General features: G+C 39.5%; 2 protein-coding genes across 2 annotated transcripts; both read right to left on the minus strand.

Moving 5' to 3' along the window:
• Window positions 1-6,624: 6,624 nt before the first annotated feature.
• On the minus strand, window positions 6,625-41,580 carry LOC143035088 (uncharacterized). Its single transcript, XM_076202026.1, has 5 exons — window positions 41,557-41,580; window positions 17,116-17,215; window positions 7,863-7,995; window positions 7,412-7,636; window positions 6,625-7,149 (listed from the first exon to the last, which is right to left on the minus strand). The coding sequence occupies exons 2-5, from the start codon at window positions 17,202-17,204 to the stop codon at window positions 6,946-6,948; spliced, it is 651 nt and encodes a 216-aa protein (XP_076058141.1). The 5' UTR covers window positions 17,205-17,215; window positions 41,557-41,580; the 3' UTR covers window positions 6,625-6,945.
• Window positions 41,581-56,769: 15,189 nt separating this feature from the next.
• LOC143028124 (uncharacterized) lies at window positions 56,770-118,087 on the minus strand. The gene is made up of 6 exons (XM_076189757.1): window positions 118,001-118,087; window positions 101,819-101,909; window positions 81,378-81,931; window positions 79,783-80,530; window positions 73,910-74,079; window positions 56,770-59,650 (listed from the first exon to the last, which is right to left on the minus strand). The coding sequence occupies exons 1-6, from the start codon at window positions 118,085-118,087 to the stop codon at window positions 59,489-59,491; spliced, it is 1,812 nt and encodes a 603-aa protein (XP_076045872.1). The 3' UTR covers window positions 56,770-59,488.
• Window positions 118,088-129,072: the final 10,985 nt, after the last annotated feature.

Genomic DNA, 129,072 nt, shown 5'->3' on the forward strand with positions numbered 1-129,072 from the left:
GTTTTAAGTAAAGGAAATTAAGAAGAAATTAAAAAAAGCTACTTTAAGAAATGGGAATTTAGAATAAATTAAAAAGCGTTAGAGTCTGAATTAAGGTTTTAAATACACACACACACACGACGACGCATTGGTAACCTACGCAATCTCTTCTAGAGCGGTACGAGTTCGTATACCGCCAGATTTAAAACATTTTCAGTATCGCTGTGAGCCGTTACTCCAACCCTCGTGGGCTGGGAGTTGTGTGTGTATAGTCACAGCAGTACCCATAAATCGGTCATATATGATATACGAGCTCTCATACGAAAGGGTAATAGCTGTCGACCACGATACCAACACGTGGTCCAAGATTATCCACACACAAACACTCCCTTTCCCCCGAATACCCTGCCCCCTCCCTTCCTTACTCAACATAGAAAAGAGAGAAGATGGGGAGAAAGTCCCTCTGTGCTAAATTAGAGTATAATTCATACACAACCATTCTCCACACATTCCTATCACCCTCCCTTCCTTGTTCAACAAACATTTCCCTCTTGCTCAATGTCCCTTTCATCCCATCCTTGGTAATCTCCTTAAATTCATTTCATCCACCTCTGCCTTCCACACCTCTTTTGTTGATCTTTCTTCAGGCCTGGTGTCCCTTCACCTGTAGGTAAGATGATGGCCCAATCGGAACAAGTCAACAAAATGACCCCCCACCCAAAAAAATAAATAAATAAATAAATAAAAGTGGTAGAGTCGTGCCTTGCGAGGTAGAAGAGAGGAACCTGGACCCAAAAGCGTGTCTGTGCCAATCTGCCAAAGTTGAGTTTTTTTACATTTCCGCCTCTGGCGCCCATACCTTTGGCCTGCGCACTGTCCAAGTGCAATCAGCAGCAGACCTAGTGGCCCTCCACCTGTGGGTGAGATGGTGGCCCAATCAGAGCAAGTCACAAAAAAAAAATCGTCAGGTCATCAATCTAGGTCAAATTTTCCCCAGAGAGGATGAGTCATGCACAGTGCACTGCAAGGTAGACAGGAGGAATCTAGACCCAAGGGCATCTCCGTGGTGACTTTTCCCTGATTTTTCACATTTACACCTCTGGGTCCCGTACCTTTGGATTAAGTGGTGTCCAAATGCAATCGGCAACAGGTCTGGTGGCCCTCCACCTGTGGGTGAGATAGTGGCCCAACCGGAACAGGTCATCAGAATGACCCCCTTCCCCCCAAAAAAAATATATCAAAGGGATACATATGTATACCAATGGCTTCCCCCCACCCCCCTTACAAGGGAGGTAACCAAAAACAAAGGCATAAAAGACACTCCTATCCATTCCATCCCCACATACTCCACTCCCATTCATGCCCCTCCCTTTCTCTTATCACAGCATCAAAGGGAACCACAGCTTTAAAAAAAAAAAAAAAAAAAAAAAAAAAAAAAAAAAAAAAAAAAAAAAAAAAAAAAAAAAAAAAAAAAAAAAAAAAAAAATGTCACCAATTTGGTCCAAACTTACCCCAGAAGGGGAAAGTCATACACAGTGCATTTTGAGGTAGATGAGAGGAATGTGGACCCAAGGGCGTGTCTGTGGTGACCTGCCAAATTTGAGCCTTTTTTCTGATTTTTCACATTTCTACCTCTGCCGCCTGTACTTTTGGCCTGAATGGTGTCCAATTGCAATTGGCAGCAGGCCTGGTATCCTTCCACCTGTTGGTGAGATGGTGGCCCAATCGGAGCAGGTCACCAAAATGATCCCAAATCGAAAAAATAAATAAATAAATAAATAAATCAAAGGGGGTATACATACATAAAATTGTCAGGTCACCAATTTGGTCCAAACTTACCCCAGAGGGAGAGGGTCATGCACAGTGCACTGTGAGGGAGAGGGTCATGCACAGTGCACTGTGAGGGAGAGGGTCATGCACAGTGCACTGTGAGGGAGAGGGTCATGCACAGTGCACTGTGAGGGAGAGGGTCATGCACAGTGCACTGTGAGGGAGAGGGTCATGCACAGTGCACTGTGAGGTAGAGAGGAGGAACATGAACTCAAGGGCATGTCCATAGAGACCTGCCAAATTTGAGACTTTTCTCTGATTTTTCACATTTCTGCCTTGAGCCCCCATACCTTAGGCCTGAGTAGTGTCCAAGTGCAATTGCCAGCAGGCCTGGTAGCCCTCCACCTGTGGGTGAGATGGTGGGAGCAGGTCACCAAAATCACAAAAAAAAAAAAAAAAAAAAGTTAGATCATCAATTTGGCCCCAACTTACCACAGAGAAGTAGTCATGCACAGTGCATGGCAACCTGCCAAATTTGAGCCTGCAATCAACAGCAGGCTTGATGACCCTCCACCTGTGGGTAAGGTGGTGACCCAATAGGAGCAGGTCACTAAAATGGGATTATAGGTTTCCCCCACTATACGATTGGGTTATGTTCCTGAAAACCAAATCAAATAATGAATGATTGGATAGTGAGCTTAGTTTTTAATAGTTTCTTCCAGCAACCATTGTTTTTTTTTTCCTGTCACCTCCTATGCTGCATTGATATTGTCAGTAGCCCTCTTGACTGTGGGCTTGTCTGGGCTATCAGTCATGTTAATTAGCTGACTCATTGTGCAATGCTGGTAATATGCCTTGAAAGTGGCGATCATACCTTGGTCCATGTGCTGGATGAGTGCTGTCGTGTTTTGGGCAGAAACATCACCTCTTATGTTGTCTGCACAATCTTCCATGGTTGTTGATTGACTTGGGGCATTGTCAGCCAGTAGGAGGAAATGGTTGGCAATGTTTTCTTTGGCAGCATAGTCACGCAGTGCAGGGGACAAATAATTTGCAACATAAAGCTGGTTCATAGAAGTTGTCATCCAGGTTTTCTTGTTGGACCTATATATCACTGGGAGATATTCTTTCACATAGCCCATAAATGTTCTTGGGTTTTTACAGCGATAGATCAGTAAAAGCTTCAGCTTCAGGTCCCCAGCTGCATTACCACCTAGCACCAAGGTCTTTGGAAGCTTTAAATCCTGGGGTTGTTTTCTCCTCCTTAGCAATATAGGTTCTGGATGACATTTTCTTCAATGTGTTTTTTCAGTGTTGGTATGAATGCTGCAGCAGCAGGATCGTCAGAACTTGCTGCCTCACCAGTCACCTTGACATTGTGTAGGGCTGCTCGGGCTTTAAAACGGTTGAACCAACGCTTACTGGCACTGAAAGTTGACCCATCCTTAACTTCATATCCCTTATGTAGATCATTATAAATTGAGAGGGCTTTTGTTGTTACAAGGAAGGTAGAAAGAGAATTGCTGCAGCAAGACAGGTCATCAATCCACAGCCTTATGAGGTTCTCCATTTCCTCCAATATTGGTTCCCTCTGTCTCATAAGCATCTTTGCCATTAATGTAGAAGCTGTTTCAGCAGCTTTCTTTACACTGTCTCCTTGTTTGATTATTGTGGAGACAGCTGATTGGGGCCCTTTACCTCCCTCATGGCACTTAACAATTTCAAGTTTTTTCTCCAACAATAAACTCTTCCTCTGTCTTTTGGGCTTTATCTCACCAGTAGTAGTTGTTGCAGGCCACTTGGAAGCAATCACATTATGTATTACTCTCGTAAAAGCCAGAGTGAATGTGAAAGAGTAGCACAAAACACAGACACTAATTCATGGGCCCAAGGAGTAAACACAACTAAATAAAGAACAGGAACGAGTTTCGATGAGTGGCGCTGCGATTGCAGTGCATTTCTTTATGGTTTGGTTGCTTGCATAATTAAGTGCCTACATCGAAAAACGAGCGAGTGGTATCAATTCAAAAGAATCATATAAACAAAGTATTTATTGAGCCACCGAATAACAAGGGAAACCAGAATTTCATTTTGGGGTCATTTTGGTCACCTGCTCTGATTGGCCACCATCTCACTCACAGGTCGAGGGCTGCCAGGGCTCCCGTGGATTTCACTTGTACACCACTCAGGCCAACAGCATGGGCTTCAGAGGTGGAAATGTAAAAATTTGGGGGAAAGGGTCAACTTATATATGGAAAGCTATACTTCTTGACATCTTTTATTTTTTTTTCAGTTTTGTTGTTTACTATGATCTCTTGTTAATCTTTCTTCTCATAGCAGTAATTCTCTTCTGTCTATTTTCTCTAACCTTGTTTCCAGTTTAAATATCATTAACACATTACCTCTATCTCTTGGAACTTTACTTGTTTTGAGTTACTTTACACTGTCTGCCAATTAATAAGTTTGTTACTAATTTCTTGTCATCGTTGTGAATGTTAGTATCTATGATCTTTCTTGACAGTATGTGTGTCACATCCTTAGCATGAAAAGAATCCTGTGGTTGTGTTGTGTGATGCCCTTGTGTGAATAAAATCTCCTGGTTGTAATTTTAAGGCATGCCTTGTGTGAATATGTATAATACATGTTGTAATTTGTATTGTATTTCATCATAATATATCAATGTGCATTTCTTAAAATGTTAAGCATTGCACAGTAACTGTCTGCTGGGGTGTGCCTCATTACATACTGTCAGATGATGCCAAGCTCAGAAACGTAACATAATTTGGCGGGAAAGCTCTATTTGCTTCCCCATTGCCTGAAGATGTTCAAACTACCACTTTACATATGTTTTGTCATCCCAGCTACTCTACTTGAAATGTTAGCTCCCATTCCCAGGATGTAATAGGCGAAGCAGAGAGCAACCTGGGAGAGACACAGAGAAGAGAAGCAGAGAACAACCTAGGAGAGAGACAGAGAAGCAGAGAGATCCAGAATGCAAAAAGAACAAAGACAAGAAAAGAAGCAGATGCCCAGGGCCCATCTGAATCTACATAGAAATTATTCTACATCCGTCGATTATGACAACTCCGCTAAACAAATCCTTTGGACCACAACAATTGCCCATCTCCATGTGAAGTGCACAGCTTTTGTGTTTTATCCTGAATTATTTCAGACCTCTCCAGATTGCTACTTGACTATGTGTGACATGACACACTGTTACTTCTCAACTACGAAACATCAATCAATATCTTACATGTTCCCAACTACCAGAAGTAATCATACATCAGCCTCACCTCAAACTATCCATTTGTTCCAGGGACCGTTGTGCAAATTTAGCAACCAGAATCAAACCTTCATTTTGACCACCTGTTCTTACATGCTACATACAAGAGCACACCCAATTACTCTACTTGGTAAATGATTGGCAGTTTAATTCATGTAACCTATATTGATATGCTTTCATATTCTATGTCTATTTATGTTGTATGTTATTGTGTAATAATATTTAATTTTATCGAAGAGTTTAATTACCCTGCGCATGGCCTTAACTTTTATTTTTCATGTCACAACTAGCCTGGTCCATAGGTGGGTCATGACAATGTGTCTACAATCTTTATCAAATATTTTGTTCATATCTACTACTACTATAATAATTTTTTGTGGTAGTACTTTGCTAAATCTCTCCAGGATTTTTGTGATGTTTCTGAGAAGTCTGCTGGTGGAGTGGCCCTCCTCGAACCCATGTTGGTTTGGGGAGGTGGGTAGATTAGTTAAGTTTCTTTCTGTGATTACTTTTTCCACCAGCTTGGATATGGTGGATAGTAATGGGACGGGTCAGTATGATGCCGTTTTTTTTTTTTTTTTTTTTTTTTTTTTTAGTTTTATATAATTGGTACTATATGTATTCTCTTTCTAGACTGTGGGAACTTTGGTGCACAATCAGGAGTCAAAAGTATCTTAGTCTAAATTGCACTTGGGCTGAGGTGTTTGGAATGAGTGTTTGAGATCTGATTAGAGGTCACATGTGGTGGTTAATGGAAGTGATGTGAATGCAAGTAAATGTCTGGATGGAATGAAATATCATGAGAAATAGTTAGTCATTTTTCCTTATATGGAACTATTTCAGTTGCTGTTCTATATTCTCTTTATCTTATCAGCATACTTTTTGTGCTGGGACCACATCACCATTACACGTTTCAATCTGGGACAAATTAGATTGTCTACAGGTGTTTGCATAATTTCTGTATGTATTGAAATCCCACTTCATGTTTGTCTCAACAAGCTTGCTGATGTGCTTGTTGGGTGACAAATAATATTATTCATGATAACATCCAGGTCCTCCTCTTTTGCTCTTGGAATTGTTTTATTACATAAAAACATAAGAAATAAAGGAGACTGCAAAAGACCATAAGGCCTACAGTAGGCAACTCCGTATCCATCACCACCTGTCGTCCCCATCCATAAAGTTGTCTAATCGTTTTTTAAAACAACTGATAGTTTCAGCGCTTACTACGTGGTTACTAAGTTTATTCCATTCATCGACCACCCTAGGTGACTAGGAAATCACTGCCAGTCACTTTGTACTTTTGGCCATTTTGAATATTTTGCATTCTTTAGTACTGTAATACATTTACCATGCTTGGCTGCAGCCATTGATTCTTTCTAGATCTCTTTTGTAACAATTTGCTATCCCTTTTCATTGTCAATTGTGTGAATTAAGGTTTGTTTACACGTCGCTAACCAACTGGAGGAGACAGTTACTATTTACCAGATCTCTTTATGTTTAAAACCAGTGGAAAGGTGATACTGGAGGTTGACAGGCAGAGCTCTTGTATTTGGTCTTGAGAATAAATGGAGAAAAGGAAAAATAATGTGGACAATATGAGACCATTTATTTGATACTTCCATGAGGTAGTAAAGTAAAATGATTTTATCATCTCTTTCCTCCAGAATGATAAACTTGTACATAAAAAGGTTAACTGTCAATCTTCATTTAGTACGGGCATGATGATAACACACAAGTTCTATAACTTTTTATAAATGACATTGAAAATACAACACAAGTATGGTTTACATCCCACTTAAGATGAGTCTACTATGAAACAAAGCACAAAATTTCCCTGAAATCTGATCCCTAACAACTAGCAACATAGGAGTATGAGCCATACACAAAGTACTACCTCCAATTCACCAGGTCTAGACTGCTCTTAGGAAGTCAATTTCTAGTGTACCTGGTCCACTTTGCTTGAAGTCACTATATACTCCTCCAAAAGTTTGAATGCCAACAGATGTGATATCTGAGATTTCAAGAGGTGGTGCATCAGGAACTAATTCTCCCCTGTAGTATGCTTTGAAGTCACTAAAGGGTAGATTTACATTTATAAACTCATTGTCTGGCATCTGGAAACATTGAGAGAAAGGAACCTCATTAACCAATCTAATAATAATAATAATAATAATCACCTCAAGCTTATACAACTGGAAATGCACATCCCAACAGTGGTCATTAAGAGTCCTTGGGCCCTCCCACAGATTTATTGGGAGGGCACAAACTAATGATATTTCAACTAATGGTATTAACTATTGAGCATTAAAGTGAGTATTCATAGCATTAATGATAAAAACACAAACAGTGAAACAGACTATTAATTATAATATTTACCTCAAAAATATACTCATAGCTGTAACTTTCATCAGGTCCAAGCCCTTGGTCCCTGAGCACCACCTTATAGTGTGTAATTGCTCCTTGGCGCCTAGCTCGCATTTCCAATCCATGGTACCCTGTGAGATCCCATTTTTCAGCAGTTTTGTAGCCAGCAAACCCAGCTCCATTAGGTTGAGGATTCAGAAGGGCAAAGAATATGGCACGCTGAAAAGTTCTTGCTTTCTGTTCAAAGAGAATCATTAGAGAAACTTATGAAGCCACAAAAAATGTAACTCACATATTTTCAACTAAACAATGATCAGTTTTATACAGTTCAAATATAGCATCACTGATTAATCAAGCTACCTCCCTGTTAAGGTGGAAAAGAGCCCTTGGTATATAGATTGCTAAAACAATCAAATGGAAAATCAATAATCATAAAATTCATTAATGTGGTCATTATCTTCACCTGTAACTCAAAGACAGCCTTAGATTTCCCTGGTACTCTCACTGTGTCTGATGATTCCTCCCAGTTGTTCAAATTCACTAATGAGCGGAAGTCATATAGCATTCCATTACCAGGATTTGGAGTGGAATGTGCACTGGCAAAAGAAAAGAAAAAATATTATTAAAGACATATAGGATAGCAACAATATATTGAGATCAGGAACAGTAATCATAATCATGCAATAAATAAAATGAACACCTGAGAGAGAGAGAGAGAGAGAGAGAGAGAGGGGGAGAGGTGAGGGGAGAGAGGGGGAGATGTGAGGGGAGAGGTGAGGGGAGAGAGAGAGAGAGAGAGAGAGAGAGAGAGAGAGAGAGAGAGAGAGAGAGAGAGAGAGAGAGAGAGAGAGAGAGAGAGAGAGAGAGAGAGAGAGAGAGAGAGAGAGAGAGGTGGGAAGAGAAGAGGAGAGAGAGAGGTGGGAAGAGAAGAGGAGAGAGAGGTGGGAAGAGAAGAGGAGAGAAAGGAAAAAGAGAGAGAAAGAGAGAGAGGGAGAGAGACAGAGAGAAAGGGGGGAGAGACAGAGAGGAAAGAGAGAGAAAGTGAGAGGGGAGGGAGGGAGGGAGAGAGAGAGGGAGGGAGAGAGAGAGAGAGGGGGGGAGATAGTAAGAGAGGAGAGAGAGAGGAGAGGGAAGTGAGAAGGGAGAGGAAGACAGAGAGGGGGTGAATGAGACGGGAGCGCACAAAGGGAAAGGAGGAGAGAAAGTGTGAGAAAGAGATATAGCGAGAGAGGAGAGAGGAGAGAAAAAGAGGAGAGAGAGAAAGAGAGGAGAGAGAAAGATAGAAGAGAGGAGAGAGAGAGAGCAAGAATGAGGAAAGAGAAGAGAAAGAGAAAAGACCAAGAGGAAAGAAAGGAGAGGGATATATAGAGGAGAGAGAGCAAGGAAACAGAGTGGAGAGAGAGAGAGAGAGAGAGAGAGAGAGAGAGAGAGAGAGAGAGAGAGAGAGAGAGAGAGAGAGAGAGAGAGAGAGAGAGAGGGGAAAGGAGATAGAGAGAGAGGAAAGAGGAGAGAGAGGAAAAAGGAGAGAGAGGAAAGAGGAGAGGAGAAAGGACAGAGGAAAGAAAGGAGAGAGGAGAGAGATATATATATAAAGAGAGGACAGAGAAAGGGGAGAAAGGAGAGGAAAGAGAGAAAAGAGAAATAGAGAGAAGAAACTGAGTGAGAGGGAGAGAGAGAGAGAGAAATAGAGAGAAGAAACTGAGTGAGAGGAGAGAGGGAGGGGGAGAGAGAGAGAGAGAGAGAGAGAGAGAGAGAGAGAGAGAGAGAGAGAGAGAGAGAGAGAGAGAGAGAGAGAGAGAGAGAGGTGGGAGGAGAAGAGAGAGGGGGAGAAGAGAGAGGGGAGTGAGAGGACCGAAAAAAGAAAGACAGAGGGGAGAGGGAGAGATAGACAAGAGAGGAGAATTCTTTAGCCTAGTTACATTAGAGATAAAAAGATTGTTAGGAATCACATTGGTCCACTATTATCTCATGACGGTCATCTTGAATATTCAAATGAAGGAACGTGTAATATTTTAAACAATTATTTTAGCTCTGTATTCGTAAACGAAACACCTCAAAGTGAACTCCAAACTGAAACCTGGTAAATATAACAAAAGAAAAAATTAAAAGGTGTATAGAGAAACTCAAAGTTAGTAAAACACCAGGGCCTGATGGTTGGCACCCAAGAATCTTAAAGGAAATTATTTTCAAGAAATCCATCATATCCAGGGATGTCCAAAGAGAATGGAAGCTAGCTAACGTTACTCCCATATTCAAAAAAGGTGACAAAAAAAACCCCAAATAACTATAGGCCTATAAGTTTGACTTCAATCGTAGGAAAAATAATGGAAACTATCATCAGAGATGCTATCCAACATCATTTAGAAAGTAAGTGATGAATGATAGCCAGCATGGTTTCAGATGGAAACGTTCTTGCGTGACTAACTTACTCGAATTCTACAACACAGTTATCTCGAATTATGACAAAAGAAACAATATAGATTTAATATATCTAGAATTTGCACAAACTTTTGATACAGTCCCCCACGAAAGACTATTTACTAAATTAGCTTCGCACGGAATAAGTGGTAGCCTATTAACCACTTCAGTACGGGACTTAAATCTCGCGGGCAGCAGCTAATGCCAGCCGTATGACGTCACGTAATAATATTCTTATCATAAAATATAGTCGCCGCTTATATCGATCGTTCTCTCTTTCACCCGCGAATTTTGAAAACCACAGAGAATGGGATTCAGGGCACATTTGGGAGAATGTAAAAAACACAGGGGCGACTACAATAAATATAATCAAGACGCCGATATGGCAGCGTCGCGAATCCACTTGCTCCTCATGACGCCTACGTGTGCGGCACCGTATGGAAGGGGTTAAGTTGGACTAGTAATTGGTTGAATGATCGAAAACAGAGTTGCTTTAAATGGAAAAACTTCTAAATGGAAAAATGTTACAAGTGGAGTTCCTCAGGGTTCCATTCTTGGGCCACTTCTATTCATAGTATATATAAATGATATAGACCATGATAATACAAAACTGTGCGGAATGGCAAATGATCACTTAATTAGATATTCAAGAAGATTTAGATAAATTACAGCAATGGTCTGAAAAGTGGCTAATGAAATTTAACACAAGTAAATGCTACGTAATGCATATAGGTAAAAATAACAGTAAGTACGATTACAAGTTATTTGGAAATTCGTTAACAAAAGTGAATAGTGAAAAAGATCTTGGCATAATTATCAGTAACAATCTCAAATCATCCAAGCAGTGTATTTCAGCCTCTGAGAAAGAAAATTAGATTCTAGGACTGATTGTGCGATCTTTTGACTTCAAAAGTCCATCACTCATTAACAATCTATATAAATCGTTAGTTTGTCCACATTTGGAATATGCTGTTTCCGTATGGTCACCGAATCTCATTAAAGACAGGACATTGACAGACTGGAAAAAGTACAATGGCGAGCCACAAAACTGATTCCAAATATCAAAAATAAATCATACGAATATAGACTAAAACATATGAATCTGTTTTCCCTAAAAAAGCGTAGACTCAGAGGTGATTTGATACAGGTCTTTAAAATTTTAAAGGGAATTGACAACATCAAAAGTGACAAAGTTTTCACATTGAATGAGAATCAGACAAGAAACAATGGTCTCAAATTGTCCGGAAATAGATTCAATTTGGAAGTGGGTAGAAACAAATTCACCAACTGTGTAGTTAATGAATAGAATAAACTTCCTGCACAGGTAGTGCAATGTAGTTCAGTTCGAAGCTTTAAGAATCATTTAGATAAACACCTAAGCAAGATGCTGTAATGATTATAATTCATTTTATATTATTTGTTTTTGTTTTGTTATCATTTGTCTGTTTTGATTCTCATTTATTATTAGTTATATGTCAATTTATTATTATTTACTATTTACCTGTTTGTTTATTATCTAACTATACCTATGCATTTATTTATGTATTTTATTTGTTATTTACATTATTATAGTTTTTATTTATTAATTTTTTTTTCCCATCCGACCTAGATATGGACCAAAAAGTCTCCTGTCGGCATGCTCCGCCTTTTTAATCCTTTGTACTCCTTTGAGAGAGAAGAGGTAGGGAGAAAAGGAGGGTGAGAGGAGAGGAGAGAGAAGAGGAGAGAGGAGAGGGAGGGAGAAAAATGGGTGAGAGTAAGAGAGAGGAGAGAGAAAAAGAGAGAGGGAGGGGGGAAGGTGGGAGAGAGAGAAGGAAAGAGAGAGAGAGAGAGAGATAGAGGAGGGAGAGAGAGAGGAGAGAGAGACAGAGAGAGACAGAGTGTACACAAACAAATCATTGACAGTTTATATGCTCCCAGCTTACCCCATTCCTCCTCGTTCGTCTTCGCTCCTCATGCACCTCCGTTCGGCATCACGAAGAACCAAGCTGGCCATTACTCTCGCCAATTTGACAAATCCATCATGGTGGTTGCTACATGGATGTAAATTGATGTAGGCTGCCTCAATTACTTTTCTTCTCTGTTTCGTTAGACCTTTATGTAGCACCTCTGTTCTTTCCCAATCTGGTAGGTGGCCAAAGTTGTCAAGATGGACCACTAACGAATTTGAAGTTCTGTGAGCTCTGACGTCGCTTTTGTGTTCATAGGTACGTTTTTTTTATCCCTCCGCTGGTTTCTCCGAAATAATGAACAGGACAGCTTTTGCATGGTATTTTGTAAATCAAGCGGTTCTCTTCTGTTTCGACTTTACCACTGCTCTTATTCCTCACAATCCCTCCTATCCTGGTACCAGTGCCAAAACGCAATTTTTAACCCTGCCTGGGTGAACAGCTGTTCCAATTTACTCGCGCATCTTGAGTTGGGGACGGACAAAAACCCACCACTGTCAACCTCACTCTCTCCTCTTTTACTCCCTCTGCTTCTTTTAGTTATTCTTAGGGCCAGCTTGGTTCTTCGTGATGCCGAACGGAGGTGCATGAGGAGAGAAGACGAACGGGGAGGAACAGGGTAAGCTGGGAGTATATAAGCTGTCAATGATTTGTTTGTGTACACTCTGAGGAAGTCCTTTCAGGACAAAACATTAGAAATAAAACTCCAACGGTTCCTGGTGTTTACCTCACCACCCTTCCACTCATTCTGTCTTATGCACTTCAGATACAGTAGTACTTTGGTTCTTGAATGTTTCACAACTGGAACAGATTGGTTTTCAATAAAAAAATTTGAGAATTTTTTGCCCAGTAGTCAATCAAAATATCAGTTCTTGACCAACCTGAATGGGAAAAAAATGGAAAATGGAGTGAAATTCAGAGTTTTGTGGAAAAATAACACCCTAATAAAGCTGTATCCAGCTGATCAGTAAACCAGTTTAAGTACTCAATCAAATTGGCTCTGGAATAGTTTTCTAGAACAGATTGTGGTCAAGAAGCGAGGTTCTAATGTATATTGTACAGAGAGTAAAAGGAGGCACATCATGAAGTGTGAGTGGGTATACAACGATGCTGGTGTTGGCATTTTGATTATATTTATTTTGTAGTTGTAGCTGAGTGACCCCCGAATTCTGTGAACTGGACTTTTTTTTTTTTTTTTTCCAATTATCCCAACACTATGCTCAGTGATGGGTACTTGTAAATGATGGCTGCACAGCTCCCAGGCAACAGCTGTGGGATTGACCCTTAAGTCTATCAAGGAAGAATTCCAGTGTTTTTGCTTGCATGTAACTAATATGTGGCAGTGTAAGATGAGGTGTTTGGTGACTCACCATGTCTTGGATCATGTTTTGGACTCATAATAGACAACTATTACCCTGAAGAATGTGAGCTCAATAATAATATATGGCCTAATCTATGGGTAATGCTGACCTTTCACACAAACACACACATCTAACAGCGAAGATTGGAACTCCAGAAAGAAACACAATCTTCTTGGATTACAGCAACAAGGGAGTACATGTGTTGTATTAGTAGGGAAGGGAAAAGCTCATGGTGTAGTGGGCAGGTGAAGAAAAAGAAGAAGGGGAGACATTATTAGGGAAAATGGAAGGAAATGGGGAAGGGGACAAATGGGCCCCGGTCGTCAGAAGGGTTGTCAACAAAAGGTGTGCAGAACATACAGACAAGGTAGAACAGGGGAGCAGAGGTATCAAAAGCAGAAATATATATAATAGCAGCTCAATAGAAAGAGAAGATAACTACTTTTATGGATTTAATAAGGGAGATGACAACCTCCCCCTACTAGTAAGTCTAGAGGAGAAACTAAAAAAAAATGAACAAAGCATAGGAGGTTAGGTTTAACCAATTAACACTAGTTACACAAAGAGTTGATAAACTGGAAGAACAAAAGGAGAAACAAAACCTAACTAAAGAAATAGAAGAATTAAAAAGACAGTTAAGAGAAGTAGAGGATGAGAATGAGGAATTTAAGAGGAATAATAAAGAGAAAGAGTCCATACCAAAAGAGGTAAGTGGTTGAAAAAAAGTACAAGAGAACAATAAAATTGAATTTAGAGATATAGTGACACAACAGATGAAAGAACAAACTAAGGACACAATTATTAAAGTGATGAGGGAGAAGGAGAATATAGTAAGAGACATAATGGATAAAAAGAAATGTATAATTATATTAGGGATGGAAGAGAAGCATAATCCAAATAGGACTACAAGAGTAAAGGAGAAGGAAAAAGTAAATAAGATATTAGAAGTAGTTCAAGAAGATGAACAAAAAACAGGGAAAGAAATTGAAGAAATATATAGACTAGGGAAATACAATACAGATAAGACCAGACCAATTAAGGTTAAATTCAGGTCACAAACGACAGCAGAGAATATCTTAGCAAAAACAGGGAAACTAGCAAAAAGTGATCAATATAAACAGGTATGGATAAAAAGAGAGATGAATAAAGAGGAAAGAGAGGATGAGAAAGCAAAAAGACTAGAAGCTAAGGAAAAAAATTAGAAAAGAACAGAGTCAGTCAAAGAGAGATTCAATTGGAGAGTAGTGGATATGAAAGTGAGGAAATGGTCCATAACAGAGAAAAGCGGAAGGGAAACAGAAAATACGATGGAAGTAGCAGAAAATTAAAAGTGTCTTACACAAATATAGATGGCCTAATAACAGGCTTGAATGAACTGAATGATTACCTGAAGGAAAAAGAACCAAACATAATGGGAATTGTAGAGACAAAATTGAAAGGTCCACTACCACCCAACAGTGTAGGACATGGTGCATATAATTATTGGATTAGAAACAGAAAGGTAAAACAAGGGGGTGGAGTTATGTTCCTGACTGGAAAGAATAGAGTAGAGATGATTATGATGGAATTGGAGGACAGGGATGGGAAGAGCAGGAAGTTTGTGGTAAATTATGTGCCTCTTAAAATGGCTTCGTGGGAAGAGAGAGAACACAAAAATATGTTAGAAGACACAAGGATAACACAAAATAAGATAATGGAAGAAGGAGGAAGAATAGTTATAATGGGTGACTTTAATTGTAAAGAAATCTGCTGGGAAGAGATGACAGTGAAGGGTGGAGATGACCTATGGGGAAATGTACTACTTGATATGATTATAGAACATACAATGACACAATGGATACAAGAGAATACTAGGTATTGAAATGAGGAAGAACCATCAAGACTGGACCAAACAATCACATCAGAACCTGAAATAGTGGACAAGATTGAATATAAGACACCAATAAGTAAAAGTGACCACATATTGGCTGAACTAGAACTAAATGAGGAAAAATAGAAAAATACATGGGAAAAAAATGAACAATATAGAAAGGGAAGATTGATGTATGGATTTTTTTTTTTTTTTTTTTTTTTTTTTTTTTTTTTTTTTTTTTTAAATATAAAATAAGAGAATTATTTAAAAAAGCAGACTGGGAAAGGATACACAAGGAGGAAACAACAGAAGAGAAATGGAATATTTTGACAAAAATTTATAAAGGAGTGGAAAAGTATGTTCCAAGACAAAAACAAGAAAAAGGATATGTAAAGTGGTACAACAAAAGATGTAGGGAGTTAAAAGACAAAAGGGATAAAACTTGGATAAAATGGAAGAGAAAAGACCTGAAAAATTGAAAATATAGACTAGTTATAGAAATGAGGTGTGGGCTCTGAACTTGTTTTGATGAAGTGCTAGTTAATTATATTACATTGTCCTTTTTGTGAAGGTATTTTTCCTTGGGTTGCTCCAACAGTTTCAAGGGTAGTCAGGTTAATTTTTTAGTTTTTAATGTTTTTTTATTGTTCTTCATATTTTTGTTCTTGCATCTCTTTTAGCTTTATGCCTTTCCCATTTTTCTTTCTTATTTCTTTTTATGTGTTTGTTTAGTTGTTAGAAAGAATTCTGCCACTGTGTTTCCCATGTGAATCATAAAAGGTGACAAAGTGAGATGGAGTCAAGGGACTAGGTATCCTGCTCTCTATAAAATTATCCTATGAGGAGTCAAGGTATACAAGAGCCTGGGAGGAGCTTTCCAACCACAATCCGAAATTTGGGTCATTAAATATACATGGTTGTGATACAGATGAGAGTAAAATGGAAGATAGACAGTATGTTTGTGAGAGGGAAGATGGCTTTGTTAGCATTAAGTGAAATCAAGTAGAAAGGGAAGGGTGATTTTGAGTTTGGGAGTGTGGTGGGAATGTGGGAGCGAAGTAGTACCTCTACTGGTATGTGATGAGATATGAGAGCATGGTAGAGTGAAAGAAAGTATATGTATGGGTAATGTGGGTGAGGAAGAAACTAACATGCGAGATTTTTTTTAAATGCATACCCTCACCCCTACCCATCCCTTTTGTCCATTAAATCAAGGGAGAGGTAGGGATGCCAATTTGATATAAATGCTGTGATATTGGAAATGACCTAGAGATGAGGGTACAGTCTCCTGAGGGTGGTGTTTGAACAAAAATACAGTGGTAGTGATCCCTTTTCTGGTGGTACAAACCTATGAGACTTCCAAATTCTCTCCATTGCATGACCACCACTTCCAGGCTCCATCAATCCCTACATACGAAAGATAGTACATACTGTATAAAGTGTGCATTTCTACACATACATGAGAAATTATAGACATGTATCACCAAATGATAAAGGTAATGACTGTTACCTCAAATTTCACTGAAAGGAAACCCATAGCCTCACAGAAGTTAGCAATAGCCCTCAAGTCCTCCCTCTCCCTGGGAAGAAACTTTGGCATGCTGTCTATACTGTATTTATGTGGAAATGTGTGGGCATATCTATAAGTCACTGGTAAATAGGAGGAAAAATTGGGGAACATCTATTTGTTGCCATCTGTCATTAAAAAGTAATAAATATATATATATAAATATATATATATATTATATATATATATATATATATATATATATATATATACATATATATATTTACATATACATATACCAAAAACTTTTCCCCCTTACAAGGGAGATAGTAAAAAAACAAAGGCATAAAATCCACTCCCCAAAATAATATCAAATATAAAGAAATAGACAAATAAAATATATTAAATAAATAAATAAAATAAGGGGGGGGGGAGTAAAAATTGATGGAGAGATGTCTTAAGCCTGATTTGGTGTATCTCCATACAGAAGTGTGGGTATCAATAGACTTTGAAGATAGGAAATATGAAAATAGTTCTTACTGATGTCCATTTCACAGGACCACTAGGCATGCACTTATCATTGGTCCTTTATCTGGGTATAAATGGATGCAAATTAAAGAGTAACTTACCTTAACCCTGAGGTAAGACTAGCTGAATTGTAGCCTATAGCTGCACCAAGCAAGAGCCCAACAAAGTGTACAACTGACTGACGACTCATGATCCTTACAACTGTTGAATAAATGTAGAAAATGTAAGTCTTAAGCAGGAATATTAAAATATTTGTTATTATTCATAAGTTTTAGATACTATATATATACATTATATATATATATATAAATATATTATATATATATATATATATATATATATATATATATATATATATATATATATATATATATATATACCCGTCTGGGGTATTGGCTGCATGTTATTGTGGCAAAGTAGCATGCAGTTGATACTTTAGGGTCTATATGGGGCACCCCTACGGACCAGAGCCACACATAATTTTGTCTATGATAGAAGAAAACTCTGTTCATAGAGAAATTATGACACTTTTATACTACGACTGTCCCTCCGTTATGCTGTCCCCCAACCACTTGTTGCTGTCCTGTACCATTTCTCTGAGTATTCACTTTCTGTTTTCACTGACCCTGTGGTGGGGGAAGAGAATGCTACCACCAAGTCTTTCCACTTGAGTCGTAAAAGGCAACAAAAACGGGACGGGGATGGGATTAGGAGTCCTACTACCTGTAGCCCCGAAAGGGGACATTCCTAAAAAGAAAAGAAAAGGCATAAGAGGGTCTGGGAGTTTTCCAACCAGTACCCTAAGGTTTGGGTCTTTTAATGTGTGTGGATGTGGTACAGATGAGAGTACCGTAGTTTTCGGACCATAAGGCGCAGCAGTAATTTGCTATTCCCCGTCCTTACATAAGACGTGCCTGACCATAAGGCGCACCTGGTCTCATCACTGGATAATCATGCATATGTGAGTGCATTCAGAACTGAACATTTTCGTTGTTGAATGAGAAAAATCGGTTGGGATTTAGCAAAATTACAAAAATAAATTATATATTTTCTTATTTTGGTCAGTGAAATCAGACCACCTCCATGGAAGGTCTGCCCTACCAATACCCCTAAAAAACAACATAAACACGTTACGGGAATTGTGGGGAATAAAACCAACATTAGCAGTTTTATTCCCGGAATTCTCTATTCACTTAAAAACACAAGATTTATTACAAATGACGGTAAATTTTTAGTTTTGACCATGGGCGCAATATAGCAATAGAAAATTAATTATTAACTTTGCAAATTATAATGTATCAACGTAATATGCAATTTTGTGAGCGGAAATAAAAAACAAAAAAGGTGCTAAAATAGATTTCGTAAGTAATGAAGTCGTGTCGGGCGAATGGTACGCCATGTTTGTTATGATAGATGCCAACGTCGAAGAAATGAAAGGATCATAAATTCGTCTAACCTAACCTAACCTGTGTTTAATAAATCATTACCTACAAATTAAATGTCATCCGGCTCATCCTTGTTGTCATCGTCGTGAGAGACGTTGGCGGGCTTTTCAACCACTCTCTCAGCTTGCGGGGTATACAAAGTTCTTGCAGCTTGAAGGAATGCATGTATTTCCGCTCCATAACATTCCTTCAAGAAAATGTACCTGGCGATGTACTGTCGGAAGTACCGAGGCCGTTAATTGACAGACGACAAGATGGCGTCCCGATCCTATGCTACCGACTTCGTTCATTAGCATATTTGCTTATAGCAAAGTAATTTTTATTTTCATTTCCGCCCACAAAATTGCATATTACGTTGATACATTTTTATTGACAAAATAATTAATTTTCTATTGCTATATTGCGCCCATGATCGAAACTAAAAAAATACCCAAATGACTACAGTCGGCATGGACTCGAAACCTGTCGAAGTTTTCGCAATGTTCTTGTCAAGATACATGCATCTTGGTTATAACTTGGTTGTAACTTTTGCTAGGCCTATGCACTGTCGCCGACGGCGGGCTACCTATGAAACGTGTCAAAATAGTACGTCATTGTCCGAGGCATTTTTTTGCACTGAAGCCACACATAAGGCACACCTCATGATAAGGCTCACCACCCAATTTTGGCCGATTTTAAGGATCTTGCCCGCGCCTTATGGTCCGAAAAATACAGTAAAAGGGAAGAGATAGGCAGTATGTTTGTGAGAAGAATGATGGATGTGCTGGCTTTGAGCGAAACTAAAATGAAAGGAAAGGGCAACTGTGAGTTTGGGAGTGTAGCTGGGAGGTACTCAGGAGTGAAGAGGGGATGAGGGAGAGAAGGAGTGGCTATACTAGTAAGTGAAGAGATAAGTAAGTGGGTAGTGGAGTGGAAGGAGGTTTCATCAAGGTTGATGTGGATGAAGGTGAAGCTGGGAAGGGAGATGTGGGTTTTTGTAAGTGCGTATGGACCTGGTAGTGAGAAGAGCGTAGAGGAAAGGGAGGCTTTTTGCGTAGATATAAATGAGTGCATAGAGGGATTAGGGAGAAATGTCAATGTAGTTGTATTAATAGGAGACCTTAATGCTAGGGTAGGAAATGAACCAATAGATGGAGTGATTGGGAAGTATGGAGTTCCAGGTAAAAATCGTAGTGGAGAAATGATGGTGGAGATGTGTCTTGAAAGAGTTGATGATAGCAAATACAGTGTTTAAGAAGAAAGTCAAACATAAGTACACATGGGAGAGGGTGGTGGATGGAAGGGTGGTAGACAGAGCATTAATGGACTATATAGTGGTGACCAGGAGTATGGTAGGAAGAGTTAAGGATGTACATGTTCTAAGGGGAGAGAGTGGGGGAATATCAGATCATTTTCTGGAAGGTAAAATGAGAGTGGAGAATAGGTGGAGAAAGAGGAAAAGGGCAGAAGGTAGGGAGGTACTTAGAGTGAACTGCTTAAATGAGGAAAAAAAGGAGAGTGAGTTTAAGAAGAAAATGAAAGAGGAGAGGGAGGGAGTAAAGGATAGAGTAGAACTAGGAGTGGAGGAGGAATGGGAATGGTTCAAAGAGGGAGTCATAAGGTGTGCAAAGATGGTGTGTGGAACAAGGAGGGCAGGAGGAAAAAGAAGGAAGGTTAGTGAGTCATGGGATGAGGAAACAAAGAAATGTGTAGAAGAGAAGCAGGCATTCATAGATTGGCTGCAAATTAGGACGAGGGAATCGTATGAGAGGTACAAAGTAAAGAGAAGGGAAGCTAAGCATAAGATAAAGGAAGCAAAGAGGAGAGTAGATGTGAAATGGGGTAAGAGTATGACAGAAAATTTTGAAAGCAATAAAAAGATGTTTTGGAAGGAAATTAAAAGAGGAAAAGGAGGTGAATCAAGTAGAGAAGAAAAGGTAAGGTGCAGATGGAGAGATGATAATGGAAAAGAAAGCAGTGAGAGGAAGATGGGCAGAGTATTTTAGGGAGTTGCTAAATGTGAAGGAGGATAGGGAGGGAAAGATAGTTGCAGTGGGAAATGCTAAGAAAATAAGAGTGACGAGTGAGGAAAATGGAAATACGGAAGGATGAAGTGAAAGCAGCTGTTAAGATGATGAGAGCAGGTAAGGCACCTGGTCTGGATGAATGCCATGCAGAATGTCTGAAGAAAGGAGGTGCAGTGATGGTGGACTGGCTGGTGAGGTTGTTTAATGTTTGTTTGAGAGAGGGTAGAATGCCAGAGGACTGGAGGAGTGCCTGTATATTTCCGCTTTACAAGGGAAAGGGGGACAAGTGTGAGTGTAGTAGTTTCAGAGGGATCAGCTTGTTGAGTGTAGTAGGGAAGGCTTATGGGAGGGTCTTGATTGAGAGGATTACGAGAGGAACAGAGAGAGTAATTGGTGAGGAACAGTGTGGGTTTAGGACAGGTAGGGGTTGTGTAGATCAGATCTTTGTGGTAAGACAGATATGTGAGAAGGCTATAGGAAAAGGTAAGGATGTTTTTTGGGCTTTTATGGATCTGGAAAAGGCTTATGACAGGGTAGACAGGAAGGCACTGTAGGAAGTACTGCAGATATATGGGATAGGAGGAAATCTGTTAAGAGCAATCAAGAGTTTTTTATGAGAGTAGTAGAGCTTGTGTTAGGATTAGAAATGAAGAGAGTGAATGGTTTGAGGTAAAGGTGGGACTCCATCAGGGATGTGTTATGTCGCCCTGGCTGTTCAATCTTTACATGGATGGGGTGGTGCGAGAGGTGAATGCAAGGGTAGTCAGTCAGGGGTTGGAGATGATTAAAAAAAATGGAGAAAAGTGGGTGTATATATATATATATATATATATATATATACAGGTACTCCTCGTTTAACGACGACAATTGGGACCAGCGCGCCGTCGTTAACCGAATTGGTCGTTAAGCGAAAGTGTATACATATACATACATGTACTGTATGTACAATGTCCAGCAATACATGTATCTTTATTTTCGTGTATTTTCCCTCTTTTATACAGTACATTAAAGCTTTATTTACTGTTTATTTACGGTGGTTAGGTTCCTAAAATTACCGTATATGACCAAATCCGCGTATGCTGACATTCCATATTGAATACCGGGGTATTTTTTGTTTCGACCATGGGCGCAATATAGCAATAGAAAATTAATTATTAATTCTGTAAATTAAAATGTATCAACGTAATATGCAATTTTGTGGGCGGAAATGAAAGTAAAAAATACCTTGCTACAAGAAAATATGCTAATGAACGAAGTCGGTAGCATAGGCTCGGGACGCCATCTTGTCGTCTGCCAACGTCTCTCACGACGACGACAACGAGGACGAGCCGGATGAAATTTAATTTGCAGGTAATGATTTATTAAACACAGGTTAGGTTAGTTAAGTTTAGGTTAGACGAATTAATTTATCATCCTTTCATTTCTTCGACATCGGCATCTATCATAACAAACATGTTGTACCGTTCGTCCGACATGACTTCGTTATTTACTAAATCTGTTAAATTGCATAATACGTTGATACAGACGCTCCTCAACTTACGTTTTAGTTACGTTCCGAACGGCCGAACGTAAGTTGAAAATGAACGTAAGTTGTTAATGCACATTCTAGTAATGTATGACCGTTCATACTGTACTATACATCCGTAAATTCTATTACCGTATCTTATAAAACACCCCTAAATAATTAATTATACACATAACATTGTAAAATACAGTAAACTTCCACTTATCCGAACTCCAAGGGGGATTAGAAATGTCCGATTAACCGAAATGTTCGGTTAATCCTACTTTGTATGTTTCGTTCCCGTGGAGTTTTATGCGGTAATGTCGGCTGCAATATTCGTACCTGTAAACTTAACATACACATGGAAATGCTTATAATAGTTCATAAACATATTCTATAGAGTATAAACAGACGATCGGGTGTAAACATGGAGTGTACTGCCACCGTGTGAGCACTTAGTGAAGCTCGCGGGTGGCGCGGGGGTGGCGGAAGAGGCGGCGGGGTGTTTGAATATTCGGTTGAGATCCAAATACGTTCGGTTGAAGCGATGGCTCCCGTATTGAGAAAATGTTCGGTTAATGCGATTATTCGGTTAAAACGCGTTCGGATAAGCGCGAGTTTACTGTAACATTAATTTCAAATAAATTAAATTCAAGCAACATAAATTGAGATGGTGGAGGAGGAGGAGGAGGCAAGGCACGTTCAGTCTGTCGTTTGTGCCATGTAAACAATGGATGCAGCGTCATGCGTGTATCGTTTGAACTACGGAGAGCGCGCTAAACTAAAAAATTCACTCAAATTTTTTACCATTTTTTTTACAGTCAGTTCAAACGTAAAATCGAAAAAACGTAAAACGAATGAACGTAAGTAGAGGAGCGTCTGTACATTATAATTTACAAAATTAATAATTAATTTTCTATTGTTATATTGCGCCCATGGTCGAAACTAAAAATTTACCACTACCGGTATACACTGTACCCCAGGTAGTTTTTGCAGCTTGTAGGATGGTAATGTAGACCTAAGCTTCAGAACACTTTACCTCACAGCTAATATCCACCGTACAAGTTCATTTATAACATCATACAAATTTGCCTCAGCCAACTTAATTATCGTACACGACGTCGTAACTTCGGGAGATTTACGTTAAACGTCATAAAGCCCGTCGTTACTCCGAGTTGTCGTTAAACGAGGAGTACCTGTACTTGTATATAAATATATATATATATACATATATATATATATATATATATATATATATGTATGTGTATATTATATATATATTTATTATACATATATATAATATATAATACTTATATAATATATATATATATACAGTATATATAATATATATTATATGATATATTATACATATATATAATATTTATATGTATATATATATATATATATGATATATATATAATATATATTATATATATATATGTGTGTATTTACCTAGTTGTATTTTAGAGGAAGGGGAGCTATGCTCGTGGTGTCCCGTCTTCATACCTCATTTTATCTAAACTATTTTTAAATTCATGTATTGTTTTTGCACACACCACTTTCTCATCTAACTTGTTCCAATTGTCTATTACTCTGTGAGGAAAACTGTTCTTTTTCAGATCTTTTCTATAGCTGTCTTTCTTGATTTTCTTTCCGTGCCCTCTTGTATTTCTATCATCCCATTTTATCAGATTCTATCAATAATTTCTATGCCTTTCATGATTCTGTAAATAGCTATCAAATCTCCTCTCTCTCTTCTTTGCTCTAGTGTCTGTAGCTCAAGTTTTGCTAGTCTCTCTTCATATGATAATTTTGAGAGTGTTGGTGCCAATTTTGTAATTGCTCTTTGTATTCTTTCAAGTTTTTTTTTATACATTTTTTTGTACTTGGTGACCACATCGTTGCTGCATATTCCAATCTTGGTCTTATCAGAGTGATTAGAATTTTCTTCACCATTCCTTCATCCAGGTATGTAAATGCCACTTTGATTGTTCTTATTATATTACAAGTTTCTCCAAAAATCTTATTTATGTTTCTCAGGTGACATATTATTCATGACAATGACTCTCAGGTCCTTCTCATTTTCTACTTTTTTTTTATTCCTTCTTCTCCCAATTTATATGATCCTGTTATTCTGTTTTTGCTTTTTCCAAATTCTATTATACTACACTTTTTAGTGTTGAATTCAATCTCCCACTTCCTACTCCATTCCCATACTTTATTTAGATCACTCTGTAGTGACTCACAATACTCTTCCGTGTTCACTTTTTTTAATAGTTTTGCATCATCTGCAAAGAAGCTCATATAACTTTCAATTTCTTCATCCATATCATTAATATATATAGCAAACATTATTGGGGCCAGAACTGTTCCTTGTGGAACACCGCTTATTACGTCATCCCATTTTGAGTGTTTGTCTCTTATCACTACTCTCATTTTTCTTTCTTGCAAAAAGTCTTCCATCCATTTAAGCAGTTTGCCCTGTATTCCTCCTTTAGTTTCTAATTTCTTAAGCAACTTCTTATGTGGTACTTTGTCAAAAGCTTTTTTTAGGTCTAGAAATGCACAATCAGACCATCCATCTCTTTCTTGTATTATATCTATTAGCCTTGAATAAAAACATTAAATTAGTGACGCATGATCATCCTTGTCTGTATCCAAATTGCCTTGGATTTAGCACGCTGTTTTTTTTTTTTAATATTTTACCCGTTTACTTTTGATCATTGTTTCACAAATTTTTGCTATTGTACTTGTTAGAGAGATTGGTCTATAGTTGGTAGGGTCTTCTTTATTTCCTCCTTTATATATAGGTACTATATTTGCTTTTTTCAAATCTTCTGGAACTTTTCCTTCTTTCAAGGAACTATTTATTATGCTATGTATTTTGTCTGCCAGTTCATTTCTGCATTCTTTCAAAATCCAGTTTTGCTATTTCATCTGGTCCATGCGATTTTCTAACATCAAGATTACTCAAGTGTTTCATTATTTCATTCTTTGTTACTTCTATTTCTTTCATAGGGGGGACTTTCTCCTTCCATTCAATCTCTTCAGGTTGTATATTCTCCCTTGTAAACACTGATTTAAAATGCCTGTTCATAATTTCCGCCATTTCTATTTCCTCTGTGTATTCAGTTCCTCCTTGTCTTAATTTCTCCAAATCTTGTTTGTTTTTCAGTTTGTTGTTTACAAATCTGTAGAATAGTTTTGGTTGATCTTATACATTTTTCTATGACATCTTTTTCATATTTTCTCTTTTCCTCTCTGCACGCTTGTACATATTCTCATTTAGTTCTAGTTCTATCAATATGTGGTCACTTTTACTTATTGGTGCCTGGTATTCTATCTTTTCTACTATTTCAGGTTCTGATGTGAGTATTAGGTCTAGTCTCGATGGTTCTTCTTCATTTCTATACCTAGTATTCTCTTGAATCCATTGTGTCATTGTGTGGTCAATAATCATCTCAAGTAGAACATTTCCCCATGAGTCTTTTCCACCCTTTATGGTCATCTCTTCCCAGCAGATTTCTTTGCAATTAAAGTTGCCCATCATAACTATTCTTCCTCCATCTTCCATTATCTAGTTTAATATTATTCTTGTGTCTTCTAACATACTTTTATGTTCACTCTCTTCCCACGAGGCTGTTTTTGGGGGCACGTAATTTATTACAAACTTTCTGCTCTTCTTATCTCTGTCTTCTACTTCTATTATAATCATCTCTACTCTATTCTTTCCATATGTGACACTCTTCACATTTATATCCTTCTTAGTCAGGAACATAACTCCACCCCTTGTTTTATCTCTCTGTTTCTAATCCAATAATTATATGCATTGTGTCCTATGCTGTTGGGTGGTAGTGGACCTTTTAATTTTGTCTCTACAATTCCCATTATGTCTGGTTCTTTTTCCTTCAGATACTCATTCAGTTTATTCAGTCCTGTTATTAATCCATCTATATTTGTGTAAGACACTCTTAAATTTCTGTTATTTCCATTGTATTCTCTGTTTCTTTTTTGTTTCTCTCTGTTATGGTCCATTTCCTCAATTTCATATTCACTACTCTCTAGTAGAATCCTTGTTTTTCTGACTCCGTTCTAGTCTCGTTTTTTTCTTTAGCTTCTTTCCTTTTCATTTTTTCTTCCTCTCTTTCCTCTTTATTTATTTCTCTTTTTATCCATACCTTTTTATATTGTTCACTTGCTGCTAGCTTCCCTGTTTTTGCTAAGATATTCTCTGCTGTTGTTTGTGATCCGAATTTAATCTTAATTGGTCTGGTCTTATCAGTACTATATTTTCCGGGACTAAACATCTCTTCGATTTGTTTCATTATTTCAGGTTCATCTTCCTGAACTAATTCTAGTAAACTGCTTACTTTTTCTTTTTCCTCACTGATTCTTGAAGTTCTATCTAGGTTATGTTTCTCTTCCATTCCCAATATAATTATACATTTCTTTTTATCTGCTAAGTCTCTTACTATATTCTCCTTCTGTCTCATCACTTTGATAACTGAGTCTTCAGTTTGTTCTTTCATTTGTTGTTTAATTATATCAGTAAATGCAACTTTACTGTTTTCCTGGATTTTTCTCCAACCCTGTGCTTCTTTTGCTATGGCCTCTTTCTTGTCTCTTTTTAATTCTTCATTCTCCTCTTTTACTTCTTTTAACTGTCTTTAATTCTTCTATTTCATTAGTTAAATTTTAGTTCACCTTCTCTAGTTCTTCCAATCTTTCAACTCTCTGCGCAATGTTGGTTACGTTACCGAACCTGTCCTCCCAATGTTCGATCATCTTATCAAGTTTCTCCTCTAGTCTTGTCAATCGGGGGAGGTTGGTATCCCCCCCTACCCTCATTAAATTACCCTCATTAAATCCCTGGAAATTATTATCCTCACCTTCCATTGTGCTGCTCTTATCTATATTTCTAATCTTTATAATTTTGTTAATCCCATCATCAGAATCATCGGTCCTTCGTTTGTTTACAAAACGTCTGGCCTCTTGGGCCAAGTCCTGCCCTTCCTCATTTCCTTCCATTTCCCTCAGTAATCCCTCCCCTTCTCCTTTTTCCTCACTTTCCTATGACACCACGAGTTATCCCCTTCCCTGTATATACAATAGGTACTTCCTTTGCGTTGAGGTCCACGAATATTTCACTTTTTCTTCAGAACTCTAATCTTCGCCGTCCATCTGACAAAAGTGTATTTACCTCGTTGTATTTACCTAGTTGTATTTTACGGGAAGGGGAGCTGTGCTTGTGGGTGTCCCGTCTTCATATCTCATTTTATCTAAACTATTTTTAAATTCATGTATTGTTTTTGCACACACCACTTTCTCATCTAACTTGTTCCAACTGTCTATTACTCTGTGAGGAAAGCTGTTCTTTTTCAAATCTCTTCTATAGCTGTCTTTTTTTATTTTCTTTCCGTGTCCTCTTGTATTTCTGTCATCCCATTTTATCAGATTCTCTCTATCAGTAATTTCTATGCCTTTCATGATTCTGTAAATAGCTATCAAATATCCTCTCTCTCTTCTTTGCTCTAGTGTCTGTAGTTCAAGTTTTTCTAGTCTCTCTTCATATGATAGTTTTGAGAGTGTTGGTGCCAGTTTTGTAATTGCTCTTTGTATTCTTTCAAGTTTTTTTATACATTTTTTTTGTACTTGGTGACCATATCGTTGCTGCATATTCCAATCTTGGTCTTATCAGGGTGATTAGGATTTTCTTCACCATTTCTTCATCCAGGTATGTAAATGCAACTTTGATCGTTCTTATTAGATTATAAGTCTCTCCGAAAATCTTATTTATATGTTTCTCAGGTGACATATTATTCATAACAATGACTCCCAGGTCCTTCTCATTTTCTACTTTTTTTATTCCTTCTTCTCCCAATTTATATGCTCCTGTTATTCTGTTTTTGCTTTTTCCAAATTCCATTATACTACACTTTTTTGTATTGAACTCCATCTCCCATTTCCTACTCCATTCTTGTACTTTATTTAGATCTCTCTGTAGTGATTCACAATCCTCTTCAGTTTTCACTCTTTTCAGTAGTTTTGCATCATCTGCAAAGAAGCTCATATAGCTTTCTATTCCTTCATCCATATCATTAATATATATAGCAAACATTATTGGGGCCAGAACTGTTCCCTGCGGAACACCGCTTATTACTTCATCCCATTTTGAGTGCTGGTTTCTTATCACTACTCTCATTTTTCTTTCTTGCAAAAAGTCCTCCATCCAATTTAGTAGCTTGCCCTGTATTCCTCCTTCAGTTTCTAATTTCTTAAGCAACTTCTTATGTGGTACTTTGTCAAAAGCTTTCTTTAGATCTAAAAATGCACAGTCCGCCCATCCATCTCTTTCCTGTATTATATCTATTAGTCTTGAATAGAAACATATTAAATTGGTGACGCATGATCGTCCTTGTCTGAATCCAAATTGCCTTGGATTTAACACTTTGTTTTTTTCTAAATATTTTACCCATCTACTTTTGATAATTCTTTCACAAAGTTTTGCTATTGTACTTGTTAGAGAGACTGGTCTATAGTTGGTAGGTTCTTCTTTATTTCCTCCTTTGTATATAGGTACTATGTTTGCTTTTTTCCAATCTTCTGGAACTTTTCCTTCTTTCAAGGAACTATTTAGTATGCTATGTATTTTGTCTGCCAGTTCATTCCTGCATTCTTTTAGTATCCAGTTTGCTATTTCATCTGGTCCATGCAATTTTCTGACATCAAGATTACTCAAGTGTGTTAATATTTCATTCTTTGTTACTTTTATTTCTTCCATAGGGGGGACTTTCTCTTTCCATTCGTTCTCTTCAGGTTGTATGTTCTCCCTTGTAAACACTGATTTAAAATGTTTGTTCATAATTTCCGCCATTTCCATTTCCTCAGTGTATTCAACTCCCTCCTGTCTTAATTTCTCCAAGTCTTGTTTGTTTTTCAGTTTATTGTTTACAAATCTGTAGAATAGTTTCGGTTGATCTTTACACTTTTCTATGATATCTTTTTCATATTTTCTCTTTTCTTCTCTGCACATTTGTACATATTCATTTCTATAGCAGGTATATATATTCCATTTTTCAGGTCTTCTGTCTTTTTTCCATCTGGTCCAGGCTTTGTCTCTTTTGTCTTTTAACTCCCTACAACTTTTGTTGTACCAGCATTTTACATATTCTTTTTCTTGTTTTTGTCTTGGGACATACTTTTCCACTCCTTTTTTGTAAATTTTTGTCAAAATATTCCATTTCTCTTCTACTGTTGTTTCTTCTTTGTATATTTCTTCCCAGTTTTCTTGTTGAAAGAATTCTCTTATTTTATCAAAGTTTGTTTTTTCATACATCATTCTTCCTTTTCTGTATTGTTCATTTCTTTTCATATATTTTTCTTCATTAAGTTCCAGTTCAATCATATGTGGCCACTTTTACTTATTGGTGTTTTATATTCAATTTTGTCCACTATTCTAGGTTCGGATGTAATTACTAGGTCTAGTTTCGATGGCTCTTCTTCATTTCTATACCTAGTGTTCTCCTGTATCCATTGTGTCATTGTATGGTCAGTAACCATCTCGAGTAGAGCGTTTCCCCATGAGCCGTCTCCACCCTTTACTGTCATTTCTTCCCAGCAGATTTCTTTGCAATTAAAGTCGCCCATCATAACTATTTTTCCTCCCTCTTCCATTATCTTGTTTAATGTTATCTTTGTGTCCTCTAACATACTTTTATGTTCACTCTCTTCCCATGAGGCTGTTTTTGGGGGCACATAATTTATCACAAACTTTCTGTTCTTCTTATCTCTGTCTTCTACTAACATCATTATCATTTCTACTGTATTCTTTCCATATGTGACACCCTTCACGTTTATATCCTTCTTAGTCAGGAACATAACTCCACCCCCTTCCTTTTTCACTCTGTTTCTAATCCAATAATTATATGCATCATGTCCTACACTGTTGGGTGGTAGTGGACCTTTTAATTTTGTTTCTACAATTCCCATTATGTCTGGTTCTTTTTCTTTCAAATAATCATTCAGTTCATTCAATCCTGTTATTAATCCATCTATATTTGTGTAAGACACTCTTAGTTTTCTGTCACTTCCATTGTGTTCTCTGTTTCCCTTTTGTTTTTCTCTTGTATGTCGACTTTCTTCAGTTTCATATTCACTACTCTCCAATAGAATCTCTCTTTTTCTGACTCCGTTCTTATCTCGTTTTTTTCCTTTGCTTCAAGTCTTTTCTGTTTTTCTTCCTCTCTTTCCTCTTTATTCATTTCCCTTTTTATCCATACCTTTTTATATTGTTCACTTGTTGCTAGTTTCCCTGTTTTGGATAAGATATTCTCAGCCGTAGTTTGTGACCTGAATTTAATCTTGATTGGTCTGGTCTTGTCTGTACTATATTTCCCTAGCCTGAATTTCTCTTCGATTTGTTTCATTATTTCTGGTTCATCTTCCTGAACTAATTCTAGTAAATTTCTTACTTTTTCATTTTCCTCTTTGATTCTTGTGGTTCTATCTGGGTTATGTTTCTCTTCCATTCCTAATATAATTATACATTTCTTTTTGTCTGCTAAGTCTCTTACTATATTCTCCTTCTGTCTCATCACTTTAATAACTGAGTTTTCAGTTTGTTCATTCATTTGCTGTCTGATTATGTCAGTGAATGCAACCTTGCTATTTTCATGAATTTTTTTCCAACCCTCCTTGTTCTCCATATTATTCTCCTTTAAGACTTTATTCTCATCTTTTACTTCTTTTAACTGTTGTTTTAATTCTTCAATTTCCTTAGTTAAGTTTTTGTTCGCCCTCTCTAGTTCTTCCAATTTTTCAATTCTTCGTATCATACTGTCAACATTACCTAACTTACGTTCCAAGTCCTCGATCACCTTATCAACTCTCTCCTCTAGTCTTATCAGTCGGGGGGGGGGTTGTGTCCCCCCCACCCTCTTTAAATCCCTGGAACATATTCTCGTCACTTTCTACTGTATTGCTCCTCTCTATACTTCTAATCTTTACATTTTTATTAGCCATTTCGTCATCACTGAGCTGGTCCGGTGGTCGTTTCATGTTGACCTTACGCTTGTCTGCTTGGGCCAAGTCCTCCACCTCCTCATTTCCTTCCATTTCCCCAGCAATCCCTCCCCTTCTCCTCTTTTCCTACTTACCTACTGCCCCACGAGCAATTTCCCCCCACCCTGTAAATACAAAAAGGTACTTCTCTTTGCGTTGGGATCCACAATCGGCACTTTTCTTCAGAACGTTCTTCAAGCCGTCCGTTCGTTGAAAGTGTGTGTATTTACCTAGTTGTACCTAGTTGTATTTTACGGGAAGGGGAGCTATGCTCGTGGGGTCCCGTCTTCATATCTCATTTTATCTAAACTATTTTTAAATTCATGTATTGTTTTTGCACACACCACTTTCTCATCTAACTTGTTCCAACTGTCTATTGCTCTGTGAGGAAAGCTGTTCTTTTTCAAATCTCTTCTATAGTTGTCTTTTTTTATTTTCTTTCCGTGTCCTCTTGTATTTCTGTCATCCCTTTTTATCAGATTCTCTCTATCAATAATTTCTATGCCTTTCATGATTCTGTAAATAGCTATCAAATCTCCTCTCTCTCTTCTTTGCTCTAGGGTCTGTAGGTTAAGTTTTTGTAGTCTCTCTTCATATGATAGTTTTGAGAGTGTTGGTGCCAGTTTTGTAATTGCTCTTTGTATTCTTTCAAGTTTTTTTATACATTTTTTTGTACTTGGTGACCATATCGTTGCTGCATATTCCAATCTTGGTCTTATCAGGGTGATTAGGATTTTCCTCACCATTTCTTCATCCAGGTATGTAAATGCCACTTTGATTGTTCTTATTAAATTATAAGTTTCTCCAAAAATCTTATTTATATGTTTCTCAGGTGACATATTATTCATAACAATGACTCCCAGGTCCTTCTCATTTTCTACTCTTTTTATTCCTTCTTCTCCCAAATTATATGATCCTGTTATTCTGTTTTTGCTTTTTCCAAATTCCATTATACTACACTTTTTTGTATTGAACTCCATCTCCCACTTCCTACTCCATTCATGTACTTTATTTAGATCTCTCTGTAGTGATTCACAATCTTCTTCAGTTTTCACTCTTTTCAGTAATTTTGCATCATCTGCAAAGAAGCTCATATAGCTTTCAATTCCTTCATCCATATCATTAATATATATAGCAAACATTATTGGGGCCAGAACTGTTCCCTGCGGGACACCGCTTATTACTTCATTCCATTTTGAGTGCTGATCTCTTATCACTACTCTCATTTTTCTTTCTTGCAAAAAGTCTTCCATCCAATTTAGCAATTTACCTTGTATTCCTCCTTCATATTCTAATTTCTTAAGCAACTTCTTATGTGGTACTTTGTCAAAAGCTTTTTTTAGGTCTAGAAATGCACAATCAGCCCATCCATCTCTTTCTTGTATTATATCTATTAGCCTTGAATAGAAACATATTAAATTGGTGACGCATGATCGTCCTTGTCTGAATCCAAATTGCCTTGGATTTAGTACGTTGTTTTTTTCCAAGTATTTTACCCATCTACTTTTGATAATTCTTTCACATATTTTTGCTATTGTACTTGTTAGAGAGACTGGTCTATAGTTGGTAGGTTCTTTTTTATTTCCTCCTTTATATATAGGTACTATATTTGCTTTTTTCCAATCTTCTGGAACTTTTCCTTCTTTTAAGGAACTGCTTATTATGCTATGTATTTTGTCTGCCAGTTCATTCCTGCATTCTTTCAGAATCCAGTTTGCTATTTCATCTGGCCCATGCGATTTTCTGACATCAAAATTACCCAAGTGTGTCAATATTTCATTCTTTGTTACTTCTATTTCTTCCATAGGGGGGACTTTTTCTTTCCACTCAATCTCTTCAGGTTGTATATTTTCCCTTGTAAACACTGATTTAAAATGTTTGTTCATAATTTCTGCCATTTCCATTTCCTCAGTGTATTCAACTCCTCCTTGTCTTAATTTCTCCAAGTCTTGTTTGTTTTTCAGTTTATTGTTTACAAATCTGTAGAATAGTTTTGGTTGATCTTTACACTTTTCTATAACATCTTTTTCATATTTTCTTTTTTCCTCTCTGCACTTTTGTACATATTCATTTCTATAACCAGTATATATTTTCCATTTTTCAGGTCTTCTGTCTTTTTTCCATCTGGTCCAGGCTTTGTCTCTTTTGTCTTTTAACTCCCTACAACTTTTGTTGTACCAGCATTTTACATATTCTTTTTCTTGTTTTTGTCTTGGGACATACTTTTCCACTCCTTTTTTGTAAATTTTTGTCAAAATATTCCATTTCTCTTCCACTGATGTTTCTTCTTTGTATATTTCTTCCCAGTTTTCTTGTTGGAAGAATTCTCTTATTTTATCAAAGTTTGTTTTTTCATACATCATTCTTCCTTTTCTATATTGTTCATTTCTTTTCATATATTTTTCTTCATTAAGTTCCAGTTCAATCAATATGTGGTCACTTTTACCTATTGGTGTTTTATATTCAATCTTGTCCACTATTCTAGGTTCAGATGTAATTATTAAGTCTAGCCTCGATGGTTCTTCTTCATTTCTATACCTAGTGTTCTCTTGTATCCATTGTGTCATTGAATGGTCAGTAATCATCTCAAGTAGAGCATTTCCCCATGAGTCATCACCACTCTTTACTGTCATTTCTTCCCAGCAGATTTCTTTGCAATTAAAGTCGCCCATCATAACTATTCTTCCTCCGTCTTCCATTATTTTAGTTAATGCTATCTTTGTGTCCTCTAACATACTTTTATGTTCACTCTCCTCCCATGAGGCTGTTTTCGGAGGCACATAATTGATCACAAATTTTCTGCACTTCTTATCTCGGTCTTCCACTTCTATCATAATCATCTCTACTGTATTCTTTCCATATATGACACCTTTCACGTTTATATCCTTCTTAGTCAGGAACATAACTCCACCCCCTTGTTTTTTCTCTCTGTTTCTAATCCAATAATTGTATGTATCATGTCCTACACTGTTGGGTGGTAGTGGGCCTTTTAATTTTGTTTCTACAATTCCCATTATGTCCGGTTCTTTTTCTTTCAAATAATCATTCAGTTCATTCAATCCTGTTATCAATCCATCTATATTTGTGTAAGACACTCTTAGTTTTCTGCCACTTCCATTGTGTTCTCTGTTTCCCTCTCTGACTCCGTTCTTTCCTCGTTTTTTGCCTTAGCTTCAATTCTTTTCTGCTTTTCTGCCTCTCTTTCCTCCTTATTCATTTCTCTTTTTATCCATACCTTTTTATATTGATCATTTGTTGCTAGTTTCCCTGTCTTGGATAGAATTTTCTCTGCCGTTGTTTGTGACCTGAATTTAATCTTAATTGGTCTGGTCTTATCTGTACTATATTTTCCGAGTCTGAATTTTTCCTCAATTTCCTTTATAATTTCTGGTTCATCTTCCTGGACTAATTTTAATAAACTGCTTACTCTTTCATTTTCCTCCTTGATTCTTGCGGTTCTATCTGGGTTATGTTTCTCTTCCATTCCTAATATAATTATACATTTCTTTTTGTCAGCTAATTCTCTTACTATATTCTCCTTCTGTCTCATCACTTTAATAACTGAGTCTTCATTATGTTCTTTCAATTGCTGTTTGACTATGTCAGTGAATGAAACCTTATTCCCTTCTTGAGTTATTCTCCAATTTTTAGCTTCTGTAGCTATTTTCTCTCTGTTTTCATTACTATTCTTCTTCAATTTCTCATTCTCCTCCTTTACATTTCCTAACTGTCTTTTTAGGTCCTCTACTTCTTCAGTTAAGTTTCTGTTAGCCTTCTCTAGTTGTTCCAACCTTTCAATTCTCTGGAAAATGGAGTCTACATTACCTAACTTACGTTCCAAGTCCTCGATCACTTTATCAACTCTCTCCTCTAGTCTTATCAGTCGGGGGGGGGGGTTGTGTCCCCCCCACCCTCTTTAAATCCCTGGAACATATTCTCGTCACTTTCTACTGTATTGCTCCTCTCTATACTTCTAATCTTTACATTTTTATTTGCCATTTCGTCATCACTGAGCTGGTCCGGTGGTCGTTTCATGTTGACCTTACGCCCGTCTGCCTGGGCCAAGTCCTCCACATCCTCATTTCCTTCCATTTCCCCAGCAATCCCTCCCCTTCTCCTCTTCCTACTTACCCACTGCCCCACGAGCAATTTCCCCCCACCCTGCAAATACAAAAAGGTACTTCTCTTTGCGTTGGGATCCACAATCGGCACTTTTCTTCAGAACGTTCTTCAAGCCGTCCGTTCGTTGAAAGTGTGTGTGTGTGTGTGTGTGAAAATGCTTTTTTGTGTGGATGTATTGTGTGGTACAGATGGGAGGTCTGTGTAAACTACTACCATAACACAGTGGTAAATTAAACTCAATACCTGTTCCAATAGTGGGTATTAAGTTTACTGTACATATTTGAGTATTATGCTGCTGAAAGTTATTCATTGTATACAGTTGGTTATGCTTGTATTATGTAATGATATGGATGAGCAGGGTTGATGGCTCTATCATAGAACTACTATATGTACCTATCATTTTCATTTAGTCTTCTATGGGAAGGATTTTGGTTTCTGTAGTAATTATTAGGATGTTCCTAAGAAAAAAAGAAAAGATAAATAAATAACTAAAATAAACAAATAAAATGTCCCATCCTTTTCTATTCACTGCCACCTTCCTCATCAGTAAAAATGTTGAAGGGAGGTGCTACACAGGGCTGGTAACACTGGTCACCCTATAGGGGACAGAGCCATGCTGGGTAAATTTTTAGAAGTGCACCCCTACACGACATGATTTGGTTTAATGTCACAAACTCCCCCCTATTGGGAGGCTTGGATGGTGCCCCTTACAGAGGACTTTGTAGTGTGTAATTTAATGAACCATGCCCTTAGTTCAACTCACCCCAGGTGGGATTCGAATTGTTATTATTTTGACCTCTGCCACAAGTAACGACACCCTAACCCACTTGGCCAGTGAGCATCCTACGCGATACAGTAATAGAAAATTAAATAATAATTTGGTAGTTTTTTAGAAGTGCACACCTACATGATATAGCATTAGAAAGTATTAATTTTGTAAATTATAATACATCAATGTAATTGACATTTTTCTTGGTGGAAATCAATATAAAAAAAATAATGCTATAAGGTATGCAGAGACGACTGAAGTTGTGTAGACTCCTTTAGATGTCATTTTGGTTTTGATAGATTTGGAGGTCAGAAATGACGATGCCCTGATGACCTCTAGAATTACAGGTACCGCATTACTAGATGCAGGTTAAGTTCAGTTAGGTGGGAAGGGTAGGTTAGGCTGGGTTAGAATGAATGAATTTGGTATACTTTCTTTGACCTCCACCTCCACCTCTACAAAAAAAGTCTCTCAAGTAAAGTGGCTACATTTGTTTGTTTATAGCTTTTAGCAACTTTATTATTAATTTCTGCTAAGAATAACATATATTACATTGGTTTATTATAATTTAAAAAACTATTGATATTTTAGTTGTGCACACTTATGCGATATAGCATTAGATAATTAAATATTCTATATTTCAAAATACATGAATGTAGTATGCGACTTTCTTGGCAGAAAAAATGAACAAAAACCCTTGCTAAGCATATCTACTAATGAATGAAGCCGCTAAGATATGGTACGGACGCCATGATGTCGTCTGTCCAGTCCAGTCACTGCCAGACTATGGTTTTCACGTTGTGTACTGGGGATTCTCCAACTACAGGTGATGTTAATAAGTGCTGTTACAAAGACATTAGGGTTTCCTTGGGCTTTATGAGAGAACACAGGTTTCTGCCATCGCCTGTTAATTGCCTGAGGCACAACAATAATCAGGCTGTCAGCATCCGTGACGACAACGACCCGGATGATCTTAAGAATTTGAGGTACTGAATTACTAAATATAGGTTAGGTTATGTAGGTTAGGTAGGGTAGGTTAGGTTAGGTTACTTAGGTTAGGTAGGGTAGATTAGGTTAGGTAGGTTAGGTTAGGTTACAATAGACGAATTTATCATCCTTTCATTTCTACGACCTCAGCATCTATCAAAACAAACGATGTATCATTCAACCGCTGCAACTTCATTAGTGAATTGGTTTCATAAACTTTATTGTTGATTTCCGCCAAGAAAATCGCATATTACGTTGATGTATAATTTACAAAATTAATAATTAATTTTCTATTGCTATATCGCGTAGGTGCACAACCAAAAATCTTATTTTTTTCACCACCCTCAAAACTCTTATAATAATTTTATTTGGCATTGAATCAATATACATGAAGTGTAGACTGTAGATAATGAATATAGAACACATAGATCGAAATAACAATTACAAATGCCGAGGATAACACAAAAAGCATGCAAGCTTATTTCCATTGTTACTTGTTGTCTTGCGACACTGCTTCTGACCCAGGGCGGTGGGCAGGGTGCAGGGATGACCCGTCATCCAGGAGGTGCTCAGATGAGAGGAAGGGTGGGAGGGGTGTGGAGTGTATTTAGGGATGAAATGGGTGGGAGTGTTTTTATGCCTTTCCCTTTTTGGCTACCTCCCTTGGAAGGGGGAAAAAGCCTTGGTATATGTATGTATGTATGTACTTGTTGTCTTATGACATACCAACGTTTTCACCATTTTCTTTAAATATAAACAGGAGATTGTCCCGTTTCTTATTTTCTGCCAGATTGACAAGATCAGTTTCTTACGTATTACAGAAAATTAAACATGTAATTCGTCATACAGTCTTATTAACTTATTTATTAGTCCCTTCATTACGGTGTCGGTGACGTAATTTTCTTTTATTATTAATTTCTAGATGCCGTCCTATTTTATTCACCCGAGTGTCAAACTTGTACCAGACAAGGTATTGTAACTTTAATCTATTTAACTAAAGTATAACTGATTTTGCCACTTCATTGTGTTGATTACACAGTGACCCACCTAGATTAATAATTGTGGTGTCCAACCTTCTTGCCCATGGTACTGGTTTCGAGCACCATACACTTGCAAATAGTAAACAAAACACAGGTTTTGTTTACTATTTACTAAACAATTATCGTACGTGACGTGCGCGGACGTTTTAAACCCCGGAAGGTTCGGCCTCATAAAATTGTCGAATCCAGGACATAACACCTCGGCCCAAAATCCCACACCCAAAATACCCCCACCTAAAATACCTCCTAAACCACCCATAATACCTCCATGCAAATAATAAGTGTTATGATAGGGACATTTGGGGATGATATTGTAAACAATGTGTAGAGTATAGAATCCTATGGATAGTATTATCATTCAGCATTATGATTATTATGGTAGTATGGTAGATCAAAGTAATAATCAATTCTCTATAGAAATTTTTGATAAAAGGAATCAGACAAAACAATTTATCAAAGGAATAATTCTCTGTAGAAAATTTTCATGAAAGGAATCAGACAAAACAATACCACGACTTTAGTTCAAATGTTCACCCATAGGCAATGGCAAGATCTAAGGAATAACAGGTCTAACCACTTCCGACCGAATTTCGAGGGAGTTGGCGCAGCGGGCCCGTGAACGTCACCTGGCTGTTCAAAGTGGGGTTCGCGGGTCCTATAGCTGTCAGTTGAAGCTGGTGCGTCGTTCGGGTATGTTGTTGCCTTCGCTCGCACCGCTCCACGCAATTAGTTATATTCTGACAAATATTATATAAAATATTATAGTTCCTGTCTATATATATGAATATATATGATATATGATATATAATATATAATATATAAAATATTATAGTTCCTGTCTTCCTTGGCGTTTCACAGTTTTCTTCAGTGTTTCACAAAGAGAAAACGGACCCAGCCTAATGACGTCAGAAGCTGCGCACAATAATTCAAACGGTCTGACCTGTTTATTTAGACCTTGGGTAATGGGACCTTTCGCAGTCAGGCTCGTAGATTTCTATTAGCGCTAGAATTTTCAATTGTCTCGGATTTCACGAGGCAAAGGGGTGACTTAGCTAATTTGGAAACCTATATTTAAAAAAAGATACGACATAAATTGCTGCAAAAATGTATTCAAAATTAAAAACATGACTCTTAATGTTATAATTTTTACTTACTGGTGTGTGATAAGGCTTTGTTAATTTAATTATAAGGTAAAACTAAAAATAGGCAATTATTTTTTACTGAAGTAAGTATGAGCAGTAGAAATAAGAGGATGTTGATTTCGGTGTGTGCATTTTATCTGAGTGTTGAAAAATAATGGATATCACTGTCACGTCCTGTAAATGAAGATAATCAGTGAGATAAAAAAAAAATAACAACAGTGGTGGCGGACGTACGAAGTGAACGACGTTTGTGTAAAGAAGAACCTCTTAGATCTGCTGGGAGCTATTTTCAAATATGACTAATTTTGCATGTGCCGTGGCAGACTGCACGTCAGATTCAAGAAAAAGTAAGAGAAGGTTAATCGTACCGAAAAAATTAAGTCTTCGATGCAAAATTATATTTTCGATACATTACATGGATTTGCCGATTGCTTGGTGCATTCAAATGAAAGTATATATCAGTATACGTCCATTGAAGTCGGTAGAAAATGACAAATTGCTTGGCTTGATACAATTATAGGCTGTTTTACGAATATCATCTGTAATTATAAATAGAGGCTCAAACAATGCTATATGCCGTTTGCAATCATGAAATAAATTGACTTAGATTTCAGACACAATAATGAAATTTAACACAAGTAAATGCAAGGTAATGCACATAGGTAAAAATAACAGTAAGTACGATTACAAGTTATTTGGAAATTCGTTAACAAAAGTGGATAGTGAAAAAGATCTCGGCGTAATTATCAGTAACGACCTCAAATCATCCAAGCAGTGTATTTCAGCCTCTGAGAAAGCAAATAAGATTCTGGGACTGATTGCGCGATCTTTTGATTTCAAAAGTCCATCACTCATTAACAAGCTATATAAATCGTTACTTCGTCCACATTTGGAATATGCTGTTTCCGTATGGTCACCGAATCTCATTAAAGACATTGACAGACTGGAAAAAGTACAATGGCGAGCCACAAAACTGATTCCAAATATCAAAAATAAATCATACGAAAATCGACTAAAACATATGAATCTGTTTTCCCTAAAAAAACGTAGACTCAGAGGTGACTTGATACAGGTTTTTAAAATTCTAAAGGGAATTGACAACATCAAAAGTGACAAAATTTTCACATTGAATGAGAATCAGACAAGAAACAATGGTCTCAAACTGTCCGGAAATAGATTCAATTTGGAAGTAGGTAGAAACAACTTTGCCAACCGTGTAGTTAATGAATAGAATAAACTTCCTGCACAGGTAGTGCAATGTAGTTCAGTTCGAAGCATTAAGAATCATTTAGATGAATACCTAAGATGCTGTAATGATTTTAATTTATCTTATATTATTTGTTTTTGTTTTGTTATCATTTCTGTCTGATTTTCATTTATTATTAGTTATATGTCAATTTATTATTATTTACTATTTACCTGTTTGTTTATTATTTAAGTATACCTATGCATTTATTTATGTATTTTATTTGTTATTTACATTATCATAGTTTTTATTTATTATTTTATTATTAATATGATTTTTTTTTCCGCATCCGACCTAGATATGGATCAAAAGGTCTCCTGTCGGCATGCTCCGCCTTTGTAATCCTTTGTAACTATACACCTCTGTAAGCTTATAAAACTTGCCCAAAAAAGTATTTATTTTCCGGCAAGAATGACAAAATCTGGCGGTGTCTAGTATCAAATCGCTCACTGCGAATGGTCCCATAGTTAAATTGGATACAATGGTCCTTAAAATCAAATATTAAACCAAATAATGTCTTTTACCCTATATCAGTACCTGGTCGCTATCTGTAATGTCATATAGTAATTACGATTTTATCCTATTTCCTCAGTTATTCACCCGGCATGTTCCTGCAATCACACTAAAAGGAACTTAAAAGAACATGCAGTGAGTTTAATATTGTTTTTTGGTAAATAAAAACGAAAATGAACCCGTGAGTTTTGTCAAGACAAATTCAATCAAGTTTATTGAAGATATGAAAAGCATAATTTTCCTGATTTCCAGAAATACTGGAGAGATTTTCAAATTAAATTGGCCATATCCCGGTAAAACAGTGAAATTTCATAGAAATAAACCAATGAGAGGGCTTAATTAGTGAGTGAGTTAATTCCATTAAGTAATTAACCAATGAGAATGATTAATTACTGAGTGAGTGGATCTCTTTAAGTAATTAACCAACTAGAATGCTATTACTGAGTGAGTGGATCTCATTCATGGTACCAGGGTATATATAGAGGCGGTACGGGCCTTATTTCTATATCATAACATCCTAGACGGAGCACACGCATGGGAGCAACAGTGGCGCATTAAGACCAACACGTCGAAATGCAAAGCTGTATACTTCTGCTGCAAGCGAACCAACAGAACAATCACGAACACTCCTCTTAAAATAAACAACACAAACGTCCCAGTGGAAGTCCGTGCATGTGTGCTGGGTAGCACATTGGATAGTGGCCTTGCCTGGACCCCACACTTCCGCAAACAGGGAGCGAAGACTAGGGCTGTGCTGGGGAGGCTAAGACGCTTCAAAACTGCAACACTGTCCACCAAACGTCGATTATAACTAGCTCTTATCAGGGCGATTATGTGTCAGGCCCCGGGACTGTGCCAGCTGACATGTCCCACCAACAACTACGATCATCAGAGGGTTCAGAATGCCGCTGTCAGATTCATCACGGGTTCGCGATGGAGCGACTTCAGAACCGCTAAGTCCCTACACCGAGTTTCCAACATCCGTCCACTCAACCAACACAAACACAAACTTCACATGAGACACATAGAAAAACTGCATGGCAGACACAAACACCTAATACAACATATTACACCTAGACCACACCGTACAGACTACCTGTCAGCTGCGCCTCTCCCACGTGCGGTGTACACGATAAGTCGTGTTTACCCTCGCATAACAATAATGTACCCCTTCACCAGCTCTGACTGGTGATAATGACAATATACTTCTGATGATATAATAATAGTGATAATAATAGTAATAATGATGATAATAACAATGATAATAATAATAATAATGATAATAATTATAATAATAATACATACATACATACATACATATACCAAGGCTTTTTTCCCCTTACAAGAGAGGTAGCCACAGAGAAAAAGGCATAAAATCATTCCCACCCATTCCATCCCTAAATACACTCCACTCCCCTCCACCCTTCCTCCCATCTTAGCACCTCCTGGATGACGGGTCATCCCTGCACCTTGTCCACTGCCCTGGGTCAGAGGCAGTTTCGCAAGGCACAGCACATCCACCGCAAGGCCGCTTCATTTAAATCGGCGACCCCCCCTTTCCGTCCCCCCATGCATAAAAGGAGAAGACGGGGAGAAATCCCTTCGGGCTGCGTCAAATTTTGCTCACACGTACTACCTCACCCTCCAACACCCCCCCACCCATTCAAACTCATGAATCACATCATCATCCATATACAACCATTCTCCATTCACCCCTGTCTTCTGTCCTCTCCTGTCCTTCCTCAACAGACATTCCTCTCCTCCCCAAAGCCCCTTTCACCCCATCCATCCATCTCATCCTAGGACGTCCCCTCATGTTTACTTCCTCCGCATCTGCCTTCCATACCTCTTTTACAGTCTTTCCTCACTCATTCTTTCCATGTGTCCAAACCATCCTAATACTCTTTCATCAACCCTATGTCCCAGCTCCCTTTCCATCCTTGTTCTCCCCCTCACCTCCTCATTTCTCACTCTATCTAGCCTGGTAACCCCTATCATATTTCTCAGACACATCATCTCAAACACATTCAAACTCCTTCTCTCTTACTATCTTATGTTCCATGTTTCAGCCCCATACAGTGCTGTTGGCACAATCACTCCTTCATACAGTCTCCTCTTAGCATCCATTCCCAAATGTCTATTCATCATTACACCTTTTAATCCACCAAGGCATTTACTTGCTTCTCTCAATCTACATTCTACCTCCACCTTCACTCCACCTTTTCCTGCCACATTTGCACCCAAGTATCTAAAACTATCCACTTCCTCCAGTCGCTCTCCCTTAATGCTCACTTCCAGTCTACTGCCACTTTCACCCCTTGAACATCTCATCACCTTCTTTTTACCCACATTTATCTTCAGCTTTCTTCTATCACACACTCTCCCAAACTCTACCATCAACTTCCTCAATCCCTCCTCCGATCCTGCCACAAGCGCAGTGTCGTCCACAAACAACAGCTGGCTCACCTCCCACTGTTCTCCATTTTCTTTAACCATCTCCAATCCCTGACCCACTACCCTTGCATTTACCACTTGCACTACCCCATCCATGTACAAGTTGAACAGCCAGGGCAACATAACGCATCCCTGACGAAGTCCCACCTTTACCTCGAACCACTCACTCTCTCCATTTCTAATCCTGACACAAGCTCTACTACTCTCATAAAAACTCTTGACAGCTCCTAGAAGCTTTCCTCCTATCCCGTATATCCACAGTGCCTTTCTGTCTACCCTGTCGTAAGCCTTTTCCAGATCCATAAAAGCCCAAAAAACATTCTTCCCCTTTCCCATAGCTTTCTCACATATCTGTCCTAAATCCACACTGTTCCTCACCAATTACTTCCTCTCTTCCTCTCCTAATCCTCTCAATCAAGATCCTCCCATAAGCCTTCCCAACTACACTTAAAAAGCTAATCCCTCTGAAACTACTACATTCACACTTGTCCCCTTTCCCCTTGTAAAGTGGAACTATACAGGCACTCCTCCAGTCCTCCAGCACTCTACCCTCTCTCCAGCAAACACTAAATAACCTCACCAGCCAGTCCACCCTAAATGTACCTCCTTTTTTTTCTTTTAGACATTCTGCATGGCATCCATCCAGACCAGGTGCCTTACCTGCTTTCATCATCTTAACAACTGCCTTCACTTCATCCTTCCTTATTTCTCCTCCATTCTCCTCACTCATCACTCTCATTTTCTTAGCATTTCCCACTGCAGCTATCTTGCCCTCCCTATCCTCCTTCACATTTAGTAACTCCCTAAAATATTCTACCCATCTTCCCCTTACTGCCTTCTCTTCCATTATCATCTCTCCATCTGCACCTTTTACCTTTTCTTCTCTACTTGATTCGCCTCCTCTTCCTCTCTTAATTTCTTTCCAAAACATCTTTTTATTACTTTCAAAATTTTCTGTCATACTCTTACCCCATTTCACATCTGCTGTCCTCTTTGCGTCCTTTACCTTTTGCTTTACTTCTCTTTTCTTTTCTTTGTATCTCTCATATGACTCCCTCGTCCTATTTTGTAACCAATCTGTGAAAGCTCGCTTCTTCTCTTCTATAACCTTCTTTGTTTCCTCATCCCACCATTCACTTTCCTCCTGTCCTTCTTGTTCCACAAACCATCTTTGCACACTTTGTGACTCCCTCCTTGAACCATCCCCATTCCTCCTCCACTCCTGGCTCTACTCTATCCTTCACTCCTCTCTCGGCTTCTTCTTGTATTCCTTCTCCTTTTCCTTTAAAGAGTTCACTCTAAGCACCTCCCTACCTTTTGTCCTTTTCCTCTTTCTCCATCTATCCTCCACTCTCAACTTACCATCCACAAAAATATGATCTGATATTCCCCCATCCTCTCCCCTTAGCACATGTACATCCTTAACTCTTCCTATTATACTCCTATCTACCACTACATAGTCCATTAACGCTCTATCTACCACCCTTCCATCCACCACCCTCTCCCATGTGTACTTATGCTTGACTTTCTTTCGAAACACTGTATTTGCTATAGGTGTGGAGGAGGAATGGGGATGGTTCAAGGAGGGAGTCACAAAGTGTGCAAAGATGGTGTGTGGAACAAGAAGGACAGGAGGAAATAGAAGGAAGGGTAGTGAATGGTGGGATGAGGAAACAAAGAAGGTTGTAGAAGAGAAGAAGCGAGCTTTCACAGATTGGTTACAAAATAGGACGAGGGAGTCATATGAGAGGTACAAAGAAAAGAAAAGAAAAGAGAAGTAAAGCAAAAGGTAAAGGACGCAAAGAGGACAGCAGATGTGAAGTGGGGTAAGAGTATGACACAAAATTTTGAAGGAGTTTGAATGTGTTTGAGATGAGGTGTCTGAGAAGTATGGTGGGGGTTACTAGGCTGGATAGAGTGAGAAATGAGGAGGTGAGGAGGAGAACAGGGGTGAAAAAGGATTTGGGAGATAGGGTTGATGAAAGAATATTAGGATGGTTTGGACACATGGAAAGAATGAGTGAAGAAAGACTAGTAAAAGAGGTATGGAAGGCAGATGTGGAGGGAGTGAACATGAGGGGACGTCCTAGGATGAGGTGGATGGATGGGGTGAAAGGGGCTTTGGGGAAGAGGGGAATGTCTGTTGAGGAAGGAAGGGAGAGGACGGAAGACAGAGGTGAGTGGAGAATGGTTGTATATGGATGATGTTGTGATTGCATGAGGAGGAATGGGCGGGGGGTGGGGGTGGGGTAGTATGTGTGAGTAAATTTTGACGCAGCCCGAAGGGATTTCTCCCCGTCCTCTCCTTATATGCAAGGGGGGACGGAGAGGGGGGGTCGCTGATTAAATGAAGCGGCCTTGCTGTGGATGTGCTGTGTCTTGCGACACTGCCTCTGACCCAGGGCGGTGGGCAGGGTGCAGGGATGACCCGTCATCCAGGAGGTGCTCAGATGAGAGGGAGGGTGGGAGGGGTGTGGAGTGTATTTAGGGATGAAATGGGTGGGAGTGTTTTTATGCCTTTCCCTTTTTGGCTACCTCCCTTGGAAGGGGGAAAAAGCCTTGGTATATGTATGTATGTAATAAAAAGATGTTTTGGAAAGAAATTAAGAGAGGAAGAGGAGGCAAATCAAGTAGAGAATAAAAGGTAAGAGGTGCAAATGGAGAGATGATAATGGAAGGGAAGGCAATAAGGGGAAGATGGGCATAGTATCTTAGGGAGTTGCTAAATGTGAAGGAGGATAGGGAGGGAAAGATAGTTGCAGTGGGAAATGCTAAGAAAATGACCGTGATGAGTGAGGAAAATGGAGGAGAAATAAGGAAGGATGAAGTGAAGGCAGTTGTTAAGATAATGAAAGCAGGTAAGGCACCTGGTCTGGATGGATGCCATGCAGAATGTCTAAAGAAAGGAGGTACAGTGATGGTGGACTGGCTGGTGAGGTTATTTAATGTTTGCTGGAGAGAGGGTAGAGTGCCAGAGGACTGGAGGAGTGCCTGTATAGTTCCACTTTACAAGGGAAAAGGGGACAAGTGTGAATGTAGTAGTTTCAGAGGGATTAGCTTGTTAAGTGTAGTTGGGAAGGCTTATGGGAGGATCTTGATTGAGAGGATTAGGAGAGGAAGAGAGGATGTAATTGGTGAGGAACAGTGTGGATTTAGGACGGGTAGAGGTTGTGTAGATCAGATCTTTGTGGTAAGACAAATATGTGAGAAAGCTATAGGAAAGGGGAAGGATTTTTTGGGGCTTTTATGGATCTGGAAAAGGCTTACAACAGGGTAGACAGAAAGGCACTGTGGGAGGTTATGCAGATATATGGTATAGGAGGAAAGCTTCTAGGAGCTGTCAAGAGTTTTTATGAGAGTAGTAGAGCTTGTGTCAGGATTAGAAATGGAGAGAGTGGTTCGAGGTAAAGGTGGGACTTCGTCAAGGATGCGTTATGTCGCCCTGGCTGTTTAATTTATACATGGATGGGGTAGTGCGAGAGGTAAATGCAAGGGTAGTGGGTCAGGGATTGGAGATGGTTAAAGAAAATGGAGAAAAGTGGGAGGTGAGCCAGCTGTTGTTTGTTGACGACACTGCGCTTGTGGCAGGATCGGAGGAGGGACTGAGGAAGTTGGTGACAGAGTTTGGGAGAGTATGTGATAGAAGAAAGCTGAAGATAAATGTGGGTAAAAGTAAGGTGATGAGATGTACAAGGGGTGAAAGTGGCAGTAGACTGGAGGTGAGCATTAAGGGAGAGCGACTGGAGGAAGTGGATAGTTTTAGATACTTGGGTGCAAATGTGGCAGGAAAAGGTGGAGTGAAGGTGGAGGTAGAATGTAGATTGAGAGAAGCGAGTAAATGCCTTGGTGGATTGAAGAGTGTAATGAGGAATAGACATTTGGGAATGCATGCTAAGAGGAGACTCTATGAAGGAGTGATTGTGCCAACAGCACTGTATGGGGCACAAACATGGAACATAAGAGAGGAAGAGAGAAGGAGTTTGAATGTGTTTGAGATGAGGTGTCTGAGAAGTATGATGGGGGTTACTAGGCTAGATAGAGTGAGAAATGAGGAGGTGAGGAGAAGAACGGGGGTGGAAAGGGAGCTGGGAGATAGGGTTGATGAAAGAGTATTAGGATGGCTTGGACACATGGAAAGAATGAGTGAAGAAAGACTAGTAAAAGAGGTATGGAAGGCAGATGTGGAGGGAGTGAACATGAAGGGACGTCCTAGCATGAGGTGGACGGATGGGGTGAAAGGGGCTTTGGGGAAGAGGGGAATGTCTGTTGAGGAAGGATGGGAGAGGACAGAAGACGGGTGAATGGAGAATGGTTGTATATGAATGATGTTGTGATGCATGAGGTGGAATGGGCGGGGGGATTGGGGGTGAGGTAGTATGTGTGAGCAAAATTTGACGCAGCCCGAAGGGATTTCTCCCCGTCTTCTCCTTTTATGCATGGGGGAACGGAGAGGGGGGGGTCGCCGATTTAATGAAGCGGCCTTGCTGTGGATGTGCTGTGTCTGGCGACACTGCTTCTGACCCAGGGCAGTGGACAAGGTGCAGGGATGACCTGTCATTCAGGAGGTGCTATGATAAGAGGGAGGGTGGAGGGGTGTGGAGTGTATTCAGGGATGGAATGGGTGGGAATGATTTTGTGCCTTTTCCTTTTTGGCTACCTCTCTTGTAAGGGGGAGGAAGCATTGGTATGTATGTATGTATATATTATACTCCTATCTACCAATACGTAGTCCATTAACGCTCTATCTACCACCCTTCCATCCACCACCCTCTTCCATGTGTACTTATGCTTGACTTTCTTTCGAAATACTGTATTTGCTATAATCATCTCTCTTTCTAGACACATCTCCACCCTCAACTCTTCACTATGATTCTTTCCTGGAACTCCACATTTCCCAACCACTTCGTCAATTGGATTATTTCCTATCCTAGCATTAAGGTCTCCCAGTACTATTACATTGACTTTTCTCCCTAATCCCTCTATGCACTCATTTAAATCTGTCCAAAAAGCCTCCCTTTGTTCTACACTCTTCTCACTGCCAGGCCCATATGCACTTACAAAAACCCACATCTCCTTTCCCAGTTTCACCTTCATCCACATTATCCTTGAGGAAACCTCCTTCCACTCCACTACACGTTTACCTATCTCTTCACTTACTAGTATAGCCACCCCTTCCCTCCCTCGCCCTCTCTTCACTCCTGATAACCTCCCACTTACACTCCCAAACTTACACTCGCCCTTCCCTTTCAACTTAGTTTCACTCAAAGCCAACACATCCATCTTTCTTCTCACAAACATACTACCTATCTCTTCCCTTTTACTCTCATCTGTACCACATCCACGCACATTAAAAGACCCAAACCTTAGGGTGTTGGTCGGAAAACTCCTAGGCCCTCTTATATCTTTACTTTTTTTAGGAATGTCCCCTGTGGGGCTACAGGGAGAAGGATGCCTGTTCCCAATACCCGTCCCTTTTTTTCTTGCCTCTTACAATCCAAGTGGAAATACTTGGTGGCAGTATTCTTTTGCCCCCACTACAGGGGCAAAAAATTGTCTCCATCAATCAAGATCTCCCCCTCCTTGTTCAGTTTATTCCTTAGCAGAGTAAAATTGTTGGGTCTTGGCCTGAATTAAGATTATAAAATAGAAAGGGCAATATTGTTCATCATATTATCTACCATCAAATACAGAAATTATATGCTCTCTTGAATGCTAAATATACATCCCATGAGGCACCAAAATTATGCACCCCACAAGGCAATATGTTTTCTTTCAACCTAATTTTGAATTCTGGTTTGAATTCTTGCCTCGTCAGGTAGGAGATAGAATGAAGACTGCTGCAAGTCTTTGGAGCTGGGATTCATAGCAGGTAAGGAAAATCTAGGGATTCATAGCAGGTAAGGAAAATCTAACCTTCAGGAGGAAAAGATATTATAGGATTTGCCAGTCAGTTTGTTGCTACCTCATACAAAGCAGTGATTTCCCTGGTGGGAGTCAATTCCAGGGCCAATGCAAGGAGGTGTGAAGACAACAGTTAGCTGCTCCTGCAAAAGGGAAAACTTAACCCCAATTACAGACTAGAGATAAAACCTTAGGCATCAGACTATGAATTAACTATATTGTACTCTGTAGGAGAGGAAGGATGTATTACACCATATATGTGCACTATCAAAAGGGTTGATTTTAGAATAAAACAATTGAAAAATTGTATGCATTTATAAAGGCACTATTCAGAGCACAGAAGTCCCTTTTTGTCATATTCAAACAGTACAGTTTCAGTGTAAATACATCAATATGGCTGCAGTCAATACAAGAAATGTTTATTAAGCAAATACAGTTCAAGATGAGCCCTTTGTTTAGGTGATACATAGGTAAAGGATAATCTAACAATTGAGTCATTAATACATTGAAAACAACTATAATTAAAAGTTCTATACAAGCTTATGCTCCCTCAACTTGGAAAACAAATTATATTTTTGTTAAGCAGCAGGAAAAGCCACCTCAACCTCTGCAATCCACACTTTTTCTGATAGTCTTTCTTCACTTATTCTTTCCATATGACCAAATCACCTCAATATCTATTTTATCAACCCCTTCTGTCTTGCTGCAATGGTAGTGAGGGGGGGGGAGGGGCTGGCATTTCATCCACAAAAAGTTATGGTAAAAGAAAAATGGATGTTGAATGAGTGTGGGATGGGTGAAATGTGGATGCATGCCTAGGCTGGCCAGCTCCCTTGTATGGGGGAAGAGGCCTTTTGTTATGTGTATCTATGTACTACCCCTAGGACATTGCCTCTTTTATGTTCTTGTGACACGTGGAAAAAAATGCCAGCACTATGTTCCCATGTGTATTGCACCAGTCCTGGTCTATATTAACGACATGCCAGGTGCGGTGAACTGTAAGTTACAGCTATTTGCAGACAACTCCGCTCTAACTGTCTCAGGTAGGGACCCAGTTGAAGTAGAGGAGAAACTGAGTGTCGAACTGTCATCGGTCCAGGAGTGGCTCATAGATAATAGGCTGTCTTTACACCTCGGCAAAACGGAAAGTATTGTCTTCGCATCGAAACCCAACCTCAGGAAACACAGCAATGTACAGGTCAGATGTGGGATTAATGTCTTGGAGTCAAAACAAGAGGTAACCTATCTTGGAATACCCTTAGATCAGTCCCTCTCAGGGAATGCCATAACAGATAAGATTGTATCCAAGTGTTCACATAAAGTCAAATTTTTGTACAGAAAAGCCAGAAATTTTGATCTGGAAACAAAGAAGCTTCTAGTCTCAGCCTTGTTAAAACATCACTTTGATTACACTTGTAGCTCTTGGTACATTAGTTTGAGCAGAAAAAACCAGTCCCAGCTACAGGTTACACAATATAAGATAATTAGATTCTTACTCAATTTACCTCAACGTAGTCATATTGGTATTAAAGAATTTAGCAGAGTAGGATTGTTACCTGTAAAATATCGTGTCCAGCAGCTGAAACTAAACCAGGTTTACAATGTCGTTCATAATTCTGCTCCCTCATATGTGAGCTGTAATTTTACATTATCGGCTGAGAACCGAACCCGGAACAGTCAAGAGTCTCTTATTGTACCTCATGCAGGTCCCTTCACCAAAAACAGTTTTCACTTCACAGGTGCTCAACTATGGAACTCTTTACCTGTGTCCATTAAGAAGTCAAATAGCAAGGTTACCTTCAAGAAAAAAGTCAAGGGTTACTATATGTCTCAGCTATGGACAGAGAACAGCCTTGATTTTGTGTACTACTAGCTTAGTGAGGGTTACCTGATTCCATGAGTAATACCATCCAAATCTGCGTTCACTCATAACTGTTCTGACCTCCCCCCCCTTTTTTTTTGTTCTTCAGAAGTTTAGTTTAGTATAACAATGATTGATGTTTACAAATTGGTTTCCACCTTTGTTTTGCCAGTCATAATATGGTATATGTCTCAGGTAGGGTCCGACAACAGTTATGATCTGACCTTTTTCCTCGTTCTCCTTGTTGTTTTACTCATTCGAGTACTGGTCCCCTGGTGCTTCAGGTTATAATGTACAACTCCCAAGTGCTCATACTAATTGCCCACTCCGTCCTGGGATTCAGGTTAAATGTTAGATTTAATTAATAGGTGACCCTAGCTGCAGTGTAGCATTCACTATAACTACATGTTGCTACAGATGTAGAATATTGTAGTATATCATTAATGGTACTACTCTGATATAGTACTCACTCATACATGTTGATACAGCTGTAGAATAATGCAGTATATCATTAATGGTACTACTCTGATATAGTACTCACTCATACTGTTTTGTTACAGTTGAACATTATTTTGCTGTTCCTTTGCTCAATGCAATGTTCCTTTTTATGATGGTGCTCAAATTTTTGGTCTCAATATTCCTATGTGTACAAACATTTTAGTAATATTAGCAAAACTATAACAATGTATATGTATTTACCTAGTTGTATTTTATGGGAAGGGGAGCTATGCTCGTGGTGTCCCGTCTTCATATCTCATTTTATCTAAACTATTCTTAAATTCATGTATTGTTTTTGCACACACCACTTTCTCATCTAACTTGTTCCAACTGTTTATTACTCTGTGAGGAAAGCTGTTCTTTTTCAGATCTCTTCTATAGCTGTCTTTCTTGATTTTCTTTCCGTGTCCTCTTGTATTTCTATCATCCCATTTTATCAGATTCTCTCTATCAATAATTTCTATGCCTTTCATGATTCTGTAAATAGCTATCAAATCTCCTCTCTCTCTTCTTTGCTCTAGTGTCTGTAGTTCAAGTTTTGCTAGTCTCTCTTCATATGATAGTTTTGAGAGTGTTGGTGCCAATTTTGTAATTGCTCTTTGTATTCTTTCAATTTTTTTTTATAATTTTTTTTGTACTTGGTGACCATATCGTTGCTGCATATTCCAATCTTGGTCTTATCAGAGTGATTAGAATTTTCTTCACCATTTCTTCATCCAGGTATGTAAATGCCACTTTGGTTGTTCTTATTAAGTTATAAGTTTCTCCAAAAATCTTATTTATATGTTTTTCAGGTGACATATTGTTTATAACAATGACTCCCAGGTCCCTCTCATTTTCTACTTTTTTTATTCCTTCTTCTCCCAATTTATATGATCCTGTTATTCTGTTTTTGCTTTTTCCAAATTCCATTATACTACACTTTTTAGTGTTGAACTCCATCTCCCACTTCCTACTCCATTCCTGTACTTTATTTAGATCACTCTGTAGTGACTCACAATCTTCTTCCGTGTTCACTTTTTTTTTTAACAGTTTTGCATCATCTGCAAAGAAGCTCATATAACTTTCAATTCCGTCATCCATATCATTAATATATATAGCAAACATTATCGGGGCCAGAACTGTTCCTTGTGGAACACCGCTTATTACGTCATCCCATTTTGAGTGTTTGTCTCTTATCACTACTCTCATTTTTCTTTCTTGCAAAAAGTCTTCCATCCATTTAAGCAGTTTGCCCTGTATTCCTCCTTCAGTTTCTAATTTCTTAAGCAACTTCTTATGTGGTACTTTGTCAAAAGCTTTTTTTAGGTCTAGAAATGCACAATCAGCCCATCCATCTCTTTCTTGTATTATATCTATTAGCCTTGAATAGAAACATATTAAATTGGTGACGCATGATCGTCCTTGTCTGAATCAAATTGCCTTGGATTTAGCATGTTTTTTTTTCTAAGTATTTTACCCATCTACTTTTGACAATTCTTTCACATATTTTTGCTATTGTACTTGTTAGAGAGACTGGTCTGTAGTTGGTAGGGTCTTCTTTATTTCCTCCTTTATATATGGGTACTATATTTGCTTTTTTCCAATCTTCTGGGACTTTTCCTTCTTTCAAGGAACTGTTTATTATGCTATGTATTTTATCTGCCAGTTCATTTCTGCATTCTTTCAAAATCCAGTTTGCTATTACATCTGGTCCATGCGATTTTCTGACATCAAGATTACTCAAGTGTTTCAATATTTCATTCTTTGTTACTTCTATTTCTTTCATTGGGGGGACTTTCTCTTTCCATTCGATCTCTTCAGGTTGTATGTTCTCCCTTGTAAACACTGATTTAAAATGCTTGTTCATAATTTCCGCCATTTCAATTTCCTCTGTGTATTCAACTCCTCCTTGTCTTAATTTCTCCAAATCTTGTTTGTTTTTCAGTTTGTTGTTTACAAATTTGTACAATAGTTTAGGTTGATCTTTACATTTTTCTATGACATCTTTTTCATATTTTCTCTTTTCCTCTCTGCACGCTTGTACATATTCATTTCTATAACAAGTATATATTTTCCATTTTTCAGGTCTTCTGTCTTTTTTCCATTTGGTCCAAGCTTTGTCTCTTTTGTCTTTTAACTCCCTACAACTTTTGTTGTACCAGCACTTTACATATTCTTTTTCTTGTTTTTGTCTTGGGACATACTTTTCCACTCCTTTTTTTTTTTTTTTTTTTTTATAAATTTTTGTCAAAATATTCCATTTCTCTTCCACTGTTGTTTCTTCTTTGTATATTCCTTCCCAGTTTTCTTTTTGAAAGAATTCTCTTATTTTACCAAAGTTTGTTTTTTCATACATCATTCTTCCTTTTCTATATTGTTAATTTCTTTTCATGTATTTTTCCTCATTTAGTTCCAGTTCAATCAGTATATGGTCACTTTTACTTATTGGTGTTTTATATTCAATCTTTTCTACTATTCTAGGTTCAGATGTGATTATTAGGTCTAGTCTCGATGGTTCTTCTTCATTTCTATACCTAGTGTTCTCCTGTATCCATTGCATCATTGTATGGTCAGTAATCATCTTGAGTAGAACATTTCCCCATGAGCCGTCTCCACCCTTTACTGTCATCTCTTCCCAGCAGACTTCTTTGCAATTAAAGTCGCCCATCATAACTATTCTTCCTCCATCTTCCATTATCTTGTTTAGTGTTATTCTTGTGTCTTCTAACATACTTTTATGTGTCATATGTGTTCTGACTGGTATTACTCATGATTGTCTCTGGTCCCCTTAACCCCCTACATATGTTGTCAGTGCGACTTAGTGTAGAATAACAATCTGATGAGGACCACAATGGAAATAAGCGTACATGCTTTTTGTGTTATCCTCCGAAATTTGCATTTATTATTCCGAACTATGTATTCTTGTCATTATTTGCACTTCATGTATATTGATTCATTGCCAAATAAAGTCTATCTATCTATCTATCTATCTGTCCCTCATCTGTCCCCCCCAATATGCAAATTCACACACTTGCAACTATTTCTATCTAGTCCCCAATTTATGTGATGCTTTCATTGTTGTAGATTATTTTAGTGTTCAAAAATGTGAAATTATTTTAATATCTCTAGGTTAAGAATTTAGCAAGTTTTGTCTGTGGATGGAGTGACTGTGTCCATGGCCCTGTATGGAACAGAGATGTGGAATTTGAAGGAGATGATAAAGGAAGATCTTAAATGTGTTTGAGATGAAGTGTTTAAGGGTTATAGTAGGTTCAATAAGGATGGATACAGTGAGAAATGTAGAGCTGAGGTGGAATTGGGGGGTGGAAAGATCTGGCAAAGAGGGTGGATAAAAAAAATTGTAGATGGTTTGGGCACATGGAAAGAATGAGTGAGGAAAGATTAGAAAAAATTGTGGAAAACAAGAGGATGAAGTGAACTTTAGGGGAAGACAAAGAAAGAGGGGGATGGATGGGGTGAGAGGGGTAGTGTACTTTAGGGGAAGACAAAGAAAGAGGGGGATGGATGGGGTGAGAGGGGTAGTGTACTGGGTGCAAGAGTGTCTCTTGATCAAGGGTGTGCAAAAGATAGGAATGAATGGAAAATGGCTCTAATGGACTAGGAAGTGATGTGGCCTGAAGGGATGCTGTTCTTATCTGTTCCATAAATTTATTGAGTGGATAGTGATGATGGGGGGGGGATTGCCATATAGTAAAGCTGTGGGGGTAAACTAGCTCCAGCTGTTAGACCCTGCTGTGGAAGTGCTGCATCTTGTTACACTGCTTCTGAAATGAGTGGTATGGTGGTGGATAGGGATGACTCTTCAATCAAAAGGTGCTGAGATGGGAGAGACAATAAATGGGTTTTGGGTGGGTGTGGGGTGTGATATGTTTTGACTTGGCTACCCCCTTTATGAGGGAGAAAAGAATTTTTAGTATGGGTATATATATATATATATATATGTTATATATATTTTATATATATATATATATATATATATATATATATATATATATATGTATGTATACAAGTATATTTAGGATGCACCCAGGATCTCAATGCTATTTTACCCATTGAATTAAGCAGTGTTCACCCTATGCAAATGTAGAGTATGAGACAGTTTTGAAGAACACATCCTATAGACTTCATGAATGCAGCTACTTTCCTGTACATACTACCATTAGGTAAATATGTATACATAGGGACTGGTGCACATGTAACTAGTCAACATACAAGATATAATAGATAAGTTGGGGTTAACAGTAAGATACTCTTCTGGACTTGTTATGAGGCATGGAAAAAAGTACTGGTTTCAATGCCATTATATGATAACAATTGAAAAATAAACTAATTGTATTTAACAATTAACAGCTTGCCCTAAACATTTTAGGCTAGATAGGGAACACTATACAGGATAATAATCTAAGCAGTGTCTTTTTCTTTTAGCTTTCTTGTCCTATTGGATATATGGATAGTTCCATAATGTGGAGGTGTAAATCATACTTAGCAATGAACTTTTACTTGAAGATGCAAATAAATAATTCTAAATAGCAGTCTTTGGATGAGTGGATATCTATGGCTATGTCAAATCAGGCACACTTGTAGTAATTCTTACCTGTGTAGTATAAGTAGTAACTATTCCCTATATAGTATATATACGTAGTACCGTAAGAGTTTGGATTACTACACATTTTTCAAAAATGTGTTAGAATAGCAAATGTAAAAAAAAAAAAAAAAAAAAAACAAAAAAAAAAAAAAAAAACAGTACCTATTTATTGGACTTCTAAAATTTCCTTGGAGGAAAAATAAATAATAATAATGAGCAAACATTTGTAACCATTGTCCCTTACCAGCAAGAGAATCCATAATTACATTTACCAGTGGCTTTTCCCTCCTTACACGGGAGGTAGCCAAGGTCAAAGGCATAAAGCCACTCATCCCCTCATACTCCACTCCCATTCATCACCCCTCCCTCCTTCATTTCTTGGGTTCTCCTAGATGATGGGTTGCCCATTGTTCTGGGTCAGTAGCAGTACAGCAAGACACAGCATATCCACAGCAAGGCCACTTCATTTAATTGGTGACCCCCCTTCTCCATTCCCTCATGCAGGAAAAGAGAAGATGGGGAGAAATCACTTTGGGCTGCATCAAAATAATATTCACATGTAACCACTCCTTAACCCCCTCCATCTCCCACCCACTCCCTTCCATGCATCACAGTATCATCCATACAAAGCCATTCTGCACTCACCCCTATCTTCTCCTTTCCTCAACAGCCTTAACAGACATCTCCCTCTTTCTCAAGGTCCCTTTTACCTATTAATCTCTTCCTCAGTCGCCCTCTCATGTTCACTCCATTCACTTCTGTCTTCTACACTTTTACCAATCTTTCTTCACTCATTCTTTCCATGTATCTAAACCATCCCAATACTCTTTCATCAACCCTATCTCCCAACTCCTTTTCCACCCCTGCTCTCTTCCTTACCTCCTCATTTCTCACTTTATCCAGCTTAGTAACCCCTACCATATTTCTCAGACATTTCATCTCGAACACATTTAAACCTTTCCTTTCTTATGTTCCATGTTTCTGCCCCATTCAGTGCTGTCAGCACAATTACCCCTTCATACAATCTCCTCTTAGCATCTACTCCCAAATGCCTATTTCTCATTACATTTTTTATTCTCCCAAGGCATTTACTTGCTTCTCTCAATCCATAATTGGTAGTGGAAAACATGTTCTGTGTAATGTTTATAAGTATGATCACTGTAGCCTTGCCCAGCTAACAATTTTTTTCAAGCAAATACAAAATCTACCATGGAGAGGATGACTGAATTAATGAGAGTATTAGTAATCCTAATGAGATCTAATGTATAGTTTGTGCATTCACCACACAATGAACACTAGTGATTATTATATATTCCTAAACAAAAATATAATTCCAAATCTTAGTACTAGAGGCACCTGGAATGCCCAAAAGATATATACATCTTGTTTATGCACTTTTATCCCATATAAGAATTGGGGCCAATCATACAGTTATGCAAAATATAGTGAATTAGTCATCCAGAATGTGTTGAGGTGTGTATGGATTATAAGCAAATGTAGCTGAGATAAGAGATGCTTTGTTGACCTCTCAGTCCCTCATTGTTGCATTTATTCTCATTTGTTTAGGTTTTTCTTTTATAGTATGGCCAAAAAGAAGCATTTGAATTCAGAGACCATTGAACTGATAATCATTGGGCTTAAAAAAGCTAGCAAAAATGTCAAAGGAGTAGTAAAATTAACTGATGTATCCCATCATTCAGTGTTCATGTGGTGTAAGTGTTTCATAGAGGATGATAATGTTGAAACTCGTTGCCATTAAAGGCATCCTGGTAGACCAAAAAAGGGGTGGAAGCAAGTATTCTGCAGTGCTAAAGACAGTTTTAAAGTCCCATTCTTGTCTTATAGCATGTCAAGTGAAAAAAAAAAAATCCTGGAGTGTTGGGGGAGTGCTCTGTGTAAATGGTAAACTGCCTGTGATTTTTTTTTTTCAGTTGCACAAAAGCAAAAGAGCATTGATTTTGCTAACAAGTACCTTCACTGTTTAAAAATCTTTGGAGTGATGAAGCTACTTTTACTATTACCTGTAACTGGGAGAAACAAGCTTATATGTTTCTGGGTAATGATCCCCTTAACCCCTTCTATATGGTGACGCCTACATAGAAATCATGAGATGCGAATGGGTATATGAGGATGCCTGTGTCAGCATCTTGATTATATTAATTTGTAGTTGTAGCTGAGTGACCCCCATATTCTGTGAGCTGGCTTGATTATATTTCCTGTGGTTACTAATATTCAGAGTGAAATAAATTGAGTAATACAGTTGTAAATTTATATCTTATAACATGAGAATTGCGATGCATCATCAAATCATCATAAATCAGGCAGCTGATGCTGCCTGTGAGAATTTGACTCATATTGAAGAGGTTTACTCAAAATACCCATGTGGCACCATAAAGCACCCAGATTAATGAACAATATAGGGCTGTTTTCAGGCAATGGCTTGGGTAATCTTTGTGGGTTGCCAAAAAATGTCAAAGTGAATCAGAAAGCAAATTTGGAACTTCTTCAAGGCAACCTTCAGGAGTCTTTGGATTGTGCTGGTGCCACAATTTTCCATTAAGATGCACCAGCTTATACAAATTTTTGAAAAGTGGTTTGGAGGAAACAACATTAATTTTATGAATGACTGGCCTGGAAATAGTCCAAATATGAATCCAAGGACATCAATAACACCATAAAGCTTCAAGCTGCCATTACTGAATCTTGGGCAAATATATCCCCAGGAATCTTGCCCTTTCACTACTTGTCACCTCTAAGAAATGAAGAGATGGAAAGGAAACCCTACTAAGTATGAAAGTAATAAAAAAATATATATAATAATAATAATATTGATAATAATAATAATAATAATAATAATAATAATAATAAATATATAATAATAAAAAAAAATTCCTGTGTATGCATTGAAAAATTGTCAAGGGTACACACTGTGGTTGAGTACTGTATACATATGGCTGTGTCAAAATTACATGAATTTATAACTGGTTCAAGTACTCCTTGTTTTTTTGCAACTTATCCCTATTTGATTTTTACTTACTTCTTTTCTGGTACTCTTAGTGCACAAAACAAGGTTGATGGCAATTTCCTATAGACATTCTGCATTCTGTTGACTGACTGGCTTGGAGTGGCAAAGATTGTAAGACAATCTGGGTCTCCAACCTCTAAAACATTACATAAACAATGATGTCAACCTCTCATATATTTAGCTGAAGATATATTTGTACTTAAAGGGTTCATCTAAATAAATTTCTAAGACAAATTAAATTAGATACCCTCATCTCAATAATCATCCTTAAATAATCTTATATAATGACTTTATAAATATATTGCCTTGCAATCTACACTGAAGGAAAAGTGAATTTATGTTCATAGGTTTTCTGCTGTCCTTGTTTCTTCTGCATAAGTATGTGTCTGAGGGAAGCAGCTTCTTCTCGTAGGGTGGCAACTTGAGCCCTTAACATGGCATTCTCTTTCTCTAAGTAGCCAGCACGAAGTGTAACCTGTGCAAGAAAGATGAGTCATCAGTGGTTCTAAGAAACTGAGAAGAGATGAATGTACAATACATGGGGTCTGCAAGATCTAAGCATGATTTGTTCAAATCCAAATGTGTAACTAGTGTTGTTATAGACTGTTTTACAGACACTTCTATAATCATGCACCACTGTCATACACTATTTCATATTTTATGTATTGGTTAAGAGTCCCATTATCTTTGTGGGAAGTTGAGATGATAGAAATACCTGCACTGGTGTTTTGTCATCCAGGATTTGGACCTCAGTCTCTTAATCCAGCACTCACCAACCTGTGTGGATGTTAGGGCCCAGGACATAAACCCACTTTGGAAATTGGCCCAGGACACGACACACCACCAATTCCTGAAGTGGGTTTATGTCCTGGGCCCAAACATCTGCACAAGTGGTGACTGGCAAGTGTTGGATTAAGAGACCTAGGTGCACTGTCATTGTCACTTGAGGAGATAGATTACATTGGTTGCGTGTTGTGAGATGTGAAAATCAGATATTCTAGAAGATTGTGTAGAATTGTGAGGGAAGTTTTGTATTGGCAGGTAGGAGGGTAATATCTTGTCATGTGGTCACCATGTATGAGGTGGGAATGTCCTGTTTGTAGGCATATTAATACACACCTTTGGGAGGCCTACCCTGAGTTCTGTAAGCCAGAACTTCTGCAACATCCTCAGACACCCACCAAGCACGGAGTGTATCAGACTTCAGGGCCCCATGTATTTACCTAGTTGTATTTTGCAGGAGAAGAGCTATGCTCATAGATACCCGCAGTTGTATCTTTCTGCATCCAGTTCCTTCTTAACCATTTCCATACGGTGACGCCTACGTAGGCGGCCTGAGGAGCAAGTGGGTACTCGATGATGCCAACGTCGCCATCTTGATTATATTTATTGTAGTCGTACCTACGTAACTTTCATTCTCTCTAAACTGGCTTCATCATATTTTCTATGGTTATCAAAATACACGGGTGAAAGAGAACGAACGATTGAGCACTGACTTTATTTTTTATAATGCGATTACAGACGCTCCTCAACTTACGTTTTAGTTATGTTCCGAACGGCCGAACGTAAGTTGAAAATGAACGTAAGTTGTTACTGTACTATACATCCGTAAATTCTATTACCGTATCTTATAAAACACCCCTAAATCATTAATTATACACATAACATTGTAAAATAATAACATCAATTTCAAATAAATTAAATTCAAGCAACATAAATTGAGATGGTGGAGGAGGAGGGGGAGGAGGAGGATGAGGATGAGGCAAGGCATGTTCAGTTTGTCGTTTGTGCAATGTAAACAATGGACGCAGCATCATGCGCAAGTATTGTTTGAACTACGGAGAGCACGCTAAATTAAAAAATTCACTCAAAAATTTTTTTTTTACAATTTTTTTTTTACAGTCAGTTCAAACGTAAAATCGAAAAAAGTAAAACGAATGAACGTAAGTAGAGGAGCGTCTGTATTATGATGCAACATCGCACGTCGGACAGCTAATGCTGCCAGACATGCGATGTGCCCCGGAGTGAAGAGGTTAAAGTCATGTATAGTTTTAGCACTCACTGTTTTCTCTTTCAATTTATTCCATGTATCTTTTTGGCTACCTCCCTTGTAAGGGGGAAAAGTCTTGGTATATGTATGTATGCATGTATCTATCACTCTGTGTGGAAAGCTATTCTTTTTCAGATCTCATCTGTAACTGTCCTTCTTAAGTTTCTTCTTGTGTCCCCTTGTATTTCTTCTGTCCCATTTAAGTAGATCATCTCTGTCAAGGATTTCCATCCCTTTCATAATTCTATTGATGGTTATCAAGTTGCCTCTTTCTCTTCTTTGCTCTAGAGTTAATAAGTTTAGTTTGTCCAATCTTTGTTTGTATGTCAACATGCTAAGTGTCGGTGCCATCTTTGTTAGTGCTCATTGAATTCTTTCTAGTTTCTTTATGTTTTTTTTTTCTTTTTTTTCTTTTTTTTTGCTGGGTGTCCATAGCAACGCTGCATATTCTAATTTTGGTCTTATCAGTGTAACTAGTATTTTCTTCACCATTTCCTCGTCCATGAAGTCAAAGGCCACTTTCATTGATCTTATTAAGTTGTAGGTTTTTCCAACTATTTTGTTTGGAGAAACAAAATAGTTGTGTTCTCCAAGTTCTGCTGTTTATCACCAGACAAATTTGCATTGGCAAAACTGACATTCACTGAGCTTGAGTGCATAGGCATTTGCCAGAAAGCAGCAGACCCTTGGGCCTCCCCCTTTCATATCTTCACCAAGAAGGACAGCTTACTCAGGCCCTGTGGAGACTACAAGCACTTCAACATGATCATTATTATTGAAAAAATTGATTGTAAAACTCCGATAGGAAAAAGTGACCACGTACTAATAGAAATGGAATTGAAAGAACAAATGGACCAAAGCAAAAATGATAAACATAGAATAGGAAGACCTATGTATAACAAAACAAACTTTGAGAAACTTAAAATATTCTTTCGCAATGCAAACTGGGAAAAATTCCAAAACGAAGATACAGGGATAGAAGAAAAATGGAACATACAGTACTAAAAGTAATTTATAATGAAGGAGTGAACAAATATGTACCACAACAAAAAATGGAAAAGGCATACATAAAGAGCTGGTACAACAAAAGATGTAGTGAAGCTAAGGACAAAAGAGACAAAGCTTGGAAAAAATGGAAAAGAGATAAGAAACAAAGCAAATGGCAAACATACATCAAACTAAGAAACGAATATGTAAAAATACACAGAGATGAAAAGAGAAATTATGAAAAAAGGATAATAGACAAATGTAAGGAAGAACCCAAACTATTTTACAAATATGTAAATGGAAAACTGAAAAACAAACAAGAAATAGAAAAACTGCGCCAAGATAAAAAGGAATATACAGAAGAACTGGAAATGGCTGAAATTATGAACCACTTCAGATCAGTATTCACAATAGAAAACTCGCCTAACAGTGTAGATAGAGAGAATTATCCCCAGCAATGAAAGAAATAATCGTAATACAAAAAGAAATCAGTGACCAAATTAAAACCCTTGATGTCAGAAAATCACATGGCCCAGACGGAATTGCAAACTGGATACTGAAAGAATGTATGGAAGAATTAACTGACAAAATATATAATATAATTAAATTCTCACTTAAAGAAGGAAAAGTACCATTGGACTGGAAAAAGGCAAACATTGTACCAATTTATAAGGGAGGTGATAAGGAAGATCCATCTAACTACAGACCAGTCTCACTAACAAGCACAATAGTAAAAATTTGTGAAAGAGTTGTCAAAAAAAGATGGGTTAAATACCTGGAAGAAAAATCTATACTGAACCCAAATCAATTTGGATTCAGACAAGGGAGATCATGTACAACAAATATGATCTGCTTTTACTCAAGATTAGTAGACATAATACAAGAGATGGATGGGTGGACTGTGCTTTTCTGGACCCGCAAAAGACATTCGATAAGGTACCTCATAGGAAACTAATAAATAAGATAGAGTCAAAAGGTGGCATCAGAGGAAAATTATTGGAATGGATGAAAGACTTCCTGATTGGGAGGAAAATGAGAGTTGTAATTAGAGAAAAATTCTCCAACTGGGAAGAAGTAAAAAGCGGTGTCCTGCAAGGATCAGTACTGGCCCCGATCATGTTCGCCGTATACATTAATGACATGAATGAAGGCGTGGAGTGCTATACGAATTTCTTTGCGGATGATGCAAAATTACTTAAGAAGGTAAAAACGGAAGAGGACTGCAACTCATTGCAACAAGATCTGGACACAATATGGAATTGGACTCAAAAGTGGGAAGTAAAATTTAATATAAAGAAATGCAGTATAATGGAATTTGGAAAGAGTAAAAACAGAATATCAAAAGATTACAGAATTGGGGAAGAAAAAATAAAGAAAGCAAACTCTGAAAAAGATCTTGGAGTGATGATTGGAAAGGACATGAAACCAGAAAGCATATAAATAAAATATTCGGAGAAACCTACAACTTATTGAGGTCAATCAAAGTGGCATTTGAAAATCCATGTGAACAAGTTGTATAGACACGGTAAAGGAAACATGGACTGGAGGTGAAGCTTTATTCCTGACGTTTCGTCTAACGACTTTCTCAAAGGAATGAGCATACTAGAAACATACAGAGATTATAAACCCGCCTTATGGCTCAAGGGGGTGTACGAGCGTATAGCGCTGCGTCCTGATTGGCCCGCTGAGACAGCCAATCACGAAGCGCTATCTTCGCTGAAGATTTGGCCCAGGTGAAGCTCCCAGCCTTATTGTTGATATTCGGACGAGTGGTGATGTACGCAGCTTCTATAGATTTTTTTTTATAGATTTTCTGATCTTCTTATCCATACCTTCGTGTAGAATCTCGGCTCGGTTCCATTGCTTATATGGATGAAGAAATGATAAAGAAAATACTAACTACACTAATAAGACCAAAACTTGAGTATGCAGCATCACTTTGGACACCCAGTACCAAAAAGAATATTAAGAAACTAGAAAGATTACAAAGAGCGACAACCAAACTAGCACTGACTCTTGCTGAACTTACATATGAGCAAAGACTATCCAAATTGAACCTACCAACTCTGGAACAAATAAGAGAAAGAGGAGATTTGCTGACTATCTACAGAATAATGAAAGAAATGGAAGTTTTAGACAGGAACGACCTGTTAGTGTGGGACAACAGTAAAACGAGAGGACACGGAAAAAAACTGAAAAAAAAAAAAAATAGTTATAGAAAAAACTTGAAAAGGAACAGTTTCCCACACAGAGCGATCAGTGGCGGATCCAGGATAAAAATTTGGGGGGGGCTAACCTGAATTCCTTCCTCTGAGTAGTCTGATGTATCACAAGTCTGAGGTATAATAATGTTTTTCAGATTTTTCTGTATTTTAGACATATATAATAGAATGTATATTCGTTTTATATTGTTACACACTTGTGGTGGGGGAAAAGAATACTGCCACCAAGTTTCCCACTTGGATCGTAAGAGGCGAGAAGAAAGGGACGGGGAGAGGGACTAGGCATCCTTCTCCCTGTAGCCCCAAGGGGCAGATTCCTAAAACGAAAAGGAAAGGCATAAGGGGTGCTGGAGGGCCTCGGGCCAGCACCCTAAGGTTTGGGTCTTTTAATGTGCGTGGATGTGGTACAGATGAGAGTAAAAGGGAAGAGATAGGTAGTATGTTTGTGAGAAGAAAGATGGATGTGTTGGCTTTGAGTGAAACTAAGTTGAAAGGGAAGGGTGAGTGTAAGTTTGGGAGTGTAAGTGGGAGGTTATCAGGAGTGAAGAGAGGGCGAGGGAGGGAAGGGGTGGCTATTCTAGTAAGTGAGGAGATAGGTAAACAGGTAGTGGAGTGGAAGGAGGTTTCCTCAAGGATAATGTGGATGAAGGTGAAACTGGGAAAGGAGATGTGGGTCTTTGTAAGTGCAAATGGGCCTGGCAGTGAGAAGAGCATGGAAGAAAGGGAGGCCTTTTGGATAGATTTAAATGAGTGCATAGAGGGTTTAGGAAGAAATGTCAATGTAATAGTACTGGGAGACCTTAATGCTAGGGTGGGAAATGGTCCAATCGATGGAGTGGTTGGGAAGTGTGGAGTTCCAGGAAAGAATCGTAGTGGAGAGTTGATGGTGGAAATGTGTCTAGAAAGAGAGTTGATGATAGCAAATACAGTGTTTCGGAAGAAAGTCAAGCATAAGTACACATGGGAGAGGGTGGTGGAGGGAAGGGTGGTAGATAGAGCGCTAATGGATTATGTAGTGGTAAATAGGATTATGATAGGAAGAGTTACGGATGTACATGTGCTAAGGGGAGAGGGTGGGGGAATATCAGATCATTTTTTGGTGGAAGGTAAGCTGAGAGTGGAGGATAGATGGAGAAGGAGGAAAGGGACAAAAGGTAGGGAGGTTCTTAGAGTGAACTCCTTGAATGAAAAGGAAAAGGAGAAGGAGTATGAAAAGAAGCTGAAGGAGGAGTGGGAGGGAGTAAAGGATAGAGCAGAGATGGGTGTGGAGGAGGAATGGGGATGGTTCAAGGAGGGAGTCTTAAAGTGTGCAAGGATGGTGTGTGGAACAAGAAGGACAGGGGGAAATAGAAGAAAGGGTAGTGAATGGTGGGATGAGGAAACAAAGAAGGTTGTAGAAGAGAAGAAGCGAGCTTTCACAGATTGGTTACAAAAGAGGACAGGGGAGTCATATGAGACGTACAAAGAAAAGAAAAGAGAAGTAAAGCAAAAGGTAAAGGACGCAAAGAGGAGAGCAGATGTGAAATGGGGTAGGAGTATGACAGAAAATTTTGAAAGTAATAGAAAGATGTTTTGGAAAGAAATTAAGAGAGGAAGAGGAGGCGAATCAAGTAGGGAAGAAAAGGTAAAAGGTACAGATGGAGAGATGATAATGGAAGAGATGGCAGTGAGGGGAAGATGGGCAGAATATTTTAGGGAGTTGCTGAATGTGAAGGAAGATAGGGAAGGAAAGATAGCTGCAGTGGGAAATGCGAAGAAAATGAGAGTGATGAGTGAGGAGAATGGAGGAGAAATAAGGAAGGATGAGGTGAAGGCAGTTGTAAAGATGATGAAAGCAGGTAAGGCACCTGGTCTGGATGGATGTCATGCAGAATGTCTGAAAAAGGGAGGTTCAGTGATGGTGGACTGGTTGGTGAGGTTATTTAATGTTTGCTGGAGAGAGGGTAGAGTACCGGAGGACTGGAGTAGTGCCTGTATAGTTCCTCTTTACAAGGGAAAAGGGGACAAGTGTGAATGTAGTAATTTCAGAGGGATTAGCCTGTTGAGTGTAGTAGGGAAGGCTTATGGGAGGATCTTAATTGAGAGGATTAGGAGAGGAACAGGAGTAATTGGTGAGGAACAGTGTGGATTTAGGACGGGTAGAGGTTGTGTAGATCAGATCTTTGTGGTAAGACAGATATGTGAGAAAGCTATAGGAAAGGGGAAGGATGTTTTTTGGGCTTTTATGGATCTGGAAAAAGCTTATGATAGGGTAGACAGAAAGGCACTGTGGGAGGTTATGCAGATTTATGGGATAGGAGGAAAGCTTTTGGGAGCTGTCAAGAGTTTTTATGAGAGTAGTAGAGCATGTGTTAGGATTAGAAATGGAGAGAGTGAGTGGTTTGAAGTAAAGGTGGGACTTCGTCAAGGATGCGTTATGTCGCCCTGGCTGTTCAACTTATACATGGATGGAGTGGTGCGAGAGGTGAATGCTAGGGTAGTGAGTCAGGGATTGGAGATGGTTAAAGAAAATGGAGAAAAGTGGGAGGTGAGCCAGCTGTTGTTTGCGGACGACACTGCGCTTGTGGCAGGGTCAGAGGAGGGATTGAGGAAGCTGGTGGCAGAGTTTGGGAGAGTATGTGATAGAAGAAAGCTAAAGATAAATGTGGGTAAAAGTAAGGTGATGAGATGTACAAGGGGTGAAAGTGGCAGTAGACTGGAAGTGAACATTAAGGGAGAGCGACTGGAGGAAGTGGATAGTTTTAGATACTTGGGTGCAAGTGTAGCAGGAAAAGGTGGAGTGAAGGTGGAGGTAGAATGTAGATTGAGAGAAGCGAGTAAATGCCTTGGTGGTTTAAAGAGTGTAATGAGGAATAGACATTTGGGAATGGATGCAAAGAGGAGACTGTATGAAGGAGTGATTGTGCCAACAGCACTGTATGGGGCAGAAACGTGGAACATAAGAGAAGAAGAGAGAAGGAGTTTGAATGTGTTTGAGATGAGGTGTCTGAGAAGTATGGTGGGGGTACTAGGCTGGATAGAGTGAGAAATGAGGAGGTGAGGAGGAGAACAGAGGTAAAAAAGGATTTGGGAGATAGGGTTGATGAAAGAATATTAGGATGGTTTGGACACATGGAAAGAATGAGTGAGGAAAGACTAGTAAAAGAGGTATGGAAGGCAGATGTGGAGGGAGTGAACATGAGGGGACGTCCTAGGATGAGGTGGATGGATGGGGTGAAGGGGGCTTTGGGGAAGAGGGGAATGTCTGTTGAGGAAGGAAGGGAGAGGACGGAAGACAGAGGTGAGTGGAGAATGGTTGTATATGGATGATGTTGTGACTGCATGAGGAGGAATGGGCGGGGGGGGGGGGGTAGTATGTGTGAGTAAATTTTGACGCAGCCCGAAGGGATTTCTCCCCGTCCTCGCCTTATATGCAAAGGGGGACGGAGAGGGGGGGTCGCCGATTAAATGAAGCGGCCTTGCTGTGGATGTGCTGTGTCTTGCGACACTGCTTCTGACCCAGGGCGGTGGGCAGGGTGCAGGGATGACCCGTCATCCAGGAGGTGCTCAGATGAGAGGAAGGGTGGGAGGGGTGTGGAGGGTATTTAGGGATGAAATGGGTGGGAGTGTTTTTATGCCTTTCCCTTTTTGGCTACCTCCCTTGGAAGGGGGAAAAAGCCTTGGTATATGTATGTATGTATGTACACACTTGTGCTAGTCAGTGATAAGGCACTGGCATGCTTATACTCTCGCATAGAGAGAAATTATTGCAGGATCCGTGTGTAGTGTTAGTGCACATGGACTCATGGAAGTAATAAAAAATAAAAGTAGCTTTAAAAAACAGAAATACAAACAAAAACGTGCATGAACTTCTGAACCTGTTAATAAAAGTATCTAAATTACATTAATAACACACAGCATTGTTCATGGGATCTCACACGAACATCAACCTCCTGTTTTTTTTTGGCAAATACATTGATTACACTGTCTATTTCAATATTGATTTCATTGTGAACGCCGAGTAGCGCCAGGCCGTTGAGGCGATCTTGACCCATAGTATTCCTTAGGTAGGTCTTCAGTCGCTTCAGGGTTGAAAATGAACGCTCGGCCTCTGCGTTTGAGACTGGGAGCGTGATCAAAACTCGGAGGAGCTTGGCCAGGTTCGGATACATTCGGGTCTGGGCGTGGGCCAGGGCATCTCCAATGGATTCGAACTTCATTGTTGTTGAATACCAGTGCTCTGCTTCCGCCTTCACGAGGCTCAAGGTCTCGATGTCAGCCTCATAAACCTTTGCCGCTTCCAGTACAGCAGCAACATCTCTGTCAGCGCTGCTGAGCAGATTCTTGATCTTGAAGCCAACAGGAATAGTATCATTCCCGAACCGGGTCTGCAGCTCAGTCAATACATGGTCGAGGAATGGGACATATATAATCTTCGGTAATACTCCTCAGCTGTCTGGAAGGGTAAATTTGCTCGCTGCGTTTGGCGCTTGCAAACTCGAGGTACAGGAATGGTGTCATGTGATGAACCGATCTCCTGGAGGAGCCCCTCTGCCTTCTTGAAGATGTCCTGGAAGCTGGTCAGTACACCTTCCCGGGTCTTGTTTAGATGCGTCACCACATCACCAATCGTAGGGTACCCTGAGACTAGATCGACCATAGGGGACTGCAGGGCTCGGCTCGGCTCCACAGTGTGAGCTAGCACAGACTCAGCGACGGCGAGACCAATCAGAAAGCGCGGCTCTCGGATTGCTATTAGTAGTAGTCCCGCCGTCGCGTCCGAGTTGCTCTCGTTCTCCAGAAAGACGGCAATAACTGGCAGGAATTCCATAAACACAATGACTGAGTCGTGTCGCTCAACCCATCTAGTAGCGCAGAGGCTGACCAGCTTCTTCCGCTTCGTGGACGTGTGGTCTTTTACGAGCTCAGTAAACCTCATCGAGCGCATGTTTGAGGAATAGATGTAGTTATACACCTCGCTGGGAGTCTGGAGAGCGAGCTTTACCTCCTTGGTGTCAAAGCCTTGGTCAAGACGAGGTTGAGACGATGACTGAAACAATGAATCATCTTTGTGAGCGGGTATTCTCGCACTACCACAGCTGCACACCCGTGAAACTTTCCCATCATGGCACTGGCACCATCAAAACAGAGGCCACGGCAGTTGCCCATGTCGAGGCCGACACTCTTTACTGTGCTAAGCAGGAGGCGTGCCAGGCCTTCCCCAGTCAGATCCTTGGCGTGAACAAAGCCAAGGAAGTCCTCACTTAGCTGACCTCCGCTGAAGTGATGGACGCAAATGGTGGCCTGTTCTTTCCCTGAAACGTCGGTCGTCTCGTCCATCATGATGGCGAAGACTCCAGAAACTGATGATACCACTTTCTCTTGCACCAATCGCCCTGCAAACAAGGATATTTAACCCCCGGACCTGGCAAAACATTAGAAAGTACTAAAATCGATTAAATGACATCCTTACAATGATTTATGGAAGAACAAATTTGGGGGGGGCTTCAGCCCCCTCAAACCCCCCCCCCCTGGATCCGCACCTGAGAGCGATAAATACAGGGAACAAATTAGACAATAAAACAGTATGTGCAAACACTATACAAGATTTTAAGATAAAACTTGATGCGGAGAGATACAAAGACGGGTCACCACGAGCATAGATCCCCTCCCGTATATTACAACTAGGTAAATAAAGCCTGACCACTATCCTCTTCCTAACATCACCAACATCACTTCATTCCTGGATGAAGCAAATATTTTACCAAGCTCAATCTATTGAAGGTATACTACTAGGTACCAATGCACCCCAATGACATCCCCAAGACTGCCATGACCACACCCTTTGGAACATTCACTTTCAACTACAACTATTTTGGCCTCAGATATTCCTGGGCCATGTTTCAAAGGGTGATGGATGGCATCTTGGGCAATTTGTGGTTCTGCAGCTGATACATCAACATCCTGATCTCTGCTTCCAAAGAGAAACACTTGCAACACATCACCACTGTGTTAATGCAGTTGCAGCGCAACAGCCTGGTGGTCCACTATAACAAGTGTTCCTTCTCCAAGAAGGAAGTGGACTTTCTGGGGCACCACCTATTGGCAGTTGTTGTCTTGCCCCTCTCTGAACAAGTCAGCCATCAAGCACTTCCCTACCTCCACCACAGTGAAAGCCCTGCGACAATTTGTGGGGATAATAGATTATTACCATCACTTCCTCCCTGGGATAGCTGCCACCATGGCTCCACTTTATGCAGTAGTCATCTGCAAACCTAAGGATCTTCTGTAGGACCCCTTTCAAGAGGAGGCATTAAAAAAAGCCAGACACCCTTGCCACCACAGCTCTCTTCAATTTTCCTTCACCAGGCAAGCTGTTCATCCTCACCAATGATGCTTCCAACCATGCTATCAGGGTCGTCCTGGAGCAACTCATACAAGGATGCCCCCAACCCATTAGCTTCTTCAGCAGGAAACTGTTGAGGGCGGAGAAGAATTATTCAACATTTGAATGAAAACTGCTCGCAGTCCACCAGGCTGTCCATAACTTCAGCCATATCCTCAAAGGCATGCCTTTCATAGTTCACACCTTTACACGTCAATTTGATACATGGTCCCAGCTGCAGTGTTGTCAACTGCCATTGCAGAATTCAACTGCATCCTGCACCACCTCCCTGGCAAGCACAACCTAGCTGACACCTTTTTATTAGTTGTCATAGCTATGCTCAGTGCACATGGGCTTCAACTACACCAAGCCTGTAGGACCTCTATTACTGCACTCCAGAGGGAAGATGCCACACTCTGCCCCAATGGCACCACTATCATCTGCAACATCAGCACCAGACACTCCCACCCTTGGATACCCTCCACCATGTGATGATATATTATTAACTTCATCCAAGATTTATCACACTCTTCACGACATGCTGTAGCCTGCCTTCTCAAGAAAACTTTTGTGTGGCACGGCATCACAAAGGATGCAAAAAAAGTTGGCTCGCGTATGCATCACCTGCCAGAAATCCAAGACACATTGACATACCAAGATAAGCACCAGGATGTTCCACCCGTCACAGCATCATTTCGCCCACACTCATGTGGACATCGTGGGCCCCCTAACCATCTTTGAGAGACACCACTACCTGTTCATGGTGACTGTTGAACATGTTGGCCAGAAGCTATAACTATGGCATATGCTTATGTATCTTTTTATGCTGCCACACTTGTATCTGGATGGATCACCAAATTTGGCTTACCTGACTACATCACATCAGACCATGGCACAGCATTCACTTTATAACTGTGGACTTCCCTCGGCTAGCTGCTGGGTACCACTATCCACCACACCACCACTTGACCACTTACAACATCAAAGCCGACAGTATGGTGGAACAGCTGCACAGAACACTGAAAGCTGCCCTAATGTCCTGTTGTACCAACTTCCATGGGTCCTACTCAGCCTGTGAACTTCACCAAAGGAAGGTCTCGATGTCTCACACTCCGAAATGGTTTACAGCGACCCTCTTGTCATCCAAGGCTAGTTTTACTCCAACACACCTAATGAAGGCCTCAATTGGCTCAGATGCATTGTTGGAAAATTCACCCCTTGCTGACAGACCTACAAGCCAGCAAACCGCCGATGTGTCCTCAAGGATCTATGCTCATCAAAGTACATTTTCCTCAGAAATGATGCCAGATCACTGCCACTCACTCCTCCCTATTCAGGTCCCTTTGAAGTGGTTCAATGAAAGGAAAAGGCCTTCCTCCTCAAAACTGAGGGTACAGACAACTGGGTAATAATGGATCACCTCAAGCCTCCAAGTCGATGACCCCCCACCCCAGTTCATATCTCAAAGACAGGTCACCTGTTAGTTCAGCCAAGTTGACACCCTTTTTGAGGAGGGGGGTATTGTGAGGTTTCCGTCATCTACATGAGGTCAAAATAATCTAATTGTGATAAAGAGTACACGAGCGTGCTGGTGACAGCATGAGGTCAGGTCAGGAAGCACATCAACATAATGGAGGCAGGTAGGTAAGTGACAGCAGCTGGCCAACTTACACCTCACATGTGACTGGCTCAGTCATGCACAGCTCAAGTTGGTAGATTTGTATAAATAGTTTGTGATTTTGCCAATAAAGTATTCTGGATTTGACCGTTGTCTTTACTACACCTTACTGGTAGCCATGCTAGTACACTCCCATATGCTTCCCAAGTCCTCCTTTGTAACCAATCCACATGTGCTTGCTTCTCATCTTCTGCCACCATCTTCATCTTATCATCCCACCACTCACTATCCTTCCTTCTATTCTATACCTTCCCATCCTCCTCATTCCATGACCATATTTGCAGATCTTGTCATTTCCTCCTTGAACTCAGAGCCTCCAAGAAAAATTGTGCAAGGTGGTGCAAGACCCCTTTGGGGCCCCAAGGCAGGCAAAGATTTTTTTCTCAAAATTGAGGATTTGATGTCCAGTTTATAAAACTGCCTTACAATAATTAATGATACTAATAAAATGAGGTAAGTGTGGTGTGATAAGTATAGTGATGTTTATGTATGTGAATGTAAGTGTATGTCAGGCTGGGGGTAGTAGAAAGTGCTTGTTCTTGAGGGGGTATGGATGTTGCATGATTACTGTGGGGTCTATATTAGCTCTTGGGCCCCCAGAACAAAGTACTGGCTGGACTCTCCTCTCATAGACCCTGCTTGAAACAGACCCATTCCTTTTCTACTTCCACCTCTACTCTATCATTCACCACCTCCCACACTTCTCTCAGCTTATTTTCCTTCTCATTCCAGTTGTTTACATGAACTACCTCTCTACTTTCTGCCCTTTTCCTCTTTCTCCATTTATCCTCCATTCTCAACTTCCCTTCCATAAAAAAGGACATTCCCCCAACTAACACTCTTCCTATCCTTTCTTTGGATACCATTACATTGTCCACCTTTTCATCAACAACCCTCTTTCACGTATACAAATGCTTGACTCTTCTTAAACACTGTGTTTGCTATCATCACCTCCCTTCTAAACACATCACACACATACACTTTCTGCTATTAATTTTTACCTGTCACTCAAAAATTCCCTACTACTGCATCTATTGACCAACCCCCTATGCATTGAGGTCTCTCAACACCATCAAACTGATATTCCTCTCTGAACTTTCTAAGCCGACAACTTACTTTATAAGGGGGGTAAAGCCATTTGATATATTGACAGATTTAACTTGTAATATCACTACATTCCGATGCCCTCCTTGAATCTTTCATTTGCCATCTCTCTATGTTGTGATATTGTCCCTAAGGACAGAAGTGCTGGCTATTTATGACAAAATACTAAATACTACTATTTTCATATTAGATTCTTATCTAGTCAAGTAGCCTACTTCCAAATACTCCAATAATCTCCAATTTCCATAACAGTGTTTTTGTTTGTGTAGGCTATATATTAGTTTGACAGATATCATTATTCTCTCATTAAATCCTTAGCATTCACCCACCTGATCCTCCCGTTGTTTACGGGCATCTCTTGACTTCTTGGCAGCCAGATTGTTCCTTTTCCTTCGCTCAAAGTACTTTTCATCCTTCAAGCTGTCTGGTATAGGCTTCTTCTCACCCCTGGGTCGTCGTGGTGCAGAGGAGGCAAGGGCACGAACAAGCAGTGATGAGGCTGAGGGAGTCAAGTACATACTAGAAGGTGTTGGTGCTGCAGGAGGAAGGACCAACACCATCAAACTGGTAAAAGTGACTTTTAGTTGTTAGTATTTATGTTTATCAGAAGTGAGGACTTTTCTTTTGTGAATGCATATACAAATTTCTAAAGAACTCAAAATAGCAAGATAAATATTACTAATGAAATGGAAATGGAACTACATTATCAACTCCTTTCCCACTGAAACAGACCACAGTACAAAAAGTAATATCAGCCAGACTGAAATATCACCCTTATTATCAAGCAATCCACCTACTGATCCAATTCATTCCTTTGCATTCAATTGCTGTCTGGAGTGAATAAGTAAAGGACAGGTGTTCTGTGTCTTTTGTATGGTAGTTACATATATACATACATACATATACCAAAGGCTTTTTTCCCCTTACAAGGGAGGTAGCCAAAAAGGAAAAGGCATAAAAACCATTCCCACCCATTCCATCCCTAAATACACTCCACTCCCCTCCACCCCTCTACCCTCCCTCTTATCTTGCCACCTCCTGGATGACGGGTCATCCCTGCATCTTGTCCACTGACCTGGGTAAGAGGCAGTGTCACAAGACACATCACATCCACAGCAAGGCCGCTTCATTAAATCAGTGACCCCTCCTCTCCGTCCCCTCATGCAGAAAAGGAGAAGACGGGGAGAAATCCTTTCGGGCTGCGTCAAATTTTTCTCACACATACTACCTCACCCCCTATCCCCACACCCATTCCACCTCATGCATCACATCATACACATACAACCATTCTCCATTCACCTCTGGTAGTTACATTTTGGGCAATTGGTGTCTGTTGCCAGGCCAATTTGGTGTGGGGTGGTAACCCAAACATAGATGTTCATCTGTCTTGAAACAGATTTCTCATCTGAGTTGATTTTAAGATGTATACTTTGGCAATATGTTAAAGAGTGTTAGGATTGGCAATTAAACCACTCATAATAATAATTTTACTCTATGACTCCACCTTTTTGGTACAATATAGTCCCCAAATATAGAAATGCTGGTTATCAATATCACCGATGAAATACTACTAAGCAATATTTGTTATATGATCTGAGTATATATGTCCCACAACTAAGTGAATGAGAGACCAGCACACTTTCGATTATGCCACCAGCACACACCTGGAGAGGATACTAGACAAACACTCAGAACATTTTATAACACGTTGTCTCCAGTTGGGCTCAGGTCATCAAGGAATGTGAGTTGCTCTAAGTTTAGAACAAAGATGGAGAGCATTAGTGTTACAAACCTGAAATGATACAATCTCTATGAAGTACAATTGTTGCCTTAAAGGAGGCTGTTGTGAGCCTTGGAGAGGAGAAGAGTTCTTCATTCTTAGGCCCAAAGCATGGGCGACAAACATTTTAATATCATATGATGGTATGTGGAAGAAGGTGACTGGCAAAGCATGGGGTAGGGGTAGAAGACCCTCACTTGCTTGAGAGCAAGAACTCCTTCCAAGCTCTTGCAGGACTTCAGCAAGAGGTGATGGACAACCAGCAAGGGGTAAAAGAGAGGAGGGCAGTCACTAAATCCCTGCCTACAAGTAAAATTCTGGTTGTAGGTGGGTAGCCAGGTGAGATATTTAGACAAGGTCTTTTGTGATAAAGATAGGAAGCATAGGATTCATGTGTATTTCCATGGGGCAGGGATAAGATTGAGATGTGCATGGTTGGTGAAGGGGTCAAGCCCATTGTCTGTCTGGGCACAAGGGGGGGCCGATGTAGGAAAATTAGACAGAAATTATTTGCACAGTTCTGGGGATTGTTAGAGAAATTTAAGGAAAAGGGTGGGGTTCTTATTGTATGTGTTACCCATCCAAGAAGTAAAGTTGGTGGCATGTGGCATTCCAGGGCCATTGTAATGAATTGCAGGCTGGCAAACCACTGTAAGGCCAATGAATGGACCTTTGTTGACAACTGGGATTGCTTTTACAACAATAATTATCTATATACATAGGCTGGAGTAAATGAGTGGTGTTGGGAGGCAGGAACTGTATCTTAATGAATTGAAATTCATCAAGGTCATCTTCTAGACCTGGAGGATGGGCAGGAGCATTGTCCAAAACAAGCAAGATATAAAAAGGCAGACTCATCTCAAGCAAATATTTTTTCACAGAAGGACCAAACACCTCATTGATCCAATCAGTAAAAAGGTCACATGTCACCCAAGCCTTGCTGTTGGACCTCCACATCACACTTAGCCTGCTCTTCTGGACTTTATACTTCTTGAAGGCTTGTGGATTTTCTGAATGGTAAACGAGCAGTGGTTTCACTTTCAAATTGCCTCTTACATTGGTACAAAACAGCAGTGTGAGACAGTCTTTCATTGGCTTGTGGCCAGGCAATACATTCTCCTCCGCTGTTATATAGGTTCACTTCGGCATCATCTTCCAGAAAAGACCCGCCACATCCTAATTAAAAACCTGGTGCCGCAGGTAACCCTCAGAATCCACAATCTTCCTAAAGTCACTGATGAAGTTTTCTGCTGCCTTTGTGTCAGTGCTTGCTGCTTCGCCATGCTTCACAACACTGTGGATGCCAGTTCTTTTAAACTTTTCGAATGATCTATGGCTTGCCTTGAGTAGTTTCTTTGTCTGTTGCCGCTCCAGGTATTTTCTTAATGACATCAGCAAAAACTGCTTTCACCTCACAAATGATGCTTTTGTTAATAGTGTCACCTTGCATTTGCTTCTCATTGATCTACTTGAGAAGCAACCTTTCAATATCGTCAAGAATACTTGCCGTTGCATAGATATTCTTGTCACTCCCTTTGAAGCATCTATTTCCTTAATCTTGTCCTTGTTCTTGAGGATAGTACAAAATGTTCATGTAGTCCAATAGTATGTGCGTGCTAGGTAAGCCATGCTCACACCTCATTCTTGCTTCTCAATGATTTCACATTTCACTTCTCTGGTGATTTGTCTTCTTATCCCTGTCTTCTTGAGGTTTTTTCTTCAGGGACATTCTTGCAAAGGTTATTAAACTTTGCCCAAGTTTGGAAAATGTACGATCACAAGCAACCCTAAGATGCTAGTGAAACGAGTGCTAAACACAGACTGATAGCCAAGCTTCCTGGTAACACGAACAGAACATTCACTCCCTACATGTATGATACTTGTCCAGCTCCCATCACTGGCTTCATACTGAACTTATATAACAAACTGGTCTATGAAACATTATCATCACTAATCAATCACCACATTAATATTTGTTTTGTTTCCAGTTGTATTTCATGATCCACTTAGTTACCACAATGGTCAGAAAATATCCAGAATTACATTTAAAAAAAAAAAAAAAAAAAAAAAAAAAAAAAAAAAAAAAAAAAAAAAAAAAAAAAAAAAAAAAAAAAAAAAAAAAAAAAAAAAAAAAAAAAAAAAAAAGGACAATTCTAAGACACATTTCTTCTATAATATTTTTGTTAACAATTTTGTGTTTTTGAGTTATGCACCCTCCTACAATTATGATGGTAAAATATTAAAATTTTCTAAATAGAAATGGGGTTTTATATCACTGTGGACGATTCTACGATTCTTTAGTTTATGAAATTTCTGTTAGAAAGGCCTCATTTTCGAGGTATACCATTTGACAAAGTACCACATAAAAAGCTACTAAGAAAAATTGAAACAATAGGAGGAGTACAAGGAAAGTTATTGGAATGGATGAAAGATTTCTTGAACAGGAGAAAAATGAGGATGGTACTCAGAGACAAAAACTCGAACTGGGAAGAAATGATAAGTAGAGTCCCACAAGGTTCTGTATTGGCTCCAATAATGTTTGCCATATATATATATAAATGACATGGATGAAGGTGTGGAATGTTATATGAACTTCTTTGCAGATGATGCGAAACTACTAAAGAGAGTAAGTACAGAGGAAGATTGTAAATCACTACAAAAAGACCTGGACAAAGTCTGGAAATGGAGTCAGAAGTGTGAAGTGAATTTCAACATCAAGAAATGTAGTATAATGGAATTTGGAAAAAGCAAAAATAGAATATTGGGACAATATAAAATTGGAACAAAAGAAGTTAAAAAAGTCAACTTGGAAAGGGACCTAGGAGTAGCTATCACCAATGACATGGCACCAAACATATCAACAAAATAGAGAAACTTTCAATTTATTAATATCAATGAAAGTGGCCTTTGAATACATGGATGAAGAAATGGTAGAGAAAATATTAATTACATTGATGAGACCAAGATTGGAGTACGCTGTGACACTATGGACACCTAGTACTAAAAAGAACATAAAGAAATTAGAAAGAATTCAAAGAGCAACGACAAAGATGGCACCAACACTCTCCAAATTGACATACGAACAAAGATTGGACAAACTTGAACAACCAACCCTGGAACAAAGAAGAGAAAGAGGAGATCTACTAACCATCTAGAGAATTATAAAAGGGATGAAAGTCCTTGATAGAGATGATCTACTAAAGTGGGACAGGAGAAAAACAAGAGGACATGAAAATAAATTTAAAAAGGATAGTTACAGAAGAGATCTGAAGACGAATAGCTTACCACATAGAGTGATAAATATCTGGAACAAACTGAATGAGAAAACAGTGAGTGCAAAAACTATACAAGAATCTAAGACCAAACTGGATGCTGAAAGATACAGAAGTGGGTCACTACAAGCATAGCTCTCTTCCCATAAAATACAACTAGATAAATACACACTTAGGGCTTCTTCCCCCTTATAAGGGAGGTAGCCAAGTCAAAGTCATGCACTCACTCCCACACATTCCACTCCCATCCACTGCCCTTTTTAGATTTGAAACTAACAAACCCAAATGGATGATGGATAGGTTGAAAAACAAGATCAGAATAAAAAGAGGACTTTATGTTAGGATGAAAGAGGGAGAAATACACCTTAGGAGTAGGTATAATGAAATGGCTAGACTGGTTAAAATCAAAACAATCAGAAAATTAACATAGAATAATTGCAGGCACAGGATTTGGACAGCAGTAACACTAATCAACATGTTGAAACAACCACACTTAATTACCCATAACAGCATGGTATCAACAATCAAGAAAAGATAAATAACAAACTAAAGTCTCCCTCATAGAACAGCACATGAACATGAGAGACACTTCAAAGCAAGAGCCTTTAAATCCTTCCATCACTTGTATCCCACCATGCAAACACTGCCCACCATACAAGATAAGAACTCCAGCATAATTTTATGCAAATATCTACAACAGCCTACCCCTATCCCACAACACTTCTATACAAAAGCATACACACATTGATCACAAAAATGCTCTTTAATAGACTGACAAATTTTACATTTAATGAAACTCTCCCAAAAATTGTCCCAGATGTGAAATAACTCAAGAAAAATAATAATTACATGAGGTCATCACTGCCCACTACAGCAGTACCAACACTGGATCAGCCTGGCAACCAATTGCCCTAGATCCAAGCAGCACATTACACTGTCCTACACTCATTTTCTTATATAGCAACACAAAATTTCTCAACGGAGTGATCTATGGGTTAAGCCAGTGGTTGTAGCTGGTTTCCTGGGGCCACAGGCCTCCTGCAAGAAAGAACTGGCACAACAGATTGGCTGATATTCTTGTAAACTGGAGACTACTTGCACCTATTTGTCTTAAAATACTATATTCAACATTGTGTTGTGGTACTCTTACCTTCAGGGGAATCTGTGGCTGACTGCATTGGCAGGAGGGTAGGAACAAGAGGGTTGGGCATAGGCACAGTCACCAGATTGTTGAGTGCCATGGCTCGTGCAGCAAGGGCTTGCTGTAGTGCCAGACCAGTGCTCATATTTCCTCCGTTGTCACCTTCACCTTCACCATCACCACTACCACTGCTGTCACACCCAACACCTGTATTGCTGTCACTTGGTCCACTGTCAAAGGAGAAAATGTTCTTCTGGAGCAGGAAACTGGAGCTCTGCTGATGGGGACTGGGAGCCTGTCGGTCGGGACTGAGCGGTTGATGGTGGGGACTGAGGGCCCGTTGGTAGGAACTGAGAGCCTGCTGGTGGGGACTATGAGCCCGTTGGTGGGGACTGAGAGCCCGCCGGTGGGGACTAGGAGCCCGCTGGTGGGGACTTCTCAAAGACTGGCGATAGGGGCTTGAAGATTGACGATAGGGACCTGAAGACTGGTGATAGGGGCTCGAAGTCCGGGGATAGGGACTTGGAGAATGTCGACTGGGACTCAAAGACTGGCGACAAGGGCTTGAAGATAGGTAATAGGGGCTTGAAGACTGGGGATTGGGACTCAAGGCCTGGCGATTGGGACTCAAGGCCTGGTGATCAGGACTCAAGCCCTGGCGGTTGGGACTGGAGGCCTGGTGACAAGGACTTGTTAACTTCTGAAAAGAGCTAGAGTCTCGTTGAGAGGTGCTAGAGGATCGTAAATCTTCAGGTTCCTGTAACATGAAAAATTTATATACAAACCAAATGTCAACGAAGTTGATGAAGAATTTGTGTATCATATCAGACAAAATAGTTACCTAATTGCTCTCTTCCTAACATTCAAATTTAAGCATGTTTATTATGAGACCCCATTCTTTAACAATACCATGCTAATGATAAATGGAACTAACTTTGAAGGGTTGGATATGTATGATGAATGACTGATCAATAATTGCCTCATGTTATCAATATAATATATACAATTTCGTTTTTAAGCAATTGAAATTAGTAATAAAACATGTGCTGGGAATTTTTAGGTGTGACAACTAGTTTCTTATAACACTGATACTGCTAGGTGCTACCGAGACTGCAGAATGATGATGGTTATCTGCGTTATTCATAATTTATTGTAATTTCCATGATTCACTAAAAAATAAAGTGTGTTTCATACTAAAATATATTAAGATAATTTTGGTAAGGTATGGGATCACAATTTAACATACAATATATAGGGATTTATTTGACCTATTTTACCAAAGCTGTATCTTTTATGCCGTACAATAGTAGGTCTTACAGAAGAAATTGACCAGAACTGATTTCTTTGTCACAGTGGTCTATAACACCGATGTTCCAATCATTATAATTCATGATTAGCATGGAGTATAAAAGAAGTAAACATTTTGTGAGTCTTTAAATACTATATGCATCCATCTAGGACTGAACTTGGAGCATGCATCTTATAAGATAAAAAGTGTTTTAGTTATACAGGCAGGTCAATGACAATCAAAATCTATATTGATGAAGGACAAAAATAACCTTATACACAAACATGCAACAGAATTTACCAAAATTTTTGCTTACCAGCTGGTCTTCAGCACTTCTCTCATCAATGTACTCCTCTTTGTACTCCCACTCCTTCACGGTCTCCTCTTTCCGATCCTTGCTTCTCCTTTCAATCTCTGAGATGGAGTCGAGGTGAAGGAGAGAATACTTTGAGTCCAATGAGGACTCGCTATTCTTTTCATGACTGGACAGAGTCGTATCTGGAAATCGCTTGTTGTGGTGCCCCTGTTGGTAATGAAGGGAGTCTCCCAAGGAGTCGAAAAGGGAGTGGGCAGCGTCGGGGGCGTGCCTATCTACTGTAGGGGAGATTTTTCTGGTAGTGGGTAGGGAGAAAGGCACTTGGTCCGGGGGAGGGTACAAGACCTTTCCCGAGTGAAATGGGAAGGTGACCTTGTTATGAATAGAAAAGGCATCCAGGTTAGGAGTACTCCCTTGGGAGGCCGGTGAAGACCCCAAGACCGACTCTACCCCGTCAAGGGATGTTGGGGAGTCCTGTCTTCGGCCAGGTGGTGATGTGGAGGAGGGGGAGAGATGATGGGGCTCAGGACTTCCAGCACTGCCTTCACTGTACCCTAAAGGTAAAGAAACAACAAATAGATGTCAGCTCAGTGCCTGCTGGTAAAAATCACCCCCTTCTTTCCCAGATTTTCTCATGCAGTTCCCAAATCCAGGGGCCAGTGGTTGTCTATTCTAGTCCATGATTTGAAACACTCATTGTCCAAAGATCTTTACCTTGGTCCAGAAATTGACAATATCTTGGAGCTGTGCCTCCAAGTAGAGGCGAGGGTATTGGTGGACTTTGAAGACAGTGACAGACCCTTTCTAATGTCCGTTACATGGGACTATTTCATACAAGTGTTTACCACTGATCCCACTCAATTAAAAAAAAAAGTTATGTGTTAACATACATGTTGTGTGTACACCACACCTAGATACACCCCCATTAGCTATGACAATGCCTTATACAGTATAGATTTTTCCTGGCTAATGCAAGAACACCTATGCTGAAGGTGTTATGGCTGTCTCAGTTACTCCCTTCATTGTAATGATGTAATCTGTACATCTTGATCTCAATATTTCATCTTCATTTGGGAGCATATGCAGGGGTGGGGCCGTCGATTCACTTATGCCATTACCTTCCCCTATGGTTTCTCCAAGCAAACTTCCATGTTGCCACCCTTCCCATTCCAAAAAGCTCTCGACTCTTTCGATAGACTTGTCCCAGCCATGAATTCTGTTAGCACCTGTGTCTCCTCCATGGGTAGTTGACTCTTGTGAAGACAGCTCTGTGGGGTGTGATCAACATCAGGGAAACATGCTACATGCCCATATAGCCAGAGATGACATACACAAGTTTTGCTGGTAACTGGCATAAGCTGAGTCTTACAGACTCTGATTTGATATGAAGTCATTCCAACAATACACCATGATTCTCTGAAGGCACTTAGTACCAAAGACATTGATACACCTCTTCAAGTCAGCATTCAATGTACATGTCTCACAGTCTCGGGGAACAGGCTCTGGTTTGATACAAAGTATCAATGCCAATCCTTCGAAAGGCTTCCTGACATGACCCACCACTGTTATGCTGCACACTACACTGAGTCTCAGGGAACAGGCTCTGGCTTGATACAAATTAAAGCAACACCTCCCGATTCTCCAAAGGCAATTGATATCAAGATTCACAGCCATATATAAGACAGAGGACACAAGTGACTTTAGAATTCAGATCTTAATCCTTCTGCATAAATACCGACAACACCATATACTCTAGTTGAGTGAGCCCATAACACCATGGGCACTGCCAATTGTTCGAAAGACTTCCTGACATAGCTCATCAAAGTTCTGCTGTATACTACGAGGGTATGTGAAATTTTCCAAGGACTTGGTGTCCCTGCCACATGTATGAGCAGACTGAGCTGTTATCCAATAAGCCCCCCTAAATGCTTGGACCTTGGTCTTGGCCCAAGAGACCTGAAGTCCAAGTAATCTCGCCTTCCTATAAAGTAATTCGAGGGTTGCAAGGCCTCTAACGACTCCACATAAAATGCAGCAGCATCAGCAGACAAGGTCAGTGATTTTAGTGTTGTTAATGGATACTCCGCAATGGCACTGATTGACAATATAGTCAAATTCACAGTCCATGCAGGTGTTGAGAAATGGGATGAGAATTCACTCTTGCCTTATTCCTGAATTAACAGGCTGGAAATGCCTCCTCCATACTTCACAGCCCTCTGTCCCAGCGTATTAGCCAGACATCAAATCAGTAATTGTGACAGGAACCCTGCAAATATGTAGATCCCATAGCAACCCCACAACATACTGAATCTAACGCCTTCTTAAGGTCAATAAAGCTGCAAGAAACCCTCGATGAAACACGTTGGTGATCCACAACAACACGAAGTGCTAGGATCTAATCATTAGTTAACATATCGGGCATCAATGCAGGCTGCTGAGGACTCTGGAACTGTAGCATACATAAGAACATAAGAATGAAGGAGACTGCAATAGACCATAAGGCCTACACTAGGTGGTTCCTTGTCCATTACCACCTATCCTCCCCATCTATAAAGTTGTCTAACCTTTTCTTAAAACAACCAATAGTTTCAGCACTCGCTACATGGTTACTAAATCTATTCAATTCGTTGACCACTCTATTGGTAAAGCAGCTCTTGCCTATTTCCTTCTTAAATCTAATCATGTGAAGGAAAATGTGTTAGTAACTACAGACCAATCAATTTGACATCAGTTATGGGTAAAATGCTTGTATAAATAATAGTTATAGTCAACGCAACGAGAAATGACCGCTAAGGCGTGGCAAGGAGATTTCCCGGTGTTGCCACACATGGGCATCCATGGCGAGAACGTGCGTGTGGATGTAATGTTTTCTGAATGCAGTGTGAGGGGGGCGGGGCCAGAGATTAGATGTAGCGGCAACATCGCTCTCTCTTCCTGATATGCCATGTCTAGACTCGAGGAAACGAAACCTTTGTATAGAAAACATTGCTTTGTTTTTTACTTCAGTGGTGGTGTGTGACAAAAAATTATAATATAATCATATGTGGCAACATTCTAAAATCATAAAATAGAATTATAAAATAAAATAGAATTATGAAATAATTATATGTGGCACCACCACAGGGGGACTCCCAGTGCTCCGCCCTAACGGCCATTTCTCAATGCAATGGGTATAATAGACTCAGAGAAACTGAGAAACAATTTGATTCATGAGTCAGCATGGTTTCCCCAATGGTAAGTCATGTGTGACTAATGTTATATCTTTTTGCACTAAAGTATAGATGGTGTCAGATAACAATGATAGTTATGATATTATTTACCTTGACTTCAGCAAAGCGTTCGAGAAGGTGCCCCACCAGAGACTACTAAATAAAACGAAAGTCCATGGCATAGGTGGAAAAGTGTTAGAATGGACTAGAGCTTGGATCAGCGACAGAAAACAGCAGGTCACCATAGATGGTGTAAAATCCAAATTGGGGATTGTTTCTAGTGGAGTTCCCCAGGGCTCATTTTTGGGTCCCTCATTGTTCATTATATACATAAATGACTTGGACAATGGGATTAATAGTGATGTTAGTAAGTTTGCGGACAACACTAAAATAGGACACCAAATTGTTCATATGGTCAGTGAAATGGCAAATGGACTTCAATATCTCAAAGTGCAGCATGTTGAACATAGGGCTACACAATCCTGAAAATAGATACAGCTTAGATAACATGTTTTTAGAGAAAACTGAATGCAAGAGAGAATTGGGAGTTCTAGTGAGTCCTGACTTGAAATCCAGGAAACGGTGCATTAGCGCCAGGAATAAAGCTAACAGATCATTAGGTTTCATTATAAGGACAGTTACGAATAGAAGTGGAGGTAATTATCAAACTCTAGCGTTAGACCCATCCTTGACTATGCTGTACAGTTTTGGTCTCCATCCTATAGAATGGACATCAATTCACTAGAATCAGTACAGAGGAGAATGACCAAAATGGTACATGGGGTCAGAAATTTACCTTATGAAAAGAGGCTTAGACACTTTAACTTTCACTCTCTGGAAAGACGCAGAGTGCGGGGTGATTTCATAGAGGTCCTCAAGTGGATCACAGGCTTTAACAAGGGTGACATAAACAAGATCATCATATTAAGACAAATGGCAGGACTCACAGTAATGGATTTAGAATGGACAAATTTAGATTTAAGAAGGAAATAGGCAAGAATTGGTTTACTAATAGGGTGGTCAATGAATGGAATAGACTTAGTACCCATGTAGTGAGTGCTGAAACTATCAGTTGTTTTAACAAATGGTTAGACAACTTTATAGATGGAACTGCCCAGTGTAGACCTTATGGTCTCTTGCAATCTCCATTCTTATGTAGTAACAGATGGGCGAGCACTTTACCCGGCACGCTGAGCTATGCCTTATTGCAGTCCTCCCGGTCCCCAAGTTCCCCTTCCAGATAAGGACGACCAGAACTTTTTTTTTTTTTCAGTCATAGGGAATGGTGCCTCCGGCTTTCAGCAACTCCGCATTGTTGTTGCAGAACCCGGCTGCTTTTCCAACTTTCAACTTACAGCCTCTGACTTCCGTCAGAGGGCGGAGTTTCATCTATTCGTGGATTGGCAACCGCCACCCGAACACCATCAAGGAAAATCCGGTAATTCGATTATATTCCTATTGTGTTCAGTATTTCACTATATGCCGCCTTATCCTGAGTTTTATTTCAAATATTTATTCATTTTAACACTGGAAGTGCAGTATATCCACTGTTCGAAGGGTTGAGCGTCGGTGAGCTACACACCTTCGCGACAAAAGCAATTGAGCCTACCCTTTGATATTTTAGAGGGGTTTCCATGCGCTCAATCGCCTTGAGGCAGTCGGATCATAATCAAACAGACACGTGCGCAGACCTCAACACAGTAGGAAAAAATGGGATTTTGTGTATCACCTCAAAACCAAAGCTGCCAAGGAACATCAACTAACAAAAACTCAAAGAATTAGACCCAGGGTCAGGGTCCTCACATGGTGGGAGCATATGCCCGGAAGTGGGGGGGCAATTCTAGCCTGGACTTGCCCCTCACAAAGCTGACAAAATAATTACATTAAAAAAAAGAGGTCAAAGCCCTGAATATTTTACCGTAATCTACGATTTATGCGTTAGAATGAACAAAATATGAAATATTTTTCCTTTATCCTTTCTGCAATAGGGACATGAATACAATTTTAAAGTCTTATTAATAATTATTTCGCAAACCAATAGCTAAAATGGGGGGGGAGCATATGCCCGGAAGTGGGGGGGGGGCAATTCTAGCCTGGACTTGCCCCCCACAAAGCTGACAAAATAATGACATTAAAAAAAGTGGTCAAAGCCCTGAATATTTAACCGTAATCTACGATTTATGCGTTAGAATAAACAAAATATGAAATATTTTTCCTTTATCATTTCTGCAATAGGGACATGAATACAATTTTAAAGTCTTATTATAATTATTTCGCAAGCCAATAGCTAAAATGTCTAGATGAAAAAATATTGAGTTTGACTCAAAATATCTACATTTCATTTTTTGTTTACCCATGCTCAGCAAATGCATCTTTTATTATATATATACCGGTTTCTTATAGTCGCGTTGCAAATTAGGGTCATAGGCAGTAAGTTGGTGGAGATGGGAAGTGGTGATGGTGAGGGGGCCGTCAGCCCGTCACTAAGAACTTTGCCCCGGAGCGGCACGTAGGCTTGTAAGGGCTCTGCCCAGGACACACTTGAACAAGTTCAAACACTTTAGAGCAGTGGTTCTTAACCTTTTTCAGTGCCCGTACCCCTTGATATTTCAGAAAAAATTCTCGTACCCCCATCCAATACAAATACAATGCAAACATATGAAAAGGATAGTGATACAAACCTTACTTTGGTTTCTCATTGTAAATATACATTACCATTGCATTGGCTATCATGTCTCGTACCCCCAGGTTCAAGGTTTCGTACCCCTTGGGGGTACAGGTACCCCAGGAGAACCACTGCATTTTGCAACGAGTGTTGCAAAATGCCATTGAACCAAACTCCCGCTATTCGTCCAGCTCTGAACATGACTGGGAATTTCAGACTTAATTTCTTGTCTTCAGCCTTCACTTGTCATTTTTACGTGACATTATATGCTGCAGAATAACTTTTGATATTCTTTCACCTTCGAATATGATTCCTTTTCTTCAGAGCTGAAATTTCAAATTTCCTTATATCCAACGTTCAACTAGTGACTAGTATATATTTGCGTACCGCGCTGTCGAGCCAAACACTCAATCTGAACATGTTTTCCCTACTCTACAGAATGGTGATATCTAAAAAAAAAAGCCTTATATTCAGCGTTCTATCACTAATTTCTTAGGCGCACGTGTTTTTATATGTCATCACGTCGTGTCAATTCCAATCCGGTTTAACATTTATACAATAAAAGATCTCCGAGAAAATATATCTTCAGTCAATGTCGTATCTATACAAATAATGTAAACATTGTATTTTGGCAATGATGACATGGTACAAGAAGAGGTGTCGCCTCGGCGCTCCTGTGTGGGGTTGCGGCCTTGTACCAACATTCCGTAAAAAAGAGCATAAAAACATAACATAAGAATGAAGGAGACTGCAAGAGACCATAAGGCCTACACTAGGCAGCTCCATATCCATCACCACCTGTCATCCCCATCCATAAAGTTGTCTAACCGTTTCTTAAAACAACTGATAGTTTCAGCGCTCACTACATGGTTACTAAGTCTATTCCATTCATTGACCACCCTATTAGTAAACCAATTCTTGCCCATTTCCTTCTTAAATCTAAATTTGTCCAATTTAAATCCATTACTGGGAGTCCTGCCCTATTGTTTTAATATGATGACCTTGATTGCATCACCCTTGTTAAAGCCTTTGATCAACTTGAACACCTTTATTAGATCACCCAGCACTCTGCGCCTTTCCAGAAAGTGTAAGTTAAGGTGCCCAAGCCTCTTTTCGTAAGGCAAATTTCTGAGTCCATTTATCATTTTGGTCATTCTTCTCTGTACTGATTCTAGTGAATTGATGTCCATTCTAGAGGACGGAGACCAAAACTGTAGCGCATAGTCAAGGATGGGTCTAACTATCACTAGATAGAGTTTGATAATTACCTCTGCATTTCTATTCGTTACCCTCCTAGCAATGAAACTTAATGCTCTGTTAGCTTTATTCCTGGCGCTAATGCACTGTTTCAAGGTTTCAAGGTCCGGACTCACTAGAACTCCCAAGTTTCTCGCACTCAGTTTTCTCTAAAAGCGTGTTATCTAAGCTGTATCTATTTTTGGGGTTGTGTAGCCCTACATTTAACACGCTACATTTAGGGTTATTGAAGTTCATTTGCTATTTCACCGACCATGTGAACAATTTGTTAAGATCATCCTAATCTCTGCGTCGTCTCCTGACCTAATTAGGCGTCCTATTTTAGTGTCGTCCACAAACTTACTAACATCACTATTTATCCCATCGTCTAAGTCGTCTATGTACATAATGAACAACAAGGGACCTAAAACCGAGCCCTGGGGAACCCCACTAGTAACATTGCCCCACCTGGGTTTTACTCCATTTATGGTGATCCGCTGTTTTCTGTTACTGATCCAAGCTCTAATCCATTCTAACACTTTTCCTTCTATGCCATGGACTTTGATTTTATTTAGTAGTCTATGGTGTGGCACCTTGTCGAACGCTTTGCTAAAGTCTAGGTAAATAACGTAAAAACTTGTTACCTTTAATTATCATACTTACAAAAGTTAATGCAAATGCTCGATTAGCAATTTTTATAACGCAACTAAAAATTCACCTTGAAATTATTCAAATATATAGGAATACGAAAAGTAGATATTGTAAATACCGTTTGGTTCGTCGCCACCAATGGTTCGTGTCTACCAGTGCTTCTTTGACAACCTACCCAGGGTGTCTTGTTTCAGAGACTGCCCAGGAAACAGGGTCAACAACTGCATGAACAAAAGGCCTGTGCTGGCGGTCAGCAATATCACAAGCTGTTTCATGTCGAGTATTTTCAGGTTAATAGTAGCTAAGTGTGGCTGGGTGTAGACGTGTTTGAAACGACCAGTGTCCAGTACCTTAGATGGGATTGGATTATCACTATTAGTTTTCCTGACCACTGGAGAATCGTGGATAATAGAAAATTGCTGATTATATCCATTTGTTGTAGCAAGTTGATTGGAACAAATGCTTAATTTCAGAGGTGGATAATTCAGCAACTGCGAGTTATTCCTATTGTTTTGCTATTGCAATAACCTAAGGGAACAATTGTTTGCTCATGTTGAAATTCAACCTTATCCACGGACTATTTATATATTCTTGTGCATTGCAGTTAACGTAATATTTTATATATTACATTCATTCATTGCTACAGATTATGTTCTCAAAGGGGGGGGTTGCTAGAATTACATCTTTATTTGGAAACTTCGTAATCTAGTTTTGGAGGCGGAATAAGTAATTCTATTTTTCGTGATTACGATGCACTTGGAAACTTATGATAACGTGTTTATCTCAAACATAAAACTGTATATGGAAGATACTGGTTATAAAACATAAAAATGTATATAGAAGATACTGGCTATAACCCTCTGGAAATCACGGCCCTGGATTTTGTTAGAACAAATAATAAAGTTTAATGATATTAGTAATTACTGTTACTACTATTGTTATTATTATTAGTGGAGTATTACGTTGGGGATAACCAGCATATCTGGCCTTGGAAACAACATCGCGCTGAAGTATTGGTAAAACAGATTGAAGTAGGGCAGTAGAAAGGAGGGAAAGATCAGCATTCTTTTGAGTGAAGATAAATGCAATTATAAAAGAATACTGTGTAACTTGCCTGTAGGAGTACACAAATCCTTAGAATATCGACTCCCATGCGGGGTTGTGCAGTAAAAAAAATTATAAACTTCATAAATTTCTTTAACTCTGCCATAGGAATGGTGTTAATCAGTACTATGCCGGTCCCAAGCCCGGACAAAAGAGGAGGGTTGCTGTGACAGGTCTAGCAAACCGGCAGTGTAAACATTTTTTGCTCGAGAAACGCATAGGCAGCCTCGGAACAGACGGATACACAAGTTGAGGACCCAGAAAGAAAATGGACAAAGGACACGGAATACTCTCAAAATCGCAACAATCAACGTTTAAACACTACGCGGGAAAGAAGAATTAGTAACTTTAATGGAGGAAAGGAAAATAACAATACTTGGACTTTGTGAAACCTGTTGGAGTGGATCTGGAAGAAGAGTGCTCCATCATGATTTCCAATTAATCTATAGTGTAGGTAATGTAAATAAACATGGTGTGGCAATCCTCATCTCACCAAACATCGTAGATAGAATAAAAGGCACAAATCAAATCAATGAACGCCTTGTAAGCGTCTCCTTGAAAATGGACAAAGGAGTTCTGAAAATAATACAAGCATATGCACCCCAACAAGGAAGGACAGCTCTGGAGAAAGAGGAGTTCTACCAGACATTACAAGATGAGATGGACTTAACAAACGGAGACACCGTTATCATGGGTGACTTAAATGGCCACGCCTGGGTGGACAGAGACGGATATAATAATGTTGTGGGCTCTTTCGGGATTGGAGATAGAAACAGAGAAGGGGAAAGACTACTTGATTTCAGTGTTTTGAACAATCTCGCTATAATAAACACATATTTCAAACACAAAGACGAGCACAAGTGGGCATGGTATCGCTGGAATTATGAGAGACAGGAATATACCTATAGATCAATGATTGATATGATAATAACCAATAATAAAACTATCTTCAACGATGTCAAGTCGATACCTTCACTTTCATGTGACTCCGATCACAGAATGGTAATAGGAAAAATAAATTTCATACAACCTAAAAGTGTCAAAGGACCAATACGAAAACGTTTTGCAACTGAAAAGTTAAGCGACCCAGAAGTTGCATTACAACTTGCCCAAAAAGTGGAAGAGAATTACATAGATCCTGATACACGGGATATAAAAGTTGAATGGAATAAGTTTAGAGATGGCATAAAGAAAGCATGTGAAGATGTTTTAAAAACAAAAACAACAGGAAGAAGAAAGAAAAAGAATACCCCTTGGTGGAATGAAGAAGTAAAAGAGGCGGTAAGACGGAAAAATAAAGCCTTTAGAATTTGGATGAAGACAAGAAGGCCTCAGGATAGGCAAGAATATGTCTTAAGGAGAAATGAAACATAGACTATAAAAAGAAACGCAAAGGAAAACAGCTGGTTACAGAGTGGAGAAGATCTTGAAAGAGATATGAATGGGACAAGGAAACTAATATTTAGTCTTGCAAAGTCGTATAGGAAAGGAAATACGGTACCAACCCATTCTATAAGGGACAAGGGTGATAGTCTATTAATAGAATCACAAGAAATTATTCAAAGATGGACAGAGTATTTTGAGGATCTGTTGAACTTCACAGGACAAGATGAAGATGAAAGAGAGTACAACCCAGAATATATGAGGGAAAGAGAGGTGGAAAACGAAGTGGAAGACACAGGAAGAAATGAATGGAAAATAACAAAAGCAGAATTGAGAGTAGCCGTGGAAAGGATGAAAAATGGGAAAGCACCAGGAGAGGATGAAATTTCAACAGAAATTATAAAGAAGATGGGAAATACTGGACTAGAGTGGATGTTAGAAGTGATAAGTATAGCATGGAGAAATAAACAAGTCCCAGATGATTGGACAAAAGCGGTGATATATCCAATACACAAAAAAGGTGACAAAACAGATTGCGGAAACTATAGAGGCATCTCTCTACTATCACACACAGGAAAGATCTATGAAAGCATTTTGGAAAAACGATTAAGAAGCATAGCTGAACATAAAATAAAAGAATCTCAGAGTGGTTTTAGACCAGGACGAGGAACAATTGACAATATCTTCACTCTAAAAATCTTAATGGAGTGGGACAGACATAAATGCCTTGGGTTTATTGACCTTCAAAAGGCTTTCGATAGAGTACCAAGAGATCAGTTATGGCAAGCTATTGAACACGATGTTAGAAAACATTATAGAGCTTACAAAACTCGATGGATCTAATCTTTCAACGACTTATTAAACGGCAGACTACGATTGTAAGTCTTGAACAACCAATACATTAGGTGTGTGTGCGTTTGTAGTAAGGCCCTTTCACACTAGGCAACTAGTGACCGTCACTAGATGTCTACCATTATTTTAATTTGAGTCTTTCACACTACATCACTGCGGTTGCCCGGTTGCGCAATAGGCTATGGCTGTTGCCCGTTCCGGTAACAAGTGGCCGTCGCTGGCAGTTGCCGTCACCGACCATCTCTTTTTCTTGACCAGCAAAGCTAACAGAACCACCTCCTCCATTGATGCCATTCTTTCGACTAATGAGATGGTGAGAAAGTATTCCACAACTCGGTGACAGTCACTAGTTGCTTGCAGTTGCCCGAGACTTTCACACTTGGCAACTAGGGACGGTCACTAGTTACCTAGCGTGAAAGGGGCCTAATGCTATCTTTAGAGACTGGATGAGTGTTTATACAAATATTCTACAATACGGCATTTTCAAATATGCTAGAAATGCTTACTAGCATTATGTTAAATATTAACGAGGCTAGTATTGGCTGCTGTACTGTGGTGACTACAGAAACTAATATATTTTAATCTGAAGATATTTAAGACTAGTTGGTCTCTCATTACCCTTCACATAACATATTTCCACAACCATTATGTAACAAGAAGTAATCATGAAATATTTAATAAATCACAGCAGTTGGTTGTGGGATACAAGAGGCCACACGAACATAGGAAACCTTAACTTTAAGTATTCAGGGTAAGCAAAATGTTACTTGAATTTCCTCGGAGAAATGGAATAAACAGGATTCTGATGTGACCTTAAAAGTCTACCTTGCAACAATTCATGTCCAAAAAGTTTAAATGTAGTGTACCAAATACAATATATTTTGACAGGCCAGCTCTGACCAGATCTGCCGGTCAGCAACTAATGGTTGAACGCTGTATGCACAAGCCTGTAACTTGTTGCCTAACTTAAAAAAAGAAAAGAAAAAAAAACACGAATATCTGGCACTGATAGCTGGAAACAGTCCATGGGCCCTATAACAAATTTCTTTGGGGAGAAATTCTGGACTGTTGTTTGTACGGAGTATCAGCCCCTACGGGCTGCATCTCCCTTTTGAAGGCCACTACAAAAAAGTATTTGTCATTGATCCCTGATTATGATCATGACCACAATAATGAAATGTCCTTACCTGGGCACATATTTTCAATTTCAATTATTATGAAATATCGGAAGGAAATACGGAATGCGGAAGGAAATACGAGATGACATTGGCAAGGCAGAGAAATCTTAAGTGTGTATTAAGTATGTGTGCATTTTGTTTATACAGATGGAAACCAGTAAGAGGCACTAAGCTCAATCAGTTTCCTACAATGATTTTGTAATGAATTTTGAAATAAGGTATAAATGTGGAAAGATTATTAATGATGAATCTATAGAGCTGATAGATAAAATGACGCAAATATATCGGAAAATTGAAGTCACCGATAAAGAAATTTATGATTATACGGATGAAATACGTGGAAAAATTATTAATGATGAATCTATAGAACTGATAGATAAAATGACGCAAATATGTCGGAAAATAGGAGTCACCGATAAAGAAATTTATCATTATACGGATGAAATACAGAAAATGCACGATCCAATAAAAAATAGTGGAAAAGGTGAAACAGAGTAGAAAACGAAGTAACAAGATTTGCAGAGTGAAATAGGGAAGGGAGAAAAGTCTGAGAAAAGATTACAATGGTTAAACTTATTTTTCAAAATGAACAGAAGGGAAAGGATATGACAGAAATGATAAAAAAAGATAAACAAAAAGTACATATTGTAACAACAAAAACATATTCAAAGGTTCGAGAGAACAATATGCTGCAGAGGAATCGGAGTCAGAGATACGTTCAAAAGGTGTAAGACATGATATTAGGTTTAATAATGAAAATGAGAGATGGAATTGGGGAATAACTGATCTTGGTTACTTGAAAGTTTCATGTTTCTTGTGTTGGTTGACATTGATGTTCAGAAAGCAATGTATGGAGCCAAGAGAACTGCAGAAGCTCAGTGATACTTGATGCTTGGCCTGCAGTAATTTATTGGAAAGATCGCTTGCTGCGTTTCGTGTTTCAAATTATATTGCTTCGGGGAACAACGGGGAAATGTTTGTGCGAATACGAGATATTTGCTCATTCAATTAGACCTGAGCTTCGTTAGCCACACTCTCACATTATGAATGGTCCTCGGTGATGCGAAAGTACCGATAGCCTACAATCTTCCTCAGTCGGCATGTCTACGGCTGATTTGGTTAAAGCTTTCAAGAACACTTGACCAATGACGGGTACATGCTTGTGGTCATGCAAAAATGGACGGCGCAGCTACCCATTTTCAAAACAACATAAATTCCCCTCGCCTCCATCAGGTGCAGCCTTGATGGGCTGACACTCGATCTTCGACTGGGCCCAGTCCAGAGAAAGAGTGTCAGCATATCTGGGTTGCACCTCCTGAATGAGGTAAAGATGTTTAAGGGTTTTGGAAGTGGACAGCCTCGCTGCCCATCTCAGGGCCTCCGTATTCAGGTGTCCGTCCCTTGATGCGATGTTACAGGGAAAAAAAATAAATAAGCATCCCTATTCACTCCACACTAGATCTGTGTTCAACCTGAGCTGCCCTTTAAACAGCATTTTGGTTGTGCCACTGCTGTCAGATTTCGATATTTGGGCGTTATGGTTCACTATCATTATACTACGATGATTTCTTTTTCAAAGATGTATAGCCAATTTTAGACAAGGTGAGGCTCTAAGCAACATAAAGTTAAAACTTCAAAATCTAGGCTCGATATATTTCAATTGCATGTGAAACTATTCTAAAAGTTTACATAGAAATTGTTTTGCAGTAAAACTCGTTTTAAAGAATACAATACACTACAAAAATAAATAAATAAAGAAAAATAAATACATAGATGATCAAATCAGTTGATACATAAATAAAAGATAAAAGTCGCTCCCGGAAAACGTCACATTGGCGCCTTTTCTCCGCCCTCACCGCGTCAGCCGTAGAGTACATCTTGTCTGTTCGGTTCCATAACGTGCGGATTAGGTTTCTCTTGTGGTAGGCCGGGTGGTAACTGTCAAAGTCTAGTAGTCTGTCTGTGTATGTTGGTTTTCTGTATACACTGGCCTTGAGATGGTCTCCTTCTCGTGATACTAGGACGTCTGGGGAGGGAAGTAGCCCATTAACTTCCTATTCCATGGAGAACTGGATAGCCGATCTATGTTATTAATCCTAGTGAAGAAGGGGTCAATGTCTCTCTTTTGCATTATATATATATATATATATATATATATATATATATATATATATATATATATATATATGTATATATGCGTGTGTGTTTCTCCATGGCCTTGGATCACGTGCTGGACTCGTGATCAACAGCTATTTCCCTCCCGGAATAGAGCTCAGATATCATATATGACCGATCTTTGGGTAATGTTGTGACATTACACGCACACACAGACAGCTCCCCGCCCACGAGTTGGAGTAACGACTCGCAGTGCAGCGATACTGAAATTATTTCATCCCTGGACGGGATTCGAACCCAGACCGCAGTAGTGGCGGCTGAGAACTCTACCAAAGGCGTCATCGAGTCGTGTGTGTGTGTTTCGAACGGCAATTTGCGTCGCCATTTTTTATTTTGTGGTGCAATCGGAAGCATGCTGGTCTTGCAATCGCTTAGTTGTGGGTTCGACTCCCGCACTCCTCACCGATCCCCAACAGTGACTGTTACCTGCCCCAACAGTTCAAGCACATAGGGTAAAGGTGACGGCTCCGGCCGCTTCTATGCCCTCCTGGTGTAGATTCCTTACCTAAAGAAACTGTTTTCAACGACAAATAGCAGGGATCAAACGATAATGGCGTTGCTTAATTCTAAACTGAATGAAACTGATTTATCACGAGTTTTGTCATTCCTTTTTGGTAGATGATGTAATCAACCTAACCTAATATCACGTTACCTTTTTGTAATGGGACGTGATCGCCCTCTCCCTCGCTCTCTTCGTTTCCGTGAAGGATCGCATCGGGTACCCGGATCGACAACATTTGCCGTGCTCATGACGGATATCTTTTTTTTTTTGCGTTATTATTAGCGGAGTTTTGGATGTACATGTTCTAAAGGGAGAGAGTGGGGGAATATCAGATAATTTTTTGGTGGAAGGTAAGTTGAGAGTGGAAGATAAATGGAGAAAGGAAATGGACACAAGGTAGGGAGGTGTTTAGAGTAAATTGCTTAAATGAGAAAGAAATGAAGGAGTAAAAGAAGAATCTGAGAGAAGAATGGGAGGGAGTGATGGATAGAGTGGAACTAGGAGTGGAAGAGGAATGGGGATGTTTCAAGGAGGGAGTCATAAAGTGTGCAAAGATGGTGTGTGGAACAAGGAGGACGGGAGGAAATAGAAGGAAGGGTAGTGAGTGGTGGGATGATGAAGCAAAGAAGGTTGCAGAAAAGAAGCAAGGATTCACAGATTGGCTACAAAATAGGACGAGAGAGTCACACGAGAGATACAAAGAAAAGAAAAGAGATGTAAAGCATAAGACAAAGGAGGCGGATGTGAAATAGGGTAGGAGTATGACAAAAAAAAAAAATTTAAAGTAACAAGCAGCGGCTTCGCCGCACCTCCCTTCGGAAGGTTGCTTGGCCTGTGGCGCTTACTCGCTTCGCTCGCGGGCCATACAATCCACAGATACCTTTTGTTTCTTAGTAGACGGTTCGCCTTCGTCAAATTCTACCTCAGAGTATTTTTTCCGCGTGGAAACTACGTTTGGGCGACCTATCTTCTTCGTCGCTGTCTTCATCGCTCATCCTCTTGATCATGATCAAGATCTGATCCAACTTCTTCTTCTTCTCCAACTTCTCATGTAGTTCCTCATTTTTATCCCTTAGTTTGTCCAAAATCTCATCCTTAATGTCGTAGTCTAGCATAATCATCTTGACAGCCTCTTCTTTTATTAGTTTGAATACGTCTTCAGGAATATTGATTACTCCGTACTCAATTAAAAAAGTATTCATGAACAACTTATATACTACATTGCGTGGTCGTTTCGTTACTATTTCTCCATTTTCTTTAGTGGTTTCGGTATAGATAATTAATCAGAGAATCCCTTACGGAAGTGTCCCACAAACACCGCCACCGCTGAGGTCATTTCAGAACTATTTTGAAAGAGGTATGTTCTTGGTTTGAGGTAGATGGAGCGTCGTGTACGATAACTTTCTTTTCCATTTCATTTTTAAGCTTAATCGCAACTTTTACCTTTCTTATAGCGTATTTGTCGCTAATATATATATTTTTTCGTTTTGAAGTCTAAGAAATGTATCTGAAAGTTCCAGTGATCAGACTTTGCACCGTGTTTAATGAAGTTATTATATCCTCAGAAGTAATGCCGCATGAACGCCTCTGAATCCTCATTTATCATATCGTCCAAACACTCCAATCCGTCAAACATATCGTCACTGTATTCGAATTGTTTATCGTTCTCTTGTGTTGATTTGAAGGGGATCACCTTCCTTTGGAACTCGTGTATAGGCGCTTTCACGTTGAGGATATTGATGTCAGCGTACAACCCAGGGAACGTTTTACTGTGCTCGTCCCTTAGTCTAGCTGCCAACACCTGATCTTAGAAAATCTTCTTCGTTATAGCCTTGGTAGCCGTTAGAGAATTCCATAAGTACCTCTGTCTACGCTTCTTTGCCGTTTCGTCTCCTGGCATCGTATCGGTAGTCGGTATTGTGCAGCCAATCACCCTTACGGAAGTGTCCCCTAAACACCGTCACAGCTGAGGTCATTTCAGAATCATTTTGAAATAGTTATATTTTTATTTATATATTGATAAAACTATGTTTTGGAAAGAAATTAAGAGAGGAAGAGGAGGCGAATCAAGTACAGAAGAAAAGGTAAAATGTGCAGATGGAGAGATAATTGAAGAGACAGCAGTATGAGGAGGAGAGGCAAAATATTTTAGGGTTACTAAATGTGAAGGATAGGGAGGGAAAGGTGGTTGCAGTGGGAAGCGCTAAGAAAATGACAATGACGAATGAGAAAAATTGAGAAATAAGGAAAGATGAGGTGAAAGCAGTTATTAAAATGGTGAGAGCATGTAAGGCACCTAGGTTGGATGGGTGTCATGCGCAGTGTCTAAAAAGGATGGTACAGTGATGGTGAACTGGCTGGTGAGGTTGTTTAATGTTTGCTTAAAAGAAGGACTCCAGAGGACTGGAGGAGTGCCTGTATAATTCCACTTTACAAGGGAAAAGGGGACAAGTATGAGTATAGTATTTTCAGATGGATCAGTTTGTTGGGTATAGTTGGGAAGGCTTATGAGAGGGTTTTGACTGAGAGGATTAGGACAGGAACAGAGGGAGTAATTGGTGAAGAACAGTGTGGGTTTAGGACAGGTAGGGGTTGCACGGGTCATATTTTTGTGGTAAGGCAGATATGTGAGAAAGCTTTAGGAGAAGGTAAGAATGTTTTTCGGCCTTTATGGATTTGGAAAAGGTTTATGACAGGAAGACATTGTGGGAGGTATTGCAGATATATGGGATAGGAGGAAACCTGTTAACCCATTAAACTCCGATGACAAGATTCTTGTCATTTGGTCAAATAAAACAAAAAATCATAAAACACCAAAATGTTTGATCAAACAGCACCAGAAAAAGATGACGTCAGTCCTCGCTTCGCGAAGCGAGGACCGACGTCATATTTTTCTGGTGTTTGATCAAACATTTTGGTGTTTTATGATTTTTTGTTTTATTTGACCAAATGACAAGAATCTTGTCATCGGAGTTTAATGGGTAAAAATGAGCAGTCAAATGTTTTTACGAGAGTAGTAGAGCCCGTGTTAGAATTAGAAATGGAGAGAGTAAGTGGTTTGAGGTAAAGGTGGGACTTCGCCAGGGGTGTGTTATGTCGCCTTGACTGTTCAACTTATACATGGATGGGGCGGTGCGAGAGGTATACGCAAGGGTAATGGGTCGGGGATTGGAGATGGTTAAAGAAAATGGAGAAAATGAGTGATAAGCCAGTTGTTGTTTGCTGAAGACACTGCGCTTGTAGCGGGATCAAAGGAGGGATTAAGGAAGTTACTGACGGGGTTTGGGAAGGCGTGCGAAAGAAGGAAGCTGAAGATAAATTTGAGTAAAAGTAAGTTGATGAGATGTGCAAGGGGAGAGGATGGCAGCAAATTGGAAGTGATTATCAAGGGAGACTGGAGGAAGTGGATAACTTTAGATACTGAGGTGCGAATGTAGTGGGAAAGGGAGTGGATGAGGAGGTAAAATGTAGAATGAGAGAAGCGAGTACATATATTGAGGTATTAAAGTGTAATGAGAAATAGACATTTGGGAATGGATGCTAAGAGGAGATTGTATGAAGGAGTGGTTGTGCCAACAGCATTGTATGGGGGCAGAAACATGGAACATAAGAGGGGAAGAGTTAAAACGTGTTTGAGATTAAATGCCTGAGAAGTATGATAGGGGTTACTAGACTGGATAGAGTGAGAGACGAGGTGAAGAGGACAGCGGGGATGGAAAGGGAATTTGGGATATAGGGTTTGAACACATGGAAAGAGTGAGTGAAGAAATATTAGTAAAAGAGGTATGAAAGGCAGAGGTGGAAGGAGTGAATATGAGGGGGCAACCAAGGATGTGCTGGATGGGTGTAGTAAAAGAGACATTGGGAAAGAGGGGAATGTCTGTTGAGGAAGAAGACAGAAGATAGGGGTGAATGGGGAATGGTTGTGTATGGGTGATGCATGGAAGGGTGTGGGTGGGGGATGGGGGTGAGGGAGTATGTGTGAATGATATTTTGACGCAGCCCAGAGGAATTTCTCCCCGCCTTATTTTTTCTGCATAAGGGGACGGAGATAGGGAGTCGCCGATTAAATGAAGCGTCCTTGCTATGAAAGTGTTGTGTCTTGCTACGTTGCTTCTGACCCAGGGCAGTGGGCGAGATGCAGGGATGACCTGTCATCCTGGAGGAGCCAAGATAAGAGGGAGGGAGGGGTGGCGAATGGGAGTGGAGTATGTGGGGATGAAATGGGTGGGAGTGGATTTATGCCTTTGACTTTGGTTACCTCCCTTGTAAGGGGGGAAAGCCGTTGGTACAGTATATGTATCATTATTAATGGTAGTATTAGTAGTAGTAGTGGTGGTAGTAATTATATTTAAATAATGCTAATATCATGAAATAACAACAATGATAATAATGGTTTAACGTCACAAACTCCACCCTATTGGAAGGCTAGGACGATGCCCGTCACAGAGGGCTTCGTAGCGTAGAATTCAATTAACCATGCCCTTAGTTCAACTTCGCCGGTGGCAGGATTCGAACCGCCATCTCCTCGACATTCGCCGCAAGTAACGACGCCCAAACCTGCTCAGCCAGCGAGCTTCCGATAATAATGATTTTGAATATTAAAATAATGAAATAATAATAATAATAATAATAATAATAATGATGATAATAATTGAATAACAAAATGAGAAAATAACTAATAATAACAATTACATTAATAATAAAATAATAATAATTAAAAATAATAAATAATAATGATAAATAATGATAAGTGATAATAATATAATATAATAATAATAATATAATTACATTACTGTTCGTTTCCGACTTTTTGGAATAAATAAAAGCCTTGATCATACAATCAATCCTCGTCATGTTGTGAATTTAAAAATCTGGAAGACGGCTTCGCTTACAGCATTCTAAACTTTTCTAAGGGCTCATCGATGTGTCTAATATTCTTATAGGCTGAACTTCTGTTAGTTTGTCATTCAGCTTCCCAATAAATGACGTAAATGTAGTTTGACGTTTGGATATTCGAAAAAAAAATTTCGTGTCTGTTTAAACAAATTCACTTGAGTCGCGTATGTGTGAAATATCTCTGAAAAGCAAAAACGAAAAGGTGAAACTGATTGCTGCCCAAAAATATATGGCACGATGTATGAACTTCACAGAGAAAACCAATGTTGTCAGTTTCCGACATGTTTTTAAAAGTAATTTCCTTGCAATTAATAAACCTAAAAACCATTACCGTTGGAAAAAAAAACGCGAGTGATACTGGTGCAACCTCACCAATTCCGATCACGCAGTATCCTTTCTTTTGCCATCTATACGACTCCATATCTTCGAATTCATAGTCTATATGGGTATAGTCTACATGGTTATCTCAGATTAAATACCGATCGTGGGACACATTTGTAATTAAGTTTTCTACAAGTTCATTACTAAATGTTAATATAAAACGTTGCCAAATAACACGCCGGACAAGTATATACGAAGGGTCTCACCTTTGATAATTTGAGGGGCAAATGAAAGACCTCTTGACCACCGCCCGTATCTGCTCGGGTCCAACCGTTGCCCACAACAGCCGTCACTCAACTAACAATAATACTCTTAGATCGTATAAAGCGTAAGCCCAACAACGAGTGCTTGATTACAGGTGCAGCGTCAATTTTACTAGTGGACACGCGAGAGTGCTGCTCACTTAGAAAGACGACAGAAAAAGAGTTGCAAATTGAAACCGTGTTTTCTATTTAAAGCAGTTAGTACGTGTGGAATAACTATAAGGGTTATGAGTAACTGGAGTTACCAATGACATTTGCTATGGCAAACTAAAGGAACATGAAAACAAATCTGACGTACGAAAATCAGTGAAGTTTGTCCCAAGAAAACTGAAAAAACGGTCTCCGATCAAACGACAACGGTGACCAGCACGCGGTAATTTGAATTATGAGTGACTTTCATTGATCCGCCCCGATGTACGACAATTTGCATGTATTAATTTGTTTTTCGCTGCCTTTTCTAGATCACTATTGGTAGTTTTTATTTACGTTTACGCTGTAATTTTGTACACTTTTCATTTCGCAAGAGTGGGTGTTATTATGTTTTTACCCACATCATCCAAACCTTGGCTGCTGCATAATGATTTCTCCAGAAGTACAACAATGGTCAACTTCCCACAGTCCGGGATTCACCAGTCTATCATTATCTTCGAATTTCTTATGCATAGAAAATTGGATTTGTGCCTAGGGTTTCTGTCATAGCTTAAATTACGATGACGGTGTGTTTCTACGTTCTGACTGCTACACGTACGTGGATATTTCTTTTTTCACGCGCGTGTGTGATTCACCATGATCTTAGCTAATGAGTTAGACTAGTAGATCGACAGTTGTTGCCCTCACGGATGAGAGTCATATATGGCCCGATCTATGCGTAATGTGGTGATCTTACATACATAAATTCATATACATACATACATACATACATATATACATACATACATACATACATACATACATACATACATACATACATACATACACATACTTGCATGCACGCGCACGCGAGCGTGATGGCGCCGTTAGTAGAGTTCCTGGCTGCTACCAATGAGGTCCGGGTTCGAATCCCGCCCGAGGCTGAAATAATTTCAGTATCGCTGCGCTGCGAGTCGTTACTCCAACTCTCGTTTGTGTGTGTGTGCGTGTAAGGTCACAGCATTATCCATATATCGGTCACATGAACTCTGAGCTCTATTCCGGGAGCTCTCGATCACGAATCCAACACGGGATACAAGACCATGGTGAATCACACACGCGCGCACACGATGGTGTAGTGATGCCGTTTTTCACCGTTCATGCAGCAATCTGAATTCGGTCCCAGACCAGAGCTGAAAAGCGCCACAGCACTGCAACTCGGTACCACAGCTCTGTCGGATAAACATGTGTTTGTGTGTATTTACCTAGTTGTATTTACCTAGTTGTATTTTACGGGAAGGGGAGCTATGCTCGTGGGGTCCCGTCTTCATATCTCATTTTATCTAAACTATTTTTAAATTAATATATTGTTTTTGCACACACCACTTTCTCATCTAACTTGTTCCAATTGTCTATTACTCTGTGAGGAAAGCTGTTCTTTTTCAAATCTCTTCTATAGCTGTCTTTTTTTATTTTCTTTCCGTGTCCTCTTGTATTTCTGTCATCCCATTTTATCAGATTCTCTCTATCAGTAATTTCCATGCCTTTCATGATTCTGTAAATAGCTATCAAATCTCCTCTCTCTCTTCTTTGCTCTAGTGTCTGTAGTTCAAGTTTTTCTAGTCTCTCTTCATATGATAGTTTTGAGAGTGTTGGTGCCAATTTTGTAATTGCTCTTTGTATTCTTTCAAGTTTTTTTATACATTTTTTTGTACTTGGTGATCATATCATTGCTGCATATTCCAATCTTGGTCTTATCAGGGTGATTAGGATTTTCTTCACCATTTCTTCATCCAGGTATGTAAATGCAACTTTAATTGTTCTTATTCTTATTATTAATTGTTCTTATTTATTAATTGTTCTTATTACAAGTTTCTCCAAAAATCTTATTTATATATTTCTCAGGTGACATATTATTCATAACAATGACTCTCAGGTGTCCCCCCCCACCCTCTTTAAATCCCTGGAAAATATTCTCATCACTTTCTACTGTATTGCTCTTATCTATACTTCTAATCTTTACATTTTTATTAGACATTTCGTCGTCACTCAGTAGGTCGGGGGGCCGTTTTTTGGTGTTTACATTTCGTTTGTCTGCCTGGGCCAAGTCTTCTCCTTCCTCATTTCCTTCCATTTTCCTCAGCAATCCCTCCCCTTCTCTTCTTTCCCTACTTTCCCACTACTCCACGAGCAATTCCCCCCCCCACCCTGTAAATACAATAGGCACTTCCTTTGCTTTGGGATCCACAAAACTTCACTTTTCTTCAGAACGTCCTCTAAGCCGTCCGTTCGTTGAAGTGTGTGTGTGTGTGTGTGTGTGTGTGTGTGTGTGTGTGTGTGTGTGTGTGTGTGTGTGTGTGTGTGTGTGTGTGTGTGTGTGTGTGTGTGTGTGTGTGTGTGTGTGTGTGTGTGTGTGTGTGTTTTGTTAAAATCGACAACACTTACGGCGTTGTTAATTTTTCAGTTTGCTCTGAATTTTCCTTACGATTTTTTCGTTTTCGTTGGTCAGGGTACTAAGTAGTTTTCTAAAATCTATAGTTTGTTTCCTCGAGACGTCTTTCGGCCATCAATCAGCCATCTTCAATATTGCTTTGGTAACATGACTATTTATATGTCAACTAAGTAAATTGTTATCCCTGATCTATTACCACAAGATACAACTCCTGAAGATGGCAGATTGATAGTACCCTGACCAACGAAGACCGAAACATGGTAAAGAAAATTTGAGAAAGCAAACTGAAAGCTGAACAATGCTGTAACTGCTGTTGACTTAAAAGCATGTATTCTGAATGGCCGTTACCACAAGCATATATATATATATATATATATATATATATATATATATATATATATATATATATATATATATATATATATATATATACACACAGCCACACATGCACGTGTGCACGAAAAAATACGTAAATATATACATACACAAACATGCGCGCGCGCGCACACACACACACACACACACACACACACACACACACACACACACTCACTCTCGGTGGCGCGGTTGGTAGAGCGCTGGACTGGGAAGTACGGTGGTGCTCGCAGTAACCAGTTCGAATCCTGCCCAGGGCCGAAATTATTTCGGTATCGCTGTGCTTCGGGTCGTTACTCTGACTCTCGTGGGCGGGGAGTTGTGTGTGTGTGTGTGTGTGTGTGTGAAAGGTCATAGCATTACCCATAGATCGGTCATACGAGCTCTGAGCTCTCTTCCGGGAGGGAAATAGCTGTCAATCACGAGTCCAAAACGTGATCCAAAGACCAAGGTGAATACACACACACACACTTTCGTCGGATGGACGGCGAAGATTGAAGTTCTGAAGAAAAAGTGAATTTTACGTGGATCTCAACGCAAAGGAAGTACCTTATTGTATTTACAGGGAAGGGAAAAGCTCGTGGTGTAGTGGGAAAGTGAGGAAAAAGGAGAAGGGGAGGGATTACTGAGGGAAATAGAAGGAAATGAGGAAGGGGAGGACTTGGTCCAGGAGGCCAGGCGTCTTGTAAACAAGAGAAGGACCGATGATTTTGGTGAGGGGATTAACAAAACTGTAAAGATTATAAATATAGATAAGAGCAGCACAATGGAAGGTGAGGATAATAATTTCCAGGGATTTAATGAGGGGGGGGGGCGGATATCAACCTCCCCCGATTACCAAGACTAGAGGAAAAACTTGAACAAATGACCGAACATTGGGAGAATAGGTTCGGTAACATAGCAAAGATTGCGCAGAGTTGAAAAATTGGAAGAACTAGAGAAGGTGAACAAAAACTTAACTAAAGAAATAGAAGAATTAAAAAGACAGTTAAAGAAGTAAAAAAGGAGAATGAAGAATTAAAGAGGAATAATAAAGACAATAAAGAGGCCATAGCAAAAGAAGCACAGAGTTGGAAAAAATCCAAGAAAACAGTAAAATTGCATTTACTGACATAATTAAACAAGAAATGAAAGAACAAACTGAAGACTCAGTTATTAAAGTGATGAGACAGAAGGAGAATATAGTAAGAGACTTAGCAGATAAAAAGAAATGTATAATTATATTAGAAATGGAAGAGAAACATAACCTAAATAGAACCACAAGAATCAATGAGGAAAAAGAAAAAGTAAGCAGTTTACTAGAATTAGTTCAGAAAGATGAACATGAAATTATGAAACAAATTGAAGAGATGTTTAGACTCGCAAAGTATAGTACAGATAAGACCAGACCAATTAAGATTAAATTCAGGTCACAAACGACGGCAGAGAATATCTTATCCAAAACAGGGAAACTAGCAACAAGTGAACAATATAAAAAGGCATGGATAAAAAGAGAAATGAATAAAGAGGAAAGGGAGGAGGAGAAATGAAAAGACATGAAGCTAAGGAAAAAAAACGAGAAAAGAACAGAGTCAGAAAAAGAGAAATTCTATTGGAGAGTAGTGAATATGAAAGTAAGAAAATACGACATACTAGAGAAAAACAAAAGGGAAACAGAGAATACAATGGAAGTGGCAGAAAACTAAGTGTCTTACACAAATATAGATGGATTAATAACAGGATTGAATGAGCTGAATGATTATCTGAAGGAAAAAGAACCGGACATAATGGGAATTGTAGAAACGAAATTAAAAGGTCCACTACCACCCAACAGTGTAGGACATTTGGATTAGAAACAGAGAGACAAAACAAGGGGGTGGAGTTATGTTCCTGACTAAGGATATAAACGTGAGGTGTGTCACATATGGAAAGAATACAGTAGAGATGATTATGATCGAAGTGGAAGACAGAGATAAGAAGAGCAGAAAGTTTGTGATAAATTATGTGCCTCCAAAAACAGCCTCGTGGGAAGAGAGTGAACATAAAAGTATGTTAGAAGACACAAGGATAACATTAAATAAGATAATGGAAGATGGAGGAAGAATAGTTATGATGGGCGACTATAATTACAAAGAAGTCTGCTGGGAAGAGGTGACAGTAAAGGGTGGAGACGGCTCATGGGGAAATGTTCTACTCGAGATGATTATTGACCATACAATGACACAGTGGATACAGGGGAACACTAGGTATAGAAATGAAGAAGAACCATCGAGACTAGACCTAATAATCACATCTGAACCTAGAATAGTGGAAAAGATTGAATATAAAACACCAATAAGTAAAAGTGACCACATATTGATTGAACTGGAACTAAATGAGGCCTAAATGAGAAAAAATACATGGACAGAAATGAACAATATAGAAAAGGAAGATTGATGTATGAAAAAACAAACTTTGATAAAATAAGAGAATTCTTTCAAAAGAAAACTGGGAAGGAATATACAAAGAAGAAACAACAGTGGAAGAGAAATGGAATATTTTGACAAAAAAAAAAAAAAAAAAAAAAAGGAGTGGAAAAGTATGTCCCAAGACAAAAACAAGAAAAAGAATATGTAAAGTGCTGGTACAACAAAAGTTGTAGGGAGTTAAAAGACAAAAGAGACAAAGCTTGGACCAAATGGAAAAAAAGACAAAAGACCTGAAAAATGGAAAATATATACTTGTTATAGAAATGAATATGTACAACCGTGCAGAGAGGAAAAGAGAAAATATGAAAAAGATGTCATAGAAAAATGTAAAGATCAACCAAAATTATTTTACAGATTTGTAAACAAACTGAAAAACAAACAAGATTTGGAGAAATTAAGACAAGGAGGAGTTGAATACACAGAGGAAATAGAAATGGCGGAAATTATGAACAAGCATTTTAAATTAGTGTTTACAACCTGAAGAGATCGAATGGAAAAAGAAAGTCCCCCCTATGAAAGAAATAGAAGTAACAAAGAATGAAATAATGAAACACTTGAGTAATCTTGATGTCAGAAAATCGCATGGACCAGATGAAATAGCAAACTGGATTCTGAAAGAATGCAGGAATGAACTGGCCGACAAAATATATAGCATAATAAACAGTTCCTTGAAAGAAGGAAAAGTTCCAGAAGATTGGATAAAAAAGCAAATATAGCACCTATATATAAAGGGGGAAATAAAGATGACCCTGCCAACTATAGACCAGTCTCTCTAACAAGTACAATAGCAAAAATTTGTGAAAGAATTGTCAAAAATAAATGGGTAAAATATTTAGACAAAAAAAAAAGTGCTAAATCCAAGGCACTTTGGATTCAGACAAGGACGATCATGCGTCACCAATTTAATATGTTTCTGTTCAAGGCTAATAGATGTAATACAAAAAAGAGATGGATGGGCTGATTGTGCATTTCTAGACCTAAAAAAAGCTTTTGACAAAGTACCACATAAGAAGTTGCTTAAGAAGTTAGAAACTGAAGGAGGAATACAGGGCAAACTGATTAAATGGATGGAAGACTTTTTGCAAGAAAGAAAAATGAGAGTAGTGATAAGAGACAAACACTCAAATTGGGATGAAGTAATAAGTGGTGTTCCACAAGGAACAGTTCTGGCCCCAATAATGTTTGCTATATATATTAATGATATGGATGAAGAAATTGAAAGTTATATGAGCTTCTTTGCAGATGATGCAAAACTATTAAAAAATGTGAACACGGAAGAAGATTGTGAATCACAACAGAGTGATCTAAATAAAGTCTGGGAATAGCGTAGGAAGTGGGAGATGGAGTTCAATACTAAAAAGTGTAGTATAATGGAATTTGGAAAAAGCAAAAACAGAATAACAGGATCATATGAACTGGGAGAAGAAAGAATAAAAAAAAAGTTGAAAATGAGAAGGACCTGGGAGTCATTGTTATGAATAATATGTCACCTGAGAAACAAATAGATAAGATTTTTGGTGAAACTTATAATTTAATAAGAACAATCGAAGTGGCATTTACATACCTGGATGAAGAAATGGTGAAGAAAATACTAATCACTCTGATAAGACCAAGATTGGAATATGCAGCAACGATGTGGTCACCAAGTACCAAAAAAAAAATGTATTAAAAAAACTTGAAAGAATACAAAGAGCAATTACAAAATTGGCACCAACACTCTCAAAACTATCATATGAAGAGAGACTAGAAAAACTTGAGCTACAGACACTAGAGCAAAGAAGAGAGAGAGGAGATTTGATAGCTATTTACAGAATCATGAAAGGCATAGAAATTATTGATAGAGAGGACCTAAGAAAATGGGATGATAGAAATACAAGAGGACACGGAAAGAAAATCAAGAAAGACAGCTATAGAAGAGATCTGAAAAAGAACAGCTTTCCTCACAGAGTAATAGGCAGTTGGAACAAGTTAGATGAGAAAGTGGTGTGTGCAAAAACAATACATGAATTTAAAAATAGTTTAGATAAAATGAGATATGAAGACGGGACACCACGAGCATAGCTCCCCTTCCCGTAAAATACAACTAGGTAAATACAACTAGGTAAATACACACACTAGTTGTATTTACTAACGCGAAGGGAGTTGTGCATACCGAGTGGCCGAAATGGCAGAATTATTATAAAAATGGAGGGAGACGAAAGTGAAAGAAGAAAAAGTGAACCAACAAAAGATGTCTGGGCGTGAGCAGATTGGAATCGCCGCAGGGGGTAATGCCAAAAAGATCCTGCATGAATAAAACTCCAAAAGCGACTCAAAGATTGGATAATTAAGCATTTTCAGGGTTTGCAAGAGAAGGTGAAATTTAAGGTAGATGTTTAGAGTTGGATAGAGAACCTAGGTACAAAAATATCTTAATTAGCATAATACTGATTTATTGGATGAACTAATAGATTTGAAAATTGACTACAGGACAATATACAGAGAAATAATTCAACTTAAATGAGCTAATAATGAGACGAACAAGGAGCTTGATGACCTTAAGAAAGAATTGAACATGATCAGAAATGAGAATGAAAGAATGAAAAATGAATATAAAAACAAAAACGAGGCCTTGAAAAAAGAACTGAAAGAACAAATACAGGCGGTGACCGGGAAATTCGGAGAAACTATTAAGGAGACTGATCTCCAAGAAATGATAAACCAATGGGAAATGGAACATGACAAATCAAAAGTTAACTTTTAAGGAAATAGTACAACAACAAGTGGAAGAAAATGACAAATAAACGGTAATTAAAGTAATTAAAGAAAAAGACAATTTATTCAGAGACACAGTGGATAAAAAAGTGCATTGTAGTTTATGGTATTAAAGAAAAACATTATATAAATAGATATCAAAGAGAAAAAATGAGAAAAATTGCAAAAGTAATTCTGAAATAGATACAAGAAGAGGGACAGGATATGGACAAAGAGATTGAAGAGGTACATAAGATGGGACAGTACTCTAACAAAAAAACAATATAGGCCACTAAAAACCAAGCTAAGGTCTCAAATGATAGCAGAAGTACTATCAAAAACAGCAAAGCTGTCAAATAATTAAAATTACAAAAACGTCTGGATGAAAAAGAAATGAACAATGAGGAAAAAGAGAAAGAAAATGCACTTAGAAGTACATACATACGTACATATAACAAAGGCTTTTTCCCCCTTACACGGGAGGTAGCCAAAAAACAAAGGCATAGAAACCACTCCCACCCATTCCATCCCCTACATACTCCACTCCCCTCTACCCTCTTCTCTCCCTCCTAGAAGTGAAAAAAAAAACGAGAAAAGAACGGAGATTTTATCTTCTTCTTTTTTGAGTGCTCGACCTGAGACCGAGAAAATTGTCCATAAAAATTAAACGTAATAAAAGACAAAAGAGGAGAAAGGAAAAAAATAAAAAATAACGTATACTAACATAGACAATATGATTTCAGGACTAAACGAATTAAACGACTCTCTGGCAATAGAAAAACAAGACGTAATGGGGATTGTGGAGACGAAATTAAAAGCTCTCTACCACCAAACACTGTGGGACAAGGTCTATATAACAACTGGATAAAAAATAGAAAGAAAGAGTGTGGAGGAGTCATGTTTTTGACTAAGAAAGGCTTAATGTGACTAAGGTAGCAGAAAGAAAATATAATGTCGAATTGATCATGATAAAAGTTGAAAACAGTGACATGAAAAGTACAAAATTTGTAGTAATATATATACCCCCAAAAACAGTCTTGGACAGAAAGTGATCATTCCAAAATGTTGGAATGCACTAACTGATTTACTGAAAGAATGAGGAAACATAGTAATTGTGGGTGACTTTAACTCAAAAGAAATATGTTTGAAAGAAATTACAGTGAAAATGGAGGAGACCTCTGGGGAAACATACTACTGGATATGACCATCGAATACACAATGACTCAATGGGTAAAGGAAAATAACAGATATAGAAACAATGAGAAACCGTCGAGACTAGATTTAATATTTACGTCAGAGCCTGAAATTGTGGATAGAATAGAATACAAAACACCAATTGGGAAGTGACTACTTACTAATAGAGTTCGAACTAAAAGAACAAATTGATTTGAGAAGAAATGAGAAACGTAGAAAAGAAAGACTAATGTACAACAAAACAGATTTTGAGAAACTCAGAAAAATTTCAAAATGCAAACTGGGAAAAGTTAAATGAAGAAACAAAGATGGAAGAGAAATGGAACATATTAAAAGAAATTTATAATGAGGGAATAAACAAATACGTACCAAAACAGAGGCAAGAAAGGGTGCACATAAAGTACTGGTACAACAAAAAATCTAGTGAGGCTAAAGATAGAAGAGACAAAGCTTGGAAAAGATGGAAAAATATATAAAAAATTGCAAGTGGCAAACATATATCAAACTAAGAAATTAATATGTAAAAATACGCAAGAATGAAAAGAGAAACTATGAAAAGGACATAATAGAAAAATGCAAGGATCAACCTAAACTATTTTATAGGTATGTGAATGGTAAACTAAAAGACAAACAAGAAATAGTAAGACTGCGCCAAGGGAATAATGAATATATAGAAGATGTAGAAATGGCTGAAATTATTAACAAACATAAAAAAAAGCTGTATCAAGCGAAACGTCGTACCAATAAAGGTTTCGATCTCACACGGTGTTGATTCTCAGTCTTGTCGGCTTTTGCCTTTGTGTTTCAAACATTCTAAAATTGTATTTACGATTGAAAGTACACAAAATTGGGAGGAAATACAGAGAGAAAGATACCCCCAGTAAAAGAAATAACTGTGACACAGAAGGAAATTAGAGACCAAATAAAAACCTTGATATCATAAAATCACACGGTCCTAATGGAATTGTAAATTGGATATTAAAAGAATGTACAGATGAGCTAACGGATAAAATATACAAGATAATTAGTTACTCACTCAAAGATGGAAAGGTACCACAGGATTGGAAAAATACAAATATTGTACCAATATATAAAGGGGGGACAAGGAAAATCCAACTAACTATAGACAGTCTCCCTTACAAGCACAATAGCAAAAATATGTGAAATAATTGATCAAAAGTAGGTGGATTAAATATCTGGAAAAAAATATATACTGAATCCAACACAATTTGATTTTTTTTTACTCGAGACTAATAGAAATAATACAAGAAAGGGATGGATGGGCGGATTGTGCTTTTCTAGATATACAAAAAGCATTTGATAAAGTACCATACAAAAAACCATTAAGACAAATTGAATCAATAAGTGGTATTCAAGGAAAATTATTGGAATGGATGACCAGGAGAAAAATGAGGGTAGTGCGTAGAGACACATACTCGACCTGAGAAGTAATGATAAGTGGAGCCCCACAAGGTTCGGTATTGACTCCAATTATGTTTGTCATATATATATAAATGACATGGATGAAGGTGTGGAATGTTATATGAACTTCTTTGCAGATGATGCAAAACCACTAAAGAAAGTAAGTACAGAGGAAGATTGTGAATCACTACAGAAAGACTTGGATAAAGTCCGGGAATGGAGTCAAAACTGGAAAGTGAACTTTAACATCAAGAAATGTATTATAATGGAGTATGGAAAAAGTAAAAATAGAATATCGGGGCAATACAAAATTGGTACATAGGAAGTCAAAAAAGTAAGCTCGGAAAGGGACCTAGGAGTAATTATCAGCAAAGACATATTACCAGACAAGCATATTAACAACATAGTTGGAGAAAACTTCAATTTACTAAGGTCAATGAAAGTAGCCTTTGATTACTTGGATGAGGAAATGGTAAAGAAAATATTAGTTACACTGACAAGACTAAGACTGGAGTATGCTGCGACAGTACGGACACCCAGTACTAAAAAGAATATAAAGGAATTAGAAAGAATACAAAGAGCAACGACAAAGATGGCACCAACACTCTCCAAATTGACACGCAAAGGTTTTCCAAATTTGAACTACCAACCCTAGAACAAAGAAGAGAAGGATGAGATCTACTGACTATTTACAGAGTTATGAAAAGGGTAGAAGTCCTCGATAGAGATGATATATTAAAGTGGGATAAGGAAAAACAAGAGGACATGAAAAGAAACTCAAAAAGGATAGTTATAGAAGAGATCTGAAAAAGAATAGCTTCCCACACAGAGTGGTGGATATCTGGAATAAATTGGATGAGGCAACAGTGTGTGCAAATACTATACAAGAATTTAAGAACAAACTTGATGCTGAAAGATACAAAGACGGGTCACTAGTGACGAGCATAGTTCCCTTCCCGTATAATGCAACTAGGTTACACATGGGATTCGAACACGGTGGTCAGGGTTCGAATCCCACCCAGTGCTGAAATAATTTCAGTATCGCTGCGCTGCAAGTCGTTACCCCAACTCTAGTTGGAGGGGAGTTGGGTGTGTGTGTGTGTTTGTGTGCGTGTAAGGTCACAGCATTACCCATAGATCGGTCATATATGAGCTCTGAGCTCTCTTCTGGGAGGGAAATAGATGTAGATCGCGAGTCCAACACATGACCCAAGACTATGGTGAATCACACACACACATGCATGTATGTACATATATTCATATACACATACGCACATATTCATATCCACATTTATGTATTCAGTAAGATCATATCCATATATACATGCATACATTATATACATACATACATACATGCAACAGTAATCACAAAAAAAACACGTGAGTAAAGATATTTTGCTTGAAACCACGAGGAAATCAAAGATCAGAATACTGAACGTTTTCGTCTATTTAAGACATTTTCAAAGTACATAGTATTACAACAAAGTACAGCTTAAAAACAATAGTGTAGAGAACAGGAGAGGTCACTCAACATAAATACATAAAGATTGTATTACAAAGAAACAACAATAGAAATAATATAATAATAATAATAATAATAATAATAATAATAATAATAATAATAATAATAATAATAATAATAATAATAATAATAATAATAATAATAATAATAATAATAATAATAATAATAATAATAATAATAATAGCAATAATAGTAATAATAATAATAATAATAATAATAATAATAATAATAATAATAATAATAATAATAATAATAATAATAATAATAATAATAATAATAATAATAATAATAATAATAATAATAATAATAATAATAATAATGATAACAAGAATAAATAAAGAAAATGGGTGACAATTGACACAGGTGATAAAAGGTCACACAAGATGGCTAAGGCGGAGCTTTAGGACATTGTCCTACAATTTGGTTAATGACAAAATTATTTGATTTGAAAAGACCAGTGCTTAAATTGAGATTCTCATTAAAATTTATTTTTAATGAGACATGATACAATTATATTCCTTACCAAATAAGAATTACACGAAACAATTTCTTGGGAATTATCCCAATCAATGCAGTCTCTAATGTGAGCAAAAATCCCACTTGAAGATTGGCCAGTACGGACACTATACTTGTGCTGGTTCAATCTAGATTTTGAATCCTTGCCAGTCTGACCAATGTAACAAGAATTGCAATTCTTGCAAGAGATAGTGTAGACACAACCAGCCGAATTATCACCAAATTGTACAACAATGTCCCAAAGCTCCGCCTTAGCCATCTTGTGTGACCTTTTATCACTTGTGTCAATTGTCACCCAATTTATTTATATATTCTTGTTATCATTATTATCATCATCATCATCATCATCATCATCATCATCATCATCGTTATTATTATTATAAATTATTATTATTATTATTATTATTATTATTATTATTATTATTATTATTATTATTATTTCTATTGTTGTTTCTTTGTAATACAATCTTTATGTATTTATGTTGAGTGACCTCTCCTGTTCTCTACACTATTGTTTTTAAGCTGTACTTTGTTGTGATACTATGTACTTTGAAAATGTCTTAAATAGACGAAAACGGTCAGTATTCCGATCTTTGATTTCCTCGTAGTTTCAAGCAAAACATACACACATACATAAATGCAATATATATATATATATATATATATATATATATATACAGACATTTATACATACATACAAAGGAGGAGCATGCCGACAGGAGACCTTTTGGTCCATATATAGGTCGGATGCATACATACATACATACGTGCATGCATGCATGTATACATACATACATTTTCATATATTCGCGAATGAGGGTGGGAGAAGATGTACAAGAAAGTTAGTGTTCTAGATTACTACGGTACAGTTAAAAAGCCATCTACAGGGATTTTATTAGGAATCTAGTTCACAAGCATCACTCATTCACGCATTTGTCATGATTTCATATATACATGCATGCATTCGCACCTGCACATACACACATACGTAAAACATACACAAATACATATATACATACAGTATACGCGAATATAATAATCTCGTTTAATTTCCGCACAGGCTTCAGAGTATTAAGGTATTTTCATAACAATCTAATCTTCTTACATATTTCCCACGGGTCAGGTCGTCCATACTGTACAGAACTTAGTGAATACAGACATTATGACCCAGCAAACAGAGTAAATGGCTGCATTAATTGAGAAAACACTCGGTCTAAAGGCGGCACTGGAAGGGAATCCGTCTCGGTCATATTTGGTTATCGATTTGTCCCCGGCGACGCGTTATGGACGCCAAACACAACAGGTTTTGGGAAAGTAACAGCTGGTCATGATTTATGCACTTCTTCTGGATCAACCTCATATTCGCGTTACCAACAATGCTCTATTTGCGTGCAGACCATCTAATCCTTATCAAGTTTCTTTTATCGATACAATACCTATCTGAGACCTTCCTTTCACAAAAGAAAGAACATGTGGTCCCGGGACTTTGCAAAGAGGCAATGGTTGGATTAATTGCGCTTGTTATGTGCAGGTTGCTTGATCCGACCCATTTGACGGTATAATTGCACGTCCTGTTACTTTGGAAGGCAAGTCGCGTGGCCATAGCGACCAAGTGCCGCGTGCGACACGACTCGACCCCGTCCGTACCGGGTGACACCTATACTTCTTCATTCACGCCACCTCTGGGCTATCCTAGACAAGTTCGTGGTTCCTCCTTCAGAATGAAGGAGTTTGCATTCCGTATCGGTACTTCAACAGTGAAAAGGGTTGTCACCTATCTCGATTATCCCCGTACGTGCCGGGTGGCCATTTTTTTTTCTTTCTTCTAATTTTGCGGTCAGACTATTTCATTCATCTCCGTGCTTGACCCAGACGATGACGTCATATAGAACTGCTTTGGTCGAAGGAAAACGAGTAAAATACATCACCAGACCAAAGAGATCAGTAGAACTCTGCACTACGTTAGCGATCCGACAGTGGCGAAAGCAATCCAAGAAATATCATATCACATACATAAATTATATATATATATATATATATATATATACATATATATTTATATATATATATATATATATATATATGTATACATATATATATATATATATATATATATATATATATATATATGTGTGTGTGTGTGTGTGTGTGTGTGTGTGTGTGATTCACCTTGGTCTTGGATCACGTGTTGGACTCGTGATCGACAGCTATTTCCCTCCCAGAAGAAAGCTCAGAGCTCGTATGACCGATCTATGGGTAATGCTTTGACCTTACACGCACATACACCCCAAAGTCCCCGCCCACGAGAGTTTGAGTAACGACTCGAAACGCAGCGATACTGAAGTTATTTTCAGCCCTGGGCAGGATTCGAACCCGGACCTCCGTAGTGACAGTCAGGGACTCTACCAACCGCGCTACCGAGTCGTGTGTATGTGTGTGTGCGGTTGCGTGTGTGTGTGTGTGTGTGTGTGTGCGTGCGTATGTGCATGTATGTGTGAGCACGTGCGTGTGTGTGTGTGTGTGTGTGTGTGTGTGTGTGTGTGTGTGTGTGTGTATGCGTGTGTGTGTGTGTGTGTGTGTGTGTGTGTGTGTGTGTGTGTGTATGCGTGTGTGTGTGTACAAGCGGGTGTATACGTGCCTGTGTGTATGAGAGCGGATGTATGTGGGCGCGTATGCCTGTGTGCCTGTACCTGTATATATGTTTGTGTATGTGTCTGTCGATATACATTTATGTCTGTGTGTGAATATGAGGCTGTGTCTGCGTGTATGAAAGTGTTTGTGCATTTATGAGTATCTGCGCACACGCGTGCGTGTGTCCGCGTGCTTGTGTGCATGCACGTGTCTGCGTGTGTGTACAGTATGTCTGTGCGCGTATGTGCGTGCATGTCTGTATGTCTGAATAGGCGTGGGAGTCTGTATGTCTGAGTATGCGAGGGTGTCTGTTTCGTAGTTCTATGCAATCATTTGCTCCATTCTGTCTGTAGTCATGCTATTTTTTCATCTACAGAAGTCTTCCACAGTTAAAGGTGTCGCCAAATGAACATACGTCGCACTTTTTATGGTAATTGTCAGTTTCATCTAATCAAGGTTCAAACCCGTCAAAAACTGCATTCATCGCTTGCACTTCTCTCCTTTGTTTATATATTCCCAAATATTCTTATTCATTCTAATCCCATTCTCCATTCCTCACCTTGTTCTTTTCATTCCCCCTCCTCCTCTTCCTCCCCTAGTTTCCTCTTCCTCCTCCTCACTCCTGTCTCTCTTTACCCTGCCTCCACCCCTCCCTCCCTCCCTCCCCCCTTTGCCATTCTTCTCCTCTCCTCTTCCCCGCCTACCCGACCGCTCTCCCGCCTCGCCCCGCCCCGGAATTTCCTGTCCCCTTTGAAGGCGACGGCCACCGCTGCCCACACGTGACACCACATATGACCTTGGTTGACCTGAGGATTAACACCCAAGGTGAGGTCGAGGGCAGGTCGCAGGAGGCTTCGTCAAGACGCAGACAATGCTACGACCACGGCGCTACTCGTGCTTCTAAAACGGTGGCTGGCTGGTTTGTTTGTTTGTTGATTGGTAGGTAGGTAGGTGGATGTGGGTGTGTTGTCTGTGTGGGTGCGGGTGTGGTTGTGTGTGTGTTGTCTGTGTGGGTGCGGGTGTGGTTGTGGATGTGTTGTCTGTGTGGGTTCGGGTGTGGTTGTGGTTGTGTGCGGGTGTGATTGTGTGTAAGGGTGTAGGTGCGTGCGTGGGTGTAGATGCGTGTGTGGGTGTAGGTGTATACATGGGTGGCACCAGACAGATTAGCGTCTTTACCTCGCAAGACAACTGCACACCTGAATAGTGGGGAGTGGTGGGCAATGGTTGACCATTATTTCAATATATTTTTTTTTGTGACCTTCTACTGCCGACATTTAGTGCTTTACACATTAATTCATGCAGGTGCGCTGAACTGATTCTATGAAATTTGGTTAGGTTGAGTTAAATTATTTCTAGGAAGCTTAGAGTTTGGTTATTAGCTCAATTATTGTGTAAATAATGTATCACTATGAATGATAAAAAACCAGCAATCACCCGATTTTTTTTCTGGTGAATAAGCGTCCGAAGAGCGATTGTCCTGCAAACAGAGCCCTTCCATTAATTCAAACGCAAATAAGTACAACAGTGGAAAATAAGAAAATTAAAACACATACAAAGAAACTTACTATAGTACCACCATCACAGTCATCATCATCATCATCATCACCATCACACTCATCATCACTATCACACTCATCATCACTATCACACTCATCATCACTATCACACTCATCATCATCACCACCACCATGTCATCATAATCATCAATACCACCAGTGCAATATCTTCCCCTAACCCACCACTCTATTTAAAATCTGTAAAGACACCCCTGTTAGTACACTTCCGCAGCAGCAGTGGCGCCTGGTGCTCCATGCCCCGCAATGGAAGACGAGGGCAGCTGGTCGCCACCGGTTCCGTTCCGGTCAGTGACGGCCAGGTATATCCAGCTGTTAGGCAGCGATTATAAGAATGAAGGAGACCATATGGCCTACAGGAAGTTCTATTTCCATTACTACCTGTCATCCCCATCCATAAAGTTGTCTAAGCTCTTCTTAAAACAACCGATAGTTTCAGTGCTCTCTACATGGTTACTAAGTCTATTCCATTCGTTGACCACTCTATTGGTAAGCCAGCTCTTGCCTATTTCCTTCTTAAATCTACATTTGTCCAAGTTAAATCCATTACTGCAAGTCCTGCGCCGTTGTTTTAATATGATGACCTTGTCTGCATCCCCCTTGTTAATGCCCTTGAACTACCTCTATTAGATCCCCCCGCACTCTGCGTCTTTTCAAAGAGTATAAACTATGGTGCCTAAGCTTGTCTTCGTAAGGTACATTTCTGAGCCCATATATCATTTTGGTCATTCTCTTTTGTACTGATTCTAGTGAATTTATATCCATTCTATGAGACGGAGACCAAAACTGGGTCTAACTAACGCCAGATAGAGTTTGGTACCTACCTCCGCACTTTTATTCGTAACGATCGTAACAACGAAACCTAATGCTCTACTAGCTCTATTTCTGGCGATAATGCACTGTTTCCTAGTTTTAGGTCAGGACTCACTAGAACTCCCAAGTCTCTCTCGCACTCATTATTCTCTAAAATTGTGCTATCTAAGATAAACCTGGACCAGTAAACCCCTCAAGTGTGGAGGAACTTGGCTTAATCTTAGTTGAACAAAATCGTCTGGCGACAGCCAGAATTAACACAGAGGTCGAACTGCGCACACGAAGGCGCTTTCCTCAATTAAATAAAATCTCCATGTGCGGCATAATATGGTATCAACAGCCAACGGAATTGCTGTTGTGGTAAATGTTCATCGTTTTACCTGAAGAACTGTAACCCCACACAGTTTGGCAGGTGGGCACTGGTTCAGGTGCCCGGGGTGACAGTTGTTCAATTGTTGTCAGGAGTTCAATAGAATGACACTTCTTCAGGCGATCTAAAGAGACTCAGAGTTAGTTCCCTCTAATCAGGTGGGAGAACTATGTAAAAGTAAAGTGGGTTCCAATATTCTAGCCCTCCACGATCTTTTCCTCCGAAGACCGTGCACAAAACGGCCCGGATACTACCAAGCACCTCGTCTAAGGCTTGACCTGCCACGCTCGGTATCGCACGAGCAGGTATATAACGAAGTTGGTGTTCTTCCACTTCGGTATCGCCTAAAGAAAGACGCCTACAGGTACCTCTTCAGGTCGACAAGGGTACCGAACTCAACCGACGAGAAATTGTACAAAGACTGGATTTCAGCCCCGACCATGGCACCCATCCATGGCCTGCCCAGCTCCGTGAGAGACCTTTGTCTCAGAACAGGACTTCAGGCCAGTGATCGACGACTGGTCGCCCAATGCGAAATTGAGCTTGATACCCCACCTCTTAGCTGTGCGTGCCCGAGAGCTGCTTGCTTCCAAGTACCCAGGATGGTTCCTGGTGTACACGGACGGGTCAGTACTTGAGGATGGTCCCACAATGGGTAGACATCTTCTTTGATGCCATACGGGAGTCCTCTGTGAAGCTTCCCCCCACTACAATCCTTACGGCTGAGCTCGTCGCCATTTGGGAAGTTTTGAATAAAAACATCGACCTTCCCCACCCCCATCGCGTGTCATAGTGCAATCAGACTCTAGATTCAGTCTAAGTCATTGAAAGAAGTCACTGCACTTCGCGCCCAGACATCCTTAATGGCATCCTGCACCTTTCGGCTGAGGCTGCCAGGCCAGAAGTCCGCCTTCGTTGCCAGCGGGTTCCATCTCACGTGAGAATTCATGATAACGAGATGGCGGACAGCGGTGCCAAACATGGTGCTTTGGCACCTGGAGAAAAATCAATCCCTGTCCAGCTCACAACCAGTGACGCCCTCAACAAGATCAACCGTGCCGCCTGGGACCTCTGGATGGCAGACCACTGCCACTGCTGCTGCTCGTGGATGGCTTACGTCTTGCCATGGACCGATTTCTACAACCCTAACCTCACTGCCCCCACACGTCTCCTATGCAATAAGTATGATACGGGTAAACCACTGCTATTCCCAGTATACCAATACCCATTGCACCTATGGCACGAAATTGGTATAATTTCGGCACTGCCTCCTCCTCTGCCCATCGCTGGAAAACCATTTCCAGCCACTAAAGGCCCTTCTTGGTGACCCTACCACAGCCCAAGACCGCCTGGCAGCCAACAATACCTCCAACGTTGGACGTCTGGTACTGGCAGCAAGATCCATTTGTTCCTCCCCATTGGTAGCACTATTGTGACAAAAACAATGCACCCTTGCACATCCAAGAAACAACAAACACATAAAAACACCCTCACACAAGCCCGCGGTTACTTAGTAATGCACTCCTGCATAGCCTGGAGCCCCCCCACAGACCAATCACCTTATCCACATCTCTCCAGAAAATATACGCCTGTCCCTAAACTGGATAGCACTGCTGGGACTTCACTAATTAAAAAAAAAAAAAAAAAATCTTAGTCTTAATTATTTTGTCATGATTATCATTCGACCCTGGCACGCAATACAAAACTTCCCAGCTCTTACAGGTCAATCACTCGTGTGATATATATATATATATATATATATATATATATATATATATATATATATATATATATATATATATGTATACACACACACACACACACACACACACACACACACACACACACACACACACACACATATATCAAGTATAAATTACCATCAATATTTCTTGCACTTCTATTTCATTTGTTCTTATCAAAGTTGCACAAAAAGAGTATTTTTGCACTTCTATTTTCATCAAAATCATACAAAAATAAATATATAGCATAGTGTGATTAGATGAAGCTACAAATCAGAGTATGACCTAAGTGATATTAAGCCATCAAAGTGTTAAAGGTGGAACAACCATTTTTCCACCTAGTTGAAAATAATTACCCCTCTATAAAGCGCCTCAAAAACCTGTGCCTGTAATTAATTAGTAGCCATTGCATCAAGAAGAGGTGATTCATGATTTTTTCAATCTCTAATCGTGTATTTGTATGTTTTATAATTTAACAAAGAACATCTAAAAACACTGTCTTCCAATCTCTAATTGTGAGAAAACATATGATGATGTCTGTAGGGCAATTTATGTGTTTTTTTTTACATTAAGAGTGTGTGCTTATGTCTTGTGGGCTTTTGTCTTATGAGCTTATGTCTTGTGGGCTTTTGTCTTATGAGCTTATGTCTTGTGAATTTTATCTTGTGAGTTTATATCTTGTTAGCTTTTGTCTTGTGAATTTTATCTTGTGAGTTTATGTCTTGTTAGCTTTTGTCTTGTGAGATTATGTCCATGCACCACTTCAGGCACATCCAGTCAGACTTGGTGGACCTGGGATCACCGTAGAAACTTACCCACCCTGTTTCTCCCGTAAGCCGAAACATCATCATGGTTGTGCATCAGCACAGCAGGATTTTCGGTGTCGTCGACACGAGCCTTTTGATCGGTTACATGGGAAACGTCGAGGCGAACAGGGATGTTGCCGCCTTTCTACTCACGTTACTCAAAGTGGTTCAGCCAAGACCTCTTATTCGCAGTGACGATTGAAGAGCACACCACAATATCTAAGGGAGTGATTCTCAACCAGTGGTAAATTTACCCATTGGGGTTAAAAATTACATGACAAGGGGAAAATAATTGATATACCCGATAATTGACAAATACATACACATAGCAAAGGTTTTTCCCCTTTCAAGGGAGGTAGCCAAATTCAAATGCATATTTCCACTCCCACCCATTTCATCACCACATGTTCCATTCCCATTCACCATCCCTCCTTCCCTTTTTTTCTTGGCTCCTCCTGGATGACGAGTCATCTCTGCATCTCGTTCATTACCCTGAGCCAGAAGCAATGCAGCAAGGCACAGCACATGCACAGTAAGGCCGCTTCATTTAATCGGCGACCCCACCTCTCCGTCCCTTCATGCAGAAAAAGAGAAAACGGGAGTAAATTGCTTGTGTATGAGAGAGAAAAGGCTATTTTTGTGCATAACCTGAATAATAAATATAATATATTTATCTGACCTTGTTTTTTGTCCCTTTATGATAGCTATGAATTTTTATATGGAACTAAGGGGGTAAATGTATAAATACATCAAGCCGAAGGGGTTGATAAGGAATAAAGAATTGAGAATCCCTGCTCTAAGGTCTTGGATGCTCCCGCAGAACTGTGAACCACTCGGTGCATTCCGTGGATCACCTTGGAACAAACAAGAGTTGATCAAAACCACACGTGGCTGCAAACGAAGCTATTATACCACTTGGCACATCACCCTTTACTTTCTCAATGTTAAGATGGCCTCGATAAATCCTATAAGCCTACTGATGTAATTCACAGCTTTCTTAATAAATCTAAATAGAAGGCGAGGAGCCAACGGCATCAGGCACGTACCTGCGGTCGAAGCCGCCACCTTTGCACTTGCAGGACTGCTGCGTCAGGTAACAGTCACTGCTGGGAATCGAATAGTGGTGCGGGATTCGAACCTATAACTAAACGAATGCATGGCCAACATGCTTCCCATTACGCCACCAGTGAATTATAATGAACTCGAAATATGACCCTTACATTGAAGTCTACTGGAGAGGCTGCAAACTGTCGTCGCCGATCACTCTCCCGAATGTAACTTGTTCACAAGCTTCCCTGAAGGATTACATGCAGGATTCGCGTCCTGTAAACGGCCCAGAGACCTAATAAGCGAGGTACGCCTAATGGATTTCTGATGGGGTCAGGCGGTCAAGAGATGAGGGTCCCTAGGGAGTTCAGGGGTTAGAAAGAGAGGGTGGGGAGTTTAGGATTTAGAGGTGGGGGGGGGGGGTTGTTCATGGGGAGTGACCATGATTTTCCCCCGAGATCTGGGAGAAGATCAAGAAGAAGAGCAAGACTAAAATGAGGAAGACTACGAGTAGGAGGAGGAAGAGGAAGGCTATGAAAGGGAAGAGGAAATGGTCGAAAACAGAGAGTTGTTTTAAATGGAAAAAATTCTAGATGGAAAAGTGTTGCAAGTGGAGTTCCTCAGGGTTCTGTTCTTGGGCCACTTCTATTCATAGTATATATAAATGATATAGACCATGGACTAAAATCTACTGTTTCCAAATTTGCTGATGGTACAAAACTGTGCGGAGTGGCAAATGATCACTCAAACCAATTAGATATTCAAGAAGATTTAGATCAATTACAGCAATGGTCTGAAAAGTGGCTAATGAAATTTAACACAAGTAAATGCAAGGTAATGCACATAGGTAAAAATAACAGTAAGTACGATTACAAGTTATTTGGAAATTCGTTAACAAAAGTGGATAGTGAAAAAGATCTCGGCGTAATTATCAGTAACGACCTCAAATCATCCAAGCAGTGTATTTCAGCCTCTGAGAAAGCAAATAAGATTCTGGGACTGATTGCGCGATCTTTTGATTTCAAAAGTCCATCACTCATTAGCAAGCTATATAAATCGTTAGTTCGTCCACATTTGGAATATGCTGTTTCCGTATGGTCACCGAATCTCATTAAAGACATTGACAGACTGGAAAAAGTACAACGGCGAGCCACAAAACTGATTCCAAATATCAAAAATAAATCATACGAAAATTGACTAAAACACATGAATCTGTTTTCCCTAAAAAAGCGTAGACTCAGAGGTGACTTGATACAGGTCTTTAAGATTTTAAAGGGAATTGACAACATCAAAAGTGACAAAATTTTCACATTGAATGAGAATCAGACAAGAAACAATGGTCTCAAACTGTCCAGAAATAGATTCAATTTGGAAGTAGGTAGAAACAACTTTGCCAACCGTGTAGTTAATGAATGGAATAAACTTCCTGCACAGGTAGTGCAATGTAGTTCAGTTCGAAGCTTTAAGAATCATTTAGATAAATACCTAAGTAAGATGCTGTAATGATTATAATTTATCTTATATTATTTGTTTTTGTTTTGTTATCATTTGTCTGTCTGATTTTCATTTATTATTAGTTATATGTCAATTTATTATTATTTACTATTTACCTGTTTGTTTATTATTTAACTATACCTATGCATTTATTTATGTATTTTATTTGTTATTTACATTATTATAGTTTTTATTTTATTGTTTTATTATTAATATGATTTTTTTTTTCGCATCCGACCTAGATATGGATCAAAAGGTCTCCTGTCGGCATGCTCCGCCTTTGTAATCCTTTGTAATTACGAAAAGGAAGAGGAAGACTACGAGGAAGAGGAGGAGGAGGAGGAGGAAGACTTTAAGGGGGAGGAGAAGGACGACTACAGAGAGAAGGAGGAGGAAGAATATCAAGGAGAAGGAGGAAGAGAAAGAAGACTACAAGAAGAAGGAGGAGGAATATTACATGGAGAAGGAGGAGGATGACTGCAAGGAAAAGGAGGAGGAAGACTACAAGGAGAAAGAGGAGGGAGGCTACGAAAAAAATGAGGAAGAATTCGGGAAAGAAAAGGAAGACTACGGGGGAGGAGGAGGAAGAAGAAGAGGACGTGGGGAGTAGGAAGAAGAGGAGGACGGGGAGGAAGGGGATAGAGGAGGAGGGGGAAGAGGAGGACGGGGAGGGCGGGGGTGGAGGACGAGGAGGAAGAGGACGAGGGCGGGGGGGGGATGATGATGATGACGAGGAGGAGGAGGAAGAGCAGGAGGGCGGGGAGAGTAGGAGGAGGAAGAGGAAGAGTAGTAGGACATGGGAGGTATCGTGTAAAATATGGGGTTTAGAGGGGGAAACATGAGGGTCAATGGGGGAGATGTGGAGGGTCAGAAGGAAAGATATGGGGTCAGAGGGGAAGATATGGGGACACGGTAACATACGGGGGGCACAGGGGAATATATGGGGGCACAGGGGAATATATGGGAGCACAGGGGAATATGTAGGGAACAGAGGGGAATATATGGGGGCACAGGGGAATATATGGGGATCAGAGGGGAATATATGGGGAACAGAGGGGAATATATGACGGCAGAGGGGGCATGGGGAGCATTTAGGAAGATACGATGTGCAGAGGGGAAAGCAGGGGAAGAATGAGTAGGGAGCGGAGGGAAAGGGGGAGAGCTGGATAAAAGGAATGAGGGAGAGAAAGTAGAAAAAGAAAACGCAAGAAAGAACTGGGGGGAATTTTACAACGTACATTATACAGTTCATCTTCGAAGGCCCAAAGAAAACCAGAAAATAACTTCAAACACTGTGAACGAAGATGGAGGCGGAGTCAACTTTGGTTTCCCACGATGTCGATGTCATTAGTAAAGTGTAGATGGCAATCGATTGCAGGCCGTTGACTACATTTACGGTCGCGCCAAAAGAACTGCGATTAACACGAACATTATTACGCCGAATATTGACGTGACTAATGCCTCTAATTCCACGGAACCTCTCCACCCACCCGATCACTCCCCAAGAACCATTTAAATTATGAAATGGAGTTTGATCAAAACAAAACAATTTGGCTAAACGATGACGTGAGCGCGCTTGTCATGACTTTTGGGCCATCAAGTCGTTTTCAGGACCGCTCAAGAGGGGGGGGGAGAGGGAGAGGTCGTCCCTTGAGAAAGAGGTGTAATAGATTTGAAAAAATATAGGTTATTCGATAGGTGACGCACAGCAAGCAATACAATGCATAAAACGTAAAATGAATTGTGGTAATTGGGAGGCAAGCTACAGTAGATCGTGAGGCAGGATGGCGGGCGAGGACGCGTGAGACAGGATCGAAGGCAGGGGAACGGGGGGGGGGGATAGAAGACAGGGGACGGAAGAGACATGATGGAGGGCGTGGGAGTGGGAGACAGGATGGAAGGCGGGGGAGACTGGATAGAGGGTGGAGGAGACAAGGTGGAGGGCGGGCGAGGCAGAATGGAGGGCGGGGAAGACAAGGTGGAAGACTGGGGAGACTGGATGGAGGGTGGGGGAGACTTGATGGAGGGCGGGGGAGACAAGATGGAGGACAGGGGAGACTGGATGGAGGGTGGGGGAGACTTGATGGAGGGCGGGGGAGACAAGGTGGAGGGCGAAGGAGACTGGATGGAGGGTGGGGGAGACTTGATGGAGGGCGTGGGAGACAAGATGTAGGACAGGGGAGACTGGGTGGAGGGTGGGGGAGACTTGATGGAGGGCGGGGGAGACAAGGTGGAGGGCGAAGGAGACTGGATGGAGGGTGGGGGAGACTTGATGGAGGGCGGGGGAGACAAGGTGGAGGGGGGAAGGGGGGCATGATAGAGGGATTGGGAGGAGGAGACAGGATGGAGGGTGTGGGAGGGGGAGGCAAAATGGAGGGCGGGGGAAGCTGGATAGAGGGCGGGGAAGACAGGATGGACAGTGGGGGAGGCAGGATGGTGGGCGGGGATGGGGAGACAGGAAGGAGGGCAGGGGAGATAGGATTAGGGGCGGAAGGAGGGGGAGATAGGATGGAGGGCGGGGGAGACTGGATGGAGAGCGGGGGAGACTGGATGGAGGGGGGGGAGACAGGATGGAGGGAGGGCAAGGCAGTATATAAGTATATAAGGCGTCAGATAACAATGATAATTACGATATTATTTACCTTGACTTTAGCAAAGCGTTCGACAAGGTGCCACACCAGAGACTACTAAATAGAAACAAAGCTCATGGCATAGGAGGAAAAGTGTTAGAATGGATTAGCCCGGATTAGTAACAGAAAACAGCGGGTCACCATAAATGGAGTAAAATCTAGGTGGGGCAATGTTACTAGTTGGGTCCCCCATGTCTCGGTTTTGGGTCCCTTGTTGTTCATTATGTACATAAATGACTTAGACGACGGGATAAATAGTGATGTTAATAAGTTTGCGGACGACACTAAAATAGGACGCCTAATTAGGTCAGGAGACGACGCAGATATTCTGCAGGATGATCTTAAATTGTTCACATGGTCGGTGAAATGGCGAATGAACTTCAATATCTCTAAGTGCAGCATGTTAAACGTAGGGCTACACAACCCCGAAAATAGATACAGCTTAGATAACACGCTTTTAGAGAAAACTGAGTGCGAGAGAGACTTGGGAGTTCTAGTGAGTCCGGACCTTAAGACCAGGAAACAGTGCATTAGCGCCAGGAATAAAGTTAACAGAGCATTAGGTTTCATTGCTGGGACGGTAACGAATAGAAGTGCAGAGGTAATTATTAAACTCTATCTAGCGATAGTTAGACCCATCCTGACTATGCGGTACAGTTTTGGTCTTCGTCCTACAGAATGGACATCAATTCACTAGAATCAGTACAGAGAAGAATGACCAAAATGATACATGGACTCAGAAATTTGCCTTACGAAGAGAGGCTTAGGCACCTTAACTTACACTCTCTGGAAAGACGCAGAGTGCTGGGTGATCAAATAGAGGTGTTCAAGTGGATCAAAGGCTTTAACAAGGGTGACGCAAAGAAGGTCATCATATTAAAACAACAGGGGAAGACTCGCAGTAATGGTTATAAACTGGACAAATTTAGATTTAAAAAGGAAATAGGCAAGAATTGGTTTACTAATAGGGTGGTTGACGAATGGAATAAACTTAATAACCATGTAGTAAGCGCTGAAACTATCAGTTGTTTTAAGAAACGGTTAGACAACTTTATGGATGGGGATGACATGTGGTGATGGATACGGAGCTGCCTAGTGTAGGCCCTATGGTCTCTTGCAGTCTCCTTCATTCTTATGTTCTTATATTCTTATGAAGTGTGGGGGAGGTCCGGGTACAAGGTGACAAGGATGGCGGAAGATGGTGGGAAGAGGGAGGAAGATGGTGAGGGAGGGGACAGGAGGGTGGGAGATGATTGGGAGAGGAAGGAGGATGGGGGCTGATAAAGAGAGGAAAGAGGGT

Source organism: Oratosquilla oratoria, chromosome 1 (assembly GCF_046742065.1).
Source record: "Oratosquilla oratoria isolate Oo_2021 chromosome 1, ASM4674206v1, whole genome shotgun sequence".
NCBI lineage: Eukaryota > Metazoa > Arthropoda > Malacostraca > Stomatopoda > Squillidae > Oratosquilla > Oratosquilla oratoria.

Coding starts and splice junctions, on each gene's coding strand:
- LOC143035088 (XM_076202026.1), bottom strand. CDS start 17,204: ATGAGTCGTCAGTCAGTTGTACACTTTGTTGGGCTCTTGCTTGGTGCA. Junction 7,996..17,115: donor AGTCTTACCTCAGGGTTAAG/GTAAGTTACTCT, acceptor TTCTTTTGCCAG/TGCACATTCCACTCCAAATC. Junction 7,150..7,411: donor GCTATGAGTATATTTTTGAG/GTAAATATTATA, acceptor CAATGTTTCCAG/ATGCCAGACAATGAGTTTAT.
- LOC143028124 (XM_076189757.1), bottom strand. CDS start 118,087: ATGTGGTGTCACGTGTGGGCAGCGGTGGCCGTCGCCTTCAAAGGGGAC. Junction 81,932..101,818: donor TGCCCCTCAAATTATCAAAG/GTGAGACCCTTC, acceptor CTTTACCTTTAG/GGTACAGTGAAGGCAGTGCT. Junction 80,531..81,377: donor GAAGTGCTGAAGACCAGCTG/GTAAGCAAAAAT, acceptor TTCATGTTACAG/GAACCTGAAGATTTACGATC.